This window comes from Pseudophryne corroboree, unplaced genomic scaffold (genome assembly GCF_028390025.1).
Source record: "Pseudophryne corroboree isolate aPseCor3 unplaced genomic scaffold, aPseCor3.hap2 scaffold_179, whole genome shotgun sequence".
NCBI classification, from domain to species: Eukaryota; Metazoa; Chordata; class Amphibia; order Anura; family Myobatrachidae; genus Pseudophryne; species Pseudophryne corroboree.
In genome coordinates this window covers 726771-859592 of record NW_026968428.1, presented here as the reverse complement: position 1 = coordinate 859592, position 132822 = coordinate 726771, and the positions used below count along the sequence as shown (strand labels likewise).

Sequence of the window (132822 nt, the reverse complement as noted above, 5' to 3'; positions counted from 1 at the left end):
ATGAATGAACCTCACCCTGGGAGAACAATCTTCATGACCATGGTATCTCCTATGCAAAATAAGTATGATTTGGGATAGGGCTGGGGAGGGCCGCTGCTCAGGCACATCTCTGTCAAGTAAAGGAGATTCAACTGAGGCAGCACAAGGGAACTCTCATCTGGGGACAACAACTGCAGGGAGAACACATATTTTCAGATGAACATGGGAGGGCAGAAGGCTGCCTAATACTGAAGCACCCCCAAACAACAAACCAAATGCAACAACTAGTGCAAGCATTCCTGGGGGAAGGCCTGCAGCAGATGGATTTGCATATGGTGATGTCATCCAAGCAGTGGGTCAAAGTTGGCTTCAACCCTCGTCTGCATATGAAAAGAGAAAAGGGGCGTGCAGGGCATGGCAGCATTTTTCGGCGCTTGGATGACCCCTAGTTCGCATTAAACACCTCCACCCTCCTTCGGTGTGGGGCTTATGTTGGCTATGTCCCAGCCCCGAAGCATTCAAGCTGATTTCTTGCAGCAGCTGGGCACTGTAACAGCTCCAGAGCTGCTCTGTAAGGCAAGTAAAAGGGTGTGGGCCCTGCAGCACTACCTGTAGTTTGCATTGTTCATTGTAAGGCACTAAGTAAGCAGACGGGAGGAGAAGTCAGGATAGTGCACAAGGGTATAGAAGGGAGGGGCTCAAGAAAAAAGAAGTGGAAACAGACAGCAAACTAGGCTGGAGAGAGACCTGAGACAAAGAGATCTGAATTATATGAGAGCTGACCAGGGAAAACACAAATTATGCAGTCAAGTTTCCCACATTTGGGGAAATTGCAGGAGCAGCACACCCAGAGTGCAATGGGTGAAACTTGCCCTGGGAGAAGCACCTTCATGATCATAGTATCTCACCTCGCAGGTAAGTAGGATTTGGGATAGAGCTGGGGAGGGTCGCTGCTCGGGCACCCCCCTGTCAAGTGAAGGAGATCCAACTGAGGCAGCACAAGGAAACTCTCGATAGAAGAACAAGGCTAGAGGAAGATCTGAGACAAATAAATCTGACTTTTACCAGAGGAAAGAACAAACACAGTCCCCCACTACCACAAATAATGCAGTCGAGTTTCCCACATTTGGGGAAATCATAGGGGTCAGCATACCCAGAATGCAATGAATGAACCTCACCCTGGGAGAACAATCTTCATGACCATGGTATCTCCTATGCAAAATAAGTATGATTTGGGATAGGGCTGGGGAGGGCCGCTGCTCAGGCACATCTCTGTCAAGTAAAGGAGATTCAACTGAGGCAGCACAAGGGAACTCTCATCTGGGGACAACAACTGCAGGGAGAACACATATTTTCAGATGAACATGGGAGGGCAGAAGGCTGCCTAATACTGAAGCACCCCCAAACAACAAACCAAATGCAACAACTAGTGCAAGCATTCCTGGGGGAAGGCCTGCAGCAGATGGATTTGCATATGGTGATGTCATCCAAGCAGTGGGTCAAAGTTGGCTTCAACCCTTGTCTGCATATGAAAAGAGAAAAGGGGCGTGCAGGGCATGGCGGCCTTTTGCGGCGCTTGGATGACCCCTAGTTCGCATTAAACACCTCCACCCTCCTTCGGTGTGGGGCTATGCCCCAGCCCCTGAAGCATTCAAGCTGATTTCTTGCAGCAGCTGGGCACTGTAACAGCTCCAGAGCTGCTCTGTAAGGCAAGTAAAAGGGTGTGGGCCCTGCAGCACTACCTGTAGTTTGCATTGTGCGTTGGAAGGCACAAAGTAAGCAGACGAGAGAAGTCAGGATAGTGCGCAAGGGCATAGAAGGGAGCAACTCAAGAAAAGAGAAGTGGAAACAGACAGCAAACTAGGCTGGAGAGAGACCTGAGACAAAGAGATCTGAATTATACGAGAGCCGACCAGGGGAAACACAAATTATGCTGTCAAGTGTCCAACATTTGGGGAAACCGCAGGAGCAGCACACCCAGAGTGCAATGGGTGAGCCTTGCCCTGGGAGAAGCACCTTCATGATCATAGTATCTCACCTGGCAGGTAAGTAGGAGTTGGGCTAGAGCTGGGGAGGGTCGCTGCTCGGGCACCCCCTGTCAAGTGAAGGAGATCCAACTGAGGCAGCACATGGAAACTCTCGAAAGAAGAACAAGGCTAGAGGAAGATCTGAGACAAATAAATCTGACTTTTACCAGAGCTGACCAGAGGAAAGCACAAACACAGTCCCCCACTACCACAAATAATGCAGTCGAGTTCCCACATTTGGGGAAATCACAGGGGTCAGCATACCCAGAATGCAATGAATGAACCTCACCCTGGGAGAACAATCTTCATGACCATGGTATCTCCTATGCAAAATAAGTATGATTTGGGATAGGGCTGGGAAGGGCCGCTGCTCAGGCACATCTCTGTCAAGAATTTATAAAGTCTATACATATATATAACCAAATGTCAATATATATATATATATAGAACCCAGCGCTCCTATCAAAACTTATCTATTTCACCAATTTGTTGCTTATTTAATCTTTATACATCTATTAATTTTCACCATATATTATAAAATGCTGCTCCCATAGGTAGTACTGTTTTACCAATAATAAACCAAATTTTAAAGATAATCACACTTGTTATCAAGGGAGCGCAAAAAATAAAATATACAAGCTCTTTATTTTTAAAAAATATATATAGACAGAAGAAACCCACATTCAATAAAATACAATGGAGTCAACATATATAGGCACCACTATCCATATCTAAATGTAATCAGGATCTATTTCATATTGCCCTTGATGAAAACGGAATGTTTATTAAAGTGTCCAAAAAATCCTCCTGGATACAGCTGTTGTTATTTAATCGTTACTTTCCAATTGTAATTGATACATTAAATTCCTTCTTGTGGATGAACAGCAACAGTTGTAACCAACGCCTCTTATTTACTGCAGTTAAAGTTCATATGTAACTCACGTGAGTAATGAAAGAAAACAGGGGGAGAGCGCTGTGATGGTTGGTGAAACACAGCGGTATGCTACGACCCCCGTTAACCGTGGCTGGATCTTATTGGCACTCGCGGTCGGGATATTTCTCCCTGCCGTGGGGTAGAGACCTCCTTTTGCTCGGTCTCAAATTGCTTTTTCCCCTTCACCGCTGCCTTTACATCAGACGTCCGCCGTGATGTAGCTCGTTCATGAACGGGCTTATATCTCAGCAATCAGAATGTCCGGTAATCACCTTTCTTACGCGTTTCTCCGCTGTTATCCAAGAGCGGTTTCGTCAGAGGATACATCAGCAGCCTAGCAGGCTCTTTTTAAAATGCACCGGACCAATAGCATTACTAATTAGTTGATTGGATACATACATGTACTAATTGGATGCATACATGTAATGACTCACATATGGAACAACTTTCTAATTGCAATTGCACATATAAAGGCATTTCATAATATAAAAATAAGCAACATGGTGATTAAAAATAATAATAAAATAAGCAACAAGGTTTAAAAAATAACAGAAAATATATAATCTATATACAGATTAACCTATAATCTTTCAATCAATACCTCATATCTATAATCACATATACATAATTCAGAGACTCAGCACTAAGGATCCCCATTTACTTATATAAAACCTTTTAGGGTAACATAAATCCATGCCACTACTAAAGCAGTTCTTGTGGCGCAGGGGAAACATCACCTTCACTCTATGCAGCTAGTCCCATGTTCGAATCCAACCCGCTCAGCTTAACATCCATATTATTTATTTACTTTTAATGGGATCATTCGATCAATTCATTTTTACCTTTAATTTTTGTTAATATTATTTCTATATTTCATTATTTTAACCCCTGGAATAATTACATTGCTGTTTAAACAACAAAAAGAATTGAAGAAAAAATAAATATTAAACAGACAATTTAAGGATTCGAAGATTTAAAGATTTAAAGATTTTAAAATTTAAAACAGGGAGGGGGGCCTTTTGGGAGAATGAGGGAAAAAAAATAAAAATAGAAAAAAAAAAATATATATATAGAACCAAGAGAAAGTGTAAAAAGAGGATGGAGGAAGAAATCTGATGTTCATCATTACTAGTGGATTTTACTAAAGAACTTTAAAGGAACACACACAACAGGATTATACAGTTTCATCCTAAGAGGAAAGCTGTTTCCAAAATAGCTACTTCTAATAATTTTGTTTATTTATTAAACATACAATAAATGGATATTCAATAAATAATATATTAGGTAAATCAATAGATAAAATCTTCAGAGACTGCCAATGTTGTTCAGTTCGATGCTCTCATTCAGACCATCAGGTGTAAGGGTACCCAATGAAAAAATCCAAAATGCCTCCCTTGTCAAGTAAAGGAGATTCAACTGAGGCAGCACAAGGGAACTCTCATCTGGGGACAACAACTGCAGGGAGAACACATATTTTCAGATGAACATGGGAGGGCAGAAGGCTGCCTAATACTGAAGCACCCCCAAACAACAAACCAAATGCAACAACTAGTACAAGCATTCCTGGGGGAAGGCCTGCAGCAGATGGATTTGCATATGGTGATGTCATCCAAGCAGTGGGTCAAAGTTGGCTTCAACCCTCGTCTGCATATGAAAAGAGAAAAGGGGCGTGCAGGGCATGGCGGCCTTTTGCGGCGCTTGGATGACCCCTAGTTCGCATTAAACACCTCCACCCTACTTCGGTGTGGGGCTCATGTTGGCTATGCCCCAGCCCCTGAAGCATTCAAGCTGATTACTTGCAGCTGGGCACTGTAATAGCTCCAGAGCTGCTCTGTAAGGCAAGAAAAAGGGTGTGGGCCCTGCAGCACTACCTGTAGTTCGCATTGTGCGTTGGAAGGCACAAAGTAAGCATACGGGAGAAGTCAAGATAGTGCGCAAGGGCATAGAAGGGAGTGGCTCAAGAAAAGAGAAGTGTAAACAGACAGCAAACTAGGCTGGAGAGAGACATGAGACAAAGAGATCTGAATTATACGAGAGCCGACCAGGGGAAACACAAATTATGCAGTCAAGTTTCCCACATTTGGGGAAATCGCAGGAGCAGCACACCCAGAGTGCAATGGGTGAGCCTTGCCCTGGGAGAAGCACCTTCATGATCATAGTATCTCACCTAGCAGGTAAGTAGGAATTGGGCTAGAGCTGGGGAGGGTCGCTGCTCGGGCACCCCCCTGTCAAGTGAAGGAGATCCAACTGAGGCAGCACAAGGGAACTCTCAAAAGAAGAACAAGGCTAGAGGAAGATCTGAGACAAAGAAATCAGACTTTTACCAGAGCTGACCAGAGGAAAGCACAAACACAGTCCCCCACTACCACAAATAATGCTGTCAAGTTTACCACATTTGGGGAAATAACAGGGGTCAGCATACCCAGAATGCAATGAATGAACCTCACCCTGGGAGAACAATCTTCATGACCATGGTATCTCCTATGCAAAATAAGTATGATTTGGGATAGGGCTGGAGAGGGCCGCTGCTCAGGCACATCTCTGTCAAGTAAAGGAGATTCAACTGAGGCAGCACAAGGGAACTCTCATCTGGGGACAACAACTGCAGGAGGTACACATATTTTCAGATGAACATGGGAGGGCAGAACGCTGCCTAATATGGAAGCACCCCCAAACAACAAACCAAATGCAACAACTAGTACAAGCATTCCTGGGGAAGGCCTGCAGCAGATGGATTTGCATATGGTGATGTCATCCAAGCAGTGGGTCAAAGTTGGCTTCAACCCTCGTCTGCATATGAAAAGAGAAAATTGGCATGCAGGGCATGGCGGCCTTTTGCGGTGCTTGGATGACCCCTAGTTCGCATTAAACACCTCCACCCTCCTTCGGTGTGGGGCTCATGATGGCTATGCCCCAGCCCCTGAAGCATTCAAGCTGATTTCTTGCAGCAGCTGGGCACTGTAACAGCTCCAGAGCTGCTCTGTAAGGCAAGAAAAAGGGTGTGGGCCCTGCAGCACTACCTGTAGTTTGCATTGTGCGTTGGAAGGCACAAAGTAAGCAGACGGGAGAAGTCATGATAGTGCGCAAGGGCATAGAAGGGAGCAACTCAAGAAAAGAGAAGTGGAAACAGACTGCAAACTAGGCTGGAGAGAGACCTGAGACAAAGAGATCTGAATTATACAAGAGCCGACCAGGTGAAACACAAATTATGCAGTCAAGTGTCCAACATTTGGGAAACCGCAGGAGTAGCACACCCAGAGTGCAATGGGTGAGCCTTGCCTGGGAGAAGCACCTTCATGATCATAGTATCTCACCTGGCAGGTAAGTAGGAGCTAGGCTAGAGCTGGGGAGGGTCGCTGCTCGGGCACCCCCCTGTCAAGTGAAGGAGATCCAACTGAGGCAGCACAAGGGAACTCTCGAAAGAAGAACAAGGCTAGAGGAAGATCTGAGACAAAGAAATCTGACTTTTACCAGAGCTGACCAGAGGAAAGCACAAACACAGTCCCTCACTACCACAAATAATGCTGTCCAGTTTCCCACATTTGGGGAAATCACAGGGGTCAGCATACCCAGAATGCAATGAATGGACCTCACCCTGGAAGAATAATCTTCATGACCATGGTATCTCCTATGCAAAATAAGTATGATTTGGGATAGAGCTGGGGAGGGCCGCTGCTCAGGCACATCTCTGTCAAGTAAAGGAAATTCAACTGAGGCAGCACAAGGGAACTCTCATCTGGGGACAACAACTGCAGGGAGAACACATATTTTCAGATGAACATGGGAGGGCAGAAGGCTGCCTAATACTGAAGCACCCCCAAACAACAAACCAAATGCAACAACTAGTGCAAGCATTCCTGGGGGAAGGCCTGCAGCAGATGGATTTGCATATGGTGATGTCATCCAAGCAGTGGGTCAAAGTTGGCTTCAACCCTCATCTGCATATGAATAGAGAAGAGGGGCGTGCAGGGCATGGCGGCCTTTTGCGGCGCTTGGATGACCCCTAGTTTGCATTAAACACCTCCACCCTCCTTCGGTGTGGGGCTCATGTTGGCTATGCCTCAGCCCCTGAAGCATTCAAGCTGATTTCTTGCAGCAGCTGGGCACTGTAACAGCTCCAGAGCTGCTCTGTAAGGCAAGTAAAAGGGTGTGGGCCCTGCAGCACTACCTGTAGTTCGCATTGTGCGTTGGAAGGCACAATGTAAGCAGACGGGAGAAGTCAGGATAGTGCGCAAGGGCATAGAAGGGAGCGGCTCAAGAAAAGAGAAGTGGAAACAGACAGCAAACTAGGCTGGAGAGAGGCCTGAGACAAAGACATCTGAATTATACGAGAGCCGACCAGGGGAAACACAAATTTTGCAGTCAAGTTTCCCACATTTGGGGAAATCACAGGGGCAGCACACCCAGAGTGCAATGGGTGAGCCTTGCCCTGGGAGTAGCACCTACATGATCATAGTATCTCACCTGGCAGGTAAGTAGGAGTTGGGCTAGAGCTGGGGAGGGTCGCTGCTCGAGCACCCCCCTGTCAAGTGAAGGAGATCCAACTGAGGCAGCACAAGGAAACTCTCGAAAGAAGAACAAGGCTAGAGGAAGATCTGAGACAAAGAAATCTGACTTTTACCAGAGCTGACCAGAGGAAAGCACAAACACAGTCCCCCACTACCACAAATAATGCAGTCGAGTTTCCCACATTTGGGGAAATCACAGATGTCAGCATTCCCAGAATGCAATGAATGAACCTCACCCTGGGAGAACAATCTTCATGACCATGGTATCTCCTATGCAAAATAAGTATGATTTGGGATAGGGCTGGGGAGGGCCGCTGCTCAGGCACATCTCTGTCAAGTAAAGGAGATTCAACTGAGGCAGCACAAGGGAACTCTCATCTGGGGACAACAACTGCAGGGAGAACACATATTTTCAGATGAACATGGGAGGGCAGAAGGCTGCCTAATACTGAAGCACCCCCAAACAACAAACCAAATGCAACAACTAGTGCAAGCATTCCTGGGGGAAGGCCTGCAGCAGATGGATTTGCATATGGTGATGTCATCCAAGCAGTGGGTCAAAGTTGGCTTCAACCCTCGTCTGCATATGAAAAGAGAAAAGGGGCGTGCAGGGCATGGCAGCATTTTTCGGCGCTTGGATGACCCCTAGTTCGCATTAAACACCTCCACCCTCCTTCGGTGTGGGGCTTATGTTGGCTATGTCCCAGCCCCGAAGCATTCAAGCTGATTTCTTGCAGCAGCTGGGCACTGTAACAGCTCCAGAGCTGCTCTGTAAGGCAAGTAAAAGGGTGTGGGCCCTGCAGCACTACCTGTAGTTTGCATTGTTCATTGTAAGGCACTAAGTAAGCAGACGGGAGGAGAAGTCAGGATAGTGCACAAGGGTATAGAAGGGAGGGGCTCAAGAAAAAAGAAGTGGAAACAGACAGCAAACTAGGCTGGAGAGAGACCTGAGACAAAGAGATCTGAATTATATGAGAGCTGACCAGGGAAAACACAAATTATGCAGTCAAGTTTCCCACATTTGGGGAAATTGCAGGAGCAGCACACCCAGAGTGCAATGGGTGAAACTTGCCCTGGGAGAAGCACCTTCATGATCATAGTATCTCACCTCGCAGGTAAGTAGGATTTGGGATAGAGCTGGGGAGGGTCGCTGCTCGGGCACCCCCCTGTCAAGTGAAGGAGATCCAACTGAGGCAGCACAAGGAAACTCTCGATAGAAGAACAAGGCTAGAGGAAGATCTGAGACAAATAAATCTGACTTTTACCAGAGGAAAGAACAAACACAGTCCCCCACTACCACAAATAATGCAGTCGAGTTTCCCACATTTGGGGAAATCATAGGGGTCAGCATACCCAGAATGCAATGAATGAACCTCACCCTGGGAGAACAATCTTCATGACCATGGTATCTCCTATGCAAAATAAGTATGATTTGGGATAGGGCTGGGGAGGGCCGCTGCTCAGGCACATCTCTGTCAAGTAAAGGAGATTCAACTGAGGCAGCACAAGGGAACTCTCATCTGGGGACAACAACTGCAGGGAGAACACATATTTTCAGATGAACATGGGAGGGCAGAAGGCTGCCTAATACTGAAGCACCCCCAAACAACAAACCAAATGCAACAACTAGTGCAAGCATTCCTGGGGGAAGGCCTGCAGCAGATGGATTTGCATATGGTGATGTCATCCAAGCAGTGGGTCAAAGTTGGCTTCAACCCTTGTCTGCATATGAAAAGAGAAAAGGGGCGTGCAGGGCATGGCGGCCTTTTGCGGCGCTTGGATGACCCCTAGTTCGCATTAAACACCTCCACCCTCCTTCGGTGTGGGGCTATGCCCCAGCCCCTGAAGCATTCAAGCTGATTTCTTGCAGCAGCTGGGCACTGTAACAGCTCCAGAGCTGCTCTGTAAGGCAAGTAAAAGGGTGTGGGCCCTGCAGCACTACCTGTAGTTTGCATTGTGCGTTGGAAGGCACAAAGTAAGCAGACGAGAGAAGTCAGGATAGTGCGCAAGGGCATAGAAGGGAGCAACTCAAGAAAAGAGAAGTGGAAACAGACAGCAAACTAGGCTGGAGAGAGACCTGAGACAAAGAGATCTGAATTATACGAGAGCCGACCAGGGGAAACACAAATTATGCTGTCAAGTGTCCAACATTTGGGGAAACCGCAGGAGCAGCACACCCAGAGTGCAATGGGTGAGCCTTGCCCTGGGAGAAGCACCTTCATGATCATAGTATCTCACCTGGCAGGTAAGTAGGAGTTGGGCTAGAGCTGGGGAGGGTCGCTGCTCGGGCACCCCCCTGTCAAGTGAAGGAGATCCAACTGAGGCAGCACATGGAAACTCTCGAAAGAAGAACAAGGCTAGAGGAAGATCTGAGACAAATAAATCTGACTTTTACCAGAGCTGACCAGAGGAAAGCACAAACACAGTCCCCCACTACCACAAATAATGCAGTCGAGTTCCCACATTTGGGGAAATCACAGGGGTCAGCATACCCAGAATGCAATGAATGAACCTCACCCTGGGAGAACAATCTTCATGACCATGGTATCTCCTATGCAAAATAAGTATGATTTGGGATAGGGCTGGGAAGGGCCGCTGCTCAGGCACATCTCTGTCAAGAATTTATAAAGTCTATACATATATATAACCAAATGTCAATATATATATATATAGAACCCAGCGCTCCTATCAAAACTTATCTATTTCACCAATTTGTTGCTTATTTAATCTTTATACATCTATTAATTTTCACCATATATTATAAAATGCTGCTCCCATAGGTAGTACTGTTTTACCAATAATAAACCAAATTTTAAAGATAATCACACTTGTTATCAAGGGAGCGCAAAAAATAAAATATACAAGCTCTTTATTTTTAAAAAATATATATAGACAGAAGAAACCCACATTCAATAAAATACAATGGAGTCAACATATATAGGCACCACTATCCATATCTAAATGTAATCAGGATCTATTTCATATTGCCCTTGATGAAAACGGAATGTTTATTAAAGTGTCCAAAAAATCCTCCTGGATACAGCTGTTGTTATTTAATCGTTACTTTCCAATTGTAATTGATACATTAAATTCCTTCTTGTGGATGAACAGCAACAGTTGTAACCAATGCCTCTTATTTACTGCAGTTAAAGTTCATATGTAACTCACGTGAGTAATGAAAGAAAACAGGGGGAGAGCGCTGTGATGGTTGGTGAAACACAGCGGTATGCTACGACCCCCGTTAACCGTGGCTGGATCTTATTGGCACTCGCGGTCGGGATATTTCTCCCTGCCGTGGGGTAGAGACCTCCTTTTGCTCGGTCTCAAATTGCTTTTTCCCCTTCACCGCTGCCTTTACATCAGACGTCCGCCGTGATGTAGCTCGTTCATGAACGGGCTTATATCTCAGCAATCAGAATGTCCGGTAATCACCTTTCTTACGCGTTTCTCCGCTGTTATCCAAGAGCGGTTTCGTCAGAGGATACATCAGCAGCCTAGCAGGCTCTTTTTAAAATGCACCGGACCAATAGCATTACTAATTAGTTGATTGGATACATACATGTACTAATTGGATGCATACATGTAATGACTCACATATGGAACAACTTTCTAATTGCAATTGCACATATAAAGGCATTTCATAATATAAAAATAAGCAACATGGTGATTAAAAATAATAATAAAATAAGCAACAAGGTTTAAAAAATAACAGAAAATATATAATCTATATACAGATTAACCTATAATCTTTCAATCAATACCTCATATCTATAATCACATATACATAATTCAGAGACTCAGCACTAAGGATCCCCATTTACTTATATAAAACCTTTTAGGGTAACATAAATCCATGCCACTACTAAAGCAGTTCTTGTGGCGCAGGGGAAACATCACCTTCACTCTATGCAGCTAGTCCCATGTTCGAATCCAACCCGCTCAGCTTAACATCCATATTATTTATTTACTTTTAATGGGATCATTCGATCAATTCATTTTTACCTTTAATTTTTGTTAATATTATTTCTATATTTCATTATTTTAACCCCTGGAATAATTACATTGCTGTTTAAACAACAAAAAGAATTGAAGAAAAAATAAATATTAAACAGACAATTTAAGGATTCGAAGATTTAAAGATTTAAAGATTTTAAAATTTAAAACAGGGAGGGGGGCCTTTTGGGAGAATGAGGGAAAAAAAATAAAAATAGAAAAAAATATATATATATATAGAACCAAGAGAAAGTGTAAAAAGAGGATGGAGGAAGAAATCTGATGTTCATCATTACTAGTGGATTTTACTAAAGAACTTTAAAGGAACACACACAACAGGATTATACAGTTTCATCCTAAGAGGAAAGCTGTTTCCAAAATAGCTACTTCTAATAATTTTGTTTATTTATTAAACATACAATAAATGGATATTCAATAAATAATATATTAGGTAAATCAATAGATAAAATCTTCAGAGACTGCCAATGTTGTTCAGTTCGATGCTCTCATTCAGACCATCAGGTGTAAGGGTACCCAATGAAAAAATCCAAAATGCCTCCCTTGTCAAGTAAAGGAGATTCAACTGAGGCAGCACAAGGGAACTCTCATCTGGGGACAACAACTGCAGGGAGAACACATATTTTCAGATGAACATGGGAGGGCAGAAGGCTGCCTAATACTGAAGCACCCCCAAACAACAAACCAAATGCAACAACTAGTACAAGCATTCCTGGGGGAAGGCCTGCAGCAGATGGATTTGCATATGGTGATGTCATCCAAGCAGTGGGTCAAAGTTGGCTTCAACCCTCGTCTGCATATGAAAAGAGAAAAGGGGCGTGCAGGGCATGGCGGCCTTTTGCGGCGCTTGGATGACCCCTAGTTCGCATTAAACACCTCCACCCTACTTCGGTGTGGGGCTCATGTTGGCTATGCCCCAGCCCCTGAAGCATTCAAGCTGATTACTTGCAGCTGGGCACTGTAATAGCTCCAGAGCTGCTCTGTAAGGCAAGAAAAAGGGTGTGGGCCCTGCAGCACTACCTGTAGTTCGCATTGTGCGTTGGAAGGCACAAAGTAAGCATACGGGAGAAGTCAAGATAGTGCGCAAGGGCATAGAAGGGAGTGGCTCAAGAAAAGAGAAGTGTAAACAGACAGCAAACTAGGCTGGAGAGAGACATGAGACAAAGAGATCTGAATTATACGAGAGCCGACCAGGGGAAACACAAATTATGCAGTCAAGTTTCCCACATTTGGGGAAATCGCAGGAGCAGCACACCCAGAGTGCAATGGGTGAGCCTTGCCCTGGGAGAAGCACCTTCATGATCATAGTATCTCACCTAGCAGGTAAGTAGGAATTGGGCTAGAGCTGGGGAGGGTCGCTGCTCGGGCACCCCCCTGTCAAGTGAAGGAGATCCAACTGAGGCAGCACAAGGGAACTCTCAAAAGAAGAACAAGGCTAGAGGAAGATCTGAGACAAAGAAATCAAACTTTTACCAGAGCTGACCAGAGGAAAGCACAAACACAGTCCCCCACTACCACAAATAATGCTGTCAAGTTTACCACATTTGGGGAAATAACAGGGGTCAGCATACCCAGAATGCAATGAATGAACCTCACCCAGGGAGAACAATCTTCATGACCATGGTATCTCCTATGCAAAATAAGTATGATTTGGGATAGGGCTGGAGAGGGCCGCTGCTCAGGCACATCTCTGTCAAGTAAAGGAGATTCAACTGAGGCAGCACAAGGGAACTCTCATCTGGGGACAACAACTGCAGGAGGTACACATATTTTCAGATGAACATGGGAGGGCAGAACGCTGCCTAATATGGAAGCACCCCCAAACAACAAACCAAATGCAACAACTAGTACAAGCATTCCTGGGGAAGGCCTGCAGCAGATGGATTTGCATATGGTGATGTCATCCAAGCAGTGGGTCAAAGTTGGCTTCAACCCTCGTCTGCATATGAAAAGAGAAAATTGGCATGCAGGGCATGGCGGCCTTTTGCGGTGCTTGGATGACCCCTAGTTCGCATTAAACACCTCCACCCTCCTTCGGTGTGGGGCTCATGATGGCTATGCCCCAGCCCCTGAAGCATTCAAGCTGATTTCTTGCAGCAGCTGGGCACTGTAACAGCTCCAGAGCTGCTCTGTAAGGCAAGAAAAAGGGTGTGGGCCCTGCAGCACTACCTGTAGTTTGCATTGTGCGTTGGAAGGCACAAAGTAAGCAGACGGGAGAAGTCATGATAGTGCGCAAGGGCATAGAAGGGAGCAACTCAAGAAAAGAGAAGTGGAAACAGACTGCAAACTAGGCTGGAGAGAGACCTGAGACAAAGAGATCTGAATTATACAAGAGCCGACCAGGTGAAACACAAATTATGCAGTCAAGTGTCCAACATTTGGGAAACCGCAGGAGTAGCACACCCAGAGTGCAATGGGTGAGCCTTGCCTGGGAGAAGCACCTTCATGATCATAGTATCTCACCTGGCAGGTAAGTAGGAGCTAGGCTAGAGCTGGGGAGGGTCGCTGCTCGGGCACCCCCCTGTCAAGTGAAGGAGATCCAACTGAGGCAGCACAAGGGAACTCTCGAAAGAAGAACAAGGCTAGAGGAAGATCTGAGACAAAGAAATCTGACTTTTACCAGAGCTGACCAGAGGAAAGCACAAACACAGTCCCTCACTACCACAAATAATGCTGTCCAGTTTCCCACATTTGGGGAAATCACAGGGGTCAGCATACCCAGAATGCAATGAATGGACCTCACCCTGGAAGAATAATCTTCATGACCATGGTATCTCCTATGCAAAATAAGTATGATTTGGGATAGAGCTGGGGAGGGCCGCTGCTCAGGCACATCTCTGTCAAGTAAAGGAAATTCAACTGAGGCAGCACAAGGGAACTCTCATCTGGGGACAACAACTGCAGGGAGAACACATATTTTCAGATGAACATGGGAGGGCAGAAGGCTGCCTAATACTGAAGCACCCCCAAACAACAAACCAAATGCAACAACTAGTGCAAGCATTCCTGGGGGAAGGCCTGCAGCAGATGGATTTGCATATGGTGATGTCATCCAAGCAGTGGGTCAAAGTTGGCTTCAACCCTCATCTGCATATGAATAGAGAAGAGGGGCGTGCAGGGCATGGCGGCCTTTTGCGGCGCTTGGATGACCCCTAGTTTGCATTAAACACCTCCACCCTCCTTCGGTGTGGGGCTCATGTTGGCTATGCCTCAGCCCCTGAAGCATTCAAGCTGATTTCTTGCAGCAGCTGGGCACTGTAACAGCTCCAGAGCTGCTCTGTAAGGCAAGTAAAAGGGTGTGGGCCCTGCAGCACTACCTGTAGTTCGCATTGTGCGTTGGAAGGCACAATGTAAGCAGACGGGAGAAGTCAGGATAGTGCGCAAGGGCATAGAAGGGAGCGGCTCAAGAAAAGAGAAGTGGAAACAGACAGCAAACTAGGCTGGAGAGAGGCCTGAGACAAAGACATCTGAATTATACGAGAGCCGACCAGGGGAAACACAAATTTTGCAGTCAAGTTTCCCACATTTGGGGAAATCACAGGGGCAGCACACCCAGAGTGCAATGGGTGAGCCTTGCCCTGGGAGTAGCACCTACATGATCATAGTATCTCACCTGGCAGGTAAGTAGGAGTTGGGCTAGAGCTGGGGAGGGTCGCTGCTCGAGCACCCCCCTGTCAAGTGAAGGAGATCCAACTGAGGCAGCACAAGGAAACTCTCGAAAGAAGAACAAGGCTAGAGGAAGATCTGAGACAAAGAAATCAGACTTTTACCAGAGCTGACCAGAGGAAAGCACAAACACAGTCCCCCACTACCACAAATAATGCAGTCGAGTTTCCAACATTTGGGGAAATCACAGAGGTCAGCATACCCAGAATGCAATGAATGAACCTCACCCTGGGAGAACAATCTTCATGACCATGGTATCTCCTATGCAAAATAAGTATGATTTGGGATAGGGCTGGGGAGGGCCGCTGCTCAGGCACATCTCTGTCAAGTAAAGGCGATTCAACTGAGGCAGCACAAGGGAACTCTCATCTGGGGACAACAACTGCAGGGAGAACACATATTTTCAGATGAACATGGGAGGGCAGAAGGCTGCCTAATACTGAAGCACCCCCAAACAACAAACCAAATGCAACAACTAGTGCAAGCATTCCTGGGGAAGGCCTGCAGCAGATGGATTTGCATATGGTGATGTCATCCAAGCAGTGGGTCAAAGTTGGCTTCAACCCTCGTCTGCATATGAAAAGAAAAAAGGGATGTGCAGGGCATGGCGGCCTTTTGCGGCGCTTGGATGACCCCTAATTCGCATTAAACATCTCCACCCTCCTTCGGTGTGGGGCTCATGTTGGCTATGCCCCAGCCCCTGAAGCATTCAAGCTGATTTCTTGCAGCAGCTGGGCACTGTAACAGCTCCAGAGCTGCTCTGTAAAGCATGTAAAAGGGTGTGGGCCCTGCAGCACTACCTGTAGTTTGCATTGTGCGTTGGAAGGCACAAAGTAAGCAGACAGGAGAGGTCAGAATAGTGTGCAAGGGCATAGAAGGGAGCGGCTCAAGAAAAGAGAAGTGGAAACAGACAGCAAACTAGGCTGGAGAGAGACCTGAGACAAAGAGATCTGAATTATACGAGAGCCGACCAGGGGAAACACAAATTATGCAGTCAAGTTTCCCACATTTGGGGAAATCACAGGGGCAGCACACCCAGAGTGCAATGGGTGAGCCTTGCCCTGGGAGAAGCACCTACATGATCATAGTATCTCACCTGGCAGGTAAGTAGGAGTTGGGCTAGAGCTGGGGAGGGTCGCTGCTCGGGCACCCCCCTGTCAAGTGAAGGAGATCCAACTGAGGCAGCACAAGGGAACTCTCGAAAGAAGAACAAGGCTAGAGGAAGATCTGAGACAAAGAAATCTGACTTTTACCAGAGCTGACCAGAGGAAAGCACAAACACAGTCCCCCACTACCACAAATAATACAGTCAAGTTTCCCACATTTGGGGAAATCACAGGGGTCAGCATACCCAGAATGCAATGAATGAACCTCACCCTGGGAGAACAATCTTCATGACCATGGTATCTCCTATGCAAAATAAGTATGATTTGGGATAGGGCTGGGGAGGGCCGCTGCTCAGGCACATCTCTGTCAAGTAAAGAAGATTCAACTGAGGCAGCACAAGGGAACTCTCATCTGGGGACAACAACTGCAGGGAGAACACATATTTTCAGATGAACATGGGAGGGCAGAAGGCTGCCTAATACTGAAGCACCCCCAAACAACAAACCAAATGCAACAACTAGTGCAAGCATTCCTGGGGAAGGCCTGCAGCAGATGGATTTGCATATGGTGATGTCATCCAAGCAGTGGGTCAAAGTTGGCTTCAACCCTCGTCTGCATATGAAAAGAAAAAAGGGATGTGCAGGGCATGGCGGCCTTTTGCGGCGCTTGGATGACCCCTAATTCGCATTAAACATCTCCACCCTCCTTCGGTGTGGGGCTCATGTTGGCTATGCCCCAGCCCCTGAAGCATTCAAGCTGATTTCTTGCAGCAGCTGGGCACTGTAACAGCTCCAGAGCTGCTCTGTAAAGCATGTAAAAGGGTGTGGGCCCTGCAGCACTACCTGTAGTTTGCATTGTGCGTTGGAAGGCACAAAGTAAGCAGACAGGAGAGGTCAGAATAGTGTGCAAGGGCATAGAAGGGAGCGGCTCAAGAAAAGAGAAGTGGAAACAGACAGCAAACTAGGCTGGAGAGAGACCTGAGACAAAGAGATCTAAATTATACGAGAGCCGACCAGGGGAAACACAAATTATGCAGTCAAGTTTCCCACATTTGGGGAAATCACAGGGGCAGCACACCCAGAGTGCAATGGGTGAGCCTTGCCCTGGGAGAAGCACCTACATGATCATAGTATCTCACCTGGCAGGTAAGTAGGAGTTGGGCTAGAGCTGGGGAGGGTCGCTGCTCGGGCACCGCCCTGTCAAGTGAAGGAGATCCAACTGAGGCAGCACAAGGGAACTCTCGAAAGAAGAACAAGGCTAGAGGAAGATGTGAGACAAATAAATCTGACTTTTACCAGAGCTGACCAGAGGAAAGCACAAACACAGTCCCCCACTACCACAAATAATACAGTCAAGTTTCCCACATTTGGGGAAATCACAGGGGTCAGCATACCCAGAATGCAATGAATGAACCTCACCCTGGGAGAACAATCTTCATGACCATGGTATCTCCTATGCAAAATAAGTATGATTTGGGATAGGGCTGGGGAGGGCCGCTGCTCAGGCACATCTCTGTCAAGTAAAGAAGATTCAACTGAGGCAGCACAAGGGAACTCTCATCTGGGGACAACAACTGCAGGGAGAACACATATTTTCAGATGAACATGGGAGGGCAGAAGGCTGCCTAATACTGAAGCACCCCCAAACAACAAACCAAATGCAACAACTAGTGCAAGCATTCCTGGGGGAAGGCCTGCAGCAGATGGATTTGCATATGGTGATGTCATCCAAGCAGTGGGTCAAAGTTGGCTTCAACCCTCGTCTGCATATGAAAAGAGAAAAGGGGCATGCAGGGCATGGCGGCCTTTTGTGGCGCTTGGATGACCCCTAGTTCGCATTAAACACCTCCACCCTCCTTCGGTGTGGGGCTCATGTTGGCTATGCCCCAGCCCCTGAAGCATTCAAGCTGATTTCTTGCAGTAGCTGGGCACTGTAACAGCTCCAGAGCTGCTCTGTAAGGCAAGTAAAAGGGTGTGGGCCCTGCAGCACTACCTGTAGTTCGCATTGTGCGTTGCAAGGCACAAAGTAAGCAGATGGGAGAAGTCAGGATAGTGCGCAAGGGCATAGAAGGGATGCGGCTCAAGAAAAGAGAAGTGGAAATAGACAGCAAACTAGGCTGGAAAGAGACCTGAGACGAAGAGATCTGAATTATACGAGAGCCGACCAGGGGAAACACAAATTATGCAGTCAAGTGTCCCACATTTGGGGAAATCGCAGGAGCAGCACACCCAGAGTGCAATGGGTGAGCCTTGCCCTGGGAGAAGCACCTTCATGATCATAGTATCTCGCCTGGCAGGTAAGTAGGAGTTGGGCTAGAGCTGGGGAGGATTGCTGCTCAAGCACCCCCCTGTCAAGTGAAGGAGATCCAACTGAGGCAGCACAAGGGAACTCTCAAAAGAAGAATAAGACTAGAGGAAGAAATGAGACAAAGAAATCTGACTTTTACCAGAGCTGACCAGAGGAAAGCACAAACACAGTCCCCCACTACTACAAATCATGCAGTCAAGTTTCCCACATTTGGGGAAATCACAGGGGTCAGCATACCCAGAATGCAATGAATGAACCTCACCCTGGGAGAACAATCTTAATGACCATGGAATCTCCTATGCAAGATAAGTATGATTTGGGATAGGGCTGGAGAGGGCCGCTGCTCAGGCACATCTCTGTCAAGTAAAGGAGATTCAACTGAGGCAGCACAAGGGAACTCTCATCTGGGGACAACAACTGCAGGGAGAACACATATTTTCAGATGAACATGGGAGGGCAGAAGGCTGCCTAATACTGAAGCACCCCCAAACAACAAACCAAATGCAACAACTAGTGCAAGCATTCCTGGGGGAAGGCCTGCAGCAGATTGATTTGCATATGGTAATGCCATCCAAGCAGTGGGTCAAAGTTGGCTTTAACCCTCGTCTGCATATGAAAAGAGAAAAGGGGCGTGCAGGGCATGGCGGCCTTTTGCGGCGCTTGGATGACCCCTAGTTCGCATTAAACACCTCCACCCTCCTTCGGTGTGGGGCTCATGTTGGCTATGCCCCAGCCCCTGAAGCATTCAAGCTGATTTCTTGCAGCAGCTGGGCACTGTAACAGCTCCAGAGCTGCTCTGTAAGGCAAGAAAAAGGGTGTGGGCCCTGCAGCACTACCTGCAGTTTGCATTGTGCATTGGAAGGCACAAAGTAAGCAGACGGGAGAAGTCAGGATAGTGCGCAAGGGCATAGAAGGGAGCGGCTCAAGAAAAGAGAAGTGGAAACAGACAGCAAACTAGGCTGGAGAGCTCTTCTGTCTATATTTTGCAAACCTGCTCTTGTCCTCTCCAGCTGCTCCATGTAGATTTGACGTCTGGAAAGGTGCATAACCCACTGACAAGCAAACACACTCCTGCATGAGTTTTCTCTCTCACTAGCTGGATGATACACAATCATTTGCATGTGCTCCACCTCCGACACACCACCCACCCAACCACCCAGTGACCAGAGCCACCCACAAGCCAACTGGCTACGTTATTTAATTTGCACAGTGTAGTCATCCAGGCAGCATGTCCTTCTCAATGGAAGGATCTCTGGTTCCATGGAATCTTCCACATTGGAATGCTGCGGAACAAAAAGGATTTAAATATTCAGCTTGCTAGCATTCAATGTACCTGCGGCTTGGCTCTAGCACATGGGTCTTCATCCTGTGGCCCTCCTGCTGCTGTGAAACTACACATCCCAGCATGCCCTGCCAAAATTTTGCTATTAAGGTATGCTAAAACTGAGGCAGGGCATGCTGGCATGTGTAGTTCCACAGCAGCTGGAGGGTCGCAGGTTGAAGACCCATGTTCTAGCATGCCTGTTCTATGATGCATGTACCGTGATGTCACAATCAGCTTGGAATGGGGTGTCTAGCAGGCATTTGCTGACAGCCACTTGAGGGAGACACACATCAGGAGATGCAGCATATCGGAGGTCTTCGATGCCTTTCCAGCAAATGCACACCACCTGCTGCTGGTCTGGACACAAAACAATACCCACAATCGAAGTCCCAAAATGCCCAACTACTGGATTCATGTAAGTAGTGAATTTAGGAATGAATTTAGAAGTAGGAAATTAAGTTAGTTCACAAGTACATTCAAATTCAGATCTAAAGTCTAGGTAGGCCTCACGTCCTGGCAGCCCCCAGCACTTAAAAATGCCTTGATTAGAGGTAGAGAATTAAATGTAGATAAAAAGTAGACACAAAATAAGACTCCACAGAGCAGTTATCAGGTGTCTTTATCAATTGTTGCATTTAAAAAATCAAGCAATTAGGGAACACAATGTTGCAACAATGTAACCCTATTTGCAAAATAGTACTAAATAAGTTTGTCGATGTAAGACATTTGCAAAGGCGCATCCAAAACACGCTGGAAAATGCAACTGAATCTGTTTTTGGAGGCTAGAATAGGAAATGTGCATCGGTCCTACAAGTACTGAAAGCTCTTCTCCCATCTCCCTTTTCTGAAAAGCCATTTAATATATGGTTTCCAGATAGGGGACATATCAGATATTGCCTTTCAAAAGCAGCAAATATCATACCACTTCTATTGCCATCAAAGATAAAAATTGATTGTTTTCAGATATTGGATTGAAAAAGCAGTCTTTATTGACATAAAGAAGCAAAAAAACATACATAAACATTACACACATAAGTACTGTGTTGCAGCACAGATAAAACACAATACAAATGCTGTCGGTATAGTACAGTTCAAGAACTACAGCACAGGCCAGCCTACACTATAAATCATGAACTGCACTATACATTTAAACAATACAATAATACAACAGTTAATAAGGCTATGGGTGTGGAATGTAAGAGGGTGAGGGAATCACAAGCCCGAAGCTTTATTGAAAGACAGACACATATAAAGGGAGGATTAATAAATACAAAGATATCCTTTACTATAGAATGTAGTCCAATCCGGTCTTTCAACTCTTCCACAACTTAAAAACGGATAGTGTTCCCAAGCCTTGTATCCTGGAATATCTTCAGTCTCTCGCCAATGAAGAAAACAATCCCTCCAGCAGACTCTTCAACCACGATACAAGATCGCAGCCAAAAGGGCAAGAAGCAACTACACTTGCGTTTAACCAAAATAGCTAAAACTTAGTGGAGGAAAGTGCAGTGCACCAAAACATAAGCTGACACAATCATGGAGAATGCGCCAGCATATATGCTCTTCTATCTATATTTTGCAAACCTGCTCTTGTCCCCTCCAGCTGCTCCATGTAGATTTGACGTCTGGCAAGGTGCATAACCCACTGACAAGCAGGCACACTCCTGCATGAGTTTTCACTCTCACTAGCTGGATGATACACATTCATTTGCATGTGCTCCACCTCCGACACACCGCCCACCCAACCACCCAGTCACCAGAGCCACCCACAAGCCAACTGGCTCCGTGATTTTATTTGCACAGTGCAGTCATCCAGGCAGCATGTCCTTCTCAATGGAATAATCTCTGGTTCCATGGAATCTTCCGCATTGGAATGCTGCGGAACAAAAAGGATTTAAACATTCAGCTTGCTAGCATTCAATGTACCTGCGGCTTGGCTCTAGCACATGGGTCTTCATCCTGTGGCCCTCCAGCTGCTGTGAAACTACACATCCCAGCATGCCCTGCCACAGTTTTGCTATTAAGGTATGCTAAAACTGAGGCAGGGCATGCTGGGATGTGTAGTTCCACAGCAGCTGGAGGGTCGCAGGTTGAAGACCCATGTTCTAGCATGCCTGTTCTATGATGTATGTTCCGTGATGTCACAATCAGCTTGGAAAGGGGTATCTAGCAGGCATTTGCTGACAGCCACTTGAGGGAGACACACATCAGGAGATGCAGCATATCGGAGGTCTTCGATGCCTTTCCAGCAAATGCACACCACCTGCTGCTGGTCTGGACACAAAACAATGCCCACAATCGAAGTCCCAAAATGCCCAACTACAGGATTCATGTAAGTAGTGAATTTAGGAATGAATTTAGAAGTAGGAAATTCAGTTAGTTCACAAGTACATTCAAATTCAGATCTAAAGTCTAGGTAGGCCTCACGTCCTGGCAGCCCCCAGCATTTAAAAATGCCTTGATTAGAGGTAGGGAATTAAATGTAGATAAGAAGTAGACGCAAAATTAGACTCCACAGAGCAGTTATCAGGTGTCTTTATCAATTGTTGCATTTAAAAAATCAAGCAATTAGGGAACACAATGTTGCAACAATGTAACCCTATTTGCAAAATAGTACTAAATAAGTTTGTCGATGTAAGACATTTGCAAAGGCGCATTTAAAACACGCTGGAAAATGCAACTGAATCTGTTTTTGGAGGCTAGAATAGGAAATGTGCATCGGTCCTACAAGTACTGAAAGCTCTTCTACCATCTTCCTTTTCTGAAAAGCTATTTAATATATGGTTCCCAGATAGGGGACATATCAGATATTGCCTTTCAAAAGCAGCAAATATCATACCACTTCTATTGCCATCAAAGATAAACATTGATTGTTTTCAGATATTGGATTGAAAAAGCAGTCTTTATTGACATAAAGAAGCAAAAAAACATACATAAACATTACACACATAAGTACTGTGTTGCAGCACAGCCAAAACACAATACAAATGCTGTCGGTATAGTACAGTTCAAGAACTACAGCACAGGCCAGCCTACACTATAAATCATGAACTGCACTATACATTTAAACTATACAATAATACAACAGTTAATAAGGCTATGTGTGTGGAGTGTAAGAGTGTGAGGGAATCACAAGACCGAAGCTTTATTGTAACACAGACACATATAAGGGGAGGGGCAATAAATAGAAAGGTATCCTTTACTATAGAATGTAGTCCAATCCGACCTCTGTGCTCTTGCACAACTGAAAAACGGATAGTGTTCCCAAGCCTTCCATCCTGGAATATCTTTGGTCTTTCGCCAATGAAGAAAACAATCCCTCCCTCCAGCAGACCCTTCAACCACGATACAAGATCACAGCCAAAAGGCTGAGAAGCAACTACACTTGAGCTTAACAAAAATGGCTAAAACTTAGTGGAGGAAAGTGCAGTGCACCAAAACATAAGCTGACACAATCATGGAGAATGTGCCAGCATATATGCTCTTCTATCTGTATTTTGCAAACCTGCTCTTTTCCCCTCCAGCTGCTCTATGTAGATTTTACGTCTGGCAAGGTGCATAACCCACTGACAAGCAGGCACACTCCTGCATGAGTTTTCTCTCTCACTAGCTGGATGATACACAATCATTTGCATGTGCTTCACCTCCGACACACCACCCACCCAACCACCCAGTCACCAGAGCCACCCACAAACCAACTGGCTCCGTGATTTAATTTGCACAGTGTAGCCATCCAGGCAGCATGTCCTTCTCAATGGAAGGATCTCTGGTTCCATGGAATCTTCCACATTGGAATGCTGCGGAACAAAAAGGATTTAAATATTCAGCTTGCTAGCATTCAATGTACCTGCGGCTTGGCTCTAGCACATGGGTCTTCATCCTGTGGCCCTCCAGCTGCTGTGAAACTACACATCCCAGCATGCCCTGCCACTGTTTTGCTATTAAGGTATGCTAAAACTGAGGAAGGGCATGCTGGGATGTGTAGTTCCACAGCAGCTGGAGGGTCGCAGGTTGAAGACCCATGTTCTAGCATGCCTGTTCTATGATGCATGTACCGTAATGTCACAATCAGCTTGGAATGGGGTGTCTAGCAGGCATTTGCTGACAGACACTTGAGGGAGACACACATCAGGAGATGCAGCATATCGGAGGTCTTCGATGCCTTTCCAGCAAATGTACACCACCTGCTGCTGGTCTGGACACAAAACAATGCCCACAATCGAAGTCCCAAAATGCCCAACTACAGGATTCATGTAAGTAGTGAATTTAGGAATGAATTTAGAAGTAGGAAATTAAGTTAGTTCACAAGTACATTCAAATTCAGATCTAAAGTCTAGGTAGGCCTCACGTCCTGGCAGCCCCCAGCATTTAAAAATGCCTTGATTAGAGGTAGAGAATTAAATGTAGATAAGAAGTAGACACAAAATAAGACTCCACAGAGCAGTTATCAGGTGTCTTTATCAATTGTTGCATTTAAAAAATCAAGCAATTAGGGAACACAATGTTGCAACAATGTAACCCTATTTGCAAAATAGTACTAAATAAGTTTGTCGGTGTAAGACATTTGCAAAGGCGCATCCAAAACACGCTGGAAAATGCAACTGAATCTGTTTTTGGAGGCTAGAATAGGAAATGTGCATCGGTCCTACAAGTACTGAAAGCTCTTCTCCCATCTCCCTTTTCTGAAAAGCCATTTAATATATGGTTCCCAGATAGGGGACATATCAGATATTGCCTTTCAAAAGCAGCAAATATCATACCACTTCTATTGCCATCAAAGATAAACATTGATTGTTTTCAGATATTGGATTGAAAAAGCAGTCTTTATTGACATAAAGAAGCAAAAAAACATACATAAACATTACACACATAAGTACCGTGTTGCAGCACAGCCAAAACACAATACAAATGCTGTCGGTATAGTACAGTTCAAGAACTACAGCACAGGCCAGCCTACACTATAAATCATGAACTGCACTATACATTTAAACAATACAATAATACAACAGTTAATAAGGCTATGGGTGTGGAGTGTAAGAGGGTGAGGGAATCACAAGCCCGAAGCTTTATTGAAAGACAGACACATATAAAGGGAGGATTAATAAATACAAAGACTTTACTATAGAATGTAGTCCAATCCGGTCTTTCAACTCTTCCACAACTGAAAAACGGATAGTGTTCCCAAGCCTTCCATCCTGGAATATCTTCAGTCTCTCACCAATGAAGAAAACAATCCCTCCAGCAGACTCTTCAACCACGATACAAGATCACAGCCAAAAGGGCGAGAAGCAACTACACTTGCGTTTAACCAAAATGGCTAAAACTTAGTGAAGGAAAGTGCAGTGCACCAAAACATAAGCTGACACAATCATGGAGAATGCGCCAGCATATATGCTCTTCTATCTATATTTTGCAAACCTGCTCTTGACCCCTCCAGCTGCTCCATGTAGATTTGACGCCTTGCAAGGTGCATAACCCACTGACAAGCAGGCACACTCCTGCATGAGTTTTCACTCTCACTAGCTGGATGATACACATTCATTTGCATGTGCTCCACCTCCGACACACCGCCCACCCAACCACCCAGTCACCAGAGCCACCCACAAGCCAACTGGCTCCGTGATTTAATTTGCACAGTGCAGTCATCCAGGCAGCATGTCCTTCTCAATGGAATAATCTCTGGTTCCATGGAATCTTCCGCATTGGAATGCTGCGGAACACAAAGGATTTAAACATTCAGCTTGTCAATGTACCTGCGGCTTGGCTCTAGCACATGGGTCTTCATCCTGTGGCCCTCCAGCTGCTGTGAAACTACACATCCCAGCATGCCCTGCCACAGTTTTGCTATTAAGGTATGCTAAAACTGAGGCAGGGCATGCTGGGATGTGTAGTTCCACAGCAGCTGGAGGGTCGCAGGTTGAAGACCCATGTTCTAGCATGCCTGTTCTATGATGCATGTACCGTGATGTCACAATCAGCTTGGAATGGGGTATCTAGCAGGCATTTGCTGACAGCCACTTGAGGGAGACACACATCAGGAGATGCAGCATATCGGAGGTCTTCGATGCCTTTCCAGCAAATGCACACCACCTGCTGCTGGTCTGGACACAAAACAATGCCCACAATCGAAGTCCCAAAATGCCCAACTACAGGATTCATGTAAGTAGTGAATTTAGGAATGAATTTAGAAGTAGGAAATTCAGTTAGTTCACAAGTACATTCAAATTCAGATCTAAAGTCTAGGTAGGCCTCACGTCCTGGCAGCCCCCAGCATTTAAAAATGCCTTGATTAGAGGTAGAGAATTAAATGTAGATAAGAAGTAGACACAAAATAAGACTCCACAGAGCAGTTATCAGGTGTCTTTATCAATTGTTGCATTTAAAAAATCAAGCAATTAGGGAACACAATGTTGCAACAATGTAACCCTATTTGCAAAATAGTACTAAATAAGTTTGTCGATGTAAGACATTTGCAAAGGCGCATCCAAAACACACTGGAAAATGCAACTGAATCTGTTTTTGGAGGCTAGAATAGGAAATGTGCATCGGTCCTACAAGTACTGAAAGCTCTTCTCCCATCTCCCTTTTCTGAAAAGCCATTTAATATATGGTTTCCAGATAGGGGACATATCAGATATTGCCTTTCAAAAGCAGCAAATATCATACCACTTCTATTGCCATCAAAGATAAACATTGATTGTTTTCAGATATTGGATTGAAAAAGCAGTCTTTATTGACATAAAGAAGCAAAAAAACATACATAAACATTACACACATAAGTACCGTGTTGCAGCACAGCCAAAACACAATACAAATGCTGTCGGTATAGTACAGTTCAAGAACTACAGCACAGGCCAGCCTACACTATAAATCATGAACTGCACTATACATTTAAACAATACAATAATACAACAGTTAATAAGGCTATGGGTGTGGAGTGTAAGAGGGTGAGGGAATCACAAGCCCGAAGCTTTATTGAAAGACAGACACATATAAAGGGAGGATTAATAAATACAAAGACTTTACTATAGAATGTAGTCCAATCCGGTCTTTCAACTCTTCCACAACTGAAAAACGGATAGTGTTCCCAAGCCTTCCATCCTGGAATATCTTCAGTCTCTCGCCAATGAAGAAAACAATCCCTCCAGCAGACTCTTCAACCACGATACAAGATCACAGCCAAAAGGGCGAGAAGCAACTACACTTGCGTTTAACCAAAATGGCTAAAACTTAGTGAAGGAAAGTGCAGTGCACCAAAACATAAGCTGACACAATCATGAAGAATGCGCCAGCATATATGCTCTTCTATCTATATTTTGCAAACCTGCTCTTGTCCCCTCCAGCTGCTCCATGTAGATTTGACGCCTGGCAAGGTGCATAACCCACTGACAAGCAGGCACACTCCTGCATGAGTTTTCACTCTCACTAGCTGGATGATACACATTCATTTGCATGTGTTCCACCTCCGACACACCGCCCACCCAACCACCCAGTCACCAGAGCCACCCACAAGCCAACTGGCTCCGTGATTTAATTTGCACAGTGCAGTCATCCAGGCAGCATGTCCTTCTCAATTGAATAATCTCTGGTTCCATGGAATCTTCCGCATTGGAATGCTGCGGAAGAAAAAGGATTTAAACATTCAGCTTGCTAGCATTCAATGTACCTGCGGCTTGGCTCTAGCACATGGGTCTTCATCCTGTGGCCCTCCAGCTGCTGTGAAACTACACATCCCAGCATGCCCTGCCACAGTTTTGCTATTAAGGTATGCTAAAACTGAGGCAGGGCATGCTGGGATATGTAGTTCCACAGCAGCTGGAGGGTCGCAGGTTGAAGACCCATATTCTAGCATGCCTGTTCTATGATGCATGTTCCGTGATGTCACAATCAGCTTGGAATGGGGTGTCTAGCATGCATTTGCTGACAGCCACTTGAGGGAGACACACATCAGGAGATGCAGCATATCGGAGGTCTTCGATGCCTTTCCAGCAAATGCACACCACCAGCTGCTGGTCTGGACACAAAACAATGCCCACAATTGAAGGCTCAAAATGCCCAACTACAGGATTAATGTAAGTAGTGAATTTAGGAATGAATTTAGAAGTAGGAAATTAAGTTAGTTCACAAGTACATTCAAATTCAGATCTAAAGTCTAGGTAGGCCTCACGTCCTGGCAGCCCCCAGCATTTAAAAATGCCTTGATTAGAGGTAGGGAATTAAATGTAGATAAGAAGTAGACACAAAATAAGACTCCACAGAGCAATTATCAGGTGTCTTTATCAATTGTTGCATTTAAAAAATCAAGCAATTAGGGAACACAATGTTGCGACAATGTAACCCTATTTGCAAAATAGTACTAAATAAGTTTGTCGATGTAAGACATTTGCAAAGGCGCAAACAAAACACGCTGGAAAATGCAACTGAATCTGTTTTTGGAGGTTAGAATAGATGCAGGATCAAGTAGCTCAATGGGTAGGGTGTTTGATTAGAATTCAACAGGTTATAGGTTTGAATCCTGGGTATGATAGTTTGAGGTGTTATTTAATAAAGTATGTTTATACAGGTTGAGTATCCCATATCCAAATATTCCGAAATACGGAATATTCCGAAATACGGACTTTTTTGAGTGAGAGTGAGATAGTGAAACCTTTGTTTTTTGATGGCTCAATGTACACAAACTTTGTTTAATACACAAAGTTATTAATAATATTGTATTAAATGACCTTCAGGCTGTGTATATAAGGTGTATATGAAACATAAATGAATTGTGTGAATGTAGACACACTTTGTTTAATGCACAAAGTTATAAAAAATATTGGCTAAAATTACCTTCATGCTGTGTGTATGAGGTGTATATGTAACATAAATGCATTCTGTGCTTAGATTTAGGTCCCATCACCATGATATCTCATTATGGTATGCAATTATTCCAAAATACGGAAAAATCCCATATCCAAAATACCTCTGGTCCCAAGCATTTTGGATAAGGGATACTCAACCTGTATATTAGTCACACATGGCTTACTTGTACAAATGGCATGTCACCAGTTAGTGCTGACTGCTGATATGCCATTTGCACAAACACGCCATGTGTGACTGTATATGCATTTAAGGAGGGCACCCCGGCAATACCACAAACCATTGAGTGTCAAGTATACTAGATATATCTTCATATCTCATGTGCTTTCTCTGAGACCAATCTTGTTATGCCCCTTCCCCACAAGGCATGCGCCTTTTGTCCATATTGCACAAATGGGGTGGGTGGGGGCATATAATTCTCTGTCACAGGGCACCAAAAAGTCTAGTTATGGCTCTGGTATGCATTATGTAATCTGGCAGACCATATCTCCAACACTGGCTGGTTGGAATAGAAATCCGGTTATCTATGTGAGCAAATGACCATCAACGATTTACTCTCAAACACTAGAAAATGGACAAAAATGGTCCCCTAAACAAATTGGTTAAATTTTGGGTTTAACCAATTTGTGTAATGACCATTTTTGACCACTTTTCTAGTGTTTGGGAGCAAATGGTTAATTGAGATTTGCTCCTATACATTACCAGATTTTCATTCCATCCATCCAGACTGGATAGATAGCCTGACAGATAATTGTGTAGTGTACGCCCAGGATAACTGTCAGTTGTGCTTTCTTTTATGACGGCACATAAATGGGTGGGCAGATCCAGAGCAAGCACTGCCCACTCATGCATAGTTGTCAACTGATGTGAAGTTCCAGGGGGCAATCTCAGTTATAAAGAAAAGTATCTGGAAATTGTCCCTAGTTTAAAAAATAAAAAAAAATTGATCAACTCCATTTATTTAGTATGATATCCCAGGTGATAGGATGCCGGCAGTCAGAACAACATACTTTATTAAATAACACATCTCAAACTACCATACCCAGGATTCAAACCTATAACCTGTTGAATTCTAATCAAACACCCTACCAATTGAACTATTTGATCCTGCATAAAAATTGTGAACATTATATGAAGCTATTGGTACTTTGAAAAAAAAAAGTATCAGCATTACAACGCAGCAGATCCATGCAGTTTGCAGCCACACACTACATGTATCTGCTCAGCCACAATGCTGACTATTTCTTCACAAAGTACAAGGTGAGCTCCAAACAGAATTCTCTAGCTTAGAATTATGCCAAACCTAGAAGTCGGGCCCCCCCGCCCAGAGGGTGGCCTGCACCGTCATGCGGCAGGCTTGTCCGTTTTGGAAGCAGGCTGATGGGCAGCCCAGGCTTGCTTCAGTCTGGGCTTGGCAGGTCTGGAAGCATGAGCTTGCTTTGGGTATGCCTGACCTTGGGTACGCTTTACCTTGAGGATGAAAGGGCCAAGGGAAAGTACTTTTAGCCTTCTGCGTGGTAGGAGTCATACTAGGTAGGCAAGCTGTTTTAGCAGTAGCCAGATCAGCTACAATCTTATTGAGGTCTTCTCCAAAGAGAGTGTCTCCCTTGAAAGGAAGCACCTCCAGGGTTTTCTTGGAATCCATATCCACCGACCAGGATCTCAACCAGCTGTATAAAGTATTACCTTGGAACTGGCTCTCCACTCCCCATTATCTGGTTATCATGGCTTCCTCCGCCAGTGTCCAGACTCGCTTGCTGAAGCTCGGCCACTTCTTCCTAGCAGCAGGCTCCTGGATCACTGGGCAGCAGAGGTGCTTGGGAGCCGGAAGGGGGTGGAGCAATCAGGCAGGCAGTTGCAGTGCTGCCCAGCTATCTGTGGTGTGAGAAGAAGCAGGGGCACCCCACCGCTGGCAGTGCTGCAGCTAGTGGTGGTGGCAGCGGCGAGGCTGCTGGGCTGGGTCTTGAAAAAGGTGGAAAGAAGGGTGTTACGGCATGGAATGTACAAACTGCGAGACCCTGCTGGTAGCGCCTTTGTCTATTTAGTAGGAAGGGCACGTAACAGCCGGAGGGCAATGGAGGAAGCCCCTTTAGGGCTGGAGCCCGGCGGCAACTGACTCCGTTGTCTCTGGCAGTTCCGCCCCTGGACTAGAGGAAAGGTCAAGAACATGGCAACATTTAATGCCAAAAAATGCAAAATCATACACGTCTCAAAAATACAAAGGCTAACTATAATATTAAGGGCATTATAATGGCAAGAGGAAAGCTATCTAAGTATTACTATTTCAGGTGAGCAATGTAACAAAGCAATAGGAAAGGCAAGTCAGATGCTTGTTTGCATAGGTTAAAGAACCAGTAGCAGAAAAAAGTAATACAGGTTGAGTATCCCATATCCAAATATTCCGAAATACGGAATATTCCGAAATACGGACTTTTTTGAGTGAGACTGAGATAGTGAAACCTTATTGTATTAAATGAACTTCAGACTGTGTGTATAAGGTGTATATGACACATAAATGAATTCTGTGAATGTACACACACTTTGTTTAATGCACAAAGTTATAAAACATATTGGCTAAAATGACCTTCAGGCTGTGTGTATATGGTATATATGAAACATAAATGCATTCTGTGCTTAGATTTAGGTCCCATCACCATAATATCTCGTTATGGTATGCAATTATTTCAAAATACAGAAAAATCCGATATCCAAAATTCCTCTGGTCCCAAGCATTTTGGATAAGGGATACTCAACCTGTAATGCCACTGTATAGGTCCTTGGTACAGCCACATTTAGAATCCTGTGTTCAGTTCCAGAAGCCATATCTCAAGCGCCTTGAGTCCTGTTGGAGAAAGAGCACTATATAAATAAATAGTATCAAAATTTGTTTCACGGCACCCCTAGGCCAAAGTTTTTTTTATTGAGAAATTCAGAAAAAAATATAAAATTAAGTAAATTGTGTTTATAGCATGTCATCCTCAGGTTCAGTTATGTTGTGAGGGAATGGTTTTGCCAATTTAATAAAGTATAAATAATTTTAATTGGTCCTGGACCACCAAACTATGCTACCAGTGCAAGAACCCCAGTTTGGAAACTACTGCCATAAAATAAACCTTTTTTGTTTTTTTTTAAACTACATGTAATACACCTTAGATCTCAGTTCCTAAAAGGTTTTAAACCCTTGCATACAGTAAACTACACATATTTAAAAATCCTACACCGGGCACAAGTGCTCACGGGCCAATTTCATGGCAGTCTCGGATAGGAGGGCATTGTGGATTCACCAAGGGAATGCTGATGCTGACTCCAAGAAGAAAGGGAGTCTCTTCCCTATGAAGGTAAAGCCTTGTTTGGCGACGGCCTAGTTAATTTGATCTCGGCAGCTCCCGCAGGTAAGTCAGCCTTCTTGCCCTATGTTCCCTCTCAACGGATGAAGACGCATCATTATCTGACGCAGTCATTTCGGCCCAATAGATATACAAGAAGTTAAGATTCCCCTTTCTTTGCAGGTAGAGGAAGGAAAAGAGGGAAGAGGTCTGTAGCCTCTTCAAGATCGCAGGAGCAGAGATCGTCCTCTGCTTCTGCCAAATCCACTGCATGACGCTGGGGCTCTCTTGCAGGAGCCCACACCAGTGGGGGGCACCAGGGGCGGAACTACTGGCAGGGCAGGCAGTGCATTGCACTGGGGCCCCGCCGCACTCAAGGGCCCACAGCCGCCGGCATTACAATGAGTCACAATGACTCATTGTATCATGCCGCAGCCGCACACCAGCGCTCCCGTCGGGTCTGCGTCCTGCGACTCCCGCCGCCCGCCCGTCGTAACGAACAGATCAGGCCAGGGCACTACGGGCAGCAGCCGCAGCACCAGACACGCTGCCGCCTCTGTAACACACGAAGAGGGAGGAGGGTCGCTTGGAGATGAGAGGAGCAGCGGCACGGGGGGGAGGAGGAGGAGGAGGGAGGTGAAGGAAGGAGCCGCAGCAGCGCTTTGTTACTGGTGGAGGCGCTGCTGTTGCTGCCCCTCTGCTTCACTATAGGCTGTCTTCCGAGAACAGCCTATAGTGAAGCAGAGGGGCAGCAGCAGCAGCGCCTCCACCAATAACACAGCGCTGCTGCGGCTCCCTCCTCCACCTCCCTCCTCCTCCTTCTCTACTGCCCGGGAATCGTCAAGCTGCACGAGGAGCCTGAGCCAGCGGAGAGGGTAAGTATAATTCTTCTTTCTTTCTTTCTTTCTTTCTTTCTTTCTTTCTTTCTTTCTTTCTTTCTTTCTTTCTTTCTTTCTTTCTTTCTTTCGTTCTTTCTTTCGTTCTTTCTTTCTTTCATCTCTTTCTTTCTTTGTTGGGACTGCCTGCCGCTATGTGTAAAAAGGGGGAATCTGCCTGCCGCTATGTGTAAAAAGGGGGAATCTGCCTGCCGCTATGTGTTAAAAGGGGGAATCTGCCTGCCGCTATGTGTAAAAAGGGGGAATCTGCCTGCAGCTATGTGTAAAAGGGGGGAATCTGCCTGCAGCTATGTGTTAAAAGGGGGACTGCCTGCCGCAATGTGTAAAAAGGGGGAATCTGCCTGCCGCTATGTGTAAAAAGGGGGAATCTGCCTGCAGCTATGTGTAAAAAGGGGGACTGCCTGCCGCAATGTGTAAAAAGGGGAAATCTGCCTGCCGCAATGTGTAAAAAGGGGGAAGCTGCTTGCCGCAATGTGTAAAAAGGGGGAATCTGCCTGCCGTAATGTGTAACAAGGGGGATGCTGTCTGCCGTAATGTGTAACAAGGGCACGCTGTCTGCCATAATGTGTAACAAGGGCAAGCTGTCTGCTGTAATGTGTAACAAGGGCAAGCTGTCTGCTGTAATGTGTAAAAAGTGTACGATGTCTGCCATTATGTGTAACAAGGGCAGGCTGACTGCTGTTATGTGAAAAAAGTGTACGCTGTCTGCCGGTATGTTTAACAAGGGTAGGCTGTCTGCCGTTATGTGTAAAAAGTGTACGCTGTCTGCCGCTATGTTTAACAAGGGCAGGCTGTCTGCCGTTATGTGAAAAAAATGTACGCTGTCTGCCGCTATGTGTAACAAGGGCACGCTGTCTGCCGTTGTGTAAAAAAGGGGGATGCTGTCTGCCGTAATGTGTAAAAAGGGGACGTTGTCTGCTGTAATGTGTAAAAAGAGGACGCTGTCTGCTGTAATGTGTAAAAAGAGGAATCTGTCCGCCGTAAGGTGTAAAAGGGTCTCTACCTGGTGTAGTGGTGCTACTGTGCGGCGTAATTTGAATAATGGAGACTACTGTGCACCGTTTATGAATTGGTATTATTTTGTGGCCACACCCCTTAACCACGAAGCCACGCCACTATGTATTTTTGCGCGCGCCTACGGCGCGCACTGCCCCTGTTTTGCATGCAGGGGTGGAGCTCCAATGCCGTTTCTTGCACACACTGCTAAAATGTCTAGTTACGGCACTGTTGCTAGGTATCCACTTCCCTGAGCAGGCGCCCCTCACCAGATCCTCTCCAGGGGTGAGGGGGTGGACTTGGATGGGATGGGATGGGGGGGGGCCCAAGCCATTTTGTCGCACATGGGCCCACTGCTCGCTAGTTCCGCCAGCTCTTCAGTCAGTTCTGGATTAATTCGGACCTGGACTCGTGGGTTTTACAAATAGTGTCCCAAGGGTACAAGCTGGGGTTTCAAGAAGTTCCCCCTCACCGATTGTTCAAATCCGCCTTAGTCAGCAGGGAGAAGGTTTTTATTCAAGCCTCTTCGTGGTCCCGAAGCCGGACGGCTCAGTCAGACCAATCTGAAATCTGAAATCCCTTAATTTCTACCTAAAGAAATTCAATTTCAAGATGGAATCTCTCAGGGTAGTGATCTCCAGTCCGGGGGATAAAGGAGATTTCATGGTTTTGGTAGACATAAAGGATGCCTACTTACATGGTCCCATTTAGCCACTGCATCAAGCTACCTGAGGTTTGCAATTCAGGATTGTCATTACCAATTTCAGACGTTGCCGTTTGGTCTGTCCACGGCTCCGAGGATTTTCACCAGGGTGATGGCGGAAATGATGGTTCTCCTTCGCAAGCAAGGAGTCACAATTATCCCGTACTTCGATGATCTCCTGATAAAGGCGAGATCCAGGTACCAGTTGGTGCAAAACATCTACTCTCCCTGACAGTTCTTTAACAACATGGTTGGCTCCTAAACTTGCCAAAATCGCAGTTGGTCCTAATGACGCGGTTGTTGTTTTTGGGAGTGATACTGGACACAGAAGAGGTTTTCTTCTAGTCGAATGGCTCTGGAGATCCAGAGTCTGGTCAAACAAATTCTGAAACCAGCAAGAGTGTTAATCCATCAATGCATTCGGTTGCTGGGGAAGATGGTTGCGGCCTACGAGGCCATTCAGTTTGGCAGGCTCCATGCCAGAGTGTTCCAGTGGGACCTGTTGGACAAGTGGTCCGGATCCCACCTACACATGCACCGGAGGATAATCCTGTCTTCCAAGACCAGAATCTCACTCCATTGGTGGCTGCACAGTTCTCACCACCTAGAGGGGCGATGGTTTGGGATCCAGGACGGGATCCTAGGGACCACGGATGCAACCCTCCGAGGCTGGGGAGCAGTCACACAGGGGGAAAACATCCAAGGAAGATGGTCAAGTCAGGAAAGTTGTCTCCACATAAATGTTCTGGAGTTAAGGGCCATTTAATAACTGCAGACACAGTACGCACTGGGACGGGTGCCCAGCATCCTCTACGGACTAAGAGAAAAGGATTTACCAGTAGGTATTAAAATCCTATTTTCTCTAACGTCCTAGAGGATGCTGGGGACTCCGTAAGGACCATGGGGATAGACGGGCTCCGCAGGAGACATGGGCACTTTAAGAAAGACTTTAGTTCTGGGTGTGCACTGGCTCCTCCCTCTATGCCCCTCCTACAGACCTCAGTTTGATACTGTGCCCAGTGGAGACTGGGTGCTTTTCAGGAGCTCTCCTGAGCTTTCTGACAGAAAGTATTTTGTTAGGTTTTTCATTTTCAGGGAGCACTGCTGGCAACAGACTCCCTCATCGAGGGACTGAGGGGAGAGAAGCAGCCCTACTCTCTGAGTTGCAAGGTCCTGCTTCTTAGGCTACTGGACACCATTAGCTCCAGAGGGATTGGTACGCAGGATCTCACCCTCGCCGTCCGTCCCAGAGCCGCGCCGCCGTCCCCCTCGCAGAGCCGGAAGATAGAAGCCGGGTGAGTATGAGAAGAAAAGAAGACTTCAGAGGCGGCAGAAGACTTCATGATCTTCACTGAGGTAACGCACAGCACTGCAGCTGTGCGCCTTTGCTCCCATACACCTCACATACTCCGGTCACTGTAAGGGTGCAGGGCGCAGGGGGGGCGCCCTGGGCAGCAATATAAACCTCTTTCGCAAAAATATAACATATATACAGCTGGGCACTGTATATATGTATGAGCCCCCACCAATTTTACAGTTTAAGCGGGACAGAAGCCCGCCTCCGAGGGGGCGGGGCTTCTCCCTCAGCACTCACCAGCGCCATTTTTTCTCCACAGCACCGCTGAGAGGAAGCTCCCCGGACTCTACCCTGCTTATACCACGTCAGACAAGAGGGTTGAAAAGAGGGGGGCACATAATTCGCAAATTACATACAGCAGCACTACTGGGCAAACATTAAGTTACTGTTTTATTCCTGGGTTATATAGCGCTGGGGTGTGTGCTGGCATACTCTCTCTCTCTGTCTCTTCAAAGGGCCTTGTGGGGAAACTGTCTTCAGAAACAGCATTCCCTGTGTGTGTGGTGTGTCGGTACACGTGTGTCGACATGTCTGAGGTAGAGATGAGCGGGTTCGGTTTCTCTGAATCCGAACCCGCACGAACTTCATGTTTTTTTCACGGGTCCGAGCAGACTCGGATCCTCCCGCCTTGCTCGGTTAACCCGAGCGCGCCCGAACGTCATCATGACGCTGTCGGATTCTCGCGAGACTCGGATTCTATATAAGGAGCCGCGCGTCGCCGCCATTTTCACACGTGCATTGAGATTGATAGGGAGAGGACGTGGCTGGCGTCATCTCCATTTAGATTAGGGTTGAGAGAGAGAGAGAGAGATTGACCTGAGGCTGTGATACTGTAGAAGAGAGTGCAGAGTTTAGTGACTGACGACCACAGTGACCACCAGACAGTGCAGTTGTTTGTTTTATTTAATATATCCGTTCTCTGCCTGAAAAAAACGATACACACAGTGACTCAGTCACATACCATATCCATACCTCCCAACTGTCCCGATTTTCGCGGGACAGTCCCGTTTTTTGGGGACTGTCCCGCTGTCCCACCCGCGGGCCGCAGTGTCCCGCGGTGGGGGGGGCAGTTGGGAGTCTCTGTCACCCGCTGCCCTGCTTAGCAGAGCAGCGGTGAATAGACGCTGTGCGCATGCGCACAGCGTCTATTCAGTGCAGACAGAGGGAGAGGAGGCATGCCAGCGGCTCACAGAGCGCTGGGCATGCCCCCTCAGTGACGAAAACGGGGGCGAGACTCGCGATCGCGGGTCCTCCCGCGAAACCACGCCCCCTTTTCGTAGGTCACGCCCCCTTTTCGGGAGCGCGCGCGGCTTCGCCGCGCGAGTGTCCCGCTTCCCCGAGGGAGAAAGTTGGGAGGTATGCATATCTGTGTGCACTGCTCAGCCCAGTGTGCTGCATCAATGTATATATATATCTGACTGTACTCAGCTCACACAGCTTATAATTGTGGGGGAGACTGGGTAGCACTGCAGTGCCAGTTATAGGTTATAGCAGGAGCCAGGAGTACATAATATTATATTAAAATTAAACAGTGCACACTTTTGCTGCAGGAGTGCCACTGCCAGTGTGACTAGTGACCAGTGACCTGACCACCAGTATATATAATATTAGTAGTATACTATCTCTTTATCAACCAGTCTATATTAGCAGCAGACACAGTACAGTGCGGTAGTTCACGGCTGTGGCTACCTCTGTGTCGGCACTCGGCAGCCCGTCCATAATTGTATATACCACCTAACCGTGGTTTTTTTTTCTTTCTTTATAGTCATACTAGTTACGAGTATACTATCTCTTTATCAACCAGTCTATATTAGCAGCAGACACAGTACAGTGCGGTAGTTCACGGCTGTGGCTACCTCTGTGTCGGCACTCGGCAGCCCGTCCATAATTGTATATACCACCTAACCGTGGTTTTTTTTTCTTTCTTTATACATACATACTAGTTACGAGTATACTATCTCTTTATCAACCAGTCTATATTAGCAGCAGACACAGTACAGTGCGCTAGTTCACGGCTGTGGCTACCTCTGTGTCGGCACTCGGCAGCCCGTCCATAATTGTATATACCACCTAACCGTGGTTTTTTTTTCTTTCTTTATACATACATACTAGTTACGAGTATACTATCTCTTTATCAACCAGTCTATATATTAGCAGCAGACACAGTACAGTGCGGTAGTTCACGGCTGTGGCTACCTCTGTGTCGGCACTCGGCAGCCCGTCCATAATTGTATATACCACCTAACCGTGGTTTTTTTTTCTTTCTTTATACATACATACTAGTTACGAGTATACTATCTCTTTATCAACCAGTCTATATATTAGCAGCAGACACAGTACAGTGCGGTAGTTCACGGCTGTGGCTACCTCTGTGTCGGCACTCGGCAGCCCGTCCATAATTGTATATACCACCTAACCGTGGTTTTTTTTTCTTTCTTTATACATACATACTAGTTACGAGTATACTATCTCTTTATCAACCAGTCTATATATTAGCAGCAGACACAGTACAGTGCGGTAGTTCACGGCTGTGGCTACCTCTGTGTCGGCACTCGGCAGCCCGTCCATAATTGTATATACCACCTAACCGTGGTTTTTTTTTCTTTCTTTATACATACATACTAGTTACGAGTATACTATCTCTTTATCAACCAGTCTATATATTAGCAGCAGACACAGTACAGTGCGGTAGTTCACGGCTGTGGCTACCTCTGTGTCGGCACTCGGCAGCCCGTCCATAATTGTATACTAGTATCCAATCCATCCATCTCCATTGTTTACCTGAGGTGCCTTTTAGTTGTGCCTATTAAAATATGGAGAACAAAAATGTTGAGGTTCCAAAATTAGGGAAAGATCAAGATCCACTTCCACCTCGTGCTGAAGCTGCTGCCACTAGTCATGGCCGAGACGATGAAATGCCAGCAACGTCGTCTGCCAAGGCCGATGCCCAATGTCATAGTACAGAGCATGTCAAATCCAAAACACCAAATATCAGTAAAAAAAGGACTCCAAAACCTAAAATAAAATTGTCGGAGGAGAAGCGTAAACTTGCCAATATGCCATTTACCACACGAAGTGGCAAGGAACGGCTGAGGCCCTGGCCTATGTTCATGGCTAGTGGTTCAGCTTCACATGAGGATGGAAGCACTCAGCCTCTCGCTAGAAAAATAAAAAGACTAAAGCTGGCAAAAGCAGTAGCACCGCAAAGAACTGTGCGTTCTTCGAAATCCCAAATCCACAAGGAGAGTCCGACTCCAATTGTGTCGGTTGCGATGCCTGACCTTCCCAACACTGGACGTGAAGAGCATGCGCCTTCCACCATTTGCACGCCCCCTGCAAGTGATGGAAGGAGCACCCGCAGTCCAGTTCCTGATTGTCAGATTGAAGATGTCAGTGTTGAAGTACACCAGGATGAGGAGGATATGGGTGTTGCTGGCGCTGGGGAGGAAATTGACCAGGAGGATTCTGATGGTGAGGTGGTTTGTTTAAGTCAGGCACCCGGGGAGACACCTGTTGTCCGTGGTAGGAATATGGCCGTTGACATGCCTGGTGAAAATACCAAAAAAATCAGCTCTTCGGTGTGGAAGTATTTCACCAGAAATGCGGACAACAGGTGTCAAGCCGTGTGTTCCCTTTGTCAAGCTGTAATAAGTAGGGGTAAGGACGTTAACCACCTCGGAACATCCTCCCTTATACGTCACCTGCAGCGCATTCATAATAAGTCAGTGACAAGTTCAAAAACTTTGGGTGACAGCGGAAGCAGTCCACTGACCAGTAAATCCCTTCCTCTTGTAACCAAGCTCACGCAAACCACCCCACCAACTCCCTCAGTGTCAATTTCCTCCTTCCCCAGGAATGCCAATAGTCCTAGATGGGCCCGGTGTTTGTGTCGGCCACTAGGGTCGCTTATCTTACTCACACAGCTACCTCATTGCGCCTCTTTTTTTCTTTGCGTCATGTGCTGTTTGGGGAGGGTTTTTTGGAAGGGACATCCTGCGTGACACTGCAGTGACACTCCTAGATGGGCCCGGTGTTTGTGTCGGCCACTAGGGTCGCTAATCTTACTCACACAGCTACCTCATTGCGCCTCTTTTTTTCTTTGCGTCATGTGCTGTTTGGGGAGGGTTTTTTGGAAGGGACATCCTGCGTGACACTGCAGTGCCACTCCTAGATGGGCCCGGTGTTTGTGTCGGCCACTAGGGTCGCTTATCTTACTCACACAGCGACCTCGGTGCAAATTTTAGGACTAAAAATAATATTGTGAGGTGTGAGGTATTCAGAATAGACTGAAAATGAGTGGAAATTATGGTTTTTGAGGTTAATAATACTTTGGGATCAAAATGACCGCCAAATTCTATGATTTAAGCTGTTTTTTAGGTTTTTTGGAAAAAAACACCCGAATCCAAAACACACCCGAATCCGACAAAAACAATTCGGTGAGGTTTTGCCAAAACGCGGTCGAACCCAAAACACGGCCGCGGAACCGAACCCAAAACCAAAACACAAAACCCGAAAAATTTCCGGCGCTCATCTCTAGTCTGAGGAAGAAGGCTATATTAGAGAGGAGCGGGAGCAAATGAATGTGGTGTCTCCACCGACAGCTGATTGGATGGATATGTGGAATGTTTTAAATGCTAGTGTAAACTCATTGCACAAAAGATTAGACAAGGCAGAAGCTTTGGGACAGTCAGGGTCTCAACCCATGCCTGATCCTATGTTGCAGGGACTGTCAGGGTCTCATAAGCGCCCACTATCCCAGTTTGTTGACACAGATACCGACACGGATTCTGACTCCAGTGTCGATTACGATGATGCAAAGTTACAGCCAAAATTGGCAAAATCCATTAGATTTATGATTATGGCAATAAAAGATGTTTTGCACATCACAGAGTAACCCCCTGTCGCTGACAAGAGGGTACATATGTACAAGGGAAAGAAGCCTGAGGTAACCTTTCCCCCCTCACACGAGCTGTACGAGTTATGTGAAAAAGCTTGGAAATCTCCAGATAAAAGACTGCAGATTTCCAAAAGGATTCTTATGGCGTATCCTTTCCCATCAATGGATAGGTTACGATTGGAATCCTCCCCTAGGGTGGACAAAGCATTAACACGCTTATCCAAGAAGGTAGCCCTCCCGTCCCAGGATACGGCTACCCTCAAAGAGTGTGCTGACCGCAAACAGGAGATTACCCTGAAGTCCATTTATACACATTCAGGTACCTTACTCAGACCGGCAATTGCGTCGACCTGGGTGTGTAGTGCTGTAGCGGCATGGATAAATGCCTTATTTGAAGGGATGGATAGCCTAGACAAGGATACTATTTTATTGACCCTGGGGCATATAAGAGATGCTGTCCTATATATGTGTGTATGCAAACTACCGGTGGTGCTGCAGGGCCCACACCCTTTTACTTGTCTTGTAGAGCAGCTCTGAAGCTGTTACAGTGCCCAGCTGCTGCAAGAAATCAGCTTGAATGCTTCAGGGGCTTGGGCATGGCCAACATGAGCCCCACACCGAAGGAGGGTGGGGGTGTTTAATGCAAACTTGGGGTTATCCAAGCGCCGCAAAAGACCGCCATGCCCCGCATGCCCCTTTTCTCTTTTCATATACAGATGAGGGTTCCAGCCAACTTTGGCCCACTGCTTGGATGACATCACCGTATGCAAATCCGTCTGCTGCAGACCTTCCCCCAGGAATGCTTGCAATAGTTGTTGCATATGGTTTAATGTCTGAGGGTGCTTCAGTATTAGGCAGCCTTCCGCCCTCCCATGTTCATCTGAAAAGATGTGGTCTCCCTGCAGTTGTTGTCCCCAGACGAGAGTTCCCTTGTGCTTCCTCAGTTAAATCTCCTTAACTTGACGAGGGTGTGCCCGAGCAGCCGCCCTCCCCAGCCCTTTCCCAACACATACTTATCTTGCATATGAGATCTCTTGATCATGAAGATAGTTCTCACAGGTTGAGATTCATCCTGGCTCCGCTCCCCGCTGGAGAGCGCTGATGGGGACAGCAGTGGGGCTTCAGCAGCAGGGTGAGTATGTGTGGCCAGAGACCTCCCTTCCCATGTGCAGGCCTGCAGAGTGTGCCGCGCAAGATGGGGCATGTGACACTCTCCCTCCCTGGGGCTCTTCCAGATGTAGCTCCTCAGCAGTATTTTTCCCGGGCTGCGCGGCGCTCTCCCCGACTGGCATCCGCCCTGGAACACTGCCTTCCTCAACGCAACATCAGCAGGGGGCCCGGGCCTCATCACCATCCCAGGTCTTTCTCATGTATGTATCATGTATGTGTGTGTGATATATGTATGAATCATATATGTTTGTGATCTATCTATCTATCTATCTATCTATCTATCTATCTATCTATCTATCTATCTATCTATCTATCTATCTATCGTATGTGTGTATATATGTATCTATCATGTATGTATGTATGTATGTATCTATCTTGTATGTATGTGTTCTATCTATCTATCTATCTATCTATCTATCTATCTATCTATCTATCTATCTATCGTGTGTGTGATATATGTATGTATCTATCATGTATGTGTTATATGTATGTATCACACCTTCCTCTATACATATACATACATACATACATACATACATACATACACACACCTATATCTGTACGTACACTGACATACACACACCAACATCTATACATAAACACGCTGACCCCTAAACGTACACCAACGTACCCACATGTGAATCTATACATACATGTGCTGACACCTGGACATACACTGATGTACCCACACCTAACATCTATACATACACATGCTAACACCTGGACGTATACAGACGTACCCACATTTGCATCCATGCATATATAGATGTAGGTGTGTGTACGTCAGTGTACGTCCAGGTGTCAACGCGTGTATGTATAGATGCAGGTGTGGGTACGTCTGTGTATGTCCAGGTGTCAGAATGTGTATGTATAGATACAGGTGTGGGAACGTCAGTGTAGGTTCAGGTGTCAGCGCGTGTATGTATAGATGCAGGTGCTTGTATGTCCAGATGTCAGTGCATGTATGTATAGATGCAAGTGTGGGTACGTCGGTGTATGTCCATTTGTCAGCGCGTGTATATATAGATGCAGGTGCTTGTATGTTGGTGTATGTCCAGGTGTCAGCATGTGTATGTATAGATGCAGGTGTGGGAATGTTGGTGTATGTCCAGGTGTCAGGGCGTGTATGTATGGATATTAGGTGTGGGTACATCAGTGTATGTCCAGGTGTTAGCGCATGTATGTATAGATGCAGGATAATAATCGCACAGCGTGCCCCCCACCAACCACAAACCTCCCCCACCCCCCTGTATGACATAAACACCGCTAATTCCACTTACACACAACAATTTCAGTTTGCGACCAGGAGCCGGCAATGTATGTGCACCCAAATGAAGCCACTGTACATGCCCTGCAGGCTGCTATGTACTGCACAGGTGCAACAAATTTAAATGCCCTATCTTTAAAATGGGGCATATTTTACTAAATTAAAAAAACCTGTAACTTTCTGTAAAACCTTAACCCCAAAAGGCACTACACTAACATCGGGGTGTAGAGTTGGATGTTGATCCAAGGCACCAACAGGCTAAAGCTTTGACTGTTCCCAGGATGCCTTGCACCGCCTCCTCTATAACCCTGCCCAGTGGCGTAACTAGACCTTTGTGGACCCCATAGCAAAATTCTGAATGGGCCCACCAGCACTCAACAAGAATGAGTGGCGTTTGGGGTCAGAAAAGTAGAGGGGAAGGGGTCTGACAGAGTAGGGGGCAGGACATGAATGAATAGAAACTGAGGTGTCCATTATATAAAGAAATACAGTATGTGTGTCTGTGTGTATATCACACACACACATATAAGGGAAATTCAAATGCCCTCAATTATTGCGCCCATTACACTCTGGTTTAGGTGCACAAAGCACCTAAACCTGAATAAAGTAATGGGCGCGATCGTGAAAAGACACCGTTTGGTTGCCCAAATGGGTCTCTTTGCACACATTTCAGCTTGTTTCCCCTGGGGGTAGCGAGCTGAAATAAACATGTCGCACCCGTTGGCAGCAACATTAGAATAGCTGCTGACGGGCACGATTGAGGGAGGAAAGGGACATTTGAATCCAGCCCATAGATGCAATGTGAATATGTAATTTGTACCTTCCTATCTTAAAATGTATATAGTAGTGTATACACTAAAGGTCTTTCCGAACCCCCTAATCCTAACATTGTAATTTGCTTTAGGGCGCACCTCCAATTAGTCTAGTGTTTCGTATTTTCACATTAAATACTTTCTTGCATTGGTTGGTTAAAGATTAGATCGTATATTTTTCTAGATATAGCTGTGCATAGTCTACAAGGCTACATGCTTCTCCCCTAACTAGAGATGTGCAGCGGGCATTTTTCGTGTTTCATGTTTTGGTTTTGGTTTCGGATCCGCAGTTGTGTTTTGTATATGGACGCGTTTTGGCAAAACCACCCTTTCGGGTTTTGGATTCGGGTGATTTTTTTTTAAAACCTCAAACAGCTAAAATCATAGAATTTGGGGGTAATTTTGATCCTATAGTATTAAGCTCAATAACCATAATTTCTACTCCTTTGTTTCCAGTCTATTCTGAACACCTCACACCTCCCAATATTATTTTTAGTCCTAAAATTTGCACCAAGGTCCCTGGATGACTAAGCTAAGCGACCCAAGTGGGCAGCACAAACACCTGGCCCATCTAGGAGTGGCACTGCAGTGTCAGACAGGATGGCACTTAAAAAAATAGCCCCAAACAGCACATGATGCAAAGATAAATAAAAAAAGAGGCGCAAGATGAAATTGTAGTGTGTCTCTCCTGCTCAGTGTCAGTTCTCAGTAGTACTATCCTCATCAGTGCTCAGTATCACTGCTCATTGTCTTGTGCTGCATTGTGGTGCTCAGTATACTAGAGTACATTACTAACAGTCCAGTGCTGCATCTTGCTGCTCAGTGTCAGTTCTAGTATCCTCATCAGTGCTCAGTATCACTGCTCATTGTTTTGTGCTGCATTGTGGTGCTCAGTATACTACAGAACATTACTAACAGTCCAGTGCTGCATCTGGCTGCTCAGTGTCAGTTCTAGTAATCTCATCAGTGCTCCGTATCACTGCTCATTGTCTTGTGGTGCTCAGTATACTACAGTACATTACTAATACTCCAGTGTCTTGTGCCGCATATGGCTGCTGTAGGGTGCTGTGGTAGTGTCCTGTCACTGTGCATATGTCATCATTCCAGTCACAGTGATATCTGGTATCTATCTAGTGGTATCTAATTCCAGACATTACCACCGTCTAATTCCAGATATATTACTGGCATATAATTCCACACATTAAAATATGGAGAACAAAAAGGTGGAGGGTAAAATAGGGAAAGATCAAGATCCACTTCCACCTAGTGCTGAAGCTGCTGCCACTAGTCAAGGCAGAGACAATTCAATGCCATCAACATTATGTAATGATTATACGATACATTATATATCATATCATTGTATGGTTGTAAAATACAACTTAAAAACTTTAATGAATAAATACATAAAGTAGCTTTTATGTAACCTTTTTAAACCTATTAGCATAGACCGAATCTCATCGTGTGTATAGGCCTTTAGTTCAACAACAGCATGGGACCAGTTAGTGTGTTTTGACCACTGCACAGCACCTGGTGTTATATAGTAAGCACCACTATGGCATAGTATACAGCATTATGGGCCTGATATGAGTGTGACCAGCGGTGATGTGGAATGCAGTAGGAGGTGCTGTTTAGTAAGCACCACTTCTATATTCACCATGCAGTATATTGTGTGAATATAGAAGTGTTGGCTGTGTTATGTATTAGAGTAATTATTGCAGCTCCCAGCTAAAATTGCAACAATGTAATTTAGTGACAAACTGCAGAGATTAACCCTTTCTGTGGCTGCTGCACAACCTCTATTCATATCGCTGAATTCAATTAGGGAGATGTTCTCACCCCGCGAGCAAGCGCAGGTATATGCCACACTTATGGTAACATTGGATTTGCAGATATTTTCTTGCAGGGGTGTTTCTAAACAATTTGGCTTCAAATGCGTGCCCCCCGCCACCATTGGCATTAAAAATTGTGCCCCTCCCCCATATATATATATATAAAAAAAACTATACTTGCGTGAGCGCTCCGGACGGGATGGGGGGGCGTGACCTCGCAAAAATGGGTATGGTCTCCATAAAATGGGCGTAGCCTTGCAGGCAAAGACTACCTTACACCCCAGTTCTTGACCCTGCACCAACAGACCTCAGCCACCACAGGGAAAAAAGTACAGTAATTTCCACCATGTTAAGCCCCACACATTAATGCCCTTTGGAACATATTATGTCACTGACCACAATATCTGTGATACACTATGCCCTACAGTAAAGCTTCTAATTACTTTTACAAAAACTGCTCAATGCCAAGAGTTTCACGTGCTGGGTGTTATGCTCATTGCCAGGGGTTTCACTCTCTGGGTGTCATGCTCATTGCCAGGGGGAACGCAGTAGGAGGTGTTATATAGTAAGCACCACTATGGCATAGTATATAGCATTATATATATTGTGAGCACTGGTGATGTTGAGTGCAGTAGAGCTGCTGCTGGGTAATTACAATTGACTACAACCACCAATATATTCTGCTGCACCATATATATGCAAAGCTAATTCTGCTGGGTAATTACAACTGACTACAACCACCAATATATTCTGCTGCACTATATCTATATTTGCAAAGCTAATTCTGCTGGGTAATTACAATTGACTACAACCACCAATATATTATGCTGCACTAATTCTATATATGCAAAGCTAATTCTGCTGAGTAATTACAATTGACTACAACCACCAATATATTCTGCTGCACTATATTTATATATGCAAAGCTAATTCTGCTGGGTAATGCAAATTGAAACATTATTGCATAGTATGTAATTTTGAAGTACTTTTTTAAAGTTTTGAATGATATAGACCCAGTTTAATCTTTGTGGAATGCCTGGTTGTTGTTTTTAAGGTAATTTATTGCCTGGCATTTGAGGGGGTGGGGTGTGGTTACAGATTTCAATTATTGGTTTCACTTGTAATAGTCTTCTACTTAAGTCCAATGGTGTAGGCTGTGCAAAGCCGTTTGGCTGTGCATTTATTGATCTAAGCGTGCATTTTTATCAAAGCGTGATAAAATTGACACATAACAGCAGCGTTCAATCAGCGTTAATTTATCTTCAGCTGATATTGATTGTGAATTGACGTTTCTTCTCTTCTTGTCACCTACAGGTAATTACAATTGACTACAACCACCAATATATTCTGCTGCACTATATCTATATATGCAAAGCTAATTCTGCTGGGTTATGCAAATTGAAACATTATTGCATAGTATGTGATTTTGAAGTACTTTTTTAAAGTTTTGAATGATATAGACCCAGTTTAATCTTTGTGGAATGCCTGGTTGTTGTTTTTAAGGTAATTTATTGCCTGGCATTTGAGGGGGTGGGGTGTGGTTACAGATTTCAATTATTGGTTTCACTTGTAATAGTCTTCTACTTAAGTCCAATGGTGTAGGCTGTGCAAAGCCGTTTGGCTGTGCATTTATTGATCTAAGCGTGCATTTTTATCAAAGCGTGATAAAATTGACACATAACAGCAGTGTTCAATCAGCATTAATTTATCTTCAGCTGATATCGATTGTGAATTGACGTTTCTTCTCTTCTTGTCACCTACAGGTAATTACAATTGACTACAACCACCAATATATTCTGCTGCACTATATCTATATATGCAAAGCTAATTCTGCTGGGTAATGCAAATTGAAACATTATTGCATAGTATGTGATTTTGAAGTACTTTTTTAAAGTTTTGAATGATATAGACCCAGTTTAATCTTTGTGGAATGCCTGGTTGTTGTTTTTAAGGTAATTTATTGCCTGGCATTTGAGGGGGTGGGGTGTGGTTACAGATTTCAATTATTGGTTTCACTTGTAATAGTCTTCTACTTAAGTCCAATGGTGTAGGCTGTGCAAAGCCGTTTGGCTGTGCATTTATTGATCTAAGCATGCATTTTTATCAAAGCGTGATAAAATTGACACATAACAGCAGTGTTCAATCAGCATTAATTTATCTTCAGCTGATATCGATTGTGAATTGACGTTTCTTCTCTTCTTGTCACCTACAGGTAATTACAATTGACTACAACCACCAATATATTCTGCTGCACTATATCTATATATGCAAAGCTAATTCTGCTGGGTAATGCAAATTGAAACATTATTGCATAGTATGTGATTTTGAAGTACTTTTTTGAAGTTTTGAATGATATAGACCCAGTTTAATCTTTGTGGAATGCCTGGTTGTTGTTTTTAAGGTAATTTATTGCCTGGCATTTGAGGGGGTGGGTGTGGTTACAGATTTCAATTATTGGTTTCACTTGTAATAGTCTTCTACTTAAGTCCAATGGTGTAGGCTGTGCAAAGCCATTTGGCTGTGCATTTATTGATCTAAGCGTGCATTTTTATCAAAGCGTGATAAAATTGACACATAACAGCAGTGTTCAATCAGCGTTCAATCGAAGTGAAAAAGAAGGAAAACAGAAGCACACCAATCTAACAAAACAAAGAAAACTGAAGAACTAATAACAAATGTGAGTCACTTACTCCTCAGATCACTCACCTCCTGATTGTTGCATCTGATTACATAGCACAGAACTACCTTACTTGGACATTTCATAAACCATCCATTTCACCTACAAATGCCTGTATCTGTATTATTGTAATTTTGTTTTTTAAGCACAGCTGCACCAATGCAATTTTACCTGCAAACACTTAAAACATCTAACATAATTACCATTGCTTCTTAAACCTCTCACAATCCTTTCATTTCTTACACTCCAAATACTTTTCTGCACCCACTTTATCTACGCTTTTGACTCATTTCATACTAAATCTACACCCCTTGAGCCTACACTGCTTTTCTCACCTGCATTTCTGCAATTCTTCTGCTCGGATTGCCTAACAGTCTCCTCTCCTACTTCCACTTTCCCTCAACCTATTTACCTACTTAACACTATGTCAAGGTTTTCTTATACTCCCCACATCACTCAGTGTCTACCTAATAATGTATCTTTAGCCTTCCCCCCTAGTCTCCTCCACCTCCTCCTCTCTCCCCTCCTCTGTCTCCCCTCCATCCCTCTGTTTCCTTCCCCCACCTTTCCTGTTACCCCACTTTCATTCACCTCTGCCCCATGGTCCTGCTACCCCACAACTCAGCCCTGCTCCCTCTCTCCCTTCCCTGTCACCTCCCCACACCCCCATCCACATCATACTGACCTCCCTCCCTGCCCACCTCCTGCAGTTTCCCCTCCTAGCTCAGGCACCCGTACCATCACTACTCTCTCATCATCCCTGCCCTCAAAGTTAATCCCACCTCATCGCTACAGCAACCCTGAAAATCTAATTCACATCTCTCCCACAAACTCATACCCCCTATCCTGTGCCCTCTGGAATGCCAGATATGTTTATAACAAACTGGTCCCCACTCATGACCTTTTCATTTCCAACTCCCTACACCTACTAGCCATTACTGAAACTTGGATTACGCCCTCTGACACTACTTCTGCTGCTGCTCTCTCTGCTGGGGGCCTTACATTCCCACACACACCCCGACCTGGGGGTCGCCATGGGGGTGGTGTTGGGGTCCTTTTACCTTCTAGTTACTCCTACCAACTCATACCACCAGAACCATCCCTTATATTCTCTACATTTGAGGTCCACGCCATATGCCTCTTCCAACCAGTAGCTGTCATTTACCGCCCCCCTGGCACTGCTTCCAAATTATTCGACAACTTTGCTTCCTGGCTTCCTCACTTCCTCTCTTCTGACATTCCCACCATTATCCTAGGCGATTTCAACATCCCTATTGACATCCCCACACAATCCCCTGCCTCTAAACTCCTTAACCTCACCTCTTCACTTGGTCTCTCCCAGTGGACCTCCTCACCCTCCCATGTGAATGGGAGCTCACTGGATCTGGTCTTCACTCACCGCTGTGATATTTCTGATTTTTCCAACTCCCCATTTCCCCTCTCTGACCACCACCTGCTCTGCTTCAACCTATCTCTCTCGACTTCCCCATCTCTACCTCCTAAGGCTACCATCACTAAGCGTAACATTGAAGCTATTGACACCACATTCCTTTCCTCCCTGTTTGACTCACTTCTCTCTCCTATTCTCTCTCTCTCATGCCCTGAACAAGCCACTTCCACATACAATGCTTCCCTTACTTCTGCTCTTGACTCTGTTGCTCCACCAACCACTATTCACCCTCGCAAATTAACACCTCAACCCTGGCACACCAAATGCATCAGATATCTGCAAAAATGCTCACGTACTGCTGAGCGACACTGGAGGAAATCACGCTCTAAGGCAGACTTCCTCCATTTCAAACTTATGCTCTCATCCTTCAGTGCTGCCCTTTCTCTTGCTAAACAGTCATACTTCAAGAACCTCATCTCCTCCCAGTCTTCCAACCCCCGGCGCCTCTTTGCCACTCTCAACTCACTCCTCTGCCCACCTCCACCTCGTCTCCCTTCCTCACTCTCTGCTCTTGACTTTGCCACTTACTTCACATCCAAAATTGACTCCATACGTCAGGACATCACATCACACCAGACTATCAGTAACCAGCCTTCTCCCACCCCTTACCAACCCTCCCCATCCCTCGCACCAACTCTGTCATCTTTCTCCCATGCATCTGGAGAGGAAGTCATGGCCCTCATTCGTTCCTGTCCCCTCACCACCTCCCCACTTGACCCAATCCCCTCCCGCCTCCTTTGCCACCTCTCTTCTTCTGCTTTTTCCCATCTTTCCCACCTTCTCAATCTCTCCCTCTCATCAGGCACTGTCCCCTCTGCCTTCAAGCACGCTCTCATCTCTCCTATTCTTAAAAAACCTACCCTTGATCCAAACATTCTCTCCAACTACCGACCCATCTCTCTCCTCCCTTTTGCCTCCAAACTCCTTGAGCGTATTGTCTACAACCACCTTACTTCCTTTCTTTCCTCACACTCACTGCTTGACCCATTCCAGTCTGGCTTCCGTCCTCTCCACTCCACTGAAGCTGCCCTTACAAAAGTATGCAATGACCTCCATGCTGCTAAATCTAAGGGACACTACTCTCTACTTATTCTACTTGATCTCTCTGCTGCTTTTGACACTGTGGACCATCCTCTCCTACTGCAAATCCTTCACTCCATTGGTCTGCGTAACACAGCCCTCTCTTGGTTGTCGTCCTACCTTTCTGACCGTTCATTCTCTGTCTCCTCTCATGACTCTACCTCCCCCTCACTTCCACTAACTGTAGGGGTACCCCAAGGATCTGTCCTTGGTCCTCTTCTCTTCTCTCTCTATACGTCCTCACTAGGTAAGCTCATTAGTTCTTTTGGTTTCCAATATCAACTCTATGCTGATGACACTCAAATCTATCTTTCCTCTCCAGACCTCTCCCCTACTCTCCTCTTTGTCTCAGATCTTACTCTAGCCTTGTTCTTCTTTCGAGAGTTTCCTTGTGCTGCCTCAGTTGGATCTCCTTCACTTGACAGGTGGGTGCCCGAGCAGCGACCCTCCCCAGCTCTAGCCCAACTCCTACTTACCTGCCAGGTGAGATACTATGATCATGAAGGTGCTTCTCCCTGGGCAAGGCTCACCCATTGCACTCTGGGTGTGCTGCTCCTGCGATTTCCCCAAATGTGGGAAACTTGACTGCATAATTTGTGTTTCCCCTGGTCGGCTCTCGTATAATTCAGATCTCTTTGTCTCAGGTCTCTCTCCAGCCTAGTTTGCTGTGTGTTTCCACTTCTCTTTTCTTGAGCCGCTCCCTTCTATGCCCTTGCGCACTATCCTGACTACTCCCGTATGCTTAATTTGTGCCTTCCAACGCACAATGCGAACTACAGGTAGTGCTGCAGGGCCCACACCCTTTTACTTCCCTTACAGAGCAGCTCTGGAGCTGTTACAGTGCCCAGCTGCTGCAAGAAATCAGCTTGAATGCTTCAGGGGCTGGGGCATAGCCAACATGAGCCCCACACCGAAGGAGGGTGGAGGTGTTTAATGCGAACTAGGGGTCATCCAAGCGCCGCAAAAGGCCGCCATGACCTGCATACCCCTTTTCTCTTTTCATATGCAGACGAGGGTTGAAGCCAACTTTGACCCACTGCTTGGATGACATCACCATATGCAAATCCATCTGCTGCAGGCCTTCCCCCAGGAATGCTTGCACTAGTTGTTGCATTTGGTTTGTTGTTTGGGGGTGCTTCTGTATTAGGCAGCCTTCTGCCCTCCCATGTTCATCTGAAAATATGTGTTCTCCCTGCAGTTGTTGTCCCCAGATGAGAGTTCCCTTGTGCTGCCTCAGTTGAATCTCCTTTACTTGACAGAGATGTGCCTGAGCAGCGGCCCTCCCCAGCCCTATCCCAAATCATACTTATTTTGCATAGGAGATACCATGGTCATGAAGATTGTTCTCCCAGGGTGAGGTTCATTCATTGCATTCTGGGTATGCTGACCCCTATGATTTCCCCAAATGTGGGAAACTCGACTGCATTATTTGTGGTAGTGGGGGACTGTGTTTGTTCTTTCCTCTGGTCAGCTCTGGTAAAAGTCAGATTTATTTGTCTCAGATCTTCCTCTAGCCTTGTTCTTCTTTCGAGAGTTTCCTTGTGCTGCCTCAGTTGGATCTCCTTCATTTGACAGGGGGGTGCCCGAGCAGCGACCCTCCCCAGCTCTAGCCCAACTCCTACTTACCTGCCAGGTGAGATACTATGATCATGAAGGTGCTTCTCCCAGGGCAAGGCTCACCCATTGCACTCTGGGTGTGCTGCTCCTGCGATTTCCCCAAATGTGGGAAACTTGACTGCATAATTTGTGTTTCCCTGGTCGGCTCTCGTATAATTCAGATCTCTTTGTCTCAGGTCTCTCTCCAGCTTAGTTTGCTGTCTGTTTCCACTTCTCTTTTCTTGAGCCGCTCCCTTCTATGCCCTTGCGCACTATCCTGACTTCTCCCGTATGCTTAATTTGTGCCTTCCAACGCACAATGCGAACTACAGGTAGTGCTGCAGGGCCCACACCCTTTTACTTGCCTTACAGAGCAGCTCTGGAGCTGTTACAGTGCCCAGCTGCTGCAAGAAATCAGCTTTAATGCTTCAGGGGCTGGGGCATAGCCAACATGAGCCCCACACCGAAGGAGGGTGGAGGTGTTTAATGCGAACTAGGGGTCATCCAAGCGCCGCAAAAAGCCGCCATGCCCTGCATACCTCTTTTCTCTTTTCATATGCAGACGAGGGTTGAAGCCAACTTTGACCCACTGCTTGGATGACATCACCATATGCAAATCCATCTGCTGCAGGCCTTCCCCCAGGAATGCTTGCACTAGTTGTTGCATTTGGTTTGTTGTTTGGGGGTGCTTCAGTATTAGGCAGCCTTCTGCCCTCCCATGTTCATCTGAAAATATGTGTTCTCCCTGCAGTTGTTGTCCCCAGATGAGAGTTCCCTTGTGCTGCCTCAGTTGAATCTCCTTTACTTGACAGAGATGTGCCTGAGCAGCGGCCCTCCCCAGCCCTATCCCAAATCATACTTATTTTGCATAGGAGATACCATGGTCATGAAGATTGTTCTCCCAGGGTGAGGTTCATTCATTGCATTCTGGGTATGCTGACCCCTATGATTTCCCCAAATGTGGGAAACTCGACTGCATTATTTGTGGTAGTGGGGGACTGTGTTTGTTCTTTCCTCTGGTCAGCTCTGGTAAAAGTCAGATTTATTTGTCTCAGATCTTCCTCTAGCCTTGTTCTTCTTTCGAGAGTTTCCTTGTGCTGCCTCAGTTGGATCTCCTTCATTTGACAGGGGGGTGCCCGAGCAGCGACCCTCCCCAGCTCTAGCCCAACTCCTACTTACCTGCCAGGTGAGATACTATGATCATGAAGGTGCTTCTCCCAGGGCAAGGCTCACCCATTGCACTCTGGGTGTGCTGCTCCTGCGATTTCCCCAAATGTGGGAAACTTAACTGCATAATTTGTGTTTCCCTGGTCGGCTCTCGTATAATTCAGATCTCTTTGTCTCAGGTCTCTCTCCAGCTTAGTTTGCTGTCTGTTTCCACTTCTCTTTTCTTGAGCCGCTCCCTTCTATGCCCTTGCGCACTATCCTGACTTCTCCCGTATGCTTAATTTGTGCCTTCCAACGCACAATGCGAACTACAGGTAGTGCTGCAGGGCCCACACCCTTTTACTTGCCTTACAGAGCAGCTCTGGAGCTGTTACAGTGCCCAGCTGCTGCAAGAAATCAGCTTTAATGCTTCAGGGGCTGGGGCATAGCCAACATGAGCCCCACACCGAAGGAGGGTGGAGGTGTTTAATGCGAACTAGGGGTCATCCAAGCGCCGCAAAAAGCCGCCATGCCCTGCATACCTCTTTTCTCTTTTCATATGCAGACGAGGGTTGAAGCCAACTTTGACCCACTGCTTGGATGACATCACCATATGCAAATCCATCTGCTGCAGGCCTTCCCCCAGGAATGCTTGCACTAGTTGTTGCATTTGGTTTGTTGTTTGGGGGTGCTTCAGTATTAGGCAGCATTATGCCCTCCCATGTTCATCTGAAAATATGTGTTCTCCCTGCAGTTGTTGTCCCCAGATGAGAGTTCCCTTGTGCTGCCTCAGTTGAATCTCCTTTACTTGACAGAGTTGTGCCTGAGCAGCGGCACTCCCCAGCCCTATCCCAAATCATACTTATTTTGCATAGGAGATACCATGGTCATGAAGATTGTTCTCCCAGGGTGAGGTTCATTCATTGCATTCTGGGTATGCTGACCCCTATGATTTCCCCAAATGTGGGAAACTCGACTGCATTATTTGTGGTAGTGGGGGACTGTGTTTGTTCTTTCCTCTGGTCAGCTCTGGTAAAAGTCAGATTTATTTGTCTCAGATCTTCCTCTAGCCTTGTTCTTCTTTCGAGAGTTTCCTTGTGCTGCCTCAGTTGGATCTCCTTCATTTGACAGGGGGGTGCCCGAGCAGTGACCCTCCCCAGCTCTACCCCAACTCCTACTTACCTGCCAGGTGAGATACTATGATCATGAAGGTGCTTCTCCCAGGGCAAGGCTCACCCATTGCACTCTGGGTGTGCTGCTCCTGCGATTTCCCCAAATGTGGGAAACTTGACTGCATAATTTGTGTTTCCCTGGTCGGCTCTCGTATAATTCAGATCTCTTTGTCTCAGGTCTCTCTCCAGCTTAGTTTGCTGTCTGTTTCCACTTCTCTTTTCTTGAGCCGCTCCCTTCTATGCCCTTGCGCACTATCCTGACTTCTCCCGTATGCTTAATTTGTGCCTTCCAACGCACAATGCGAACTACAGGTAGTGCTGCAGGGCCCACACCCTTTTACTTGCCTTACAGAGCAGCTCTGGAGCTGTTACAGTGCCCAGCTGCTGCAAGAAATCAGCTTTAATGCTTCAGGGGCTGGGGCATAGCCAACATGAGCCCCACACCGAAGGAGGGTGGAGGTGTTTAATGTGAACTAGGGGTCATCCAAGCGCCGCAAAAGGCCGCCATGCCCTGCATACCCCTTTTCTCTTTTCATATGCAGATGAGGGTTCCAGCCAACTTTGACCCACTGCTTGGATGACTTCACCGTATGCAAATCCGTCTTCTGCAGACCTTCCCCCAGGAATGCTTGTACTAGTTGTTGCATTTGGTTTGTTGCTTGGGGGTGCTTCAGTATTAGGCTGCCTTCTGCCCTCCCATGTTCATCTGAAAATATGTGTCCTCCGTGCAGTTGTTGTCCCCAGATGAGAGTTCCCTTGTGCTGCCTCAGTTGAATCTCCTTTACTTGACAGAGTTGTGCCTGAGCAGCGGCACTCCCCAGCCCTATCCCAAATCATACTTATTTTGCATAGGAGATACCATGGTCATGAAGATTATTCTCCCAGGGTGAGGTTCATTCATTGCATTCTGGGTATGCTGACCCCTATGATTTCCCCAAATGTGGGAAACTCGACTGCATTATTTGTGGTAGTGGGGGACTGTGTTTGTTCTTTCCTCTGGTCAGCTCTGGTAAAAGTCAGATTTATTTGTCTCAGATCTTCCTCTAGCCTTGTTCTTCTTTCGAGAGTTTCCTTGTGCTGCCTCAGTTGGATCTCCTTCATTTGACAGGGGGGTGCCCGAGCAGCGACCCTCCCCAGCTCTAGCCCAACTCCTACTTACAGATGTAGCCACCTTTATCTTGACTGTTTCTCCGCCGAGACGGGCGTCTAGCCACGCTAATGCGATAGCTGAGTTTCATCACAGGCAGGCGCGTTGAGACGATCTAGATACTCATCATGCATTACACATCTCCACCACTGTGTCGCTAATGCTCCACTAATCCAGTACTTTCGATCGTACAGTATAGCGGCGGATTGATCTACAGCTCTGGCAATACTGTAGGCGTAACGGGAGGCGGTGGAAAAAAGTATGGAGTACTGTACAGTATGTGTATGGAGACGCAACTACAGTAATTGTGTAAAAGGAAGAATGTACAGTACAATGTATAAACACCGTGCTTTTAAAATATATGAGCGTCTGAGTTCGCTAATGCATAATGGGAATGGAGGACTAGCAAATGCGAGCGTCCGAGTCCTCTAAGGCATAAACCAACAGCAATGGGGCGGGGGCCGGGCGCTGTTTGCAGTACTTTCACACATGAAATTGGAAATCTCTCATGAGGCGTCGTGGGCTAGGGGTGAAGGCTCCCACCTCCCTCGCTGGGAGTCCAGGGTTCGAGACCTGATGTGCTTTCTTTCTTTTTTTTTTTTTTTTCTGTAATAATGCACTGTATTATTTTATTTACATTGTAAGACAGTCAATGGAAGGATGCACACAGGTTTCACATAAATCAAAGTACATCTGCAGGAGCGATTCTTTACGCTAAATGCACCTAAACAGCGGGAATGAAATGAGTGTATTCTGACGCTACCAACTGAGCAAAACAGTACTGTACAGTAGATCTTCAGCGTTTGTGTATTGCACAGGACCTGAATTTCCTCCCTGTGCAGGCCCCCAGGGGGGAAGGGCGATGGGGGTAGGGGGGAGACGATGGAAAATACTGTGCCTTTGAAATGCAATTACATGAGCGTCCGAGTACACTACGGCATACTGTAAACCAACACCAATGGGAAGGAAGTGCCAACCTTATTTTTAATGTGTTCCCGTGACATTCACTTTAAAAAAAAAAAAATTATCTCCAATACAGTACATCCAATGGAAGGATGCACACAGGTTTCACATAAATCAAAGTACATCTGCAGGAGCGATTCTTTACGCTAAATGCAACCTACAGTACAGTACGGTACTGTAAGTGAGCAAAATAGTACTACAGTGGGCGTTTGTGTATTGCACATGACCTGCATTCCCTCCCTGTCTACTGCATGATCTGTGCAGGCTCCCATGGGGGAAGGGCAACAGGCTAGCAGGAGGCGGAGGAAAACACCGTGCTTTACAAATGCGAGCGTCCGAGTCCTCTAAGGCATAAACCAACAGCAATGGGGCGGGGGCCGGGCGCTGTTTGCAGTACTTTCACACATGAAATTGGAAATCTCTCATGAGGCGTCGTGGGCTAGGGGTGAAGGCTCCCACCTCCCTCGCTGGGAGTCCAGGGTTCGAGACCTGATGTGCTTTCTTTCTTTTTTTTTTTTTTTTCTGTAATAATGCACTGTATTATTTTATTTACATTGTAAGACAGTCAATGGAAGGATGCACACAGGTTTCACATAAATCAAAGTACATCTGCAGGAGCGATTCTTTACGCTAAATGCACCTAAACAGCGGGAATGAAATGAGTGTATTCTGACGCTACCAACTGAGCAAAACAGTACTGTACAGTAGATCTTCAGCGTTTGTGTATTGCACAGGACCTGAATTTCCTCCCTGTGCAGGCCCCCAGGGGGGAAGGGCGATGGGGGTAGGGGGGAGACGATGGAAAATACTGTGCCTTTGAAATGCAATTACATGAGCGTCCGAGTACACTACGGCATACTGTAAACCAACACCAATGGGAAGGAAGTGCCAACCTTATTTTTAATGTGTTCCCGTGACATTCACTTTAAAAAAAAAAAAATTATCTCCAATACAGTACATCCAATGGAAGGATGCACACAGGTTTCACATAAATCAAAGTACATCTGCAGGAGCGATTCTTTACGCTAAATGCAACCTACAGTACAGTACGGTACTGTAAGTGAGCAAAATAGTACTACAGTGGGCGTTTGTGTATTGCACATGACCTGCATTCCCTCCCTGTCTACTGCATGATCTGTGCAGGCTCCCATGGGGGAAGGGCAACAGGCTAGCAGGAGGCGGAGGAAAACACCGTGCTTTACAAATGCGAGCGTCCGAGTCCTCTAAGGCATAAACCAACAGCAATGGGGCGGGGGCCGGGCGCTGTTTGCAGTACTTTCACACATGAAATTGGAAATCTCTCATGAGGCGTCGTGGGCTAGGGGTGAAGGCTCCCACCTCCCTCGCTGGGAGTCCAGGGTTCGAGACCTGATGTGCTTTCTTTCTTTTTTTTTTTTTTTTCTGTAATAATGCACTGTATTATTTTATTTACATTGTAAGACAGTCAATGGAAGGATGCACACAGGTTTCACATAAATCAAAGTACATCTGCAGGAGCGATTCTTTACGCTAAATGCACCTAAACAGCGGGAATGAAATGAGTGTATTCTGACGGACTGTGCATCTTCGGTATTTGTGTATTGCATAAGAACTGTGAAGGCTCCCAGGAGGGAAGGGCGTAGGGCAAGACAGTGGAAAATACTGTGGTCAAAGAAAGGGCATATTTAAAACTAAGGGAAACTGTCACAAAGTACAGTAACTACAGTACTGTACGTTGAATGCCTGGACCGCACGACGTCTGAGACGCACGACGTCTGAGGCGCACGACGTCTGAGACGCTCATTGAGCATAAGGACGGTTATGGCTGCTGCACGGGACCGTCCCTATGCTCTTGGTGAGCTGCGTCTCCTCGTTCGCTGGCGGGACAGAACTCTCGCCAGCAACGAGGAGAAAGTGAGGGCATACCGGAGGGCCAGCAGGGATATCCTCCGGACCTACAACCGGAGGAGAACGGTGAGGTCTCTCCAGAGGAGGTGGAGTGACCTCGTGAGGCGGACCCCACGACGCCTGCAGGCCATAAGGGATTGTAAGTACAGTACATTACTGTAGATTACTGTACTTTAAGTTACTGTAGTTACAGGTACAGTACATTATAGCAGGGGCTGCTGTAGCAGCAGGTATCCGGTCTATACAGCACTGTACAGTATTTGTGGTAAACAAATGGTTAAACAAGGACCAAACGTTAACCCGGGTCAAAAGGTCAATTTGTTTTTTTGCGTCGACCTAGATGGTGCGGCTTTTGAAATTGGTTGACACCAGTTACTGTAGGTTGACATGGTCGTTAAGTTGACATGGAAAAAGATCGACATGCGTTTTACAAAAACAATTGTTATTTTTTTAAACTTGTGTATATACAGTACAGTAGTTCTTTACAATCCAGGTGGTCTACGATTGTGCAGTGTACAGTATCATGCAGTGTACAGTATATGCAATGTATCACAGTGTATCGTGCTGCGTAATTGCAGCGTGTCATGCAGTGTACATTCAGAATATGGTATTGTGCAGTGAGTGTAATACATAGTGAATCACATCGTGCAGCAGAGCAGGCCTTAGGCATAGGCAAACTACAGTAGGCAAATGCCTAGGGCATTTGCTATGCTTAGGGGCACCAGCAGCTTCTGCTGATTAAAATGATATGCGGCATGCCTATATTTTGCGTGACTGCGGCTGTATCTGTACCTGGCTAGGGCCAGCACTGTCGTGCAGTGTACTGTATACACATGTGGTAATTGCAGTTTTTTGTGTAGTGTACATTGTATCATATTTTGCAGGGAAATGTGCAGTTTGTCATATCACGCAGTCGTGCAGTGCATTGTGTGGTTTAATTGCAGTGTGCCGAAATTTGTGTTTCAGATATGTAGTACAGTGTTCTAAGGGATGTTACTTTGGCAGAAATTATTCTAAGGGATGTTACAGTGGCCTAATGTGTTCTGACGTGCATTACTCTTGCATAAGGTTCATGACTGGCAGATCTCTACTTTGTGACGTAATGTGGATATACTACTGCACTACTGTGACGTACAGTAACGTGAATAAGGTGCTCTACTGTGTGACACAACGTGAATCAAGGACAGTACTGTGACGTGAATACGGTGCTCTACTGTGTGACACAACGTGAATCAAGGACAGTACTGTGACGTGAATAAGGTGCTCTACTGTGTGACACAACGTGAATCAAGGACAGTACTGTGACGTGAATACGGTGCTCTACTGTGTGACACAACGTGAATCAAGGACAGTACTGTGACGTGAATACGGTGCTCTACTGTGTGACACAACGTGAATCAAGGACAGTACTGTGACGTGAATAAACTGCACTACTGTGACATGACGTGAATAAGATGAATTCAGGTGAGTACTGCATCATCTGTCATGAAATCAATTTGTAATGTAATGAACAGTACTGAGATGGTTAAGGGTGGGAGGGCTGCATGCTGATGTGTGTCATAATGTTTATAAGGGCAATGCTTATGTGTGTTACAATGTCTATAAAGGTAGTGTTCTGTCTAATACCCTGGACCTACTGTACTGTAGCGATACTGTAAGTGTACTGTTTGTCACATTTAGAAATGTGCCCCTTAAGTTTTGAAGACAGTACAGTACACTATGCCCTCCTGAGTGATTAGGTGCAGGGTACTAGAATGAACAATTCCATTTATTGTGATGTCATAAAGATGCTGTCAATGTTGAATTTCATTGGCTGTACAGTATGCTGCCATTATACTGTATATATATTTTTACAGGGCTGGTAGCACGACGTCACAGGAGGCGGGACAGGCGCCGCCAAGCTGGTAAGTATTGTCAAATACAGTAGTGTACAGTACATAGTGATTTCTATAGTCCCAACCCCCTGTCCTGACCATCACAGATAACTCGCTGCAATCCGTTAATGTTAAGAATGTCTGTTTACAAAACTAAATGTAAATATTAAACACAAAGTATAAATAACATTGTAGATAGCTGAATACCCGTGCTTCGCTACGGGATGAGGATGGTAAATTCCAGTGATAGTTGTTTGTTAATTTACGTTTGTTGGCGATCTACTGTAGTATATAGTACTGTATACTTTAAGCATACTGTATCTTGCTTCTCTGATGCAGATTGTTTATTGGCCGGACCCCTTTTTGGTCCTGGATACTGTGCAGTACATGTTTCAAATTGACAGCTTCACTTACAGTACTGTTATTTTTTTTCCCACAGTACCACCACCACCACCACCACCACCACCACCACCTGCTGCTGCGCTGCCAGGTATTGTGTAACGAGAATTCTGGTGCTACTGTCATCGTTGTTACACTACTGTACATGTGTCCTGGATACTGTGCAGTACATGTTTCCAATTGACAGCTTCACTTACAGTACTGTTATTTTTTTTCCCACAGTACCACCACCACCACCACCACCACCACCACCACCTGCTGCTGCGCTGCCAGGTATTGTGTAACGAGAATTCTGGTGCTACTGTCATCGTTGTTACACTACTGTACATGTGTCCTGGATACTGTGCAGTACATGTTTCCAATTGACAGCTTCACTTACAGTACTGTTATTTTTTTTCCCACAGTACCACCACCACCACCACCACCACCACCACCACCACCACCACCACCTGCTGCTGCGCTGCCAGGTATTGTGTAACGAGAATTCTGGTGCTACTGTCATCGTTGTTACACTACTGTACATGTGTCCTGGATACTGTGCAGTACATGTTTCCAATTGACAGCTTCACTTACAGTACTGTTATTTTTTTTCCCACAGTACCACCACCACCACCACCACCACCACCACCTGCTGCTGCGCTGCCAGGTATTGTGTAACGAGAATTCTGGTGCTACTGTCATCGTTGTTACACTACTGTACATGTGTCCTGGATACTGTGCAGTACATGTTTCCAATTGACAGCTTCACTTACAGTACTGTTATTTTTTTTCCCACAGTACCACCACCACCACCACCACCACCACCACCACCTGCTGCTGCGCTGCCAGGTATTGTGTAACGAGAATTCTGGTGCTACTGTCATCGTTGTTACACTACTGTACATGTGTCCTGGATACTGTACAGTACATGTTTCAAATTGACACCTTCACTTACAGCACTGTTGTTTTTTCTCACAGTACCACCACCACCACCACCACCACCACCACCACCACCAACACCGTCTGACCAGCAGAGCTCTGGAAGTGGTAATCATTATTTTTGTTACAGACACACTAGTTTCCTACAGTATTACTGTAATTTTTTTATTTTACAATACTTGTTATCTTGTACACACAGACCGCCTCGTTATTGATACAGAGGAGGAGGAAATGGGGGAGCCTTCAGGCCAGCCTGGTAAGAATTGTAATCTACTGTACAGTACTCTACATTCTACATTCATTGATTTATTAACAGTACCAATGGCTTGGGTTTGCGTGACCAGTGGTCAGGATTCCAGCAGTCAAGTGACCGACAGCGGTATCCTGATTGCAGAAATCCCATTGACTTTTCTTTTTGTTTTTTTTATATTCAACACAGATGTCACTTACGTGGACTCTGAGTCGTCGGAGCCGCCACAGTATAGTAAGTACAGTAGGATTTTCACAAGCCCATTCTTAAAAGTACTGACCAAGTCCACTTTTATTACTTTTCAGGCAGGGAATTCCAAACATGTACTGTACAGTATTTCCCTCACTGTGAAGACCCCTTTTCGCCTCTGTGTGCGAAATCGCCTCTCCTCCAACACGAGTTAAATACAGGCACAGTACAGTACTGTATGTCCCCTACCACTGGACAGTCATTCTGCTCCTACTGTATTATGAATATATCTCTGCCTCCTGTAGCACTGTACTACTGTGCAATTTTGTAGTAACTGTACTCTACTGTATTTTGTTTATAATATTTTTTTATTTTCCACTCAGTGATTATTGACAGTGATGAGGAAGGGGATGAGGAAGGGGAGAAAAAGCCCTCTCCCCAACTTGGTAAGTAAACTAAAGTATTGTACTGTACTGTACATTGTGTTAAACCAATGGGTTGGGTTTGCATGACCAGCAGTCAGGATTCTAGCGGTTAGGTGTAAAGTAGTGTATTTCCTGGAATGAACCTTTTTTTTCGCATTAATGTTTTTTCATAGTTCCTACACTGGAACAGGCCGCCGAGGAGGATGATGCATATGATGAGGCGGCATTTAGTGGTAAGAATTATCACTGACATTGATTTGATTCCACCAGAGTAGCACTTTTCATCAGATTTTTCTGGAAAATGCGTAGAAATCGGATAAAAATTGCACAAATCGGAATAGTGGATGGGGGACTTTAGATGATTGTTTTTGTTTGAACTGGTGATATTGCCCATACAGTAGCAACCAATCACATTCCACATTAACATTTATCTACAGTAGTTACACTTACAGACGATAATGCAGTACAGTAGGTAATATTTGTAATTGTCAGAGAAGTATCTTCATATACTGTAGTTAGAATTCTCATATTTGCCACTACAAATTACCACTACAGTAACTGCTAAATATTTTAAGTGTACTGTACAATATGCACATACAGTACAGTACTGTACAGTATGCATAATTCAAAGCAAAAAAGAGTTGCTACCTTAGTCTAGTCATAATCACCGGCATACGGGCCACTCACAAATTTTCTGATGGTCTCGGTGGGGTCCCTTGGAATCACCATGCCTGTCACAAGCATACCTTTTTTTTACCCACCTGTCACTAGGCCTGGACACTAGTTTACTATTACTATACTTTTTACTGTATACTGTATCTTATAATATTCTTCTCTTTTACCCACAGACGACGAGCCAGAATACCATTTTGGTAAATAAATATACTGTACAGTAGCAATAGTTGGTACTGCAATTACAGTATTTTTTTTCTCCAACATTACTTTAAGTCCAACTGATATGACTAACTGTATTTTATCTTTTTACAGTCCGTCGCCAACCAGTGGAGGAGACACCTGGTAATAAAATAGAAATACATAATGCACTGTACTGTATTCTAACTTACTGTAACATGTATAACACTGAGCTGATCATCTTCACACCCTCTGACATAACCTTACAGTACAAACTGTACTTTCTCTCCTTTTTCACCCTCTTCACTCCACAAATGCATGCTGCGTTTCCTGACTACTGATATAATAGTGTGTAGAGCGTAGCGAGGCACCGTGCCCACCGCGTGGCGAGCGAAGCAAGCATGCAAGGGGCTGCTTTCCGCTCGCCGCCCCTGTCGGGATTGTGTGGTCGGGATTCCGGCGTCTGTATTTTGACTGCCGGGATCCCGTCCAGCGGGATTACGTACTGATCTCCAGTCTGAGCCTGCCCTAGGCATAGGCATACTTGCCAAATGCCCAGGGGCACAAGCAGCTTCTGCTGATTAATATGATATGCAGCATGCCTACAGTATATTCTGTGCATACAAAATGCATTACTAATGTGCAGCATTATGTGTATACAGTACTTTGTTGTGTAACATATACTGTAGCAAGGGCACTACTGTGTGGTCTAATGTGAACAAAGAGCAATATGATGTGATGCAATGTGAATAAGTGGGAATACTTTGAGGAGTAATGTGGTACTATCATATGATGTAACGAGAAAAAGAGACACTATTGCATGATATGTTGTGAATAAAGTTGCAGTACTGTGTGGCGTCATTTCAGATTGGGGAATTACTGTGTGGCCTTGCCCCTTCCCAGCAAGAACATGCACCGTTTTGGGATGCACACCGAATGTGCACACTGTTGCTATTTTAAACATACAGTACAGTAAGTTGGAGGAGCACCAAAATGACGACTGCTATGGTTGAGGGGTGATGGTGCTGGGAAAGGGGTACAGGCTCAGAGGCGGAAATAGCATCTGTGCAAGGGGGCAGCATCCAAAAACTTGACTAGGGAATCATATTATTTATGGCTGGCTCTGAGTACAGTCCACTATTATGGATAGTACTCCCTACAACACCACCTACAGTACTGTAACCCTCTTTTTTCTGAAGCGGTCATGAAATGTCATGACTGCTAATACATACAGTAAATGTCTACAGTATTTGTACTGTGGTGTTTAATTCCTTTGACAATTTGTTTATGACCTATTGAAGCTAAACTCTTGTACAGTACTTTATATTTTGAATACCAGCAATACAGTATAATACTGTACCTACAGTATACAGTAATAATTGTTTACTATTTGAATGTGACTAAATGTTTTTTTTTCTCCAATATAGTGCCAATTATTTATGGGGGCCCCAGACAGGGGCAAGATAGGTGGGCTGGCCCAGAAGCGGGCAGGCAGCAGCCCACTTATACAAGAGGTAAACTAAAGCAATGTTTAAATTACCTCGACAGCATACAGTAGTGTTTGATTTACTGTACTGACAATACAGTACTGTACATTGTAAATAACAATATTGTCTAATATAGAGTAAAGTACAGTACTGTATTGCCATTACTACACTGTAAAGTATTCAGTATTTGTTTTGTAATACTGTCCTTTTTTTCCCACAGAACAGTTGCGGCGTGCCATCCAGCTCCAGCGGGTGGTGGTCCACCTCCTAGTGGACCACTATTTTAATATTTTATTAAGTTTTATTTAATTTTATTTAATAAAAAATTTTGTTCTTGTACTCCATTGTATAGTATCTTTTTCTACTGTATAAGATAGGCATACTGTACACCATACAATTATCTGGCAGATAATCTGCAAGATCTGGCTGTTTGTAATGAAATTCTCTCCTAATTTAGCTGTGGTGTACAGTACCTCCTGAGTGTGCTGGGGTGCTTTCTGGCCAGTTTGGGGTGATTTGGAGCAAGTTTGGTCGGCCATCTTGCCGACATGTGCTGTCGACTGTTTGGCAAACATGTGTTTTCACTCCAGCATGTGTGTGTCAGGCATTTTGTGTGTGTCAGGCATTTTGTGTGTGTCAGGCATTTTGTGTGTGTCAGGCATTTTGTGTGTGTCAGGCATTTTGTGTGTGTCAGCCATTTTGTGTGTGTCAGCCATTGCTGTGTGGTTCCACAAATGTTAGCGTGTCAAAGTGCTGACCACTGACACCACTATTTCACTTTGTACCGCATGCCTTTTGTGGAACCACACAGCCCAGCATGACTTATTGCTGGGCTGTGTGGTTCCACAAATTTTCTTGGAAAACAAATGAACATGAGTGTCTTTACTTTAATACTTTTTTTTTTTTTTTCCCCACAGATATCTATATACACAAGAAAAGAATGTAACGAAGAACAAACTACTTTTTTGTTTTAATTAACTTTCAAACTTTATTTAAAAAAAAAAACACCTTTTTTTTCTTCAATAAACTTTTAAAAATAGAAGTTTCCTGTGGTTTTTATTAAAATATGAAATGCAAGATGCCTAACCAAGTTGTTTTACATACAGTATACCACTCTTAATTGAATTCCCATCATACAGTAGTACTAATTTATACAGTACAGGAAGTTGGGAATACAAACATTGGAAACCACGTCATGTTTATTCTAAGAAACACTTTATTTACGGACAAAGTCATTTGGAACATGTAACATCACACATACTGTACTGTATTGTAATAAAGCCAACATCACACATACTGTACGGTACTTTAATCAAAAGGTAACAGCACAAATACAGTAACAATATCAACTTTAACATTTTTATAATTTATTTTTTTGTGGTGGTGGTGCGGGGTAATGGTTTTTGTACTTTATTTTTAGGTTTTGCTTTTTTGAATTATTTTTCGTTTTTGTCTTTTGCTTTTTAACACTGTCGCATACGGACACCAGAATAGAGGACTGACAACAGCAGCCCCTGGATGGAAACGCAGCCCAAGGCCCCAGATGGACACAGCACAATGGACTCGGCTGCTACTGGATAGATACAGCAGCGCCGAAAAAATCAACAGGAATAAAAGGGGCAACTTGTAACAGGCCCTTACATTACCAGGAATGTGGTGAGCCAAGTTCATGCACTCCCCTTTGAGTAACCGAGCTGCTCCAAGTGGATTCAGCACAGTGCATGCAGCCCCAGAAAATGTACAGGTAATACAGGTACATTGACACAATTTTTTAACTTCAGCTGTGTGAAGCTGATGTGCAGAAGCTAGGAGTTAGGTAATGATCTGGTTTCATCATAGTCGAGCTTCCAAGTCATTTTCCTCTTCGTTCTCAGCACAGAGTTTATGGTATCCCTTATCTTCCTCTTTTCTGGATCACCAATCCTCACGCGGCGTTCACACCTAGCCATGATGTCATGTACCAGATTTTTGGGCAGCGGAAGTTTGCCCTTGGAACCATCAAAGTTCACACGATTGGCCCACGTCAAGTATTTGTCGTACCGTACATGGTGCTGGAACAGAGAATATGCATATTTCTGAATATGTCCATTTGAAGCTCTGTACAGATGGTCGTCCAGGGAAGTTGAGATGACAGCCAGGGCAATATTGTTCAGAGAGCCTCCGAATGTATTGCGAAGTGGCCTGTGAGCAGGTGTGCTGGTCATCATTGGTGTTCCTGGCAACAGCACACTTGAATCCAGGCCTCTGCGGTCGTCCAGCCCTCTGCGGTCCTCCAGGCCTCCTCTGCGGTCCTCCAGGCCTCCTCTGCGGTCCTCCAGGTCTCTTCTGCGGTCCTCCAGGTCTCTTCTGCGGTCCTCCAGGTCTCTTCTGCGGTCCTCCAGGCCTCCTCTGCGGTCGTCCAAGTCGCTGACTTCGTCCAGTCCGCTGCTGTGGTCCAGGCCTCTGCGGTCCTCCAGGCCTCCTCTGCGGTCCTCCAGGCCTCCTCTGCGGTCCTCCAGGCCTCCTCTGCGGTCCTCCAGGTCTCTTCTGCGGTCCTCCAGGTCTCTTCTGCGGTCCTCCAGGCCTCCTCTGCGGTCGTCCAAGTCGCTGACTTCGTCCAGTCCGCTGCTGTGGTCCAGGCCTCTGCGGTCCTCCAGGCCTCCTCTGCGGTCCTCCAGGCCTCCTCTGCGGTCCTCCAGGCCTCCTCTGCGGTCCTCCAGGCCTCCTCTGCGGTCCTCCAGGTCTCCTCTGCGGTCCTCCAGGCCTCCTCTGCGGTCCTCCAGGTCTCTTCTGCGGTCCTCCAGGCCTCCTCTGCGGTCCTCCAGGCCTCCTCTGCGGTCCTCCAGGCCTCCTCTGCGGTCCTCCAGGCCTCCTCTGCGGTCCTCCAGGCCTCCTCTGCGGTCCTCCAGGTCTCTTCTGCGGTCCTCCAGGCCTCCTCTGCGGTCCTCCAGGCCTCCTCTGCGGTCCTCCATGCCTCCTCTGCGGTCCTCCAGGCCTCCTCTGCGGTCCTCCATGCCGCTGACTTCGTCCAGTCCGCTGCGGTCGTCCAGGCCTCCTCTGCGGTCGTCCAGGCCTCCTCTGCGGTCCTCCAGGCCTCCTCTGCGGTCCTCCAGGCCTCCTCTGCGGTCCTCCAGGCCTCCTCTGCGGTCCTCCATGCCGCTGACTTCGTCCAGTCCGCTGCGGTCGTCCAGGCCTCCTCTGCGGTCGTCCAGGCCTCCTCTGCGGTCCTCCAGGCCTCCTCTGCGGTCCTCCAGGCCTCCTCTGCGGTCCTCCAGGCCTCCTCTGCGGTCCTCCAGGCCTCCTCTGCGGTCCTCCAGGTCTCCTCTGCGGTCCTCCAGGCCTCCTCTGCGGTCCTCCAGGTCTCTTCTGCGGTCCTCCAGGCCTCCTCTGCGGTCCTCCAGGCCTCCTCTGCGGTCCTCCAGGCCTCCTCTGCGGTCCTCCAGGTCTCTTCTGCGGTCCTCCAGGCCTCCTCTGCGGTCCTCCATGTTTCCTCTGCGGTCCTCCAGGTCTCTTCTGCGGTCCTCCAGGCCTCCTCTGCGTTCGCCCAAGTCGCTGACTTCGTCCAGTCCGCTGCTGTGGTCCAGGCCTCTGCGGTCCTCCAGGTCTCTTCTGCGGTCCTCCAGGCCTCCTCTGCGGTCCTCCATGCCGCTGACTTCGTCCAGTCCGCTGCGGTCGTCCAGGCCTCCTCTGCGGTCCTCCATGCCGCTGACTTCGTCCAGTCCGCTGCGGTCGTCCAGGTCTCTTCTGCGGTCCTCCAGGCCTCCTCTGCGGTCGTCCAGCCCTCTGCGGTCCTCCAGGCCTCCTCTGCGGTCCTCCAGGCCTCCTCTGCGGTCCTCCAGGCCTCCTCTGCGGTCCTCCAGGTCTCTTCTGCGGTCCTCCTGGTCTCTTCTGCGGTCCTCCAGGTCTCTTCTGCGGTCCTCCAGGCCTCCTCTGCGGTCGTCCAAGTCGCTGACTTCGTCCAGTCCGCTGCTGTGGTCCAGGCCTCTGCGGTCCTCCATGCCGCTGACTTCGTCCAGTCCGCTGCGGTCGTCCAGGTCTCTTCTGCGGTCCTCCAGGCCTCCTCTGCGGTCGTCCAGCCCTCTGCGGTCCTCCAGGCCTCCTCTGCGGTCCTCCAGGCCTCCTCTGCGGTCCTCCAGGCCTCCTCTGCGGTCCTCCAGGTCTCTTCTGCGGTCCTCCTGGTCTCTTCTGCGGTCCTCCAGGTCTCTTCTGCGGTCCTCCAGGCCTCCTCTGCGGTCGTCCAAGTCGCTGACTTCGTCCAGTCCGCTGCTGTGGTCCAGGCCTCTGCGGTCCTCCAGGCCTCCTCTGCGGTCCTCCAGGCCTCCTCTGCGGTCCTCCAGGCCTCCTCTGCGGTCCTCCATGCCGCTGACTTCGTCCAGTCCGCTGCGGTCGTCCAGGCCTCCTCTGCGGTCGTCCAGGCCTCCTCTGCGGTCGTCCAGGCCTCCTCTGCGGTCCTCCAGGCCTCCTCTGCGGTCCTCCAGGCCTCCTCTGCGGTCCTCCAGGCCTCCTCTGCGGTCCTCCAGGCCTCGGTCGTCCAGGCCGCTGACTTGAACCGCTTGGTGGTGTGTTGCAATGATGGTGCGGCAAACTCCAACTTGCCATTCTTCCCTCGTTTGTTCAATGACTTTCTTCATGGCTTCTACCATCTGTTCCTTTATGCCTTCTTTAAGGCCAGCCACATCGGTCTGCAGCTGATTGATCTGTCCACCAACTTCTGACTCCATATTGGTCACCTTACTGAGTAGCTCCTTTAGTAAAACAGGACAGGTACACTGGCAGTCCTGCACTTTGGTGTTCACATCTGTGAAATGCAACCTTCTTCGTGGTGAATGTGTCATGTCTTCTTGTCCAGGGGTGGCTACATGGTCCAAAAAAGAAGCTTCCTGATGCAGCGTGTTTGTCACGTCCTCTAGCACCGGTATTTCCAGATTCATTGGCTGAACACTGTGATCTGCAGGAGATGGAACAATTACATCATTTGCCACACCACATATCATCTCCAACGTATTATTCTTTGCCTTGGCATTTTTTCGTGGTTTCACCACATTTTCTTTCTGAGCCGCCTTGGCAGTTTTCTTCTTCTTTTGTGGGACTACTGCAGCAAGTTTCTGTGCCACTGATGGGTGGGTTTTGGCACTCCCGTAAAATCTGGTAGTCTGCATTCTTTGTCTTTTGTCTAAAAATATAAAAACCACAATAAGAAAACATGTAAAGCACAGCATGCTAAAAATAGCAAACAACTGTACATTTTCAAATAAAGTGCACAACAGTAAAGTGCAAATACAGTACTGTACAGTATTTGCCTTTTTTCCCTGTGCCTCCCAACAAGAACCTCTGCAGGAGGGACAGAATGCTCTGTTACGGACTTCAGTTTAAATATACAGTATGATTACCATCACCTGTGCGAACAACTATACTGTACAGTAGTTACTGTATTTGATAAGATAGGTGTTTCACCACAAGTGATAGCAATCATTCAGTACTACTGCACATACCTGTAGTACACCGGGATAAGCAAGGTCTATGTACATTACGTTATACCGAGCTGGATCGCTTAGCAACCTGACAAAATGGCCACCGACCGTGAACTCCCAGCACGTGGCAGCGCTTGGATATGGAGTGAGATACAGTATGGTACAGTCCAGGGGCAATGCTGAAGGAGCGTCACAATCCCCTAGCTCAATTACTAGAGCCATCTTAACAGCAGTGTGGGCCCCTGGACACAGCAATGCACTGGGGCCCCTACCCACTCACCAGCGGAAGGGGTGGGGGGAGCTATCAGCGGCAGCTTTGATGCTCCGCGGGGGATAGGGGGGGTTCTATCTTTCGCTCAGTATGTACAGTAGGACCTGGAGAAATAATTTCTGCTAATTATTCCTTTACTGCACAGATGGGGCAGGAAGGAGAACACTAAACTGTAGAAGGGGGCATTGTGCTGAATGAAGGGGCCCTGGTACATGACTTCCAGGGTGGTAGGGGGTGTTTAATACACAGGGGAGGAGTGGATAATGGAGTGGGCTTAATATTAGTGTTATGGACTGCAATTAGTTTCCTGTATGAAACAGATACAGTACAGTAAATAACCGTCCTTGGAAGTGCATGGGCCCTGTGAGACTTACAGTAGTGTACAGCATAAGGGTCGACTGACATGATGTACAAGCATTACATACAGTACATGTCAGTACTGTATGTAAATTCTTCAATTACTGCCTAACAACAATGCTGCTTACTGTATATTAAATACTGTAGGCCTAGAAATGTGCATCTCAATATAGTAGTTAAAAACACAGGGGCCTATGTGGATAAGCGAGTTCTATGCACACTAAAAATGGCCACCGACCGTGAACTCCCAGCACGTGGCAGCGCTCGGATATGTAGTGAGAGATGGTATACATTTTAAAATACAGTACACCGGGATAAGTTGTACAGGCCATGGAGCAATGCACAGGGACATTCATCATTTACGTACAGTATATAAATAATTGTAAACCGTAAATGAAAGAATTACCGGTCAAATACTGTATGACGAAACTGTGTCAATGAGCTGGAACAGTATGGCCTGTGAAGAAGTTTTCGAAGGCAGAAACGGAGAGCAAATTATCAGGAGATTTCTGAAAGGTCGGAGAAGATCCACACAGCAAGTCTGCCTACGAGGAAACAGATTTGCAAAGTGGGTAGCGTAAAGCCTAACAACAATGCTGCTTACTGTATATTAAATACTGTAGGCCTAGAAATGTGCATCTCAATATAGTAGTTAAAAACACAGGGGCCTATGTGGATAAGCGAGTTCTATGCACACTAAAAATGGCCACCGACCGTGAACTCCCAGCACGTGGCAGCGCTCGGATATGTAGTGAGATACAATATGGCATACATTTCACAGTTCAGGGGGCAATGCTGAAGGAGCGTCACAATCCCCTAGCTCAATTACAGTACATTGGGATAAGCGAGGTCTATGCACATTACGGTATACCGAGCTGGATCGCTTAGCAACCTGACAACATGGCCGCCGACCGTGAACTCCCAGCACGTGGCAGCGCTCGGATATGTAGTGAGATACAATATGGCATACATTTCACAGTTCAGGGGGCAATGCTGAAGGAGCGTCACAATCCCCTAGCTCAATTACATTGGGATAAGCGAGGTCTATGCACATTACGGTATACCGAGCTGGATCGCTTAGCAACCTGACAACATGGCCGCCGACCGTGAACTCCCAGCACGTGGCAGCGCTCGGATATGTAGTGAGATACAATATGGCATACATTTCACAGTTCAGGGGGCAATGCTGAAGGAGCGTCACAATCCCCTAGCTCAATTACATTGGGATAAGCGAGGTCTATGCACATTACGGTATACCGAGCTGGATCGCTTAGCAACCTGACAACATGGCCGCCGACCGTGAACTCCCAGCACGTGGCAGCGCTCGGATATGTAGTGAGATACAATATGGCATACATTTCACAGTTCAGGGGGCAATGCTGAAGGAGCGTCACAATCCCCTAGCTCAATTACATTGGGATAAGCGAGGTCTATGCACATTACGGTATACCGAGCTGGATCGCTTAGCAACCTGACAACATGGCCGCCGACCGTGAACTCCCAGCACGTGGCAGCGCTCGGATATGTAGTGAGATACAATATGGCATACATTTCACAGTTCAGGGGGCAATGCTGAAGGAGCGTCACAATCCCCTAGCTCAATTACATTGGGATAAGCGAGGTCTATGCACATTACGGTATACCGAGCTGGATCGCTTAGCAACCTGACAAAATGGCCGCCGACCGTGAACTCCCAGCACGTGGCAGCGCTCAAATATGGAGTGAGAGATGGTATACATTTTAAAATACACCGGGATAAGTTGTACAGGCCATGGAGCAATGTACAGGGACATTCATCATTTACGTACAGTATATAAATAATTGTAAACCGTAAATGAAAGAATTACCGGTCAAATACTGTATGACGAAACTGTGTCAATGAGCTGGAACAGTATGGCCTGTGAAGAAGTTTTTGAAGGCAGAAACGGAGAGCAACTTATCAGGAGATTTCTGAAAGGTCGGAGAAGATCCACACAGCAAGTCTGCCTACGAGGAAACAGATTTGCAAAGTGGGTAGCGGGCGGTGACTGAGACGCTCTTTTATTCACATTCAAAAGTACAGTATGCTCTGTGATTGGTGTAAGGATGAATGCGCCTATATTGGCACCAATCACAGCGATAAGAATTCCTTTTGTGTGAATGTGAATAAAAGAGCGTCTCAGTCACCGCCCAGCTACCCACTTTGCAAAGCTGTTTCCTCGTAAGCAGACTTGCTGTGTGGATCTTCTCCGACCTTTCAGAAATCTCCTGATAATTTGCTCTCCGTTTCTGCCTTCGAAAACTTCTTCACAGGCCATACTGTTCCAGCTCATTGACACAGTTTCGTCATACAGTATTTGACCGGTAATTCTTTCATTTACGGTTTACAATTATTTATATACGTAAATGATGAATGTCCCTGTACATTGCTCCATGGCCTGTACAACTTATCCCGGTGTATTTTAAAATGTATACCATCTCTCACTCCATATTTGAGCGCTGCCACGTGCTGGGAGTTCACGGTCGGCGGCCATTTTGTCAGGTTGCTAAGCGATCCAGCTCGGTATACCGTAATGTGCATAGACCTCGCTTATCCCAATGTAATTGAGCTAGGGGATTGTGACGCTCCTTCAGCATTGCCCCCTGGAGTGTGAAATGTATGCCATACTGTATCTCACTACATATCCGAGCGCTGCCACGTGCTGGGAGTTCACGGGCGGCGGCCATTTTGTCAGGTTGCTAAGCGATCCAGCTCGGTATACCGTAATGTGCATAGACCTCGCTTATCCCAATGTAATTGAGCTAGGGGATTGTGACGCTCCTTCAGCATCGCCCCGTAGCCTGCACAGCTTATGCCATTTCTCATTCCATACCCAACTGCTGCCTGCCACGAGGTGGGGGTTCAGGAGGTGGGGGTTCATGGGTAGTGGTCGTTTTGACAGTGTGCTATGCGATTGAGTCCGGTGTACCGTAATACTGTATGCAATCCTACAGTAGCTTATCCCTCCCCTGTGTATTTTGGCTAGGGGATTGTGACGCTCCTTCAGCATTGCCCCCTGAACTGTGAAATGTATGCCATATTGTATCTCACTACATATCCGAGCGCTGCCACGTGCTGGGAGTTCACGGTCGGCGGCCATTTTGTCAGGTTGCTAAGCGATCCAGCTCGGTATACCGTAATGTGCATAGACCTCGCTTATCCCAATGTAATTGAGCTAGGGGATTGTGACGCTCCTTCAGCATTGCCCCCTGAACTGTGAAATGTATGCCATATTGTATCTCACTACATATCCGAGCGCTGCCACGTGCTGGGGGTTCACGGTCGGTGGCCATTTTTAGTGTGCATAGAACTCGCTTATCCACATAGGCCCCTGTGTTTTTAACTACTATATTGAGATGCACATTTCTAGGCCTACAGTATTTAATATACAGTAAGCAGCATTGTTGTTAGGCAATAATTGAAGAATTTACATACAGTACTGACATGTACTGTATGTAATGCTTGTACATCATGTCAGTCGACCCTTATGCTGTACACTACTGTAAGTCTCACAGGGCCCATGCACTTCCAAGGAGGGTTATTTACTGTACTGTATCTGTTTCATACAGGAAACTAATTGCAGTCCATAACACTGAAGTTGTATTTTCAGTACTGTACAGTATACAATACTTAAATTTGAACATCAGGTACTGGATAGTAAACATGTACAGTATTAACTTCTATCATAAAACTCTTATGCATTTTCAGATGTGTAAATTTTAGACTACAGTATTCACAAATGTTTTCTCTCCATACAGGAATTATAGTTGGACAACATGCCAGTAACTATCAACAAAACGATGAGCAAGATAATCGCCAACATGAAAAAAGAAAATAAAACCATCAAAGAGATCCATGCATGGCTCAAGGAAAGTGGCATTATAGTCACTTTAGAAACAGTGCGCTATCATGCATTCGAGAGAACAACGCCCAGATTTGTATTTCCTACAAAATGCACATGGTACGTACTGTACACTACTGTAATGTTTAAATGACTTGCTTTATACCATAAACAATTTTTTTGAAATAAAATAAAAACTTCATCAATTGTAACTGTGATTGTGCTGTTCATGAATTCATATTTTTCATACTGTATTGTACTGTAGGAGAGTGCAACAAATTGTGGAGGAACTAACTCGTGAGGATGATGAGCGTACTGCTCTGCAAATAAAACGAATTCTCCATTCCAAGTATGACCTGGACATATCGGCCACCAGCATCAGAAGGATGCGACGGAAAATGGGATGGACCTTTGGCGCAACAAGGTAAAATACTGAAAGCAGTATAAACCATACAGTAAATGCACTGTTAATAATCCCTTGATACGTGATATAATAATGCCATAAATCATTATACAGAGTGTGTACTTTATACTATATACAGTATGTGTGTGTGTATATACTGTATATACAGTATTCTATCCCAAAAGAGATACCTACTGTATAGGCACTCAGAGACAGCAATGAAGCATTGCCGGCTTATTGTGATGATTACATACTGTATACTGTATACTGTGTTTGTGTGTATGTACAGTATGTATATATATATATTACTCTGTATGTAACTTAATGTACTGTATGTACAGTTTAATGTATACAGTAGGTATATAATACAGTATACTGCACATACAGTCTACTGTATATACAGTAATCTGTAAATCTGTAATTTCATAACTGTATCTGATTTCATTATTTTTGGCTCTTCACAGGATATCTCCAATGATAAGAGATGTGAATAAAGAAAAGAGAGTGGAACAGGCACGGCGATGGATTGAGAGTGGTGAAACATTTGATGATGTCATTTTCACAGATGAATCGTCTGTTGCCCTTGAGCGGTTCTCCAGAATGTCATTCAGGAAACGTAACCATATCTCTTTAAAACCACGCCCAAAGCATCCATTGAAAATCCATGTATGGGGAGGCATATCACGATTAGGAGCTGGTCCCCTATTATTTTTCGAAGGTACAGTACAGTACTATACTTTATTCTGTGCCTGTGTTCTGTAAAAATACATGTTGTACTGTAGAGTACGTGTAACTGCACAATAAAAGGAGTTGCTTATTAATGAACAACATTTTTTGATTTCTGTAGGAATCATGGATAAGAAATATTTCCAAGAAACAATAGTAGAGAAATGTATGGTGCCATTTGTGAATAAATATTACCCAACTCACCATAGGATATTCCAAGACAATGATCCTAAACACTCCGCCTCAGCCAAATTTATGGAAGAGAAAGGTATGAATTGGGAACGCACACCACCAGAGTGAGTATTATTTCAACAGTGTACAAGTAAAATTTTGGATAGCACTCTAGTACTGTAAAAAAAAATTTTGTTTAATAAACAGTACAATATTGTATGTTTAATTTTCTCTATTTACTGTAATGTAATTAATTTTTTCTATACGCTTTTTTTTTTTTTAATTAGATCACCAGACATGAACCCAATCGAATTAGTGTGGGCTCAATTGAAGAGGTACGTTAGGAGTGTTGCAAAGCCAACAACAAAACAGCAACTGGTGGATGGGATAAAGAAATTTTGGCTAGAAGTACTCACACCTGAACATTGTAATAATTATATAAATCACCTGTATAAAGTATTACCTGTTGTAGTTGAAAGAAATGGTCAAGCCACAAATATGTAGTTCTGTATTTTCTGTTTAAAATTTTAAATTGGTGCATTATTAAAAAAAATGATAAAATTGCCTTTGTCTGATTATTGCATAAACTAATGTAGAATATTACACAGTAGTAATGTTATTGATGTGTACTGTATGAACAGTTATTTTCAGTTTTATAAGTCCTGAATAAGAGTACTGTACATTTTGATCAGTGCAGTACATGGAATCGGATGTTGTAATACTTTATTTTTACATTAATATTGATGTTTTTCCAATAAATATTCAATTTTACAGTATGGTACGGTACAGTACATGAGGGTACCTGTACAGTATGATACGTCATTATGGGGGAGAAATACTGTATCCACTAAATGTACAGTAAAATGTTTTTTTCTTATTACAAACACACAAATGCATCTCAGATGGAAATATGCTATACACAGCAGACAGCTTATGGTGACAGAACTTCCCTACTGTATCCCCACCCATACTCGTGGTATATTTTAGATTGCCTAATGAGACACTCCTGCAGCATTGCCAATGATTCATGTAAAACCTGTGTGCAAACAGTATCTGTATTGAATGCAAAGTACAGTAAGAGTACAGTATACAGTATTATCAGAGCCAAACCTGACCAACATGATGCCCTAGGCTAGATTTTGGCTGATGCCCTCTTGCACAGATGCTACGTAGTTCCGCCTCTAACCCTGCACCCCTTTCCCAGCACCATCACCCATTTTGGCGCTCCTACCCCCTATAATCTAAATAAGAACAATGTGCACATTTAGTGCCAGCCCAAAACAGTGTACAGTATGTTCTTGCTGGGAAGGGGCATGGTAACACAATAATACCCGAAGATGAAATGACACAACACAGTACTGCAACTTTATTCACATTATATCATGCAGTGGTGTCTCTTATTCTCATGACATCATATCATAGTACCACATTACTCCTAACAGTAATGCCCCTTATTCACATTACACCCCACCACATTCATCTTTATTTACATTAGACCACAGGTTCTCAAACTCAGTCCTCAGGACCCCACACAGTGCAGGTTTTGCAGGTCTCACAGAATCACAAGTGAAAAAATTAGCTCCACCTACTGTATGGACCTTCTAAAATGTGTCAGTTAGTAATGAATACATCTGTGCACTTGCTGGTTTACCTGCAAAACATGCACTGTGTGGGGTCCTGAGGACCAAGTTTGAGAACCACTGCATTAGACCATGCAGTAGTGCCCTTTCCTTATGTTACACCAGAAAATATTGTAGTACACCTTATACAGTACACATACAGTACAGTAATGCCACACATTAGTAATACATTTCATATTTAAATTTTCTGATTTAATTTCATAGAGCCGCAGTCACTCACAGAATATAGGCATGTACTGTAGCATCTCATTTTATTCTGCAGAAGCTGATTATTCCCGTTTCGCTAGTTTGCCGCCTCTGTACAGTATATCACAATAGAAAAAAGTTATAGTGTCAGTGAAAAAAGCACCTCATGACAGATACTGTACACAAGCTCATGTCTAAATACTGTATACTGTAAGCAGTGACATTAAGGGGTACAGTACTGTATATGCAATTGCAGTCGAATTCCGGCAGGAATACGGAAAAAATGGACACGGGATCCCCCATCTTTTTAGAACCAGCACCGGGCTCTGCGCCTGGTCCTGGTGCAAAAAATAAGGGGGACAAAAAAAGCGTAGGGGTTCCCCATATTTTTTGAATCAGCACTGGGCTCCACTAGCTGGACAGATAATGCACAGCCGGGGGAGACTTTTATACCGGTCCCTGCGGCCATGGAATTAAATACCCAACTAGTCACACCTGGCCGGAGTACCCTGGAGGAGTGGGGGCCCCTTAAATCAAGGGGACCCCCCTCCAGCCACTCGATTATCTCTATCACCCCTGTGTATTGTAGCTAGGGGATTGTGACGCTCCTTCAGCATTGCCCCGTACCCTGCACAAAGTGGTCGTTTTGACTGTGTGCTATGCGATTGAGTCCGGTGTACCGTAATACTGTATGCAATCCTACAGTAGCTTATCCCTCCCCTGTGTATTTTGGCTAGGGGATTGTGACGCTCCTTCAGCATTGCCCCATAACCTGCACAAGGGTTCAGGGGCGGCGGCCATTTTGCCAGTGTGCTACAGTATGTCATCGAGTCCGGTGTACCATAATATGCATACTGTGTATTTTAGCTAGGGGATTGTGACGCTCCTTCAGCATTGCCCCATAGTCTGTACAATCTGGACTATTACTTGCTCCGTAGCCTAGGGCCTCTGTGGTCGTCCATGCCGCTGACTTCGTCCAGTCCGCTGCGGTCCTCCAGGCCTCCTCTGCGGTCCTCCAGGCCTCCTCTGCGGTCCTCCAGGCCTCGGTCGTCCAGGCCGCTGACTTGAACCGCTTGGTGGTGTGTTGCAATGATGGTGCGGCAAACTCCAACTTGCCATTCTTCCCTCGTTTGTTCAATGACTTTCTTCATGGCTTCTACCATCTGTTCCTTTATGCCTTCTTTAAGGCCAGCCACATCGGTCTGCAGCTGATTGACCTGTCCACCAACTTCTGACTCCATATTGGTCACCTTACTGAGTAGCTCCTTTAGTAAAACAGGACAGGTACACTGGCAGTCCTGCACTTTGGTGTTCACATCTGTGAAATGCAACCTTCTTCGTGGTGAATGTGTCATGTCTTCTTGTCCAGGGGTGGCTACATGGTCCAAAAAAGAAGCTTCCTGATGCAGCGTGTTTGTCACGTCCTCTAGCACCGGTATTTCCAGATTCATTGGCTGAACACTGTGATCTGCAGGAGATGGAACAATTACATCATTTGCCACACCACATATCAGCTCCAACGTATTATTCTTTGCCTTGGCATTTTTTCGTGGTTTCACCACATTTTCTTTCTGAGCCGCCTTGGCAGTTTTCTTCTTCTTTTGTGGGACTACTGCAGCAAGTTTCTGTGCCACTGATGGGTGGGTTTTGGCACTCCCGTAAAATCTGGTAGTCTGCATTCTTTGTCTTTTGTCTAAAAATATAAAAACCACAATAAGAAAACATGTAAAGCACAGCATGCTAAAAATAGCAAACAACTGTACATTTTCAAATAAAGTGCACAACAGTAAAGTGCAAATACAGTACTGTACAGTATTTGCCTTTTTTCCCTGTGCCTCCCAACAAGAACCTCTGCAGGAGGGACAGAATGCTCTGTTACGGACTTCAGTTTAAATATACAGTATGATTACCATCACCTGTGCGAACAACTATACTGTACAGTAGTTACTGTATTTGATAAGATAGGTGTTTCACCACAAGTGATAGCAATCATTCAGTACTACTGCACATAGTACACCGGGATAAGCGAGGTCTATGCACATTACGTTATACCGAGCTGGATCGCTTAGCAACCTGACAAAATGGCCACCGACCGTGAACTCCCAGCACATGGCAGCGCTTGGATATGGAGTGAGATACAGTATGGTACAGTCCAGGGGCAATGCTGAAGGAGCGTCACAATCCCCTAGCTCAATTACTAGAGCCATCTTAACAGCAGTGTGGGCCCCTGGACACAGCAATGCACTGGGGACCCTACCCACTCACCAGCGGAAGTGGTGGGGGGAGCTATCAGCGGCAGCTTTGATGCTCCGCGGGGGATAGGGGGGTTCTATCTTTCGCTCAGTATGTACAGTAGGACCTGGAGAAATAATTTCTGCTAATTATTCCTTTACTGCACAGATGGGGCAGGAAGGAGAACACTAAACTGTAGAAGGGGGCATTGTGCTGAATGAAGGGGCCCTGGTACATGACTTCCAGGGTGGTAGGGGGTGTTTAATACACAGGGGAGGAGTGGATAATGGAGTGGGCTTAATATTAGTGTTATGGACTGCAATTAGTTTCCTGTATGAAACAGATACAGTACAGTAAATAACCCTCCTTGGAAGTGCATGGGCCCTGTGAGACTTACAGTAGTGTACAGCATAAGGGTCGACTGACATGATGTACAAGCATTACATACAGTACATGTCAGTACTGTATGTAAATTCTTCAATTATTGCCTAACAACAATGCTGCTTACTGTATATTAAATACTGTAGGCCTAGAAATGTGCATCTCAATATAGTAGTTAAAAACACAGGGGCCTATGTGGATAAGCGAGTTCTATGCACACTAAAAATGGCCACCGACCGTGAACCCCCAGCACGTGGCAGCGCTCGGATATGTAGTGAGATACAATATGGCATACATTTCACAGTTCAGGGGGCAATGCTGAAGGAGCGTCACAATCCCCTAGCTCAATTACATTGGGATAAGCGAGGTCTATGCACATTACGGTATACCGAGCTGGATCGCTTAGCAACCTGACAAAATGGCCGCCGACCGTGAACTCCCAGCACGTGGCAGCGCTCGGATATGTAGTGAGATACAATATGGCATACATTTCACAGTTCAGGGGGCAATGCTGAAGGAGCGTCACAATCCCCTAGCCAAAATACACAGGGGAGGGATAAGCTACTGTAGGATTGCATACAGTATTACGGTACACCGGACTCAATCGCATAGCACACTGTCAAAACGACCACTACCCATGAACCCCCACCTCCTGAACCCCCACCTCGTGGCAGGCAGCAGTTGGGTATGGAATGAGAAATGGCATAAGCTGTGCAGGCTACGGGGCGATGCTGAAGGAGCGTCACAATCCCCTAGCTCAATTACATTGGGATAAGCGAGGTCTATGCACATTACGGTATACCGAGCTGGATCGCTTAGCAACCTGACAAAATGGCCGCCGACCGTGAACTCCCAGCACGTGGCAGCGCTCGGATATGTAGTGAGATACAATATGGCATACTGTACATTTCACAGTTCAGGGGGCAATGCTGAAGGAGCGTCACAATCCCCTAGCTCAATACAGTATCTCACGCTTACAGTATCTTACAGTATACGCTTACAGTATCTGTGTATTTTGGCTAGGGGATTGTGACGCTCCTTCAGCATCGCCCCGTAGCCTGCACAGCTTATGCCATTTCTCATTCCATACCCAACTGCTGCCTGCCACGAGGTGGGGGTGAATAAAAAAAATAATAAAGTGTGAAAAAAACTACAGTAACATGCATTAGTACTTAAGGAATCGAACCCTGGACTCTGAGTATAGGAAGCGAAACACTTCACCACTTCGCCGCAGACAAATGTATAAATCCGTTGGTTTTGATTATGCTGTAATGGCTACGGGATTAAGACGATAACATACTGTAGAAAATTCCTAATCTTGAGAGGCAATAGTGAACTTGTAACACACATCCATTTGCGACAGTGTACACTACTGGTTTTACAGTACTGTGTTTTGTCTGCGGGACTCGGACGCTCACATACAGTATTCATAAAGTATTGTAGATGGATCATATACTGTATGCTGTACTACTGTATTTGCGTCGGTGTCGTACTGTATATACTGTACAGTACTGTATTAAATAATGCAGCGTAATGAGTACAGTATTTGCTGTATGCAGCGTAATGAGACGCCTTAGTAAAGTAGTCCTTATTATGTATGTCAGTATTGTATTTTACGGGAGACCACACGCATGCGCAGTGGTGATTGTAAAAAGCGACATCTGGTGGCTGATCGCAGGTATTACACGTAAAGGTAACGCCAAACGTCAAATGTCTGTCTCCGTGCGATTAGATAGCCTCTCTGTGGCTATGCGCGCCTCGCTACGCCACAGTGCGCTGCGTATGGTCGAACGGGCCAACCGCCGCGGCCACTCAAGATAAAGGTGGCTACATCTGTACCTGCCAGGTGAGATACTATGATCATGAAGGTGCTTCTCCCAGGTCAAGGCTCACCCATTGCACTCTGGGTGTGCTGCTCCTGCGATTTCCCCAAATGTGGGAAACTTGACTGCATAATTTGTGTTTCCCTGGTCGGCTCTCGTATAATTCAGATCTCTTTGTCTCAGGTCTCTCTCCAGCTTAGTTTGCTGTCTGTTTCCACTTCTCTTTTCTTGAGCCACTCCCTTCTATGCCCTTGCGCACTATCCTGACTTCTCCCGTATGCTTAATTTGTGCCTTCCAACGCACAATGCGAACTACAGGTAGTGCTGCAGGGCCCACACCCTTTTACTTGCCTTACAGAGCAGCTCTGGAGCTGTTACAGTGCCCAGCTGCTGCAAGAAATCAGCTTGAATGCTTCAGGGGCTGGGGCATAGCCAACATGAGCCCCACACCGAAGGAGGGTGGAGGTGTTTAATGCGAACTAGGGGTCATCCAAGCGCCGCAAAAGGCCGCCATGCCCTGCATACCCCTTTTCTCTTTTCATATGCAGATGAGGGTTCCAGCCAACTTTGACCCACTGCTTGGATGACTTCACCGTATGCAAATCCGTCTTCTGCAGACCTTCCCCCAGGAATGCTTGTACTAGTTGTTGCATTTGGTTTGTTGTTTGGGGGTGCTTCAGTATTAGGCAGCCTTCTGCCCTCCCATGTTCATCTGAAAATATGTGTTCTCCCTGCAGTTGTTGTCCCCAGATGAGAGTTCCCTTGTGCTGCCTCAGTTGAATCTCCTTTACTTGACAGAGTTGTGCCTGAGCAGCGGCACTCCCCAGCCCTATCCCAAATCATACTTATTTTGCATAGGAGATACCATGGTCATGAAGATTGTTCTCCCAGGGTGAGGTTCATTCATTGCATTCTGGGTATGCTGACCCCTATGATTTCCCCAAATGTGGGAAACTCGACTGCATTATTTGTGGTAGTGGGGGACTGTGTTTGTTCTTTCCTCTGGTCAGCTCTGGTAAAAGTCAGATTTATTTGTCTCAGATCTTCCTCTAGCCTTGTTCTTCTTTCGAGAGTTTCCTTGTGCTGCCTCAGTTGGATCTCCTTCATTTGATAGGGGGGTGCCCGAGCAGCGACCCTCCCCAGCTCTAGCCCAACTCCTACTTACCTGCCAGGTGAGATACTATGATCATGAAGGTGCTTCTCCCAGGGCAAGGCTCACCCATTGCACTCTGGGTGTGCTGCTCCTGCGATTTCCCCAAATGTGGGAAACTTGACTGCATAATTTGTGTTTCCCTGGTCGGCTCTCGTATAATTCAGATCTCTTTGTCTCAGGTCTCTCTCCAGCTTAGTTTGCTGTCTGTTTCCACTTCTCTTTTCTTGAGCCGCTCCCTTCTATGCCCTTGTGCACTATCCTGACTTCTCCCGTATGCTTAATTTGTGCCTTCCAACGCACAATGCGAACTACAGGTAGTGCTGCAGGGCCCACACCCTTTTACTTGCCTTACAGAGCAGCTCTGGAGCTGTTACAGTGCCCAGCTGCTGCAAGAAATCAGCTTGAATGCTTCAGGGGCTGGGGCATAGCCAACATGAGCCCCACACCGAAGGAGGGTGGAGGTGTTTAATGCGAACTAGGGGTCATCCAAGCGCCGCAAAAGGCCGCCATGCCCTACATACCCCTTTTCTCTTTTCATATGCAGATGAGGGTTACAGCCAACTTTGACCCACTGCTTGGATGACTTCACCGTATGCAAATCCGTCTTCTGCAGACCTTCCCCCAGGAATGCTTGTACTAGTTGTTGCATTTGGTTTGTTGTTTGGGGGTGCTTCAGTATTAGGCAGCCTTCTGCCCTCCCATGTTCATCTGAAAATATGTGTTCTCCCTGCAGTTGTTGTCCCCAGATGAGAGTTCCATTGTGCTGCCTCAGTTGAATCTCCTTTACTTGACAGAGATGTGCCTGAGCAGCGGCCCTCCCCAGCCCTATCCCAAATCATACTTATTTTGCATAGGAGATACCATGGTCATGAAGATTGTTCTCCCAGGGTGAGGTTCATTCATTGCATTCTGGGTATGCTGACCCCTATGATTTCCCCAAATGTGGGAAACTCGACTGCATTATTTGTGGTAGTGGGGGACTGTGTTTGTTCTTTCCTCTGGTCAGCTCTGGTAAAAGTCAGATTTATTTGTCTCAGATCTTCCTCTAGTCTTGTTCTTCTTTTGAGAGTTTCCTTGTGCTGCCTCAGTTGGATCTCCTTCACTTGACAGGGGGGTGCCCGAGCAGCGACCCTCCCCAGCTCTAGCCCAACTCCTACTTACCTGCCAGGTGAGATACTATGATCATGAAGGTGCTTCTCCCAGGGCAAGGCTCACCCATTGCACTCTGGGTGTGCTGCTCCTGCGATTTCCCCAAATGTGGGAAACTTGACTGCATAATTTGTGTTTCCCCTGGTCGGCTCTCGTATAATTCAGATCTCTTTGTCTCAGGTCTCTCTCCAGCTTAGTTTGCTGTCTGTTTCCACTTCTCTTTTCTTGAGCCGCTCCCTTCTATGCCCTTGCGCACTATCCTGACTTCTCCCGTATGCTTAATTTGTGCCTTCCAACGCACAATGCGAACTACAGGTAGTGCTGCAGGGCCCACACCCTTTTACTTGCCTTACAGAGCAGCTCTGGAGCTGTTACAGTGCCCAGCTGCTGCAAGAAATCAGCTTTAATGCTTCAGGGGCTGGGGCATAGCCAACATGAGCCCCACACCGAAGGAGGGTGGAGGTGTTTAATGCGAACTAGGGGTCATCCAAGCGCCGCAAAAGGCCGCCATGCCCTGCATACCCCTTTTCTCTTTTCATATGCAGATGAGGGTTCCAGCCAACTTTGACCCACTGCTTGGATGACTTCACCGTATGCAAATCCGTCTTCTGCAGACCTTCCCCCAGGAATGCTTGTACTAGTTGTTGCATTTGGTTTGTTGTTTGGGGGTGCTTCAGTATTAGGCAGCCTTCTGCCCTCCCATGTTCATCTGAAAATATGTGTTCTCCCTGCAGTTGTTGTCCCCAGATGAGAGTTCCCTTGTGCTGCCTCAGTTGAATCTCCTATACTTGACAGAGTTATGCCTGAGCAGCGGCACTCCCCAGCCCTATCCCAAATCATACTTATTTTGCATAGGAGATACCATGGTCATGAAGATTGTTCTCCCAGGGTGAGGTTCATTCATTGCATTCTGGGTATGCTGACCCCTATGATTTCCCCAAATGTGGGAAACTCGACTGCATTATTTGTGGTAGTGGGGGACTGTGTTTGTTCTTTCCTCTGGTCAGCTCTGGTAAAAGTCAGATTTATTTGTCTCAGATCTTCCTCTAGCCTTGTTCTTCTTTCGAGAGTTTCCTTGTGCTGCCTCAGTTGGATCTCCTTCATTTGACAGGGGGGTGCCCGAGCAGCGACCCTCCCCAGCTCTAGCCCAACTCCTACTTACCTGCCAGGTGAGATACTATGATCATGAAGGTGCTTCTCCCAGGGCAAGGCTCACCCATTGCACTCTGGGTGTGCTGCTCCTGCGATTTCCCCAAATGTGGGAAACTTGACTGCATAATTTGTGTTTCCCCTGGTCGGCTCTCGTATAATTCAGATCTCTTTGTCTCAGGTCTCTCTCCAGCTTAGTTTGCTGTCTGTTTCCACTTCTCTTTTCTTGAGCCGCTCCCTTCTATGCCCTTGTGCACTATCCTGACTTCTCCCGTATGCTTAATTTGTGCCTTCCAACGCACAATGCGAACTACAGGTAGTGCTGCAGGGCCCACACCCTTTTACTTGCCTTACAGAGCAGCTCTGGAGCTGTTACAGTGCCCAGCTGCTGCAAGAAATCAGCTTTAATGCTTCAGGGGCTGGGGCATAGCCAACATGAGCCCCACACCGAAGGAGGGTGGAGGTGTTTAATGCGAACTAGGGGTCATCCAAGCGCCGCAAAAGGCCGCCATGCCCTGCATACCCCTTTTCTCTTTTCATATGCAGATGAGGGTTCCAGCCAACTTTGACCCACTGCTTGGATGACTTCACCGTATGCAAATCCGTCTTCTGCAGACCTTCCCCCAGGAATGCTTGTACTAGTTGTTGCATTTGGTTTGTTGTTTGGGGGTGCTTCAGTATTAGGCAGCCTTCTGCCCTCCCATGTTCATCTGAAAATATGTGTTCTCCCTGCAGTTGTTGTCCCCAGATGAGAGTTCCCTTGTGCTGCCTCAGTTGAATCTCCTTTACTTGACAGAGTTGTGCCTGAGCAGCGGCACTCCCCAGCCCTATCCCAAATCATACTTATTTTGCATAGGAGATACCATGGTCATGAAGTTTGTTCTCCCAGGGTGAGGTTCATTCATTGCATTCTGGGTATGCTGGCACCTGTGATTTCCCCAAATGTGGGAAACTCGACTGCATTATTTGTGGTAGTGGGGGACTGTGTTTGTGCTTTCCTCTGGTCAGCTCTGGTAAAAGTCCGATTTCTTTGTCTCAGATCTTCCTCTAGCCTTGTTCTTCTTTCGAGAGTTCCCTTGTGCTGCCTCAGTTGGGTCACCTTCACTTGACAGGGGGGTGCCCGAGCAGCGACCCTCCCCAGCTCTAGCCCAACTCCTACTAACCTGCAAGGTGATATACTATGATCAGGAAGGTGCTTCTCCCAGGGCAAGGCTCACCCATTGCACTCTGGGTGTGCTGATCCTGCGATTTCCCCAAATTTGGGAAACTTGACTGCATAATTTGTGTTTCCCCTGGTCAGCTCTCGTATAATTCAGATCTCTTTGTCTCAGGTCTCTCTCCAGCCTAGTTTGCTGTCTGTTTCCACTTCTCTTTTCTTGAGCCGCTCCCTTCTATGCCCTTGCGCACTATCCTGACTTCTCCCGTAAGCTTAATTTGTGCCTTCCAACGCACAATGCGAACTACAGGTAGTGCTGCAGGGCCCACACCCTTTTACTTGCCTTACAGAGCAGCTCTGGAGCTGTTACAGTGCCCAGCTGCTGCAAGAAATCAGCTTGAATGCTTCAGGGGCTGGGGCATAGCCAACATGAGCCCCACACCGAAGGAGGGTGGAGGTGTTTAATGCGAACTAGGGGTCATCCAAGCGCCGCAAAAGGATGCCATGCCCTGCATACCCCTTTTCTCTTTTCATATGCAGACGAGGGTTGAAGCCAACTTTGACCCACTGCTTGGATTACATCACCATATGCAAATCCGTCTTCTGCAGACCTTCCCCCAGGAATGCTTGTACTAGTTGTTGCATTTGGTTTGTTGTTTGGGGGTGCTTCAGTATTAGGCAGCCTTCTGCCCTCCCATGTTCATCTGAAAATATGTGTTCTCCCTGCAGTTGTTGTCCCCAGATGAGAGTTCCCTTGTGCTGCCTCAGTTGAATCTCCTATACTTGACAGAGTTATGCCTGAGCAGCGGCACTCCCCAGCCCTATCCCAAATCATACTTATTTTGCATAGGAGATACCATGGTCATGAAGATTGTTCTCCCAGGGTGAGGTTCATTCATTGCATTCTGGGTATGCTGACCCCTATGATTTCCCCAAATGTGGGAAACTCGACTGCATTATTTGTGGTAGTGAGGGACTGTGTTTGTTCTTTCCTCTGGTCAGCTCTGGTAAAAGTCAGATTTATTTGTCTCAGATCTTCCTCTAGCCTTGTTCTTCTTTCGAGAGTTTCCTTGTGCTGCCTCAGTTGGATCTCCTTCATTTGACAGGGGGGTGCCCGAGCAGCGACCCTCCCCAGCTCTAGCCCAACTCCTACTTACCTGCCAGGTGAGATACTATGATCATGAATGTGCTTCTCCCAGGGCAAGGCTCACCCATTGCACTCTGGGTGTGCTGCTCCTGCGATTTCCCCAAATGTGGGAAACTTGACTGCATAATTTGTGTTTCCCTGGTCGGCTCTCGTATAATTCAGATCTCTTTGTCTCAGGTCTCTCTCCAGCTTAGTTTGCTGTCTGTTTCCACTTCTCTTTTCTTGAGCCGCTCCCTTCTATGCCCTTGTGCACTATCCTGACTTCTCCCGTATGCTTAATTTGTGCCTTCCAACGCACAATGCGAACTACAGGTAGTGCTGCAGGGCCCACACCCTTTTACTTGCCTTACAGAGCAGCTCTGGAGCTGTTACAGTGCCCAGCTGCTGCAAGAAATCAGCTTTAATGCTTCAGGGGCTGGGGCATAGCCAACATGAGCCCCACACCGAAGGAGGGTGGAGGTGTTTAATGCGAACTAGGGGTCATCCAAGCGCCGCAAAAGGCCGCCATGCCCTGCATACCCCTTTTCTCTTTTCATATGCAGATGAGGGTTCCAGCCAACTTTGACCCACTGCTTGGATGACTTCACCGTATGCAAATCCGTCTTCTGCAGACCTTCCCCCAGGAATGCTTGTACTAGTTGTTGCATTTGGTTTGTTGTTTGGGGCTGCTTCAGTATTAGGCAGCCTTCTGCCCTCCCGTGTTCATCTGAAAATATGTGTTCTCCCTGCAGTTGTTGTCCCCAGATGAGAGTTACCTTGTGCTGCCTCAGTTGAATCTCCTATACTTGACAGAGTTATGCCTGAGCAGCGGCACTCCCCAGCCCTATCCCAAATCATACTTATTTTGCATAGGAGATACCATGGTCATGAAGATTGTTCTCCCAGGGTGAGGTTCATTCATTGCATTCTGGGTATGCTGACCCCTATGATTTCCCCAAATGTAGGAAACTCGACTGCATTATTTGTGGTAGTGGGGGACTGTGTTTGTTCTTTCCTCTGGTCAGCTCTGGTAAAAGTCAGATTTATTTGTCTCAGATCTTCCTCTAGCCTTGTTCTTCTTTCGAGAGTTTCCTTGTGCTGCCTCAGTTGGATCTCCTTCATTTGACAGGGGGGTGCCCGAGCAGCGACCCTCCCCAGCTCTAGCCCAACTCCTACTTACCTGCCAGGTGAGATACTATGATCATGAAGGTGCTTCTCCCAGGGCAAGGCTCACCCATTGCACTCTGGGTGTGCTGCTCCTGCGATTTCCCCAAATGTGGGAAACTTGACTGCATAATTTGTGTTTCCCTGGTCGGCTCTCGTATAATTCAGATCTCTTTGTCTCAGGTCTCTCTCCAGCCTAGTTTGCTGTCTGTTTACACTTCTCTTTTCTTGAGCCGCTCCCTTCTATGCCCTTGCGCACTATCCTGACTTCTCCCGTATGCTTAATTTGTGCCTTCCAACGCACAATGCGAACTACAGGTAGTGCTGCAGGGCCCACACCCTTTTACTTGCCTTACAGAGCAGCTCTGGAGCTGTTACAGTGCCCAACTGCTGCAAGAAATCAGCTTGAATGCTTCAGGGGCTGGGGCATAGCCAACATGAGCCCCACACCGAAGGAGGGTGGAGGTGTTTAATGCGAACTAGGGGTCATCCAAGCGCCGCAAAAGGCCGCCATGCCCTGCATACCCCTTTTCTCTTTTCATATGCAGACGAGGGTTGAAGCCAACTTTGACCCACTGCTTGGATGACATCACCATATGCAAATCCATCTGCTGCAGGCCTTCCCCCAGGAATGCTTGCACTAGTTGTTGCATTTGGTTTGTTGTTTGGGGGTGCTTCAGTATTAGGCAGCCTTCTGCCCTCCCATGTTCATCTGAAAATATGTGTTCTCCCTGCAGTTGTTGTCCCCAGATGAGAGTTCCCTTGTGCTGCCTCAGTTGAATCTCCTTTACTTGACAGAGTTGTGCCTGAGCAGCGGCACTCCCCAGCCCTATCCCAAATCATACTTATTTTGCATAGGAGATACCATGGTCATGAAGTTTGTTCTCCCAGGGTGAGGTTCATTCATTGCATTCTGGGTATGCTTGCACCTGTGATTTCCCCAAATGTGGGAAACTCGACTGCATTATTTGTGGTAGTGGGGGACTGTGTTTGTGCTTTCCTCTGGTCAGCTCTGGTAAAAGTCCGATTTCTTTGTCTCAGATCTTCCTCTAGCCTTGTTCTTCTTTCGAGAGTTCCCTTGTGCTGCCTCAGTTGGGTCACCTTCACTTGACAGGGGGGTGCCCGAGCAGCGACCCTCCCCAGCTCTAGCCCAACTCCTACTAACCTGCCAGGTGATATACTATGATCAGGAAGGTGCTTCTCCCAGGGCAAGGCTCACCCATTGCACTCTGGGTGTGCTGATCCTGCGATTTCCCCAAATTTGGGAAACTTGACTGCATAATTTGTGTTTCCCCTGGTCGGCTCTCGTATAATTCAGATCTCTTTGTCTCAGGTCTCTCTCCAGCCTAGTTTGCTGTCTGTTTCCACTTCTCTTTTCTTGAGCCGCTCCCTTCTATGCCCTTGCGCACTATCCTGACTTCTCCCGTATGCTTAATTTGTGCCTTCCAACGCACAATGCGAACTACAGGTAGTGCTGCATGGCCCACACCCTTTTACTTGCCTTACAGAGCAGCTCTGGAGCTGTTACAGTGCCCAGCTGCTGCAAGAAATCAGCTTGAATGCTTCAGGGGCTGGGGCATAGCCAACATGAGCCCCACACCGAAGGAGGGTGGAGGTGTTTAATGCGAACTAGGGGTCATCCAAGCGCCGCAAAAGGCCGCCATGCCCTGCACGCCCCTTTTCTCTTTTCATATGCAGATGAGGGTCCCAGCCAACTTTGACCCACTGCTTGGATGACTTCACCGTATGCAAATCCGTCTTCTGCAGACCTTCCCCCAGGAATGCTTGTACTAGTTGTTGCATTTGGTTTGTTGTTTGGGGGTGCTTCAGTATTAGGCAGCCTTCTGCCCTCCCATGTTCATCTGAAAATATGTGTTCTCCCTGCAGTTGTTGTCCCCAGATGAGAGTTCCCTTGTGCTGCCTCAGTTGAATCTCCTATACTTGACAGAGTTATGCCTGAGCAGCGGCACTCCCCAGCCCTATCCCAAATCATACTTATTTTGCATAGGAGATACCATGGTCATGAAGTTTGTTCTCCCAGGGTGAGGTTCATTCATTGCATTCTGGGTATGCTGACACCTGTGATTTCCCCAAATGTGGGAAACTCGACTGCATTATTTGTGGTAGTGGGGGACTGTGTTTGTTCTTTCCTCTGGTCAGCTCTGGTAAAAGTCAGATTCATTTGTCTCATATCTTCCTCTAGCCTTGTTCTTCTTTCGAGAGTTTCCTTGTGCTGCCTCAGTTGGATCTCCTTCATTTGACAGGGGGGTGCCCGAGCAGCGACCCTCCCCAGCTCTAGCCCAACTCCTACTTACCTGCCAGGTGAGATACTATGATCATGAAGGTGCTTCTCCCAGGGCAAGGCTCACCCATTGCACTCTGGGTGTGCTGCTCCTGCGATTTCCCCAAATGTGGGAAACTTGACTGCATAATTTGTGTTTCCCTGGTCGGCTCTCGTATAATTCAGATCTCTTTGTCTCAGGTCTCTCTCCAGCTTAGTTTGCTGTCTGTTTCCACTTCTCTTTTCTTGACCCGCTCCCTTCTATGCCCTTGTGCACTATCCTGACTTCTCCCGTATGCTTAATTTGTGCCTTCCAACGCTCAATGCGAACTACAGGTAGTGTTGCAGGGCCCACACCCTTTTACTTGCCTTACAGAGCAGCTCTGGAGCTGTTACAGTGCCCAGCTGCTGCAAGAAATCAGCTTTAATGCTTCAGGGGCTGGGGCATAGCCAACATGAGCCCCACACCGAAGGAGGGTGGAGGTGTTTAATGCGAACTAGGGGTCATCCAAGCGCCGCAAAAGGCCGCCATGCCCTGCATACCCCTTTTCTCTTTTCATATGCAGATGAGGGTTCCAGCCAACTTTGACCCACTGCTTGGATGACTTCACCGTATGCAAATCCGTCTTCTGCAGACCTTCCCCCAGGAATGCTTGTACTAGTTGTTGCATTTGGTTTGCTGTTTGGGGGTGCTTCAGTATTAGGCAGCCTTCTGCCCTCCCATGTTCATCTGAAAATATGTGTTCTCCCTGCAGTTGTTGTCCCCAGATGAGAGTTCCCTTGTGCTGCCTCAGTTGAATCTCCTTTACTTGACAGAGTTGTGCCTGAGCAGCGGCACTCCCCAGCCCTATCCCAAATCATACTTATTTTGCATAGGAGATACCATGGTCATGAAGTTTGTTCTCCCAGGGTGAGGTTCATTCATTGCATTCTGGGTATGCTGGCACCTGTGATTTCCCCAAATGTGGGAAACTCGACTGCATTATTTGTGGTAGTGGGGGACTGTGTTTGTGCTTTCCTCTGGTCAGCTCTGGTAAAAGTCCGATTTCTTTGTCTCAGATCTTCCTCTAGCCTTGTTCTTCTTTCGAGAGTTCCCCTGTGCTGCCTCAGTTGGGTCACCTTCACTTGACAGGGGGGTGCCCGAGCAGCGACCCTCCCCAGCTCTAGCCCAACTCCTACTAACCTGCCAGGTGATATACTATGATCAGGAAGGTGCTTCTCCCAGGGCAAGGCTCACCCATTGCACTCTGGGTGTGCTGATCCTGCGATTTCCCCAAATTTGGGAAACTTGACTGCATAATTTGTGTTTCCCCTGGTCGGCTCTCGTATAATTCAGATCTCTTTGTCTCAGGTCTCTCTCCAGCCTAGTTTGCTGTCTGTTTCCACTTCTCTTTTCTTGAGCCGCTCCCTTCTATGCCCTTGCGCACTATCCTGACTTCTCCCGTATGCTTAATTTGTGCCTTCCAACGCACAATGCGAACTACAGGTAGTGCTGCAGGGCCCACACCCTTTTACTTGCCTTACAGAGCAGCTCTGGAGCTGTTACAGTGCCCAGCTGCTGCAAGAAATCAGCTTGAATGCTTCAGGGGCTGGGGCATAGCCAACATGAGCCCCACACCGAAGGAGGGTGGAGGTGTTTAATGCGAACTAGGAGTCATCCAAGCGCCGCAAAAGGACGCCATGCCCTACATACCCCTTTTCTCTTTTCATATGCAGACGAGGGTTGAAGCCAACTTTGACCCACTGCTTGGATTACATCACCATATGCAAATCCATCTGCTGCAGGCCTTCCCCCAGGAATGCTTGCACTAGTTGTTGCATTTGGTTTGTTGTTTGGGGGTGCTTCAGTATTAGGCAGCCTTCTGCCCTCCCATGTTCATCTGAAAATATGTGTTCTCCCTGCAGTTGTTGTCCCCAGATGAGAGTTCCCTTGTGCTGCCTCAGTTGAATCTCCTATACTTGACAGAGATGTGCCTGAGCAGCGGCCCTCCCCAGCCCTATCCCAAATCATACTTATTTTGCATAGGAGATACCATGGTCATGAAGATTGTTCTCCCAGGGTGAGGTTCATTCATTGCATTCTGGGTATGCTGACCCCTATGATTTCCCCAAATGTGGGAATCTCAAATGCATTATTTGTGGTAGTGGGGGACTGTGTTTGTTCTTTCCTCTGGTCAGCTCTGGTAAAAGTCAGATTTATTTGTCTCAGATCTACCTCTAGCCTTGTTCTTCTTTTGAGAGTTTCCTTGTGCTGCCTCAGTTGGATCTCCTTCACTTGACAGGGGGGTGCCCGAGCAGCGACCCTCCCCAGCTCTAGCCCAACTCCTACTTACCTGCCAGGTGATATACTATGATCATGAAGGTGCTTCTCCCAGGGCAAGGCTCACCCATTGCACTCTGGGTGTGCTGCTCCTGCGATTTCCCCAAATGTGGGAAACTTGACTGCATAATTTGTGTTTCCCCTGGTCGGCTCTCGTATAATTCAGATCTCTTTGTCTCAGGTCTCTCTCCAGCTTAGTTTGCTGTCTGTTTCCACTTCTCTTTTCTTGAGCCGCTCCCTTCTATGCCCTTGCGCACTATCCTGACTTCTACCGTATGCTTAATTTGTGCCTTCCAACGCACAATGCGAACTACAGGTAGTGCTGCAGGGCCCACACCCTTTTACTTGCCTTACAGAGCAGCTCTGGAGCTGTTACAGTGCCCAGCTGCTGCAAGAAATCAGCTTTAATGCTTCAGGGGCTGGGGCATAGCCAACATGAGCCCCACACCGAAGGAGGGTGGAGGTGTTTAATGCGAACTAGGGGTCATCCAAGCGCCGCAAAAGGCCGCCATGCCCTGCATACCCCTTTTCTCTTTTCATATGCAGATGAGGGTTCCAGCCAACTTTGACCCACTGCTTGGATGACTTCACCGTATGCAAATCCGTCTTCTGCAGACCTTCCCCCAGGAATGCTTGTACTAGTTGTTGCATTTGGTTTGTTGTTTGGGGGTGCTTCAGTATTAGGCAGCCTTCTGCCCTCCCATGTTCATCTGAAAATATGTGTTCTCCCTGCAGTTGTTGTCCCCAGATGAGAGTTCCCTTGTGCTGCCTCAGTTGAATCTCCTATACTTGACAGAGTTATGCCTGAGCAGCGGCACTCCCCAGCCCTATCCCAAATCATACTTATTTTGCATAGGAGATACCATGTTCATGAAGTTTGTTCTCCCAGGGTGAGGTTCATTCATTGCATTCTGGGTATGCTGGCACCTGTGATTTCCCCAAATGTGGGAAACTCGACTGCATTATTTGTGGTAGTGGGTACTGTGTTTGTGCTTTCCTCTGGTCAGCTCTGGTAAAAGTCCGATTTCTTTGTCTCAGATCTTCCTCTAGCCTTGTTCTTCTTTCGAGAGTTCCCTTGTGCTGCCTCAGTTGGGTCACCTTCACTTGACAGGGGGGTGCCCGAGCAGCGACCCTCCCCAGCTCTAGCCCAACTCCTACTAACCTGCCAGGTGATATACTATGATCAGGAAGGTGCTTCTCCCAGGGCAAGGCTCACCCATTGCACTCTGGGTGTGCTGATCCTGCGATTTCCCCAAATTTGGGAAACTTGACTGCATAATTTGTGTTTCCCCTGGTCGGCTCTCGTATAATTCAGATCTCTTTGTCTCAGGTCTCTCTCCAGCCTAGTTTGCTGTCTGTTTCCACTTCTCTTTTCTTGAGCCGCTCCCTTCTATGCCCTTGCGCACTATCCTGACTTCTCCCGTAAGCTTAATTTGTGCCTTCCAACGCACAATGCGAACTACAGGTAGTGCTGCAGGGCCCACACCCTTTTACTTGCCTTACAGAGCAGCTCTGGAGCTGTTACAGTGCCCAGCTGCTGCAAGAAATCAGCTTGAATGCTTCAGGGGCTGGGGCATAGCCAACATGAGCCCCACACCGAAGGAGGGTGGAGGTGTTTAATGCGAACTAGGGGTCATCCAAGCGCCGCAAAAGGACGCCATGCCCTGCATACCCCTTTTCTCTTTTCATATGCAGACGAGGGTTGAAGCCAACTTTGACCCACTGCTTGGATTACATCACCATATGCAAATCCATCTGCTGCAGGCCTTCCCCCAGGAATGCTTGCACTAGTTGTTGCATTTGGTTTGTTGTTTGGGGGTGCTTCAGTATTAGGCAGCCTTCTGCCCTCCCATGTTCATCTGAAAATATGTGTTCTCCCTGCAGTTGTTGTCCCCAGATGAGAGTTCCCTTGTGCTGCCTCAGTTGAATCTCCTTTACTTGACAGAGATGTGCCTGAGCAGCGGCCCTCCCCAGCCCTATCCCAAATCATACTTATTTTGCATAGGAGATACCATGGTCATGAAGATTGTTCTCCCAGGGTGAGGTTCATTCATTGCATTCTGGGTATGCTGACCCCTATGATTTCCCCAAATGTGGGAATCTCAACTGCATTATTTGTGGTAGTGGGGGACTGTGTTTGTTCTTTCCTCTGGTCAGCTCTGGTAAAAGTCAGATTTAGTTGTCTCAGATCTTCCTCTAGCCTTGTTCTTCTTTTGAGAGTTTCTTTGTGCTGCCTCAGTTGGATCTCCTTCACTTGACAGGGGGGTGCCCGAGCAGCGACCCTCCCCAGCTCTAGCCCAACTCCTACTTACCTGCCAGGTTAGATACTATGATCATGAAGGTGCTTCTCCCAGGGCAAGGCTCACCCATTGCACTCTGGGTGTGCTGCTCCTGCGATTTCCCCAAATGTGGGAAACTTGACTGCATAATTTGTGTTTCCCCTGGTCGGCTTTCGTATAATTCAGATCTCTTTGTCTCAGGTCTCTCTCCAGCTTAGTTTGCTGTCTGTTTCCACTTCTCTTTTCTTGAGCCGCTCCCTTCTATGCCCTTGCGCACTATCCTGACTTCTCCCGTATGCTTAATTTGTGCCTTCCAACGCACAATGCGAACTACAGGTAGTGCTGCAGGGCCCACACCCTTTTACTTGCCTTACAGAGCAGCTCTGGAGCTGTTACAGTGCCCAGCTGCTGCAAGAAATCAGCTTTAATGCTTCAGGGGCTGGGGCATAGCCAACATGAGCCCCACACCGAAGGAGGGTGGAGGTGTTTAATGCGAACTAGGGGTCATCCAAGCGCCGCAAAAGGCCGCCATGCCCTGCACGCCCCTTTTCTCTTTTCATATGCAGATGAGGGTCCCAGCCAACTTTGACCCACTGCTTGGATGACTTCACCGTATGCAAATCCGTCTTCTGCAGACCTTCCCCCAGGAATGCTTGTACTAGTTGTTGCATTTGGTTTGTTGTTTGGGGGTGCTTCAGTATTAGGCAGCCTTCTGCCCTCCCATGTTCATCTGAAAATATGTGTTCTCCCTGCAGTTGTTGTCCCCAGATGAGAGTTCCCTTATGCTGCCTCAGTTGAATCTCCTATACTTGACAGAGTTATGCCTGAGCAGCGGCACTCCCCAGCCCTATCCCAAATCATACTTATTTTGCATAGGAGATACCATGGTCATGAAGTTTGTTCTCCCAGGGTGAGGTTCATTCATTGCATTCTGGGTATGCTGACACCTGTGATTTCCCCAAATGTGGGAAACTCGACTGCATTATTTGTGGTAGTGGGGGACTGTGTTTGTTTTTTCCTCTGGTCAGCTCTGGTAAAAGTCAGATTTATTTGTCTCAGATCTTCCTCTAGCCTTGTTCTTCTTTCGAGAGTTTCCTTGTGCTGCCTCAGTTGGATCTCCTTCATTTGACAGGGGGGTGCCCGAGCAGCGACCCTCCTCAGCTCTAGCCCAACTCCTACTTACCTGCCAGGTGAGATACTATGATCATGAAGGTGCTTTTCCCAGGGCAAGGCTCACCCATTGCACTCTGGGTGTGCTGCTCCTGCGATTTCCCCAAATGTGGGAAACTTGACTGCATAATTTGTGTTTCCCTGGTCGGCTCTCGTATAATTCAGATCTCTTTGTCTCAGGTCTCTCTCCAGCCTAGTTTGCTGTCTGTTTCCACTTCTCTTTTCTTGAGCCGCTCCCTTCTATGCCCTTGCGCACTATCCTGACTTCTCCCGTATGCTTAATTTGTGCCTTCCAACGCACAATGCGAACTACAGGTAGTGCTGCAGGGCCCACACCCTTTTACTTGCCTTACAGAGCAGCTCTGGAGCTGTTACAGTGCCCAGCTGCTGCAAGAAATCAGCTTGAATGCTTCAGTGGCTGGGGCATAGCCAACATGAGATCCACACCGAAGGAGGGTGGAGGTGTTTAATGCGAACTAGGGGTCATCCAAGCGCCGCAAAAGGCCGCCATGCCCTGCATACCCCTTTTCTCTTTTCATATGCAGACGAGGGTTGAAGCCAACTTTGACCCACTGCTTGGATGACATCACCATATGCAAATCCATCTGCTGCAGGCCTTCCCCCAGGAATGCTTGCACTAGTTGTTGCATTTGGTTTGTTGTTTGGGGGTGCTTCAGTATTAGGCAGCCTTCTGCCCTCCCATGTTCATCTGAAAATATGTGTTCTCCCTGCAGTTGTTGTGCCCAGATGAGAGTTCCCTTGTGCTGCCTCAGTTGAATCTCCTTTACTTGACAGAGATGTGCCTGAGCAGCGGCCCTCCCGAGCCCTATCCCAAATCATACTTATTTTGCATAGGAGATACCATGGTCATGAAGATTGTTCTCCCAGGGTGAGGTTCATTCATTGCATTCTGGGTATGCTGACCCCTATGATTTCCCCAAATGTGGGAAACTCGACTGCATTATTTGTGGTAGTGGGGAACTGTGTTTGTTCTTTCCTCTGGTCAGCTCTGGTAAAAGTCCGATTTCTTTGTCTCAGATCTTCCTCTAGCCTTGTTCTTCTTTCGAGAGTTTCCTTGTGCTGCCTCAGTTGGATCTCCTTCATTTGACAGGGGGGTGCCCGGGCAGCGACCCTCCCCAGCTCTAGCCCAGCTCCTACTTACCTGCCAGGTGAGATACTATGATCATGAAGGTGCTTCTCCCAGGGCAAGGCTCACCCATTGCACTCTGGGTGTGCTGCTCCTGCGATTTCCCCAAATGTGGGAAACTTGACTGCATAATTTGTGTTTCCCTGGTCGGCTCTCGTATAATTCAGATCTCTTTGTCTCAGGTCTCTCTCCAGCTTAGTTTGCTGTCTGTTTCCACTTCTCTTTTCTTGAGCCGCTCCCTTCTATGCCCTTGCGCACTATCCTGACTTCTCCCGTCTGCTTAATTTGTGCCTTCCAACGCACAATGCGAACTACAGGTAGTGCTGCAGGGCCCACACCCTTTTACTTGCCTTACAGAGCAGCTCTGGAGCTGTTACAGTGCCCAGCTGCTGCAAGAAATCAGTTTGAATGCTTCAGGGGCTGGGGCATAGCCAACATGAGCCCCACACCGAAGGAGGGTGGAGGTGTTTAATGCGAACTAGGGGTCATCCAAGCGCCGCAAAAGGCCGCCATGCCCTGCATACCCCTTTTCTCTTTTCATATGCAGATGAGGGTTCCAGCCAACTTTGATCCACTGCTTGGATGACATCACCGTATGCAAATCCGTCTTCTGCAGACCTTCCCCCAGGAATGCTTGTACTAGTTGTTGCATTTGGTCTGTTGTTTGGGGGTGCTTCAGTATTAGGCAGCCTTCTGCCCTCCCATGTTCATCTGAAAATATGTGTTCTCCCTGCAGTTGTTGTCCCTAGATGAGAGTTCCCTTGTGCTGCCTCAGTTGAATCTCCTTTACTTGACAGAGTTGTGCCTGAGCAGAGGCACTCCCCAGCCCTATCCCAAATCATACTTATTTTGCATAGGAGATACCATGGTCATGAAGTTTGTTCTCCCAGGGTGAGGTTCATTCATTGCATTCTGGGTATGCTGACACCTGTGATTTCCCCAAATGTGAGAAACTCGACTGCATTATTTGTGGTAGTGGGGGACTGTGTTTGTGCTTTCCTCTGGTCAGCTCTGGTAAAAGTCCGATTTCTTTGTCTCAGATCTGCCTCTAGCCTTGTTCTTCTTTCGAGAGTTCCCTTGTGCTGCCTCAGTTGGATCTCCTTCACTTGACAGGGGGGTGCCCGAGCAGCGACCCTCCCCAGCTCTAGCCCAACTCCTACTAACCTGCCAGGTGATATACTATGATCAGGAAGGTGCTTCTCCCAGGGCAAGGCTCACCCATTGCACTCTGGGTGTGCTGATCCTGCGATTTCCCCAAATTTGGGAAACTTGATTGCATAATTTGTGTTTCCCCTGGTCGGCTCTCGTATAATTCAGATCTCTTTGTCTCAGGTCTCTCTCCAGCCTAGTTTGCTGTCTGTTTCCACTTCTCTTTTCTTGAGCCGCTCCCTTCTATGCCCTTGCGCACTATCCTGACTTCTTCCGTCTGCTTACTTTGTGCCTTCCAACGCACAATGCGAACTACAGGTAGTGCTGCAGGGCCCACACCCTTTTACTTGCCTTAAAGAGCAGCTCTGGAGCTGTTACAGTGCCCAACTGCTGCAAGAAATCAGCTTGAATGCTTCAAGGGCTGGGGCATAGCCAACATGAGCCCCACACCGAAGGAGGGTGGAGGTGTTTAATGCGAACTAGGGGTCATCCAAGCGCCGCAAAAGGCCGCCATGCCCTGCACGCCCCTTTTCTCTTTTCATATGCACATGAGGGTTGAAGCCAACTTTGACCCACTGCTTGAATGACATCACCATATGCAAATCCATCTGCTGCAGGCCTTCCCCCAGGAATGCTTGCACTAGTTGTTGCATTTGGTTTGTTGTTTGGGGGTGCTTCAGTATTAGGCAGCCTTCTGCCCTCCCATGTTCATCTGAAAATATGTGTTCTCCCTGCAGTTGTTGTCCCCAGATGAGAGTTCCCTTGTGCTGCCTCAGTTGAATCTCCTTTACTTGACAGAGATGTGCCTGAACAGCGGCCCTCCCCAGCCCTATCCCAAATCATACTTATTTTGCATAGGAGATACCATGGTCATGAAGATTGTTCTCCCAGGGTGAGGTTCATTCATTGCATTCTGGGTATGCTGACCCCTGTGATTTCCCGAGATGTGGGTAACTCGACTGCATTATTTGTGGTAGTGGGGGACTGTGTTTGTGCTTTCTTCTGGTCAGCTCTGGTAAAAGTCTGATTTCTTTGTCTCAGATCTTCCTCTAGCCTTGTTCCTCTTTCGAGAGTTTCCTTGTGCTGCCTCAGTTGGATCTCCTTCACTTGACAGGGGGGTGCCCGAGCAGCGACCCTCCCCAGCTCTAGCCCAACTCCTACTTACCTGCCAGGTGAGATACTATGATCATGAAGGTGCTTCTCCCAGGGCAAGGCTCACCCATTGCACTCTGGGTGTGCTGCTCCTGCGATTTCCTCAAATGTGGGAAACTTGACTACATAATTTGTGTTTCCCCTGGTTGGCTCTCGTATAATTCAGATCTCTTTGTCTCAGGTCTCTCTCCAGCCTAGTTTGCTGTCTGTTTCCACTTCTCTTTTCTTGAGCCGCTCCCTTCTATGCCCTTGCGCACTATCCTGACTTCTCCCGTCTGCTTAATTTGTGCCTTCCAACGCACAATGCGAACTACAGGTAGTGCTGCAGGGCCCACACCCTTTTACTTGCCTTACAGAGCAGCTCTGGAGCTGTTACAGTGCCCAGCTGCTGCAAGAAATCAGTTTGAATGCTTCAGGGGCTGGGGCATAGCCAACATGAGCCCCACACCGAAGGAGGGTGGAGGTGTTTAATGCGAACTAGGGGTCATCAAAGCGCCGCAAAAGGCCGCCATGCCCTGCACGCCCCTTTTCTCTTTTCATATGCAGACGAGGGTTGAAGCCAACTTTGACCCACTGCTTGGATGACATCACCATATGCAAATCCATCTGCTGCAGGCCTTCCCCCAGGAATGCTTGCACTAGTTGTTGCATTTGGTTTGTTGTTTGGGGGTGCTTCAGTATTAGGCAGCCTTCTGCCCTCCCATGTTCATCTGAAAATATGTGTTCTCCCTGCAGTTGTTGTCCCCAGATGAGAGTTCCCTTGTGCTGCCTCAGTTGAATCTCCTTTACTTGACAGAGATGTGCCTGAGCAGCGGCCCTCCCCAGCCCTATCCCAAAACATACTTATTTTGCATAGGAGATACCATGGTCATGAAGATTGTTCTCCTAGGGTGAGGTTCATTCATTGCATTCTGGGAATGCTGACCTCTGTGATTTCCCCAAATGTGGGAAACTCGACTGCATTATTTGTGGTAGTGGGGGACTGTGTTTGTGCTTTCCTCTGGTCAGCTCTGGTAAAAGTTAGATTTCTTTGTCTCAGATCTTCCTCTAGCCTTGTTCTTCTTTCGAGAGTTCCCTTGTGCTGCCTCAGTTGGATCTCCTTCACTTGACAGGGGGGTGCCCGAGCAGCGACCCTCCCCAGCTCTAACCCAACTCCTACTTACCTGCCAGGTGAGATACTATGATCATGAAGGTGCTTCTCCCAGGGCAAGGCTCACCCATTGCACTCTAAGTGTGCTGCCCCTGCGATTTCTCCAAATGTGGGAAACTTGACTGCATAATTTATGTTTCCCCTGGTCGGCTCTCGTATAATTCAGATCTCTTTGTCTCAGTTCTCTCTCCAGCCTTGTTTGCTGTCTGTTTCCACTTCTTTTTTCTTGAGCCCCTCCCTTCTATACCCTTGTGCACTATCCTGACTTCTCCTCCCGTCTGCTTACTTTGTGCCTTCTAATGCACAATGCAAACTACAGGTAGTGCTGCAGGGCCCACACCCTTTTACTTGCCTTACAGAGCAGCTCTGGAGCTGTTACAGTGCCCAGCTGCTGCAAGAAATAAGTTTGAATGCTTCAGGGGCTGGGTCATGGCCAACATGAGCCCCACACCGAAGGAGGGTGGGGGTGTTTAATGCGAACTATGGGTCATCCAAGCGCCGCAAAAGGCCGCCATGCCCTGCATACCCCTTTTCTCTTTTCATATGCAGATGAGGGTTCCAGCCAACTTTGGCCCACTGCTTGGATGACATCACCGTATGCAAATCCGTCTTCTACAGACCTTCCCCCAGGAATGCTTTTATTAGTTGTTGCATTTGGTTTGTTGTTTGGGGGTGCTTCAGTATTAGGCAGCCTTCTGCCCTCCCATGTTCATCTGAAAATATGTGTTCTCCCTTCAGTTGTTGTCCCCAGATGAGAGTTCCCTTGTGCTGCCTCAGTTGAATCTCCTTTACTTGACAGAGATGTGCCTGAGCAGCGGCCCTCCCCAGCCCTATCCCAAATCATACTTATTTTGCATAGGAGATACCATGGTCATGAAGATTGTTCTTCCAGGGTGAGGTTCATTCATTGCATTCTGGGTATGCTGACCCCTGTGATTTCCCCAAATGTGGGAAACTCGACTGCATTATTTGTGGTAGTGGGGGACTGTGTTTGTGCTTTCTTCTGGTCAGCTCTGGTAAAAGTCAGATTTCTTTGTCTCAGATCTTCCTCTAGCCTTGTTCTTCTTTCGACATTTCCCTTGTGCTACCTCAGTTGGATCTCCTTCACTTGACAGGGGGGTGCCTGAGCAGCGACCCTCCCCAGCTCTAGCCCAACTCCTACTTACCTGCCAGGTGATATACTATGATCAGGAAGGTGCTTCTCCCAGGGCAAGGCTCACCCATTGCACTCTGGGTGTGCTGATCCTGCGATTTCCCCAAATGTGGGAAACTTGACTGCATAATTTGTGTTTCCCCTGGTCGGCTCTCGTATAATTCAGATCTCTTTGTCTCAGGTCTCTCTCCAGCCTAGTTTGCTGTCTGTTTCCACTTCTCTTTTCTTGAGCCGCTCCCTTCTATGCCCTTGCGCACTATCCTGACTTCTCCCGTCTGCTTAATTTGTGCCTTCCAACGCACAACGCGAACTACAGGTAGTGCTGCAGGGCCCACACCCTTTTACTTGCCTTACAGAGCAGCTCTGGAGCTGTTAAAGTGCCCAGCTGCTGCAAGAAATCAGTTTGAATGCTTCAGGGGCTGGGGCATAGCCAACATGAGCCCCACACCGAAGGAGGGTGGAGGTGTTTAATGCGAACTAGGGGTCATCAAAGCGCCGCAAAAGGCCGCCATGCCCTGCACGCCCCTTTTCTCTTTTCATATGCAGACGAGGGTTGAAGCCAACTTTGACCCACTGCTTGGATGACATCACCATATGCAAATCCATCTGCTGCAGGCCTTCCCCCAGGAATGCTTGCACTAGTTGTTGCATTTGGTTTGTTGTTTGGGGGTGCTTCAGTATTAGGCAGCCTTCTGCCCTCCCATGTTCATCTGAAAATATGTGTTCTCCCTGGAGTTGTTGTCCCCAGATGAGAGTTCCCTTGTGCTGCCTCAGTTGAATCTCCTTTACTTGACAGAGATGTGCCTGAGCAGCGGCCCTCCCCAGCCCTATCCCAAATCATACTTATTTTGCATAGGAGATACCATGGTCATGAAGATTGTTCTCCCAGGGTGAGGTTCATTCATTGCATTCTGGGTATGCTGACTCCTGTGATTTCCCCAAATGTGGGAAACTCGACTGCATTATTTGTGGTAGTGGGGGACTGTGTTTGTGCTTTCCTCTGATCAGCACTGGTAAAAGTCAGATTTCTTTGTCTCAGATCTTCCTCTAGCCTTGTTCTTCTTTCGAGAGTTCCCTTGTGCTGCCTCAGTTGGATCTCCTTAACTTGACAGGGGGGTGCCCGAGCAACGACCCTCCCCAGCTCTAGCCCAACTCCTACTATACTATGATCAGGAAGGTGCTTCTCCCAGGGCAAGGCTCACCCATTGCACTCTGGGTGTGCTGATCCTGCAATTTCCACAAATGTGGGAAACTTGACTGCATAATTTGTGTTTCCCCTGGTCGGCTCTCGTATAATTCAGATCTCTTTGTCTCAGGTCTCTCTCCAGCCTAGTTTGCTGTCTGTTTCCACTTCTCTTTTCTTTAGCCGCTCCCTTCTATGCCCTTGCGCACTATCCTGACTTCTCCCGTCTGCTTACTTTGTGCCTTCCAACGCACAATGCGAACTACAGGTAGTGCTGCAGGGCCCACACCCTTTTACTTGCCTTACAGAGCAGCTCTGGAGCTGTTACAGTGCCCAACTGCTGCAAGAAATCAGCTTGAATGCTTCAGGGGCTGGGGCATAGCCAACATGAGCCCCACACCGAAGGAGGGTGGGGGTGTTTAATGCGAACTAGGGGTCATCCAAGCGCTGCAAAAGGCCGCCATGCCCTGCATACCGCTTTTCTCTTTTCATATGCAAATGAGTGTTCCAGCCAACTTTAGCCCACTGCTTGGATGACATCACCGTATGCAAATCCGTCTTCTGAAGACCTTCCCCCAGGAATGCTTGTACTAGTTGTTGCATTTGGTTTGTTGTTTAGGGGTGCTTCAGTATTAGGCAGCCTTCTTCCCTCCCATGTTCATCTGAAAATATGTGTTCTCCCTGCAGTTGTTGTCCCCAGATGAGAGTTCCCTTGTGCTGCCTCAGTTGAATCTCCTTTACTTGACAGAGATGTGCCTGAGCAGCGGCCCTCCCCAGCCCTATCCCAAATCATACTTATTTTGCATAAGAGATACCATGGTCATGAAGATTGTACTCCCAGGGTGAGGTTCATTCATTGCATTCTGGGTATGCTGACCCCTGTGATTTCCCCAAATGTGGGAAACTCTACTGCATTATTTGTGGTAGTGGGGGACTGTGTTTGTGCTTTCCTCTGGTCAGCTCTGGTAAAAGTCAGATTTATTTGTCTCAGATCTTCCTCTAGCCTTGTTCTTCTTTCGAGAGTTCCCTTGTGCTTCCTCAGTTGGATCTCTTTCACTTGACAGGGGGGTGCCCGAGCAGCGACCCTCCCCAGCTCTAACCCAACTCCTACTTACCTGCCAGGTGAGATACTATGATCATGAAGGTGCTTCTCCCAGGGCAAGGCTCACCCATTGCACTCTAAGTGTGCTGCCCCTGCGATTTCTCCAAATGTGGGAAACTTGACTGCATAATTTATGTTTCCCCTGGTCGGCTCATGTATAATTCAGATCTCTTTGTCTCAGTTCTCTCTCCAGCCTTGTTTGCTGTCTGTTTCCACTTCTTTTTTCTTGAGCCCCTCCCTTCTATACCCTTGTGCACTATCCTGACTTCTCCTCCCGTCTGCTTACTCTGTGCCTTCTAATGCACAATGCAAACTACAGGTAGTGCTGCAGGGCCCACACCCTTTTACTTGCCTTACAGAGCAGCTCTGGAGCTGTTACAGTGCCCAGCTGCTGCAAGAAATAAGTTTGAATGCTTCAGGGGCTGGGTCATGGCTAACATGAGCCCCACACCGAAGGAGGGTGGGGGTGTTTAATGCGAACTATGGGTCATCCAAGCGCCGCAAAAGGCCGCCATGCCCTGCATACCCCTTTTCTCTTTTCAAATGCAGATGAGGGTTCCAGCCAACTTTGGCCCACTGCTTGGATGACATCACCGTATGCAAATCCGTCTTCTACAGACCTTCCCCCAGGAATGCTTGTATTAGTTGTTGCATTTGGTTTGTTGTTTGGGGGTGCTTCAGTATTAGGCAGCCTTCTGCCCTCCCATGTTCATCTGAAAATAGGTGTTCTCCCTTCAGTTGTTGTCCCCAGATGAGAGTTCCCTTGTGCTGCCTCAGTTGAATCTCCTTTACTTGACAGAGATGTGCCTGAGCAGCGGCCCTCCCCAGCCCTATCCCAAATCATACTTATTTTGCATAGGAGATACCATGGTCATGAAGATTGTTCTTCCAGGGTGAGGTTCATTCATTGCATTCTGGGTATGCTGACCCCTGTGATTTCCCCAAATGTGGGAAACTCGACTGCATTATTTGTGGTAGTGGGGGACTGTGTTTGTGCTTTCTTCTGGTCAGCTCTGGTAAAAGTCAGATTTCTTTGTCTCAGATCTTCCTCTAGCCTTGTTATTCTTTCGACATTTCCCTTGTGCTACCTCAGTTGGATCTCCTTCACTTGATAGGGGGGTGCCCGAGCAGCGACCCTCCCCAGCTCTAGCCCAACTCCTACTTACCTGCCAGGTGATATACTATGATCAGGAAGGTGCTTCTCCCAGGGCAAGGCTCACCCATTGCACTCTGGGTGTGCTGATCCTGCGATTTCCCCAAATGTGGGAAACTTGACTGCATAATTTGTGTTTCCCCTGGTCGGCTCTCGTATAATTCAGATCTCTTTATCTCAGGTCTCTCTCCAGCCTAGTTTGCTGTCTGTTTCCACTTCTCTTTTCTTGAGCCGCTCCCTTCTATGCCCTTGCGCACTATCCTGACTTCTCCCGTCTGCTTACTTTGTGCCTTCCAACGCACAATGCGAACTACAGGTAGTGCTGCAGGGCCCACACCCTTTTACTTGCCTTACAGAGCAGCTCTGGAGCTGTTACAGTGCCCAACTGCTGCAAGAAATCAGCTTGAATGCTTCAGGGGCTGGGGCATAGCCAACATGAGCCCCACACCGAAGGAGGGTGGGGGTGTTTAATGCGAACTAGGGGTCATCCAAGCCGCAAAAGGCCGCCATGCCCTGCATACCCCTTTTCTCTTTTCAGATGCAGATGAGGGTTCCAGCCAATTTTGGCCCACTGCTTGGATGACATCACCGTATGCAAATCCGTCTTCTGCAGACCTTCCCCCAGGAATGCTTGTACTAGTTGTTGCATTTGGTTTGTTGTTTGGGGGTGCTTCAGTATTAGGCAGCCTTCTGCCCTCCCATGTTCATCTGAAAATATGTGTTCTCCCTGCAGTTGTTGTCCCCAGATGAGAGTTCCCTTGTGCTGCCTCAGTTGAATCTCCTTTACTTGACAGAGATGTGCCTGAGCAGCGGCCCTCCCCAGCCCTATCCCAAAACATACTTATTTTGCATAGGAGATACCATGGTCATGAAGATTGTTCTACTAGGGTGAGGTTCATTCATTGCATTCTGGGAATGCTGACCTCTGTGATTTCCCCAAATGTGGGAAACTCGACTGCATTATTTGTGGTAGTGGGGGACTGTGTTTGTGCTTTCCTCTGGTCAGCTCTGGTAAAAGTCAGATTTCTTTGTCTCAGATCTTCCTCTAGCATTGTTCTTCTTTCGAGAGTTCCCTTGTGCTGCCTCAGTTGGATCTCCTTCACTTGACAGGGGGGTGCCCGAGCAGCGACCCTCCCCAGCTGTAGCCCATCTCCTACTTACCTGCCAGGTGAGATACTATGATCAGGAAGGTGCTTCTCCCAGGGCAAGGCTCACCCATTGCACTCTGGGTGTGCTGCTCCTGTGATTTCCCCAAATGTGGGACACTTGACTGCATAATTTGTGTTTCCTCTGGTCTGCTCTCGTATAATTCAGATCTCTTTGTCTCAGGTCTCTCTCCAGCCTAGTTTGCTGTCTGTTTCCACTTCTCTTTTCTTGAGCCGCTCCCTTCTATGCCCTTGCGCACTATCCTGACTTCTCCCGTCTGCTTACTTTGTGCCTTCCAACGCACAATGCGAACTACAGGTAGTGCTGCAGGTCCCACACCCTTTTATTTGCCTTACAGAGCAGCTCTGAAGCTGTTACAGTGCCCAACTGCTGCAAGAAATCAGCTTGAATGCTTCAGGGGCTGGGGCATAGCCAACATGAGCCCCACACCGAAGGAGGGTGGGGGTGTTTAATGCGAACTAGGGGTCATCCAAGCGCCGCAAAAGGCCACCATGCCCTGCATACCACTTTTCTCTTTTCATATGCAGATGAGGGTTCCAGCCAATTTTGGCCCACTGCTTGGATGACATCACCGTATGCAAATCCATCTTCTGCAGACCTTCCCCAAGGAATGCTTGTACTAGTTGTTGCATTTGGTTTGTTGTTTGGGGGTGCTTCAGTATTAGGCAGCCTTCTGCCCTCCCATGTTCATCTGAAAATATGTGTTCTCCCTGCAGTTGTTGTCCCCAGATGAGAGTTCCCTTGTGCTGCCTCAGTTGAATCTCCTTTACTTGACAGAGATGTGCCTGAGCAGCGGCCCTCCCCAGCCCTATCCCAAAACATACTTATTTTGCATAGGAGATACCATGGTCATGAAGATTGTTCTCCCAGGGTGAGGTTCATTTATTGCATTCTGGGTATGCTGACCCCTATGATTTCCCCAAATGTGGGAAACTCGACTGCATTATTTGTGGTAGTGGGGGACTGTGTTTGTTCTTTCCTCTGGTCTGCTCTCGTATAATTCAGATCTCTTTGTCTCAGGTCTCTCTCCAGCCTAGTTTGCTGTCTGTTTCCACTTCTCTTTTCTTGAGCCGCTCCCTTCTATGCCCTTGCGCACTATCCTGACTTCTCCCGTCTGCTTACTTTGTGCCTTCCAACGCACAATGCGAACTACAGGTAGTGCTGCAGGTCCCACACCCTTTTATTTGCCTTACAGAGCAGCTCTGAAGCTGTTACAGTGCCCAACTGCTGCAAGAAATCAGCTTGAATGCTTCAGGGGCTGGGGCATAGCCAACATGAGCCCCACACCGAAGGAGGGTGGGGGTGTTTAATGCGAACTAGGGGTCATCCAAGCGCCGCAAAAGGCCACCATGCCCTGCATACCCCTTTTCTCTTTTCATATGCAGATGAGGGTTCCAGCCAATTTTGGCCCACTGCTTGGATGACATCACCGTATGCAAATCCGTCTTCTGCAGACGTTCCCCAAGGAATGCTTGTACTAGTTGTTGCATTTGGTTTGTTGTTTGGGGGTGCTTCAGTATTAGGCAGCCTTCTGCCCTCCCATGTTCATCTGAAAATATGTGTTCCCCTGCAGTTGTTGTCCCCAGATGAGAGTTCCCTTGTGCTGCCTCAGTTGAATCTCCTTTACTTGACAGAGATGTGCCTGAGCAGCGGCCCTCCCCAGCCCTATCCCAAAACATACTTATTTTGCATAGGAGATACCATGGTCATGAAGATTGTTCTCCCAGGGTGAGGTTCATTTATTGCATTCTGGGTATGCTGACCCCTATGATTTCCCCAAATGTGGGAAACTCGACTGCATTATTTGTGGTAGTGGGGGACTGTGTTTGTTCTTTCCTCTGGTCAGCTCTGGTAAAAGTCAGATTTATTTGTCTCAGATCTTCCTCTAGCCTTGTTCTTCTTTCGAGAGTTTCCTTGTGCTGCCTCAGTTGGATCTCCTTCACTTGACAGGGGGGTGCCCGAGCAGCGACCCTCCCCAGCTCTAGCCCAACTCCTACTTACCTGCCAGGTGAGATACTATGATCATGAAGGTGCTTCTCCCAGGGCAAGGCTCACCCATTGCACTCTGGGTGTGCTGCTCCTGCGATTTCCCCAAATGTGGGAAACTTGACTGCATAATTTGTGTTTCCCCTGGTCGGCTCTCGTATAATTCAGATCTCTTTGTCCCAGGTCTCTCTCCAGCCTAGTTTGCTGTCTGTTTCCACTTCTCTTTTCTTGAGCCGCTCCCTTCTATGCCCTTGCGCACTATCCTGACTTCTCCCGTATGCTTAATTTGTGCCTTCCAACGCACAATGCGAACTACAGGTAGTGCTGCAGGGCCCACACCCTTTTACTTGCCTTACAGAGCAGCTCTGGAGCTGTTACAGTGCCCAGCTGCTGCAAGAAATCAGCTTGAATGCTTCAGGGGCTGGGGCATAGCCAACATGAGCCCCACACCGAAGGAGGGTGGAGGTGTTTAATGCGATAATCCTGTCTTCCAAGACCAGAATCTCACTCCATTGGTGGCTGCACAGTTCTCACCTCCTAGAGGGGCGATGGTTCGGGATCCAGGACTGGATCCTAGGGACCAAGGATGCAACCCTCCGAGGCTGGGAAGCAGTCACACAGGGGGAAAACATCCAAGGAAGATGGTCAAGTCAGGAAAGTTGTCTCCACATAAATGTTCTGGAGTTAAGGGCCATTTAATAACTGCAGACACAGTACGCACTGGGACGGGTGCCCAGCATCCTCTACGGACTAAGAGAAAAGGATTTACCGGTAGGTATTAAAATCCTATTTTCTCTAACGTCCTAGAGGATGCTGGGGACTCCGTAAGGACCATGTGGATAGACAGGCTCCGCAGGAGACATGGGTACTTTAAGAAAGACTTTAGTTCTGGGTGTACACTGGCTCCTCCCTCTATGCCCCTCCTCCAGACCTCAGTTTGATACTGTGCCCAGTGGAGACTGAGTGCTTTTCAGGAGCTCTCCTGAGCTTTCTGACAGAAAGTATTTTGTTAGGTTTTTAATTTTCAGGGAGCACAGCTGGCAACAGACTCCCTGCATCGAGGGACTGAGGGGAGAGAAGCAGCCCTACTCTCTGAGTTGCAAGGTCCTGCTTCTTAGGCTACTGGACACCATTTGCTCCAGAGGGATTAGTACACAGGATCTCACCCTCGCCGTCCGTCCCAGAGCCGTGCCTCCGTCCCCCTCGCAGAGCCGGAAGATAGAAGCCGGGTGAGTATGAGAAGAAAAGAGGACTTCAGAGGCGGCAGAAGATTTCATGATCTTCACTGAAGTAACGCACAGCACTGCAGCTGTGCGCCATTGCTCCCATACACCTCACATACTCCGGTCACTGTAAGGGTGCAGTGCGCAGGGGGGTGGGGGGTGGGCGCCCTGGGCAGCAATATAAACCTCTTTTTGGCATAAATATAACACATATACAGCTGGGCACTGTATATATGTATGAGCCCCCGCCAATTTTACAGTTTAAGCGGGACAGAAGCCCGCCGCCGAGGGTGCGGGGCTTCTCCCTCAGCACTCGCCAGCGCCATTTTTTCTTCACAGCACCGCTGAGAGGAAGCTCCCCGGACTCTCCCCTGCTTATACCATGGTAGACAAGAGAGTTGAAAAGAGGGGGGGGGGGGCACATAATTCGGCGCAAATTACATACAGCAGTACTACTGGGCAAACATTAAGTTACTGTGTTATTCCTGGGTTATATACCACTGGGGTGTGTGCTGGCATACTCTCTCTCTGTCTGTCTCTCCAAAGGGCGTTGTGGGGAAACTGTCTTCAGAAAAAGCATTCCCTGTGTGTGTGGTGTGTCGGTACATGTGTGTCGACATGTCTGAGGAAGAAGGCTATATTAGAGAGGAGCAGGAGCAAATGAATGTGGTGTCTCCGCCGACAGCTGATTGGATGGATATGTGGAATGTTTTAAATGCTAGTGTAAACTCATTGCACAAAAGATTAGACAAGGCTGAAGCTTTGGGACAGTCAGGGTCTCAACCCATGCCTGATCCTATGTTGCAGGGACTGTCAGGGTCTCATAAGCGCCCACTATCCCAGATTGTTGGCACAGATACCGACACGGATTCTGACTCCAGTGTCGATTACGATGATGCAAAGTTACAGCCAAAATTGGCAAAATCCATTCGATATATGATTATGGCAATAAAAGATGTTTTGCACATCACAGAGGAACCCCCTGTCCCTGACAAGAGGGTACATATGTACAAGGGAAAGAAGCCTGAGGTAACCTTTGAGGAGGTCACACGAGCTGAACGAGTTATGTGAAAAAGCTTGGGAATCTCCAGATAAAAGACTGCAGATTTCCAAAAGGATTCTTATGGCGTATCCTTTCCCATCAATGGATAGGTTACGATGGGAATCCTCCCCTAGGGTGGACAAAGCATTAACACGCTTATCCAAGAAGGTAGCCCTCCCGTCCCAGTATATGGCTACCCTCAAAGAGTCTGCTGACCGCAAACAGGAGATAACCCTGAAGTCCATTTATACACATTCAGGTACCTTACTCAGACCGGCAATTGCGTCGGCCTGGGTGTGTAGTGCTGTAGCGGCATGGACGGATACCTTATCTGAGGGGATGGATACCCTAGATAAGGATACTATTTTATTGACCCTGGGGCATATAAGAGATGCTGTCCTATATATGTGTGTGTATGCAAACTACAGGTGGTGCTGCAGGGCTCACACCCTTTTACTTGTCTTGTAGAGCAACTCTGGAGCTGTTACTGGGTCCAGCTGCTGCAAGAAATCAGCTTAAATGCTTCAGGGGCTGGGGCATGGCCAACATGAGCCCCACACTGATGGGGGATGGGGGTGTATAAAGCGATTTAGGGGTCATCCAAGCGCAACCCCACAAAGGCCGCCATGCCCTGCGTGACCCTTTTCTCTTTTCATATGCAGACGAGGGTTGCAGCCAACTATGCCCACTGCTTGGATGACATCACCATATGCAAATCCATCTGCTGCAGGCCTTCCCCCAGGAATGCTTGCACTAGTTGTTGCATTTGGTTTGTTGTTTGGGGGTGCTTCAGTATTAGGCAGCCTTCTGCCCTCCCACATTCGTCTGAAATTGTGTTCTCCCTGCAGTTGTTGTCCCCAGATGAGAGTTCCCTTGTGCTTCCTCTGTTGAATCTCCTTAACTTGACAGGGGTGTGCCAGAGCAGCCGCCCTCCACAGCCCTATCCCAACACATACTTATCTTGCATATGAGATCTCTTGATCATGAAGATAGTTCTCACAGGGTGAGGTTCATCCATTACATTTTAAAGTAGGAAGGTACAAATTATATATTCAAATTACATATATGTGCTGGATTCAAATGTTTCCCCCCCTTCCTTTCTCAATTGTGCCCATCAGCAGCTATTCTTATGTTGCTGCCAATGGGTGTGACACATTCATTTCTTCTGTGGGGTACACTGGACTCCACAAGGATTCACATTGGGGTGTAGAGTAGGATCTTGATCTGAGGCACCAACAGGCTCAAAGCTTTTGACTGTTCCCAAGATGTTTAGTGCCCCCTCCTCTATAACCTCACTTCCATGAACAGGGAGCTCAGTTTGTAGTTGGTGCCTTCAGTAGCAGGCCACTTAACATGGGGCTGCCTCAGGCAGCCTATTCTTAGCTATTAATTTTGGCAAGAAAAGAAGAACTTTTTTTATAAGAATCTACAAGGGCTGCAGCAGGCTAGGTCTAATAGACCTCTTTACTAGAGATGAGCGGGTTCGGTTTCTTTGAATCCGAACCCGCACGAACTTCACTTTTTTTTCCACGGGTCCGAGCGACTCGGATCTTCCCGCCTTGCTCGGTTAACCCGAGCGCGCCCGAACGTCATCATGACGCTGTCGGATTCTCGCGAGACTCGGATTCTATATAAGGAGCCGCGCGTCGCCGCCATTTTCACTCGTGCATTGAGATTGATAGGGAGAGGACGTGTCTGGCGTCCTCTCCATTAGAATAGAGATAGATAGATTAGATAGAGAGAGATTGTGCAGAGTCGCAGACAGAGTTAGTTTACCACAGTCAGTGACCAGTGCAGTTGCTAGTTAACTTTTATTTAATATAATATATCCGTTCACTTCTCTCTGCTATATCCGTTCTCTGCCTGAAAAAAAAACGATACACAGCACAGTCAGTCACACAGTGTGACTCAGTCTGTGTGCACTCAGCTCAGCCCAGTGTGCTGCACAGTCATCAATGTATAAATTAAAAGCTTATAATTAATTGTGGGGGAGACTGGGGAGCACTGCAGGTTGTTAGCAGGAGCCAGGAGTACAATTATATTAATTAACAGTGCACACTTTTGCTGCAGGAGTGGTGACCAGTGCCTGACCACCAGTATAGTATTGTTGTATACTACTAATATCTCTTTAAATATCAACCAGTCTATATTAGCAGCAGACACAGTACAGTGCGGTAGTTCACGGCTGTGGCTACCTCTGTGTCGGCACACGGCAGGCAGTCCGTCCGACCAGAATTGTATTATTTATTATTATATACCTACCACCTAACCGTGGTTTTTTTTTCATTCTTTATACCGTCATAGTGTCATCCTAATTGTTACGAGTATACTACTATCTCTTTATCAACCAGTGTACAGTGCGGTAGTTCACGGCTGTGGCTACCTCTGTGTCGGCACACGGCAGGCAGTCCGTCCGACCAGAATTGTATTATTTATTATTATATACCTACCACCTAACCGTGGTTTTTTTTTCATTCTTTATACCGTCATAGTGTCATCCTAATTGTTACGAGTATACTACTATCTCTTTATCAACCAGTGTACAGTGCGGTAGTTCACGGCTGTGGCTACCTCTGTGTCGGCACACGGCAGGCAGTCCGTCCGACCAGAATTGTATTATTTATTATTATATACCTACCACCTAACCGTGGTTTTTTTTTCATTCTTTATACCGTCATAGTGTCATCCTAATTGTTACGAGTATACTACTATCTCTTTATCAACCAGTGTACAGTGCGGTAGTTCACGGCTGTGGCTACCTCTGTGTCGGCACACGGCAGGCAGTCCGTCCGACCAGAATTGTATTATTTATTATTATATACCTACCACCTAACCGTGGTTTTTTTTTCATTCTTTATACCGTCATAGTGTCATCCTAATTGTTACGAGTATACTACTATCTCTTTATCAACCAGTGTACAGTGCGGTAGTTCACGGCTGTGGCTACCTCTGTGTCGGCACACGGCAGGCAGTCCGTCCGACCAGAATTGTATTATTTATTATTATATACCTACCACCTAACCGTGGTTTTTTTTTCATTCTTTATACCGTCATAGTGTCATCCTAATTGTTACGAGTATACTACTATCTCTTTATCAACCAGTGTACAGTGCGGTAGTTCACGGCTGTGGCTACCTCTGTGTCGGCACACGGCAGGCAGTCCGTCCGACCAGAATTGTATTATTTATTATTATATACCTACCACCTAACCGTGGTTTTTTTTTCATTCTTTATACCGTCATAGTGTCATCCTAATTGTTACGAGTATACTACTATCTCTTTATCAACCAGTGTACAGTGCGGTAGTTCACGGCTGTGGCTACCTCTGTGTCGGCACACGGCAGGCAGTCCGTCCGACCAGAATTGTATTATTTATTATTATATACCTACCACCTAACCGTGGTTTTTTTTTCATTCTTTATACCGTCATAGTGTCATCCTAATTGTTACGAGTATACTACTATCTCTTTATCAACCAGTGTACAGTGCGGTAGTTCACGGCTGTGGCTACCTCTGTGTCGGCACACGGCAGGCAGTCCGTCCGACCAGAATTGTATTATTTATTATTATATACCTACCACCTAACCGTGGTTTTTTTTTCATTCTTTATACCGTCATAGTGTCATCCTAATTGTTACGAGTATACTACTATCTCTTTATCAACCAGTGTACAGTGCGGTAGTTCACGGCTGTGGCTACCTCTGTGTCGGCACACGGCAGGCAGTCCGTCCGACCAGAATTGTATTATTTATTATTATATACCTACCACCTAACCGTGGTTTTTTTTTCATTCTTTATACCGTCATAGTGTCATCCTAATTGTTACGAGTATACTACTATCTCTTTATCAACCAGTGTACAGTGCGGTAGTTCACGGCTGTGGCTACCTCTGTGTCGGCACACGGCAGGCAGTCCGTCCGACCAGAATTGTATTATTTATTATTATATACCTACCACCTAACCGTGGTTTTTTTTTCATTCTTTATACCGTCATAGTGTCATCCTAATTGTTACGAGTATACTACTATCTCTTTATCAACCAGTGTACAGTGCGGTAGTTCACGGCTGTGGCTACCTCTGTGTCGGCAGTCGGCAGGCAGTCCGTCCATCCATAATTGTATTATTATTATATACCTACCACCTAACTGTGGTTTTTTTTGCATTCTTTATACCGTCGTCATAGTGTCATACTAGTTGTTACGAGTATACTACTATCTCTTTATCAACCAGTGTACAGTGCGGTAGTTCACGGCTGTGGCTACCTCTGTGTCGGCAGTCGGCAGGCAGTCCGTCCATCCATAATTGTATTATTATTATAATATATACCACCTAACCGTGGTTTTTTTTTCATTCTTTATACCGTCGTCATAGTGTCATACTAGTTGTTACGAGTATACTACTATCTCTTTATCAACCAGTGTACAGTGCGGTAGTTCACGGCTGTGGCTACCTCTGTGTCGGCAGTCGGCAGGCAGTCCGTCCATCCATAATTGTATTATTATTATAATATATACCACCTAACCGTGGTTTTTTTATACCACCTAACCGTGGCAGTCCGTCCATAATTGTATACTAGTATCCAATCCATCCATCTCCATTGTTTACCTGAGGTGCCTTTTAGTTCTGCCTATAAAATATGGAGAACAAAAAAGTTGAGGTTCCAAAATTAGGGAAAGATCAAGATCCACTTCCACCTCGTGCTGAAGCTGCTGCCACTAGTCATGGCCGAGACGATGAAATGCCAGCAACGTCGTCTGCCAAGGCCGATGCCCAATGTCATAGTACAGAGCATGTCAAATCCAAAACACCAAATATCAGAAAAAAAAGGACTCCAAAACCTAAAATAAAATTGTCGGAGGAGAAGCGTAAACTTGCCAATATGCCATTTACCACACGGAGTGGCAAGGAACGGCTGAGGCCCTGGCCTATGTTCATGGCTAGTGGTTCAGCTTCACATGAGGATGGAAGCACTCAGCCTCTCGCTAGAAAACTGAAAAGACTCAAGCTGGCAAAAGCACCGCAAAGAACTGTGCGTTCTTTGAAATCCCAAATCCACAAGGAGAGTCCAATTGTGTCGTTTGCGATGCCTGACCTTCCCAACACTGGACGTGAAGAGCATGCGCCTTCCACTATTTGCATGCCCCCTGCAAGTGCTGGAAGGAGCACCCGCAGTCCAGTTCCTGATAGTCAGATTGAAGATGTCAGTGTTGAAGTACACCAGGATGAGGAGGATATGGGTGTTGCTGGCGCTGGGGAGGAAATTGACCAGGAGGATTCTGATGGTGAGGTGGTTTGTTTAAGTCAGGCACCCGGGGAGACACCTGTTGTCCGTGGGAGGAATATGGCCGTTGACATGCCAGGTGAAAATACCAAAAAAATCAGCTCTTCGGTGTGGAGGTATTTCACCAGAAATGCGGACAACAGGTGTCAAGCCGTGTGTTCCCTTTGTCAAGCTGTAATAAGTAGGGGTAAGGACGTTAACCACCTCGGAACATCCTCCCTTATACGTCACCTGCAGCGCATTCATAATAAGTCAGTGACAAGTTCAAAAACTTTGGGTGACAGCGGAAGCAGTCCACTGACCAGTAAATCCCTTCCTCTTGTAACCAAGCTCACGCAAACCACCCCACCAACTCCCTCAGTGTCAATTTCCTCCTTCCCCAGGAATGCCAATAGTCCTGCAGGCCATGTCACTGGCAAGTCTGACGAGTCCTCTCCTGCCTGGGATTCCTCCGATGCATCCTTGCGTGTAACGCCTACTGCTGCTGGCGCTGCTGTTGTTGCCGCTGGGAGTCGATGGTCATCCCAGAGGGGAAGTCGTAAGCCCACTTGTACTACTTCCAGTAAGCAATTGACTGTTCAACAGTCCTTTGCGAGGAAGATGAAATATCACAGCAGTCATCCTACTGCAAAGCGGATAACTGAGTCCTTGACAACTATGTTGGTGTTAGACGTGCGTCCGGTATCCGCCGTTAGTTCACAGGGAACTAGACAATTTATTGAGGCAGTGTGCCCCCGTTACCAAATACCATCTAGGTTCCACTTCTCTAGGCAGGCGATACCGAGAATGTACACGGACGTCAGAAAAAGACTCACCAGTGTCCTAAAAAATGCAGTTGTACCCAATGTCCACTTAACCACGGACATGTGGACAAGTGGAGCAGGGCAGGGTCAGGACTATATGACTGTGACAGCCCACTGGGTAGATGTATGGACTCCCGCCGCAAGAACAGCAGCGGCGGCACCAGTAGCAGCATCTCACAAACGCCAACTCTTTCCTAGGCAGGCTACGCTTTGTATCACCGCTTTCCAGAATACGCACACAGCTGAAAACCTCTTACGGCAACTGAGGAAGATCATCGCGGAATGGCTTACCCCAATTGGACTCTCCTGTGGATTTGTGGCATCGGACAACGCCAGCAATATTGTGTGTGCATTAAATATGGGCAAATTCCAGCACGTCCCATGTTTTGCACATACCTTGAATTTGGTGGTGCAGAATTTTTTAAAAAACGACAGGGGCGTGCAAGAGATGCTGTCGGTGGCCAGAAAAATTGCGGGACACTTTCGGCGTACAGGCACCACGTACAGAAGACTGGAGCACCACCAAAAACTACTGAACCTGCCCTGCCATCATCTGAAGCAAGAAGTGGTAACGAGGTGGAATTCAACCCTCTATATGCTTCAGAGGTTGGAGGAGCAGCAAAAGGCCATTCAAGCCTATACAATTGAGCACGATATAGGAGATGGAATGCACCTGTCTCAAGTGCAGTGGAGAATGATTTCAACGTTGTGCAAGGTTCTGATGCCCTTTGAACTTGCCACACGTGAAGTCAGTTCAGACACTGCCAGCCTGAGTCAGGTCATTCCCCTCATCAGGCTTTTGCAGAAGAAGCTGGAGGCATTGAAGAAGGAGCTAACACGGAGCGATTCCGCTAGGCATGTGGGACTTGTGGATGCAGCCCTTAATTCGCTTAACAAGGATTCACGGGTGGTCAATCTGTTGAAATCAGAGCACTACATTTTGGCCACCGTGCTCGATCCTAGATTTAAAGCCTACCTTGGATCTCTCTTTCCGGCAGACACAGGTCTGCTGGGGTTGAAAGACCTGCTGGTGACAAAATTGTCAAGTCAAGCGGAACGCGACCTGTCAACATCTCCTCCTTCACATTCTCCCGCAACTGGGGGTGCGAGGAAAAGGCTCAGAATTCCGAGCCCACCCGCTGGCGGTGATGCAGGGCAGTCTGGAGCGACTGCTGATGCTGACATCTGGTCCGGACTGAAGGACCTGACAACGATTACGGACATGTCGTCTACTGTCACTGCATATGATTCTCTCAACATTGATAGAATGGTGGAGGATTATATGAGTGACCGCATCCAAGTAGGCACGTCACACAGTCCGTACTTATACTGGCAGGAAAAAGAGGCAATTTGGAGGCCCTTGCACAAACTGGCTTTATTCTACCTAAGTTGCCCTCCCACAAGTGTGTACTCCGAAAGAGTGTTTAGTGCCGCCGCTCACCTTGTCAGCAATCGGCGTACGAGGTTACATCCAGAAAATGTGGAGAAGATGATGTTCATTAAAATGAATTATAATCAATTCCTCCGCGGAGACATTGACCAGCAGCAATTGCCTCCACAAAGTACACAGGGAGCTGAGATGGTGGATTCCAGTGGGGACGAATTGATAATCTGTGAGGAGGGGGATGTACACGGTGATATATCGGAGGGTGAAGATGAGGTGGACATCTTGCCTCTGTAGAGCCAGTTTGTGCAAGGAGAGATTAATTGCTTCTTTTTTGGGGGGGGTCCAAACCAACCCGTCATATCAGTCACAGTCGTGTGGCAGACCCTGTCACTGAAATGATGGGTTGGTTAAAGTGTGCATGTCCTGTTTTGTTTATACAACATAAGGGTGGGTGGGAGGGCCCAAGGATAATTCCATCTTGCACCTCTTTTTTCTTTTCTTTTTCTTTGCATCATGTGCTGATTGGGGAGGGTTTTTTGGAAGGGCCATCCTGCGTGACACTGCAGTGCCACTCCTAGATGGGCCCGGTGTTTGTGTCGGCCACTAGGGTCGCTTATCTTACTCACACAGTCAGCTACCTCATTGCGCCTCTTTTTTTCTTTGCGTCATGTGCTGTTTGGGGAGGGTTTTTTGGAAGGGACATCCTGCGTGACACTGCAGTGCCACTCCTAGATGTGCCCGGTGTTTGTGTCGGCCACTAGGGTCGCTAATCTTACTCACACAGTCAGCTACCTCATTGCGCCTCTTTTTTTCTTTGCGTCATGTGCTGTTTGGGGAGGGTTTTTTGGAAGGGCCATCCTGCGTGACACTGCAGTGCCACTCCTAGATGGGCCCGGTGTTTGTGTCGGCCACTAGGGTCGCTTATCTTACTCACACAGCGACCTCGGTGCAAATTTTAGGACTAAAAATAATATTGTGAGGTGTGATGTGTTCAGAATAGGCTGAAAATGAGTGTAAATTATGTTTTTTGAGGTTAATAATACTTTGGGATCAAAATTACCCCCAAAATCTATGATTTAAGCTGTTTTTTAGGGTTTTTTGAAAAAAACACCCGAATCCAAAACACACCCGAATCCGACAAAAAAAATTCGGTGAGGTTTTGCCAAAACGCGGTCGAACCCAAAACACGGCCGCGGAACCGAACCCAAAACCAAAACACAAAACCCGAAAAATTTCCGGCGCTCATCTCTACTCTTTACTGCAGCTCCATCACTCCCAGTGGCGCAGTATACTCCCGTGCCCCGGTTGCTGGGTCACTTGCAGCAGAGGCTCCGGTTTCTTCCTAAGGTCAGTCACACACACACCGCCCTCCGGGATCACGAGGCCGCTGATGGGGGCGGGCCGTGTGCGCACTGGCGTGGACACTGATTACTGGGCAGCCGCTCCACTAGCCACCAGGGACAGTTAAGGAGCACAGCTCTGGGGTTTTTTCTCCTATATTAACCCCATTTTGTACTACCCGCAGTGCATTGTGATAGATAATGGGGCCTGATTCAGGTTGGATTGCAATCCAACTGCAAAAACTGCTAAGAGCATACGCATCGGCCTGCATTTTCTGCGGCACCCCGCAGATAATGCGATCGCCTCTGCCTGTCAATCGGTGCAGGGGGGGGGGGAGGGGGGTCAACAACACTTCATTTCCAAGTCGGAGATGGAGCGGTGTGGGGGCACGGTTTCAAAATGGGGTCGGCAACGGAGAAACAGGAGGCGTGGTCAGAGCAGCTGCATGACATCACATGGGCCAGACTCTGCCAGTGGAGCCCCAGCGTCATGCGGTAGATTTTGTAGAGGCCGGGAGGACTTCTGTTCCTGGGAACTAGCTGTGTTGTGCAGCTTTATTCCTCTGCACCTACCTCTGGCAAGAAAGGACGCACCTCGCACTTTCTTGTTTCTTTGTGACCGAAAGGACTGCATTTGATAATGCGGAGCTTTCTTATGCTGTGAGGGAACATAAGGTAAAAAATTTGATTTTCCAGCTGTAGCTGTGCGTGTTAATGCTTTGTCCATCCTAGGGGAGGATTCCCATCGTAACCTGTCCGTTGATGGGAAAGGATACGCCATAAGAATCCTTTTGGAAATCTGCAGTCTTTTATCTGGAGATTCCCAAGCTTTTTCACATAACTCGTTCAGCTCGTGTGACCCCCTCAAAGGTTACCTCAGGCTTCTTTCCCTTGTACATATGTACACTCTTGTCAGGGACAGGGGGTTCCTCTGTGATGTGCAAAACATCTTTTATTGCCATAATCATATATCGAATGGATTTTGCCAATTTTGGCTGTAACTTTGCATCATCGTAATCGACACTGGAGTCAGAATCCGTGTCGGTATCTGTGTCAACAATCTGGGATAGTGGGCGCTTATGAGACCCTGACAGTCCCTGCAACATAGGATCAGGCATGGGTTGAGACCCTGACTGTCCCAAAGCTTCAGCCTTGTCTAATCTTTTGTGCAATGAGTTTACACTAGCATTTAAAACATTCCACATATCCATCCAATCAGGTGTCAGCGGAGACACCACATTCATTTGCTCCTGCTCCTCTCTATTATAGCCTTCTTCCTCAGACATGTCGACACACGTGTACCGACACACCACACACACAGGGAATGCTTTTTCTGAAGACAGTTTCCCCACAAGGCCCTTTGGAGAGACAGAGAGAGAGTATGCCAGCACACACCCCAGCGCTATATAACCCAGGAATAGCACCGTAACTTAATGTTTGTCCAGTAGCGCTGCTGTATGTAATTTGCGCCAAATTATGTCCCCCCCCTCTCTTTTCAACCGTCTTCTCTACCGTGGTATAAGCAGGGGAGAGTCCGGGGAGCTTCCTCTCAGCGGTGCTGTGGAGAAAAAATGGCGCTGGTGTGTGCTGAGGGAGAAGCCCCGCCCCCTCGGCGGCGGGCTTCTGTCCCGCTTAAACTGTAAAATTGGCGGGGGCTCATACATATATACAGTGCCCAGCTGTATATATGTTATATTTTTGCCAAAAAGAGGTTTATATTGCTGCCCAGGGCGCCCCCCCTGCGCCCTGCACCATTACAGTGGCCGGATTATGTGAGGTGTATGGGAGCAATGGCGCACAGCTGCAGTGCTGTGCGTTTCCTCAGTGAAGATCATGAACTCTGTGGAGCCCGTGTATCCCCATGGTCCTTACAGAGTCCCCAGCTTCCTCTAGGATGGTAAATCCTTTTCTCTTAGTCTGAAGAGGATGCTGGGCACCCGTCCCAGTGTGTACTGTGTCTGCAGTTATTAAATGGCCCTTAACTCCAGAACATTTATGTGGAGACAACTTTCCTGACTTGACCATCTTCCTTGGACGTTTTCCCCCTGTGTGACTGCTCCCCAGCCTCGGAGGGTTGCATCCGTGGTCCCTAGGATCCAGTCCTGGATCCCGAACCATCGCCCCTCTAGGAGGTGAGAACTGTGCAGCCACCAATGGAGTGAGATTCTGGTCTTGGAAGACAGGATTATCCTCCGATGCATGTGTAGGTGGGATCCGGACCACTTGTCCAACAGGTCCCACTGGAACACTCTGGCATGGAACCTGCCAAACTGAATGGCCTCGTAGGCCACAACCATCTTCCCCAGCAACCGAATGCATTGATGGATTAACACTCTTGCTGGTTTCAGAATGTGTTTGACCAGACTCTGGATCTCCATAGCTTTTCCACTGGAAGAAAACCTCTTCTGTGTCCAGTATGACTCCCAAAAACAACAACCGCGTCATTGGGACCAACTGCGGTTTTGGCAAGTTTAGGAGCCAACCATGTTGTTGAAGAACTGTCAGGGAGAGTGCAATGTTTTGCACCAACTGGTCCCTGGATCTCGCCTTTATCAGGAGATCATCCAAGTATGGGATAATTGTGACTCCTTGCTTGCGAAGGAGAACCATCACTTCCGCCATCATCCTGGTGAAAATCCTCGGAGCTGTGGACAGACCAAACGGCAACGTCTGAAATTGGTAATGACAATCCTGAATTGCAAACCTTAGGTAGCTTGATGCAGTGGCTAAATGGGAACATGTAAGTAGGCATCCTTTATGTCTACCAAAACCATGAAATCTCCTTCCTCCGGACTGGAGATCACTACCCTGAGAGATTCCATCTTGAAATTGAATTTCTTTAGGAAGAAATTGAGGGATTTCAGATTTAAGATTGGTCTGACTGAGCCGTCCGGCTTCGGGACCACAAAGAGGCTTGAATAAAAACCTTCTCCCTGCTGACTAAGGCCAATTTGAACAATCAGTGAGGGGGAACGTCTTGAAACCCCAGTTTGTACCCTTGGGACACTATTTGTAAAACCCACGAGTCCAGGTCCGAATGAATCCAGAACTGACTGAAGAGTTTTAGACGTGCCCCCACTGGTGTGGGCTCCTGCAAGAAAGCCCCAGCGTCATGCAGTGGATTTGTCAGAAGCAGAGGACAATCTCTGCTCCTGCGATCTTGAAGAGGCTATAGACCTCTTCTTTCTCCTTCCTCTACCTGCAAAGAAAAGGGAATCTTAACTTCTTGCATATCTATTGGGCCAAAATGACTGCGTTAGATAATGATGCGTCTTCATCCGTTGAGAGGGAACATAGGACAAGAAGGTTGACTTACCTGCGGGAGCTGCCGAGATCAAATTAACTAGGCCGTCGCCAAACAAGGCTTCACCTTCATAGGGAAGAGACTCCCTTTCTTCTTGGAGTCAGCATCAGCATTCCCTTGGTGAATCCACAATGCCCTCCTATCCGAGACTGCCATGAAATTGGCCCGTGAACTCAATGTTTTTTTCCTGGGTCATATAGTGCTGGGGTGTGTGCTGGCATACTCTCTCTCTCTGTCTCTCCAAAGGGCCTTGTTGGGGAACTGTCCTCAGATAAGAGGATTCCCTGAGTGTATGGTGTGTCGGTACACGTGTGTCGACATGTCTGAGGTAGAAGGCTCTCCTAGAGAGGAGCAGGAGCAAATTAATGTGGTGTCTCCGTCGACAACGCCGACACCTGTCTGGATGGATATGTGGAATGTTTTAAGTGCTAATGTAAACTTATTGCACAAGAGATTAGACAAAGCTGAAGCTAGGGAACAGTCAGGGAGTCAACCCATGCCTGTCCCTATGTCGCAGGGACCTTCGGGGTCTCAAAAGCGCCCACTATCCCAAATAGTTGACACAGATACCGACACGGATTCTGACTCCAGTGTCGACTACGATGATGCAAAGTTACAGCCAAAATTGGCTAAATGTATTCGATATATGATTATTGCAATAAAAGATGTTTTGCACATCACAGAGGAACCCCCTGTCCCTGACACGAGGGTACACATGTATAAGGGAAAGAAACCTGAGATAACCTTTCCCCCCTCACATGAGTTGAACGAATTATGTGAAAAAGCTTGGGAATCTCCAGACAAAAAGCTGCAGATTCCCAAAAGGATTCTTATGGCGTATCCTTTCCTGCCAATGGACAGGATACGGTGGGAATCCTCCCCTAGGGTGGATAAATCATTGACACACTTATCCAAAAAGGTAGCGCTGCCATCCCAGGATACGGCTACCCTCAGGGACCCTGCTGACCGCAAGCAGGAGGTTACCCTAAAGTCCATTTACACACATTCTGGTACCTTACTCAGACCGGCAATTGCGTCGGCCGGGGTTGTAGCGCGGTAGCAGCATGAACAGATCCCTTATTAGCAGAGATTGAGACCCTAGATAAGGATGCTATGTTATTGACCATAGGGCATATAAAAGATGCTGTCCTATATATGAGAGATGCTCAAAGAGACATTAGTCTACTGGGTTCTAGAATAAACGCTATGTCGATTTCTGCTAGACGAGTCCTATGGACCCGGCAATGGACAGGTGATGCCGACTCAAAAAGGCATATGGAGGTTTTACCTTACAGGGGTGAGGAATTGTTTGGGGAAGGTCTCTCGGACCTAGTCTCCACAGCTACAGCTGGTAAATCAAATTTTTTGCCTTATATTCCCTCACAGCCTAAGACAGCACCACATTATCAAATGCAGTCCTTTCGATCACAGAGAAACAAGAAAGTACGAGGTGCGTCCTTTCTTGCCAGAGGTAAGGGCAGAGGGAAAAAGCTGCACAACACAGCTAGTTCCCAGGAACAGAAGTCCTCCCCGACCTCTACAAAATCCACTGCATGACGCTGGTGCTCCGCTAAAGGAGTACGCCCCAGTGGGGGCACGTCTTCGAGTTTTCAGCCACATCTGGGTTCATTCGCAGGTGAATCCCTAGGCAATAGAAATTGTTTCTCAGGGTTACAAGCTGGAATTCGAAGAGGTGCCTCCTCGCCGGTTTTTCAAATCGGCCCTACCATCTTTTCCCCTGGAAAGGGAGATAGTGTTAAATGCAATTCACAAATTGTATCTTCAACAGGTGGCGGTCAAGGTTCCCCTGCTTCAACAAGGAAGGGGAAATTATTCGACCCTGTTTGTAGTCCCGAAACCGGACGGTTTGGTCAGACCCATATTAAATTTAAAATCCCTGAACCTATACTTGAAAAGGTTCAAGTTCAAGATGGAATCGCTAAGAGCGGTCATCGCCAGCCTAGAGGGGGGGGGGATTTTATGGTATCTCTGGACATAAAGGAGGCATACCTTCATGTACCCATTATCCACCTCATCAGGCGTACCTAAGATTTGTGGTACAGTATTGTCATTACCAATTTCAGACGTTGCCGTTTGGTCTCTCCAGAATTTTCCCCGAGAATTTTCACCAAGGTAATGGCGGAAATTATGGTGCTCCTGCAAAAGCAAGGTGTCACAATTATCCCGTACTTGAACGATCTCCTCATAAAAGCGAGATCAAGAGAGCAGTTGCTGAACAGCGTATAACTTTCACTGAAGGTGTTACAGCAACACAGCTGGATTCTCAATATCCCGAAGTCGCAGTTGGTTCCTACGACTCGTCTGACTTTGCTTGGGCATGATTCTGGATATGGACCAGAAAAAGGTTTATCTTCCGATAGAAAAGGCCCAGGAACTCATGACTCTGGTCAGGAACCTATTGAAACCAAAGGGTGTGGAGTGTAAGAGGGTGAGGGACTCACAAGCCCGAAGCTTTATTGAAAGACAGACACATATAAAGGGAGGATTAATAAATACAAAGAAATCCTTTACTATAGAATGTAGTCCAATCCGGTCTTTCAACTTTTCCACAACTGAAAAACGGATAGTGTTCCCAAGCCTTCCATCCTGGAATATCTTCAGTCTCTCGCCAAAGAAGAAAACAATCCCTCCAGCAGACTCTTCAACCACGATACAAGATCACAGCCAAAAGGGCGAGAAGCAACTACACTTGCGTTTAACCAAAATGGCTAAAACTTAGTGGAGGAAAGTGCAGTGCACCAAAACATAAGCTGACACAATCATGGAGAATGCGCCAGCATATATGCTCTTCTAACAAGGGCCCTCATTCCGAGTTGTTCGCTCGGTAAAAATCTTCGCATCGCAGCGATTTTAAGCTTAATGCGCATGCGCAATGTCTGCACTGCGACTGCGCCAAGTAAATTTGCTATGCAGTTAGGAATTTTACTCACGGCATTTTCATCGTTCTGGCGATCGTAATGTGATTGACAGGAAATGGGTGTTACTGGGCGGAAACAGGCCGTTTTATGGGCGTGTGGGAAAAAACGCTACCGTTTCCGGAAAAAACGCAGGAGTGGCCGGAGAAACGGAGGAGTGTCTGGGCGAACGCTGGGTGTGTTTGTGACGTCAAACCAGGAACGACAAGCACTGAACTGATCGCAGATGCCGAGTAAGTCTGAAGCTACTCAGAAACTGCTACGAGGTGTGTAATCGCAATATTGCGAATACATCGTTCGCAATTTTAAGATGCTAAGATTCACTCCCAGTAGGCGGCGGCTTAGCATGAGCAAATCTGCTAAAATCCGCTTGCGAGCGAACAACTCGGAATGAGGGCCTATATTTTGCAAACCTGCTCTTGTTCCCTCCAGCTGCTCCATGTAGATTTGACGTCTGGCAAGGTGCATAACCCACTGACAAGCAGGCACACTCCTGCATGAGTTTTCACTCTCACTAGCTGGATGATACACATTCATTTGCATGTGCTCCACCTCCGACACACCGCCCACCCAACCACCCAGTCACCAGAGCCACCCACAAGCCAACTGGCTCCGTGATTTAATTTGCACAGTGCAGTCATCCAGGCAGCATGTCCTTCTCAATGGAATAATCTCTGGTTCCATGGAATCTTCCGCATTGGAATGCTGCGGAACAAAAAGGATTTAAACATTCAGCTTGCTAGCATTCAATGTACCTGCGGCTTGGCTCTAGCACATGGGTCTTCATCCTGTGGCCCTCCAGCTGCTGTGAAACTACACATCCCAGCATGCCCTGCCATAGTTTTGCTATTAAGGTATGCTAAAACTGAGGCAGGGCATGCTGGGATATGTAGTTCCACAGCAGCTGGAGGGTCGCAGGTTGAAGACCCATGTTCTAGCATGCCTGTTCTATGATGCATGTTCCGTGATGTCACAATCAGCTTGGAATGGGGTGTCTAGCATGCATTTACTGACAGCCACTTGAGGGAGACACACATCAGGAGATGCAGCATATCGGAGGTCTTCGATGCCTTTCCAGCAAATGCACACCACCAGCTGCTGGTCTGGACACAAAGCAATGCCCACAATTGAAGGCTCAAAATGCCCAACTACAGGATTAATGTAAGTAGTGAATTTAGGAATGAATTTAGAAGTAGGAAATTAAGTTAGTTCACAAGTACATTCAAATTCAGATCTAAAGTCTAGGTAGGCCTCACGTCCTGGCAGCCCCCAGCATTTAAAAATGCCTTGATTAGAGTTAGGGAATTAAATGTAGATAAGAAGTAGACACAAAATAAGACTCCACAGAGCAATTATCAGGTGTCTTTATCAATTGTTGCATTTAAAAAATCAAGCAATTAGGGAACACAATGTTGTGACAATGTAACCCTATTTGCAAAATAGTACTAAATAAGTTTGTCGATGTAAGACATTTGCAAAGGCGCAAACAAAACACGCTGGAAAATGCAACTGAATCTGTTTTTGGAGGTTAGAATAGATGCAGGATCAAGTAGCTCAATGGGTAGGGTGTTTGATTAGAATTCAACAGGTTATAGGTTTGAATCCTGGGTATGGTAGTTTGAGATGTGTTATTTAATAAAGTATGTTTATATATTAGTCACACATGGCTTACTTGTATAAATGGCATGTCACCAGTTAGTGCTGACTGCTGATATGCCATTTGCACAAACACGCCATGTGTGACTGTATATGCATTTAAGGAGGGCAATACCACAAACCATTGAGTGTCAAGTATACTAGATATATCTTCATATCTCATGTGCTTTCTCTGAGACCAATCTTGTTATGCCCCTTCCCCACAAGGCATGCGCCTTTTGTCCATATTGCAAAAATGGGGAGGGAGGGGGGGGGGGCATATAATTCTCTGTCACAGGGCACCAAAAAGTCTAGTTATGGCTCTGGTATGCATTATGTAATCTGGCAGACCATCTCTCCAACACTGTCTGGTTGGAATAGAAATCCGGTTATCTATGTGAGCAAATGACCATCAACGATTTACTCTCAAACACTTGAAAATGGACAAAAATGGTCCCCTAAACAAATTGGTTAAATTTTGGGTTTAACCAATTTGTGTAATGACCATTTTTGACCACTTTTCTAGTGTTTGGGAGCAAATGGTTAATTGACATTTGCTCCTATACATTACCAGATTTTCATGCCATCCATCCAGACTGGATAGATAGCCTGACAGATAATTGTGTAGTGTACGCCCAGGATAACTGTCAGTTGTGCTTTCTTTTATGATGGCACATAAATGGGTGGGCAGATCCAGGGCAAGCACTGCCCACTCATGCATAGTTGTCAACTGATGTGAAGTTCCAGGGGGCAATCTCAGTTATAAAGAAAAGTATCTGGAAATTGTCCCTAGTTTAAAAAAAAAAAAAAAAAGAAATTGATCAACTCCATTTATTTAGTATGCTATCCCAGGTGATAGGATGCCGGCAGTCAGAACAACATACTTTATTAAATAACACATCTCAAACTACCATACCCAGGATTCAAACCTATAACCTGTTGAATTCTAATCAAACACCCTACCCATTGAGCTATTTGATCCTGCATAAAAATTGTGAACATTATATGAAGCTATTGGTACTTTGCAAAAAAAAAGTATCAGCATTACAATGCAGCAGATCCATGCAGTTTGCAGCCACACACTACATGTACCTGCTCAGCCACAATGCTGATTATTTCTTCACAAAGTACAAGGTGAGCTCCAAACAAAATTCTTTAGCTTAGAATTATACCTTTCTATGCCAAACCTAGAAGTCCCCCAGAGGGAGGCCTGCACCGTCATGCGGCAGGCTTGTCCGTTTTGGAAGCAGGCTGATGGGCAGCCCAGGCTTGCTTCAGTCTGGGCTTGGCAGGTCTGGAAGCATGAGCTTGCATTGGGTATGCCTGACCTTGGGTACGCTTTACCTGGAGGATGAAAGGGCCAAGGGAAAGTACTTTTAGCCTTCTGCGTGGTAGGAGTCATACTAGGTAGGCAAGCTGTTTTAGCAGTAGCCAGATCAGCTACAATCTTATTGAGGTCTTCTCCAAAGAGAGTGTCTCCCTTGAAAGGAAGCACCTCCAGGGTTTTCTTGGAATCCATATCCACCGACCAGGATCTCAACCAGCTGTATAAAGTATTACCTTGGAACTGGCTCTCCACTCCCCATTATCTGGTTATCATGGCTTCCTCCGCCAGTGTCCAGACTCGCTTGCTGAAGCTCGGCCACTTCTTCCTAGCAGCAGGCTCCTGGATCACTGGGCAGCAGAGGTGCTTGGGAGCCGGAAGGGGGCGGAGCAATCAGGCAGGCAGTTGCAGTGCTGCCCAGCTATCTGTGGTGTGAGAAGAAGCAGGGGCACCCCACCGCTGGCAGTGCTGCAGCTAGAGGCTGCTGGGCTGGGTCTTGAAAAAGGTGGAAAGAAGGGTGTTACGGCATGGAATGTACAAACTGCGAGACCCTGCTGGTAGCGCCTTTGTCTATTTAGTAGGAAGGGCACGTAACAGCCGGGGGGCAATGGGGGAAGCCCCTTTAGGGCTGGAGCCCGGCGGCAACTGACTCCGTTGTCTCTGGCAGTTCCACCCCTGCACTAGAGGAATGGTCAAGAACATGGCAACATTTAATGCCAAAAAATGCAAAATCATACACGTCTCAAAAATGCAAAGGCTAACTATAAGATTAAGGGCATTATAATGGCAAGAGGAAAGCTATCTAAGTATTACTATTTCAGGTGAGCAATGTATCAAAGCAATAGGAAAGGCAAGTCAGATGCTTGTTTGCATAGGTTAAAGAACCAGTAGCAGAAAAAAGTAATACAGGTTGAGTATCCCATATCCAAATATTCCGAAATACGGAATATTCCGAAATACGGACTTTTTTGAGTGAGACTTTGTTTTTTGATGGCTCAGTGTACACAAACTTTGTTTAATACTCAAAGTTATTAAAAATATTGTATTAAATGAACTTCAGACTGTGTGTATAAGGTGTATATGAAACATAAATGAATTCTGTGAATGTACACACACTTTGTTTAATGCACAAAGTTATAAAAAATATTGGCTAAAATGACCTTCAGGCTGTGTGTATAAGGTGTATATGAAACATAAATGCATTATGTGCTTAGATTTAGGTCCCATCACCATAATATCTCGTTATGGTATGCAATTATTCCAAAATACAGAAAAATCCGATATCCAAAATTCCTCTGGTCCCAAGCATTTTGGATAAGGGATACTCAACCTGTAATGCCACTGTATAGGTCCTTGGTACAGCCACATTTAGAATCCTGTGTTCAGTTCCAGAAGCCATATCTCCAGAAGGCTGTAATTACATTAGGGCAACTAAAATGGTGCATGGCCTACATCACAAAACTTACCTGGAAATACTAAAAGATATTGATGTGTATAGTTTGGAGAAGGGAAGAGGGAACATACAGTAATAGAAACATTTAAATATATAGGGAGGAATGTAATAGGGTGTGAGAATCAGAAAGTGAGAGATTTTGTGTTTTTTTCCTGTTGTTTTTTTGTTTTTGTTTGATTGTTTGTTTTTTAAAGTGGCAATCCTTTACATGGCAAAACCAGGTTGATTTTTGCCATGTAAAGGATTGCCACCATGGGCATGTGTAGAAGGGGCACTGCTACTGTTGGCATTATGTGTGTAAGCTGCACTGATATGGTGGTTATGTGTATAAAGGGCACTGCGACTGTGGGTATTATTATTATTATTATTATTATTACATGCGGTGTAATGACAATAAGATAGTGCTACTGTGTGGCGTATATTTATTTGGGGTGCTATTGTGTGGCCATGCCCCTTCCTTGTGATACCACACCTTCTTTTTTTAAGGCGCCTTTATTAAGTATTGGAGAGAGGGCTTAAATTAATAGTTTGCAGGGAGGCGCCAAACACCCTAGCACCGGCCCTTTGGTAGGGGACAGGATTTGCTTCTGCTTGTGCACATATGTTATGATTGCCAGCCAACAGCACTGGTTTTGCCTATAACACTAACTATAAATATTTTGAATTGGTCCTGGACCACCAATCCAAGGCACCCCTGCAAGTGTCCTGAGGCACCCCAGGGTGCAGTTTGAGAACAACTGGTCTAGTGAGTACCCAGGATAATTATTGTAGCTGGTCTGCGGGTAACAGCTCTCAGATCCACTTCTAGAAAAAATGCA

The 132822-nt window shown here is 46.8% G+C and overlaps 80 non-coding genes and 2 pseudogenes across 80 annotated transcripts in view; 55 read left to right on the top strand and 27 right to left on the bottom strand.

Moving 5' to 3' along the window:
• The window catches only part of LOC135002553 (U1 spliceosomal RNA), a 164-nt gene extending 98 nt beyond the window's left edge, over positions 1 to 66 (bottom strand). Inside the window, exon 1 of the small nuclear RNA XR_010203743.1 lies at positions 1 to 66. This exon is cut by the window's left edge and continues 98 nt beyond it. This is a non-coding gene — a small nuclear RNA (U1 spliceosomal RNA).
• A 673-nt stretch (positions 67 to 739) lies between these two features.
• On the bottom strand, positions 740 to 902 carry LOC135002803 (U1 spliceosomal RNA). Its single transcript, XR_010203974.1, has one exon. It is a non-coding gene; the product is annotated as a U1 spliceosomal RNA (small nuclear RNA).
• A 142-nt stretch (positions 903 to 1044) lies between these two features.
• Positions 1045 to 1208, bottom strand: LOC135002436 (U1 spliceosomal RNA). Its single transcript, XR_010203630.1, has one exon. It is a non-coding gene; the product is annotated as a U1 spliceosomal RNA (small nuclear RNA).
• Positions 1209 to 1869: 661 nt separating this feature from the next.
• LOC135002820 (U1 spliceosomal RNA) lies at positions 1870 to 2032 on the bottom strand. Its single transcript, XR_010203986.1, has one exon. It is a non-coding gene; the product is annotated as a U1 spliceosomal RNA (small nuclear RNA).
• A 151-nt stretch (positions 2033 to 2183) lies between these two features.
• On the bottom strand, positions 2184 to 2346 carry LOC135002821 (U1 spliceosomal RNA). The gene has a single exon (XR_010203987.1). It is a non-coding gene; the product is annotated as a U1 spliceosomal RNA (small nuclear RNA).
• A 2613-nt stretch (positions 2347 to 4959) lies between these two features.
• Positions 4960 to 5122, bottom strand: LOC135002678 (U1 spliceosomal RNA). The gene has a single exon (XR_010203862.1). It is a non-coding gene; the product is annotated as a U1 spliceosomal RNA (small nuclear RNA).
• Positions 5123 to 5274: 152 nt separating this feature from the next.
• LOC135002542 (U1 spliceosomal RNA) lies at positions 5275 to 5438 on the bottom strand. Its single transcript, XR_010203732.1, has one exon. It is a non-coding gene; the product is annotated as a U1 spliceosomal RNA (small nuclear RNA).
• A 670-nt stretch (positions 5439 to 6108) lies between these two features.
• Positions 6109 to 6269, bottom strand: LOC135002811 (U1 spliceosomal RNA). The gene has a single exon (XR_010203979.1). It is a non-coding gene; the product is annotated as a U1 spliceosomal RNA (small nuclear RNA).
• Positions 6270 to 6421: 152 nt separating this feature from the next.
• Positions 6422 to 6585, bottom strand: LOC135002600 (U1 spliceosomal RNA). The gene has a single exon (XR_010203788.1). It is a non-coding gene; the product is annotated as a U1 spliceosomal RNA (small nuclear RNA).
• Positions 6586 to 7256: 671 nt separating this feature from the next.
• Positions 7257 to 7419, bottom strand: LOC135002790 (U1 spliceosomal RNA). Its single transcript, XR_010203965.1, has one exon. It is a non-coding gene; the product is annotated as a U1 spliceosomal RNA (small nuclear RNA).
• A 152-nt stretch (positions 7420 to 7571) lies between these two features.
• On the bottom strand, positions 7572 to 7735 carry LOC135002538 (U1 spliceosomal RNA). The gene has a single exon (XR_010203728.1). It is a non-coding gene; the product is annotated as a U1 spliceosomal RNA (small nuclear RNA).
• Positions 7736 to 8408: 673 nt separating this feature from the next.
• Positions 8409 to 8571, bottom strand: LOC135002802 (U1 spliceosomal RNA). The gene has a single exon (XR_010203973.1). It is a non-coding gene; the product is annotated as a U1 spliceosomal RNA (small nuclear RNA).
• Positions 8572 to 8713: 142 nt separating this feature from the next.
• Positions 8714 to 8877, bottom strand: LOC135002435 (U1 spliceosomal RNA). Its single transcript, XR_010203629.1, has one exon. It is a non-coding gene; the product is annotated as a U1 spliceosomal RNA (small nuclear RNA).
• Positions 8878 to 9538: 661 nt separating this feature from the next.
• Positions 9539 to 9701, bottom strand: LOC135002819 (U1 spliceosomal RNA). Its single transcript, XR_010203985.1, has one exon. It is a non-coding gene; the product is annotated as a U1 spliceosomal RNA (small nuclear RNA).
• Positions 9702 to 9853: 152 nt separating this feature from the next.
• LOC135002810 (U1 spliceosomal RNA) lies at positions 9854 to 10016 on the bottom strand. The gene has a single exon (XR_010203978.1). It is a non-coding gene; the product is annotated as a U1 spliceosomal RNA (small nuclear RNA).
• Positions 10017 to 12627: 2611 nt separating this feature from the next.
• Positions 12628 to 12790, bottom strand: LOC135002677 (U1 spliceosomal RNA). Its single transcript, XR_010203861.1, has one exon. It is a non-coding gene; the product is annotated as a U1 spliceosomal RNA (small nuclear RNA).
• A 152-nt stretch (positions 12791 to 12942) lies between these two features.
• On the bottom strand, positions 12943 to 13106 carry LOC135002577 (U1 spliceosomal RNA). Its single transcript, XR_010203766.1, has one exon. It is a non-coding gene; the product is annotated as a U1 spliceosomal RNA (small nuclear RNA).
• Positions 13107 to 13776: 670 nt separating this feature from the next.
• LOC135002809 (U1 spliceosomal RNA) lies at positions 13777 to 13937 on the bottom strand. The gene has a single exon (XR_010203977.1). It is a non-coding gene; the product is annotated as a U1 spliceosomal RNA (small nuclear RNA).
• Positions 13938 to 14089: 152 nt separating this feature from the next.
• On the bottom strand, positions 14090 to 14253 carry LOC135002599 (U1 spliceosomal RNA). Its single transcript, XR_010203787.1, has one exon. It is a non-coding gene; the product is annotated as a U1 spliceosomal RNA (small nuclear RNA).
• A 671-nt stretch (positions 14254 to 14924) lies between these two features.
• Positions 14925 to 15087, bottom strand: LOC135002789 (U1 spliceosomal RNA). Its single transcript, XR_010203964.1, has one exon. It is a non-coding gene; the product is annotated as a U1 spliceosomal RNA (small nuclear RNA).
• Positions 15088 to 15239: 152 nt separating this feature from the next.
• Positions 15240 to 15403, bottom strand: LOC135002495 (U1 spliceosomal RNA). Its single transcript, XR_010203687.1, has one exon. It is a non-coding gene; the product is annotated as a U1 spliceosomal RNA (small nuclear RNA).
• A 670-nt stretch (positions 15404 to 16073) lies between these two features.
• On the bottom strand, positions 16074 to 16236 carry LOC135002703 (U1 spliceosomal RNA). The gene has a single exon (XR_010203885.1). It is a non-coding gene; the product is annotated as a U1 spliceosomal RNA (small nuclear RNA).
• A 152-nt stretch (positions 16237 to 16388) lies between these two features.
• Positions 16389 to 16552, bottom strand: LOC135002453 (U1 spliceosomal RNA). Its single transcript, XR_010203646.1, has one exon. It is a non-coding gene; the product is annotated as a U1 spliceosomal RNA (small nuclear RNA).
• A 691-nt stretch (positions 16553 to 17243) lies between these two features.
• On the bottom strand, positions 17244 to 17385 carry LOC135002730 (U1 spliceosomal RNA; annotated as a pseudogene).
• Positions 17386 to 17537: 152 nt separating this feature from the next.
• Positions 17538 to 17701, bottom strand: LOC135002452 (U1 spliceosomal RNA). Its single transcript, XR_010203645.1, has one exon. It is a non-coding gene; the product is annotated as a U1 spliceosomal RNA (small nuclear RNA).
• Positions 17702 to 18373: 672 nt separating this feature from the next.
• LOC135002676 (U1 spliceosomal RNA) lies at positions 18374 to 18536 on the bottom strand. The gene has a single exon (XR_010203860.1). It is a non-coding gene; the product is annotated as a U1 spliceosomal RNA (small nuclear RNA).
• A 152-nt stretch (positions 18537 to 18688) lies between these two features.
• LOC135002527 (U1 spliceosomal RNA) lies at positions 18689 to 18852 on the bottom strand. Its single transcript, XR_010203718.1, has one exon. It is a non-coding gene; the product is annotated as a U1 spliceosomal RNA (small nuclear RNA).
• Positions 18853 to 51650: 32798 nt separating this feature from the next.
• LOC135002610 (U1 spliceosomal RNA) lies at positions 51651 to 51813 on the top strand. The gene has a single exon (XR_010203798.1). It is a non-coding gene; the product is annotated as a U1 spliceosomal RNA (small nuclear RNA).
• A 671-nt stretch (positions 51814 to 52484) lies between these two features.
• Positions 52485 to 52648, top strand: LOC135002434 (U1 spliceosomal RNA). The gene has a single exon (XR_010203628.1). It is a non-coding gene; the product is annotated as a U1 spliceosomal RNA (small nuclear RNA).
• Positions 52649 to 52800: 152 nt separating this feature from the next.
• On the top strand, positions 52801 to 52961 carry LOC135002635 (U1 spliceosomal RNA). Its single transcript, XR_010203823.1, has one exon. It is a non-coding gene; the product is annotated as a U1 spliceosomal RNA (small nuclear RNA).
• A 672-nt stretch (positions 52962 to 53633) lies between these two features.
• On the top strand, positions 53634 to 53797 carry LOC135002433 (U1 spliceosomal RNA). The gene has a single exon (XR_010203627.1). It is a non-coding gene; the product is annotated as a U1 spliceosomal RNA (small nuclear RNA).
• Positions 53798 to 53949: 152 nt separating this feature from the next.
• LOC135002700 (U1 spliceosomal RNA) lies at positions 53950 to 54110 on the top strand. Its single transcript, XR_010203882.1, has one exon. It is a non-coding gene; the product is annotated as a U1 spliceosomal RNA (small nuclear RNA).
• A 672-nt stretch (positions 54111 to 54782) lies between these two features.
• LOC135002432 (U1 spliceosomal RNA) lies at positions 54783 to 54946 on the top strand. The gene has a single exon (XR_010203626.1). It is a non-coding gene; the product is annotated as a U1 spliceosomal RNA (small nuclear RNA).
• Positions 54947 to 55098: 152 nt separating this feature from the next.
• LOC135002634 (U1 spliceosomal RNA) lies at positions 55099 to 55259 on the top strand. The gene has a single exon (XR_010203822.1). It is a non-coding gene; the product is annotated as a U1 spliceosomal RNA (small nuclear RNA).
• Positions 55260 to 55931: 672 nt separating this feature from the next.
• LOC135002490 (U1 spliceosomal RNA) lies at positions 55932 to 56095 on the top strand. Its single transcript, XR_010203682.1, has one exon. It is a non-coding gene; the product is annotated as a U1 spliceosomal RNA (small nuclear RNA).
• Positions 56096 to 82995: 26900 nt separating this feature from the next.
• On the top strand, positions 82996 to 83156 carry LOC135002780 (U1 spliceosomal RNA). The gene has a single exon (XR_010203955.1). It is a non-coding gene; the product is annotated as a U1 spliceosomal RNA (small nuclear RNA).
• A 672-nt stretch (positions 83157 to 83828) lies between these two features.
• LOC135002431 (U1 spliceosomal RNA) lies at positions 83829 to 83992 on the top strand. The gene has a single exon (XR_010203625.1). It is a non-coding gene; the product is annotated as a U1 spliceosomal RNA (small nuclear RNA).
• A 152-nt stretch (positions 83993 to 84144) lies between these two features.
• Positions 84145 to 84305, top strand: LOC135002633 (U1 spliceosomal RNA). Its single transcript, XR_010203821.1, has one exon. It is a non-coding gene; the product is annotated as a U1 spliceosomal RNA (small nuclear RNA).
• A 672-nt stretch (positions 84306 to 84977) lies between these two features.
• Positions 84978 to 85141, top strand: LOC135002430 (U1 spliceosomal RNA). The gene has a single exon (XR_010203624.1). It is a non-coding gene; the product is annotated as a U1 spliceosomal RNA (small nuclear RNA).
• A 152-nt stretch (positions 85142 to 85293) lies between these two features.
• On the top strand, positions 85294 to 85456 carry LOC135002649 (U1 spliceosomal RNA). The gene has a single exon (XR_010203837.1). It is a non-coding gene; the product is annotated as a U1 spliceosomal RNA (small nuclear RNA).
• A 671-nt stretch (positions 85457 to 86127) lies between these two features.
• Positions 86128 to 86291, top strand: LOC135002429 (U1 spliceosomal RNA). Its single transcript, XR_010203623.1, has one exon. It is a non-coding gene; the product is annotated as a U1 spliceosomal RNA (small nuclear RNA).
• Positions 86292 to 86443: 152 nt separating this feature from the next.
• On the top strand, positions 86444 to 86606 carry LOC135002647 (U1 spliceosomal RNA). The gene has a single exon (XR_010203835.1). It is a non-coding gene; the product is annotated as a U1 spliceosomal RNA (small nuclear RNA).
• A 671-nt stretch (positions 86607 to 87277) lies between these two features.
• LOC135002505 (U1 spliceosomal RNA) lies at positions 87278 to 87441 on the top strand. Its single transcript, XR_010203697.1, has one exon. It is a non-coding gene; the product is annotated as a U1 spliceosomal RNA (small nuclear RNA).
• Positions 87442 to 87593: 152 nt separating this feature from the next.
• On the top strand, positions 87594 to 87756 carry LOC135002816 (U1 spliceosomal RNA). The gene has a single exon (XR_010203982.1). It is a non-coding gene; the product is annotated as a U1 spliceosomal RNA (small nuclear RNA).
• A 671-nt stretch (positions 87757 to 88427) lies between these two features.
• LOC135002471 (U1 spliceosomal RNA) lies at positions 88428 to 88591 on the top strand. Its single transcript, XR_010203663.1, has one exon. It is a non-coding gene; the product is annotated as a U1 spliceosomal RNA (small nuclear RNA).
• Positions 88592 to 88743: 152 nt separating this feature from the next.
• Positions 88744 to 88904, top strand: LOC135002668 (U1 spliceosomal RNA). The gene has a single exon (XR_010203854.1). It is a non-coding gene; the product is annotated as a U1 spliceosomal RNA (small nuclear RNA).
• A 672-nt stretch (positions 88905 to 89576) lies between these two features.
• Positions 89577 to 89740, top strand: LOC135002537 (U1 spliceosomal RNA). Its single transcript, XR_010203727.1, has one exon. It is a non-coding gene; the product is annotated as a U1 spliceosomal RNA (small nuclear RNA).
• Positions 89741 to 89892: 152 nt separating this feature from the next.
• On the top strand, positions 89893 to 90053 carry LOC135002631 (U1 spliceosomal RNA). The gene has a single exon (XR_010203820.1). It is a non-coding gene; the product is annotated as a U1 spliceosomal RNA (small nuclear RNA).
• A 672-nt stretch (positions 90054 to 90725) lies between these two features.
• LOC135002539 (U1 spliceosomal RNA) lies at positions 90726 to 90889 on the top strand. Its single transcript, XR_010203729.1, has one exon. It is a non-coding gene; the product is annotated as a U1 spliceosomal RNA (small nuclear RNA).
• A 152-nt stretch (positions 90890 to 91041) lies between these two features.
• On the top strand, positions 91042 to 91204 carry LOC135002758 (U1 spliceosomal RNA). The gene has a single exon (XR_010203934.1). It is a non-coding gene; the product is annotated as a U1 spliceosomal RNA (small nuclear RNA).
• Positions 91205 to 91875: 671 nt separating this feature from the next.
• LOC135002533 (U1 spliceosomal RNA) lies at positions 91876 to 92039 on the top strand. The gene has a single exon (XR_010203723.1). It is a non-coding gene; the product is annotated as a U1 spliceosomal RNA (small nuclear RNA).
• Positions 92040 to 92191: 152 nt separating this feature from the next.
• On the top strand, positions 92192 to 92352 carry LOC135002630 (U1 spliceosomal RNA). The gene has a single exon (XR_010203818.1). It is a non-coding gene; the product is annotated as a U1 spliceosomal RNA (small nuclear RNA).
• Positions 92353 to 93024: 672 nt separating this feature from the next.
• LOC135002504 (U1 spliceosomal RNA) lies at positions 93025 to 93188 on the top strand. The gene has a single exon (XR_010203696.1). It is a non-coding gene; the product is annotated as a U1 spliceosomal RNA (small nuclear RNA).
• A 152-nt stretch (positions 93189 to 93340) lies between these two features.
• On the top strand, positions 93341 to 93503 carry LOC135002757 (U1 spliceosomal RNA). The gene has a single exon (XR_010203933.1). It is a non-coding gene; the product is annotated as a U1 spliceosomal RNA (small nuclear RNA).
• A 671-nt stretch (positions 93504 to 94174) lies between these two features.
• On the top strand, positions 94175 to 94338 carry LOC135002672 (U1 spliceosomal RNA). The gene has a single exon (XR_010203857.1). It is a non-coding gene; the product is annotated as a U1 spliceosomal RNA (small nuclear RNA).
• A 152-nt stretch (positions 94339 to 94490) lies between these two features.
• Positions 94491 to 94653, top strand: LOC135002695 (U1 spliceosomal RNA). Its single transcript, XR_010203877.1, has one exon. It is a non-coding gene; the product is annotated as a U1 spliceosomal RNA (small nuclear RNA).
• Positions 94654 to 95324: 671 nt separating this feature from the next.
• On the top strand, positions 95325 to 95487 carry LOC135002598 (U1 spliceosomal RNA). The gene has a single exon (XR_010203786.1). It is a non-coding gene; the product is annotated as a U1 spliceosomal RNA (small nuclear RNA).
• A 152-nt stretch (positions 95488 to 95639) lies between these two features.
• Positions 95640 to 95802, top strand: LOC135002756 (U1 spliceosomal RNA). Its single transcript, XR_010203932.1, has one exon. It is a non-coding gene; the product is annotated as a U1 spliceosomal RNA (small nuclear RNA).
• Positions 95803 to 96473: 671 nt separating this feature from the next.
• LOC135002464 (U1 spliceosomal RNA) lies at positions 96474 to 96637 on the top strand. Its single transcript, XR_010203656.1, has one exon. It is a non-coding gene; the product is annotated as a U1 spliceosomal RNA (small nuclear RNA).
• A 152-nt stretch (positions 96638 to 96789) lies between these two features.
• Positions 96790 to 96952, top strand: LOC135002697 (U1 spliceosomal RNA). The gene has a single exon (XR_010203879.1). It is a non-coding gene; the product is annotated as a U1 spliceosomal RNA (small nuclear RNA).
• A 671-nt stretch (positions 96953 to 97623) lies between these two features.
• LOC135002576 (U1 spliceosomal RNA) lies at positions 97624 to 97787 on the top strand. The gene has a single exon (XR_010203765.1). It is a non-coding gene; the product is annotated as a U1 spliceosomal RNA (small nuclear RNA).
• A 152-nt stretch (positions 97788 to 97939) lies between these two features.
• Positions 97940 to 98100, top strand: LOC135002661 (U1 spliceosomal RNA). The gene has a single exon (XR_010203848.1). It is a non-coding gene; the product is annotated as a U1 spliceosomal RNA (small nuclear RNA).
• A 672-nt stretch (positions 98101 to 98772) lies between these two features.
• On the top strand, positions 98773 to 98936 carry LOC135002481 (U1 spliceosomal RNA). Its single transcript, XR_010203673.1, has one exon. It is a non-coding gene; the product is annotated as a U1 spliceosomal RNA (small nuclear RNA).
• Positions 98937 to 99088: 152 nt separating this feature from the next.
• LOC135002629 (U1 spliceosomal RNA) lies at positions 99089 to 99249 on the top strand. The gene has a single exon (XR_010203817.1). It is a non-coding gene; the product is annotated as a U1 spliceosomal RNA (small nuclear RNA).
• A 672-nt stretch (positions 99250 to 99921) lies between these two features.
• LOC135002565 (U1 spliceosomal RNA) lies at positions 99922 to 100085 on the top strand. The gene has a single exon (XR_010203755.1). It is a non-coding gene; the product is annotated as a U1 spliceosomal RNA (small nuclear RNA).
• A 152-nt stretch (positions 100086 to 100237) lies between these two features.
• On the top strand, positions 100238 to 100400 carry LOC135002795 (U1 spliceosomal RNA). Its single transcript, XR_010203968.1, has one exon. It is a non-coding gene; the product is annotated as a U1 spliceosomal RNA (small nuclear RNA).
• Positions 100401 to 101071: 671 nt separating this feature from the next.
• Positions 101072 to 101235, top strand: LOC135002571 (U1 spliceosomal RNA). Its single transcript, XR_010203761.1, has one exon. It is a non-coding gene; the product is annotated as a U1 spliceosomal RNA (small nuclear RNA).
• A 152-nt stretch (positions 101236 to 101387) lies between these two features.
• LOC135002761 (U1 spliceosomal RNA) lies at positions 101388 to 101550 on the top strand. Its single transcript, XR_010203937.1, has one exon. It is a non-coding gene; the product is annotated as a U1 spliceosomal RNA (small nuclear RNA).
• A 671-nt stretch (positions 101551 to 102221) lies between these two features.
• LOC135002447 (U1 spliceosomal RNA) lies at positions 102222 to 102385 on the top strand. Its single transcript, XR_010203640.1, has one exon. It is a non-coding gene; the product is annotated as a U1 spliceosomal RNA (small nuclear RNA).
• A 152-nt stretch (positions 102386 to 102537) lies between these two features.
• LOC135002818 (U1 spliceosomal RNA) lies at positions 102538 to 102700 on the top strand. Its single transcript, XR_010203984.1, has one exon. It is a non-coding gene; the product is annotated as a U1 spliceosomal RNA (small nuclear RNA).
• A 674-nt stretch (positions 102701 to 103374) lies between these two features.
• On the top strand, positions 103375 to 103538 carry LOC135002460 (U1 spliceosomal RNA). The gene has a single exon (XR_010203652.1). It is a non-coding gene; the product is annotated as a U1 spliceosomal RNA (small nuclear RNA).
• Positions 103539 to 103690: 152 nt separating this feature from the next.
• LOC135002692 (U1 spliceosomal RNA) lies at positions 103691 to 103853 on the top strand. Its single transcript, XR_010203874.1, has one exon. It is a non-coding gene; the product is annotated as a U1 spliceosomal RNA (small nuclear RNA).
• A 671-nt stretch (positions 103854 to 104524) lies between these two features.
• On the top strand, positions 104525 to 104688 carry LOC135002799 (U1 spliceosomal RNA). Its single transcript, XR_010203970.1, has one exon. It is a non-coding gene; the product is annotated as a U1 spliceosomal RNA (small nuclear RNA).
• Positions 104689 to 105659: 971 nt separating this feature from the next.
• On the top strand, positions 105660 to 105823 carry LOC135002550 (U1 spliceosomal RNA). Its single transcript, XR_010203740.1, has one exon. It is a non-coding gene; the product is annotated as a U1 spliceosomal RNA (small nuclear RNA).
• A 152-nt stretch (positions 105824 to 105975) lies between these two features.
• Positions 105976 to 106127, top strand: LOC135002827 (U1 spliceosomal RNA; annotated as a pseudogene).
• Positions 106128 to 106812: 685 nt separating this feature from the next.
• Positions 106813 to 106976, top strand: LOC135002459 (U1 spliceosomal RNA). Its single transcript, XR_010203651.1, has one exon. It is a non-coding gene; the product is annotated as a U1 spliceosomal RNA (small nuclear RNA).
• A 152-nt stretch (positions 106977 to 107128) lies between these two features.
• Positions 107129 to 107291, top strand: LOC135002691 (U1 spliceosomal RNA). The gene has a single exon (XR_010203873.1). It is a non-coding gene; the product is annotated as a U1 spliceosomal RNA (small nuclear RNA).
• Positions 107292 to 107960: 669 nt separating this feature from the next.
• On the top strand, positions 107961 to 108124 carry LOC135002564 (U1 spliceosomal RNA). The gene has a single exon (XR_010203754.1). It is a non-coding gene; the product is annotated as a U1 spliceosomal RNA (small nuclear RNA).
• Positions 108125 to 108276: 152 nt separating this feature from the next.
• Positions 108277 to 108439, top strand: LOC135002614 (U1 spliceosomal RNA). The gene has a single exon (XR_010203802.1). It is a non-coding gene; the product is annotated as a U1 spliceosomal RNA (small nuclear RNA).
• A 671-nt stretch (positions 108440 to 109110) lies between these two features.
• On the top strand, positions 109111 to 109274 carry LOC135002486 (U1 spliceosomal RNA). Its single transcript, XR_010203678.1, has one exon. It is a non-coding gene; the product is annotated as a U1 spliceosomal RNA (small nuclear RNA).
• A 693-nt stretch (positions 109275 to 109967) lies between these two features.
• On the top strand, positions 109968 to 110131 carry LOC135002485 (U1 spliceosomal RNA). Its single transcript, XR_010203677.1, has one exon. It is a non-coding gene; the product is annotated as a U1 spliceosomal RNA (small nuclear RNA).
• Positions 110132 to 110283: 152 nt separating this feature from the next.
• On the top strand, positions 110284 to 110446 carry LOC135002640 (U1 spliceosomal RNA). Its single transcript, XR_010203829.1, has one exon. It is a non-coding gene; the product is annotated as a U1 spliceosomal RNA (small nuclear RNA).
• Positions 110447 to 132822: the final 22376 nt, after the last annotated feature.